Here is a 107,087-nt window from a genome sequence, read left to right on the forward strand (position 1 = left end):
AAATAAATAAAATTTAAAAAAAAAATGGGTAGCTCATTCTAGTATAATGTCAACTATTAAAGAAATGTAAGCATTTTTTAAAATGACTATTTTGAAAAGCTGAGCATAGTAACACATCCTGTAATCCCAGCAGTTGGGAGTCTGAGGCAAGAGGATTGTCGTGAGTTTAAGGCCAGCCTAGGCTACAAAGTGACTTCAAGTCTAGCCTGCACTACATAGAGAGACCCTGTGTCAAAAAAAAAAAAAAAAAAAAAAAAAGCAAAACAAGGATTGTCAAGATAGCTTAGTGGGCTATTTGTTTATCAATAAAATTATGAAGAAAAAAAAAGGTAGTTTAGTGGACTAAAGTGCCTGCTTAGGCAAGCACAGGGACCAAGGTTCAATCCTCGGTACCACATGCTATCCCAGCCTCACCCTGAGCCAGCCAGAGTCTGAGCGTAATGGTGCATGCCTGTAATCTCGGTGCTGGGGAGGCTGAAAGCAGGAGGAGGATCGCCATAAATCCAAGCTGTATAGTGAGACCCTGTAACAACCAAGTACATAAAACAGAAAAAACAAAGTAAAATTTTTTAAAAATTGCTATTTTTATAACCATTATGTAAGTAACTATTTTAGGCAACAATATTCATTGGGTGATTAAAAACTTTTGGGTAAACATTTGATACTTGCACAATGGCAAGTATCCCCTCACAGATAACAGAGAGGAAAGAAAAGTAACATTATGGGAGCAAGAACTTGGTGAATACCACTTTAACCAGGACAAAAGACCACATATGCCGCCTGATACTGTATAATAAGTTTACAGAATCAAGCTGGGTATAGTGACACACATCTGTAATTTCAGTGCTTGGGAAGCTGGGACAAAAGGATCTCCAGCTTGATGCCAACCTGTACTACTAGCAAGACTCTGTATCAGAAAAGATAAATAGGGGCTCACAAAAGGGGCTGAGGGAGGGAAAGGGCGTGTATATATACATACGTACAAACTCATGAAGATAGTGTTTCTATCAAAATGTAATATCTAATAATCATGCAGAAATAGGACAAATCTAAACTGAAATATTTCTTTAGAACAGCTGTTTTATTCGTGTGTGTGTATGTGTATGTATTTAGTACAGAGTCTATAGGGTCTCACTAAACAGATCAGACTCGCTAGTGGTCCTCTTATTTTCAGCATCACAAGCTCTAGGTTTATAGGTGTGCACCACCATGATCGGTCTCAGTCTCAATCTCAGTTGGCTGTCTCAGTGCAACCCATGGTGATCCACCTGTTTACAGCCTCCCAAGAGCTGGGATTACAGGCCCAAGCCACTACACCCAGTCTCAATTACCATCTCAGTGAGCCCTGGGGGCGGAGCTGGCAGGGCAGGCCCGGGGATCAAACCCCTGGCCCCTGTGCCTGCATGCAGGTGCTTTAATCCGCTGAGCTATTTGGCTGGCCCTTAGATATTGACACTGTGCCAGTATTAAATTTTCTGGATTGGTAAGTAAAAGAATAGCTATGTTGTTAGAAATACACTGAAGCCAGATGAGGTTGCATATCCTGTAATCTCAGCCCTCTGAGAGGCTGAGATGGGAGGATCACAAATTTAAGTCAATCCTAGGCAGTTTAGCAATTCAGTGAGACTGCAACTCAATTTTTTTTTTTTTTTTTTTGTGGAACCAGGCATTAAATTCAAGTCCTTGTACTCTCCAGGGAAGTGCTTATTCTACTAAGCCATCTCCCCAGCCCACAACTCAGTATTAACATAAAGTGGACTAGGAATGTGGCTCTGTGCAAAGGTGTTAGGTTCAATCCTCAGACTCACAAAAGGGGCTGAGGGAGGGAAAGGGCAAAGAAAGAATAGAAAGACATGCACAACAAAACCAGTGTTGCCTCGGTAGTGTCCCAAATTTTCTGATCAAGAAGATTATGGGGCCAAAGAGGAAAGTGATCGATGACGTAGAGTGTGCCTAACGAGAGTCACATGGGGAGAAAACACTCTCTCAGGCTTTCACAGAGAGCACATTGGCCAAGCAATGGCCGTGACTCATCACATGGCTGCACTGACAAAGGTTCTACATTCTGAGGTACAGGATCTCAGGATAAATCCTGAGGGCATTTCACTGACCTTCTCAGACCAAAAAGCTACAACTCTTGTTGCACAGGTCCTGCTTTACCTTGGTCTTAACCATCCAGTAGAAAAGTATGAAGACGAAATATAGGAAGTAAAGCCATGCTATTATGTTGAGCTGTGGGGGACTCAGGTCAATAATTTCTGACATTGCCAGTTGAACAGAAGACCCAGTGCTATTATGGGCTACTGGACTCTTTTAGAATATTTTGCTGAGTTTACACACCTATAATATTCAATAATGAAACTTAGAAAAATGGAGTATAGGGGCTGGAGAGATGGCTCAGTGGTCTATAGCACCTACTTAGAACAAGCTTAGCAAAGCATCAGGGACCGCGGTTCAATCCCCCAGCACCACATGCCAGCCAGCCCCGCCCCCTGGTGGGCTGAGCTGGCCACACACTTCTTTCTCTCTCTCTCTCTCTCTCTCTCTCTCTCTCTCTCTCTCTCTCTCTCTCATAAATAAAAAGAAAAATGGAGTATACAGATGAATGTCCATTTTGTATCTGTGTATTCAAAGTGGTTAGGATAGATATATAGTTGCATTCTCTTAATGAATAGAATGATTTGTTCTAATGGTGTTTGTAAATAGGAACTCAGGTCCGCATCTTGTACAGCAATTAACCACTAAGAAGAATATATGCAGTGTGTTATTTGTTGAATCTGTACTTCCGATTTGATTTGAAACTGTCTCATTGCTATCTGTTTATCAATAAAATTTTGGAAAAAAAAACAACCAGTGTTGGTGGCACATGTCTATAATCCCAATTACTTGGGAGGATGACAAAGGATTGCAAATTCAAATCCAGTCTTTTCTATTTATCCAGTGAGACCCAGTCTCATTGCAGTGCTTGCCTAGAACATGCAAGGCTCTGGGTTCAATCGGGGAGAGAGACAGAGATTGAGGGAGTGAGAAATAGGAGGATTGAGTATAAAAGGACCTTTTATAGGTAGGTGTGCACAATGCCCAGCTTTGATGAACACTTTTAACTTTCTATTTTAAAGCACTTTCAAATATTTAAAGTTGGAACTTTACTGGCTGTGGTGGGCCACAGCCAGTAAATATGTCCTACTACACATATTCTCACATGGTTCTGGGGGAAAAAAAGTGAACTTGTGGGGTATGGATGCAGGTTGGTGGGTAGAAAGGGAAAAAGGGAGAGAAAGTATGGCAGTGTTAATCAGTTGATGTTATATGAGTGTCATTGTATTGTTGTAAGTTTAATTATTTTAAGACAGGGTCTTGCTATGCAGTTTGGGCTGGCCTTGTGCTCAGTTTTTTTGGGCTTTTTGTTGTTGTTGTTGTTGATTTTTGTTTTGCATTTAGTACAGGGTCTACAGAGACTACAGGGTCCCACTACATAGATTGGACTCATAGTGATCCTCCTATTTTCAGCCTCCCAAGCGCTAGGATTACAGGCATGCACCACACACCCAGTCTTGTGCTCAGTTTTGTAGCCCCCAGGCTGGTCTAGAACTTGCAGTGATCCTCCTGTCTCAACCTCCCAAGTGTTAGGATTACCGGCATGGCCCACCACAGCCAGTAAAGTTCCAACTTTAAATATTTGAAAGTGCTTTAAAATAGAAAGTTAAAAGTGTTCATCAAAGCTGGGCATTGTGCACACCTACCTGTAGTCCCATACTTGGACTTGGGAGGCTGAAGCAGGAAAACTCATTGCAAGTTGGAGACCATCCTGGGGTACAAAAGGAGCTCAAGGCCAGCCTGAACTGCATAGCAAGACCCTATCTCAAAAAGAAAAAAAGAAAAGCAAACTGAATACCAGATTCAGAAAGAAAAATATTATATATCAAATCTGATTATGTAAGAGATTTCAAGGATTCTCCTTTAAAGAGTCAGCAAATTGGGACCAGGGAGATGGCTCAGTAGATTAAGCGCTTGTCTGGCAAGTGCAAGGGCCTGAGTTCAATCCCTTGTTCGCAGAAAAAAAAAAAAAAGGGAGAGTCAGCATATTATAGGCTATGAGCCAATTCTAAATTGCTACCTCTTCATTTTACATTTTTTTAAAGCATATAGTTCAATGGGGTTTTTTTGTTTGTTGGGTTTTGTTTGTTTTTGACATAGAGTCTCGCTGTGCAGTTTGCGCTGGCCTTGTGCTCTCTTTTGTAGCCTCCAGGCTGATTTTGAATTTGCAAAGATCCTTCAGGTTCAACCTCCCGAGTGCTGGGATTACAGGCATGTGCCACCATGCCTGGTTAGTTCAGTGGTTTTTAAATATATTCACAAAGTTCTGCCACTATTGGTTCTAATTCTAGGACGTTTTCCCTTTTCCTTTTTTCTTTTTCTGAAAGTCTTGTTAGGCAGTTCAAGGTGGGCTGGAACTCACTATGAAACCCAGGCAGCCCTCAAACATGCAGCAGTCCTCCTGCTTCCACACCTCTGAGGACTGAGATTATGGGTGTGGTGGCACACACCTGTAATCTCAGCATTGTTTAGGCTGAGTCAGGAAGATTGTCATGAGTTCAAAGCCAGCCTAGTCTACGTGGTTCGAACCTGCCTCAAAACAAAAAACTAGAAAAAGGATCTTCTTGCTCATAGTAGGAGTCACTTCCCATCTCTCGCCCCTGGTCTTACTCCTCTAAGCTACCCCTTGACACTGTGGATTTTCCTCTTGACATTTCATATAAATAGTACAATATGTTGCTTCTTGTGTCTGGCTTTTTGCACTTAGCATAGTTTCATGTTTTATCCATGTTGTAACTTGAATCACTACTTCATTTCTTTTTATGATCAAGTAATGCTATATGTAAATACCATATTTTATCTATCCATTTATTATTTAGCAGACAGTTTGGGGTGTTTCTACTTTTTGGCTGTTTATGAGTAATACTGTCATGAACATGGATGCATACATTTTTTGTGTGCATATACTGTTTTCATTCTCTAAAATATACACCTAAGAGTGAAATTCCTGGGTCATACACTAACTCAGTGTTTAACTTTTTTTTATTCATTTATTTACTTTATTTATTTATTTGATAAAGGGTTTCACTACACAGTTCAGACTCATAGTGCCCTTCCTGTCTCAGCCTCCCCAGCGCTGGGATTACAGGAGTGTGTCACCACACCCAGTTTCAGTGGCTGGCAGTGTGCGCCTGGGTTTCAGGGCCAGCACAGCATGCAGAACCAAGGATTAAACCTGGGTCCTTTCGCTTGCCAGGCAGGCACTTAGACCACTGAGCTATCGCCCCATCCCTCAATGTTTAACTTTTTGAAGACTGCCAAACTGTTTCCTGAATTGTTGCCATTTTATATACTCAGCAGAAATATAAAATAATTTCAATTTCTCTACAACCTTACTGATACTCTTTTTTAGGAAGGTAATTATATAACTTGAATAATTCAATTAAAATTTTAAACACCAGAGCACAAATGTTAATATGTGATTAGTAGAAAATGAAACAGCCTTTCCCTGCTGTGTTAATATAAATATTGGCTTAAGGTAGCAGTATTTCTCTTACAGTCTTTTAGGCACTTAAGTGTAGAACCTGCTGGATAATATAATACAATATATTATCTCTTTTTATTATAGCTATCATAGTGGGTGGAAAGTGTTATTTCATTATAGTTTTGATTTTTATCTCCCTAGTGCCCAATGATGTTGAACATCTTTTCATGTGCTTATTGGCTATGTTTGTGTGATTTTTTTTTTTTTTTTTGAGAAATGTCTATTCAGATTCTTTGTCTATTTTCTCATTGGATTTTCTTTTTGTTGATTTATGAGTTCTTTATTCAAATGGAGTTTGAAATGTTTTCTCTCATTCTGTGTTCTTTTTACTTTCTTCATAAGAGTGCCTTCAATGCACAAAACTTTTAATGAGTTCATTTTTTTTCTTATGTCTTGTGCTTTTGGTGGTATGTCTAAGAAATCAAGATCATGAGGATAAACCTGTATTCTTCTAAATATTTCATTGTTTTAGATATATGTAAATTTCTGATCTATTTTGAGTTAATTTTTATAGATGGTGTTGAGTTGGTGTCCACCTTCATTATTTTGCATGTAAACGTCCAATTGTCCATTGGACGTTTACACAAAAGTACCATTTGTGTGAAAAGATTACACCTATTGAGTTGCCTTGACACTCTTTATAGAGATCAATTAACTATAGATGTATAGATTTATTTATGAACTCTATTCTGTTGATCCAAATGTCTATCCTGGTGCCAGTACCACTTCATAACAAATTATGAAATTGGGAAGGGTGAGTCTTTCAACTTTGTTCCTTTTCAAGATTGTTTTGGTTACGGTAGGTCCTTTGCATTGCCATATGATTTTCAAGTCTATTGCCACCTGTTTTTATAAATAAAGTTTTAGTGGAACACTGCCACACTCATTCATTTATGTATTGTCTGTCTGCTTTAGTGATTCAACAGCAGAACTGAGTGATTCAGACAGAGATCATATGGTGTGTAAAGCCTAAAATATCTCTTATCTGGCCCTTTACAGAAAAAGTTGTCAACTTTAGATGGTGGAGTAAACTCATGCTTTGAAGCACCAGAGGACCAAAGAAGGAGACAGTTATTAATTCGCTTATAATTTCAGGCAAATATTGAGTACCTACTATATACTAGGAATGTTCTAGACACTGAGAGGTGAACGTAGCAAAAAATAAGTCCAACACAGTTCTGGTCTCTTGAAGTTTCTTCAACCTGTCTTGTTCAGCTTACTCTATTCCCTTCACTGCCTTCATTCTGTATCTACAGTACACCTAGCCTATGCTTTTACATCTTTATGTTTGTTCTTCCCTCTACCTGCGATGCTTTTCCTTCAGATCTTTGTGAACTTGCTTCTCAGCATTCAGATTTCTCCTCAAATATTACTTCCTCAAAGAGGCTTTCTCTTACCTTTGTAATATATCTAAAGTATGACCTACACCATATTACAAACATTTTTGTCTTTGCTTTTTGTGGTACTGGGGGTCAAATGCAGAGGTACTCTACCACTGAGCCATATCTCCAGCCCTTTTATTTTTTATTCTGTGACAGGCTTTTGATAAATTGCCCAGGCAGGACTTGACATTGTGATCCTCTTACCTCAGCCTCCCAAATTGCCAAGGTTACAGACACAGACTGCTATACCCAGCTCATTCTTCATAGCACAGATCACAACTGAACTCATATAGTTGATCCATCTATTTTTTCCCCTTGGCACTTAAGTTCTCTTTCTTTTTTTTCTTTTGTGTATTTGGTACAGGGTCTCACTATGCAGCTCAGAGTCGTAGTGATCCTCCTGTTACAGCCTCCCTAGTGCTGGGATTACAGATGTGTGCCACCACTCAGCACGCCCAGGGCAGGGCTGGCACAGCATGTGGTACTGGGAATTGAACCCGGGTTTTTGTGCTTGCCGGGCAGGCGCTTAGGCCACTAGGCTATCTCCACAGCCCTAAAGTTCTCTTTCCTACCACAATAGCCTTTGCACGTATAAGAATGTCTAGTATCAGGCTGGAGACGAGCACAGATTTTTTAGGGTTAGATTGCAGATGTGTAGGCTCAGTGTTATGATTGTTGCCTTGCCTCACTATCCTATGAATACTTAGATTTTTAGCTAAAACATACAGAAGTTTAGATTTGAGGACAAATACAATCATTCTGGAAGCATTAATGTATTTCTTAGATTGTGCTTGAGAACCTGAGCTCTTGAGTTACAATACTCCACCTTGTCTCTATTAGTTGCTTCATGCTAAGCAGGCTACTGAACCTCTGTTAACATTTTTTTTAAATTTCTGAAGTGAGTTATTTAAGTAGTGTATTAATTTCCTATTGCTACCATCATAAACTATCACAGTAGCATTCCCACAGTAGAATATCAGCTCCAGGAGTGGCGGGGACTCTGCCTGCTTGTGCTTGGCAGTGTTGTGAGCGTCTAGGGGAACGCACTAACAGGTGCTCAGAAAATATCTTGCATAAATGAATGTCTTCCTCTCCTGCCTCAAACAGTGGCTCAAAACATTGTAAATTGTAATCCTATAGTTCTATAGATCAGAAGTCCTACACAGGTCTTACTGACTAAAATCAAGGTATTGGCAGGTATGGGTGGAGAATATAATCCATCTTACAATTGCCAGCTTCTAGAGGCTGCCCCATCTCTTGGCTCCAGGCCCCTTTCTCTGCTTTAAGGCCAACAATAGTGGCCCAGTCCCTTTCACACATCCGTATCCCTAGTCTGCAGCCAATGAAGATTTTCTAATTTTAAGTATTCAGTTGATTAAATTGAGCCCACCTACATAATCTAAGATAATATCTCCATCTCAAGGTCCGTAACCTTAATCATGTCAGCAAAGCCCTTTTGCCACCTAAAATAATGTATTCATAAGTTTCAGAGAATTAGGACATGGATATCTGTAGGGGGCCATTATTTTGCCTACCACATGTGCTCAGTTTAGTGCCATGCCCAGCTCTTTATAAGTGCTCACTAAGTGACAGTCATTCAAGGCTTTTGATTCTCTGGGATATTCCAGGTGAAGCTGTGACCTCCTGGGCACAAGTAATTTACGGCATGGTGGGAAAATGAGAGGACTAGGGACAGAAATGATGCTGACCCAGAAAGTGACTAGACGTATGTGTGGGGTTTTATCTGAATGCTGGGAAGGCAGAAAGCCTCAGGTCAGCAAGTAATTTTCCAGACTTGAGCAGAGCATGTGTCAGTCATGTCTATGAGAAAAGAACTAGGAAGAAACAACTTTCCACCCAGATGAGAATCCGTTTAGGACAAGGGAATGAGAAGGTAGAGGAACCACCTCTCTGACTAGTTATTTGGAAGATCAGCCTTGTCCATATCTTCTTAGTTCTTTCCACTTATCCTACCAGGCTCATTTGATTATTTAGGCAATAGATACCTACTGAACACTGTGCGTAATCTTGGGGCTGTGGTAAACGTAATCTACAAAGCCTGCTCTCAGGATTTAGTCTAGGGGAAGAAACAAGCATATCAACACAGAGCCATACTGTAGGAGCAGCAGGAGCCCATAAGAAGCATTCTCAGCTGGGGAGATAGCTCAGCTGTCTTAAGTGCCTGCCTGGCAAGCACAAGGACCCGAGTTTGATCCCTAGTACCATATGCCATACTGGCCCTGAAACTATCTGACCAAATAAATAATTTTTTTTAAAGCATTCTCTCCTGCATGAATTCATGAAAGCATCTTGAAGGAATTACAAACTGAGATACGAAGAATGGATTGGAATTACTCTTTAGCATACTTTGGGCCATAAGTGAACATTCTAACTCACATTGCCTCAAACAATAATGAACTGACTGGTTTGCCTAACTGGAAGGGGAGAAGATTAATGTCTAGGGTTGTTTAGTCTGGTCATTCTGACTCCATTTTTCTCTGGTTCTCTTGCTTAAGCTCTCTGTGTTGACCTTACCCTCAGGCCAACCTCCTTCAAGATGGTAAAATATGTAAAGCAATTCCAAGTTTTGGTCAGTATCCTCGGCATTCAGAGGAAGAAAGGCCTTTCCCCCATACACTCTTCTAAGAATGAGAAAGATTTTCCAGAAGCTCATAGCACCTGTTCCCGCTTGCATCTGATTGTGGTTATAGGTTCACTTCAGAGTCAATTCCTGTGGCCAAGTGAATGCTGCACTACATTGACTTAAGCTTAAGTTCCTAAACTTATTGCAAGGACAGTGGATGTGTGCTTCCTGAAACAAAACACATGGTTTGATTTGGGAAAGGGAAATAATTATTCAGTGTATATCAAAATGCAGCAGGGCATGTTGGCATATACCTGTCATCCCAGCACTTGGGAAGCTGAGGCAGAAAGATTGCTAAAGTTCAAGGCACAGGCCTTGGCTGGGTAGATGGCTCAGTGGAATAAGCGCTTCCCTGGCAAGCACAAGGGCCTGAGTCCAACCCCCAGTTCCACCAAAAAAATAAAAAAGAAAGAAATCAACTTTTAGGAAGAGAGTTTGCAATGTGTTATTGAAACTGCCCTACCAATTTGATTTGAAACTGTCTCATTGCTATTTGTTTCTCAATAAAATTATGGGAAAAAAATTTAAAAACAAAAAGTTCAAGGCAGTCTGGGCTGTGTAGTGAGTTGAAGGCCAGTGTACACTGCACAACAAAACCCTGCCTCAAAAAAATCACCACATACACAAAGTGTTGATAGAATGAGAGAAGGTAGGGCTGGCAAGATAGTTCAGCAGTCTAAAGTGCCTGCTTAGGCAAATGCACAGGGACCGTGGTTTGATCCTGGTACTACATACTGTGCCAGCCCCATCCCCAGGATGGGCTAAGCCGGCCACCAAAGAGAGAGAGAGAGAGAGAGAGAGAGAGAGAGAGAGAGAGAGAGAGAGATGAGGGAAGGTGAAACACAGAACAGTATGGTGGAATGGCTAGAAACTTATCCTCCTACCATGGAAAACACATATCCTACTCCTTCCTTTATACCTCTTTTGATTATTCATGAATCATGTGTCCTCACAATTCTAGCCTGCTGTGATTTCTGTGCATGCTTTCAACTTCGTGTCTGCTGTTAACTACCTCAAAGTCTCTCCATGTTTCTCAATTCAAATCTACACGATCAAGACTGTAGCAGATTCTCCTTGCATGAAGTAAGCTTCCAGAGACCAGGGACATTACTTGGTATACTGACATACCTCAGCATCTTGGTTATGTAGTAAGTGCTTGATAAATACGTCCTAAATTATTGAAAGATTATCCTTTCATTAGACCAGATGGTCCCTGGATGAATTTTCTATAGCAAGAGCTGTCCCTTAAAAGGACTGTTGACATATCCCTTTTACTAGTAAAAGATAATTGTTTTGTATCATCTTTGCTACTTAGCTACTATCTGAATTTTAGTTAACTTTTCTGCAAAATGAGATTGATAAAATCTGTCCTTTCAGGCTCAGATTGTGAAGAGAATTTTCGAGTATGAGAGTACTTTATAAATTGCAGGATAGCAAGCAGTTTAGTCAGTTCTGGCCATCTGTGTGTCTCTGGAAAACAGTGAAGATAGAGGGGCCAGTTCATGTGTTCAGTTCTACTTCCTAGCATTGACTTCCCTGGGAGAACCTCTTAACTAGCTGTCTTCTTGTCCCTTTCTGTTTATTCTTCCAGGGTCACTCAGGATGTGTCAACTGTCTGGAGTGGAATGAGAAAGGAGAGTAAGTATGAGCTAGAGAATGATGGACGAGAGGGTGAGGGGCCATGGAGAAGAGGATTCCTTCCTTTCAGGTGATCTAAGGGAAAAAGTAAATCAAACCAAAAGGACAGTATTGCCCTTCTTAAGTATACCCCGTGATTAGCAGCACACAGTTAAATCATCAATCTAGGTAGATTAAATTTGGATGACCTGGGGCTGGAGAGATGGCTCAGTGGTCTAAAGCACCTACTTGAAACAAGCTTGGCAAAGCACAGGGACCGTGGTTCAATCCCCAGCACCACATGCCAGCCAGACCCGCCCCCTGGTGGGCTGAGCTGGCCACACACACACACAATAAATAAATGTAATAAATAAAAATAAATAAATATAAATTTGGATGACCATCCAGACTTTTTAAAAATATCAATATATATAGGCAACTTCTTAGGACAAAATAAAAAAGAAAATACTAATATTTATAAAATAATCTTGAATTCTATGACATTTACTGTTCTTTGAGTTCTGTGTAGCCCAACTCCTTTAAGAAAGTGAAAGTGGGGGAGGGACCTGGGAACTTGAGACAGGTCAGAGCCTCTCACTCTGCTTGTAGTTTGCTGGCCTCTGGTTCCGATGACCAGCACACAATTGTGTGGGACCCGCTGCACCACAAGAAGCTGCTCTCCATGCACACAGGACACACTGCTAATATCTTCTCTGTCAAGGTGAGTATGAAAGCCATAGCAAATAGAAGGGATGTTGGGCTATGGGCATGTTCACGTTGCCATGTGTATTGTCCCAAGTGCTCCACCCAGGGAGTCACAGATGCCCTGTGGTCTGAGCATCTCATGTAGTGAGCAGTGTTGATGAGGAAAGGTTCCGAGCATGAATTTAGGTATCAGATGAACCTGGGGTCGACTCCCTTGTCTGCCTCTTGGAAATTGTGTAAACATATCACCTGACCTCTCTGAGCCCATTTCTTCCTCTTTTCCTCCCTCCTATTTTATGATACTGGTGATTGAACCTGGGGCCTTCTCATTGAGATACATCTCCAGTCCCTCTTAATTTTTTTCAGTCCCCTTTTAACAGAGTCTCCCTAAGTTGCTAAATTGCCCAGGCTGGTCTCAAACATGTGATGCTCCTGCGTCAGCCTCCCAGAGTGCTTAGATTACAGGCATGTACCAGTAGACCCATCCTGTGGTTTTGTTTGTTTGTTTTTTCAGTTTTTGTCTTTTATCAATACATGCTTGTCATGCATAATGATTATGTTTCTCATGAGTTGTTGATACATGTACATAACACACATTCTTTTTATTCCTCCCTCTCCTCCTTCCCTCCATCTTTTGGTCCTCTTTGCTTTTGCAGAAGATTTGCCTACATTTTCCTATTACTGATCTTCTATTTTGCTCTTCATATTTTAGATTTCTCATTTAAAAAGTCATGCAATATTTAATCTGGTTTTTTAAAGCGTCTGACACAGGTTCTTTCAGTTATTCTAAGAAATAAATCTTGTGACTTGTTAGTAGAAAGGAGCTGAGCTGAAAAGAGTTAGGAAAGGCACTTATAGACCATTTAAGACCTGTTATGTAAAAGTGACATGAGACTTTTTATCTTTTTTGATTATAGGGAACAAACTTAGGACATGTGGCTATGAGCCCACAGAAGCACTTGTGGTCCTGGGGAAGGGAGACAATGTCTGATATGTAGGGATATTTCAAAAAGGTAGAACAGCCTTCTGTGATATGTAAATATAGCTCTCAGACTGTCCTACATTGGGTACTTTGTCTGCTAGGTTTACAGTTGGAAGAAGTAACCTGAGAGGAAGAGCCTTTCCAATCTGAAAGTCTATAGTAGAGGTATATGAGAGTATAAAGCTGGCCACCAGAAGGCCTCACTAATCTAAGAAATATTTCCCTCATTAATATCAAGAGAAATGACAAGGTACCTGAACCATAAAGTAGATTAGAACTGAAAACCTACTTCCTTCCCTGAACTCTGCCTCTTCCCCAAGTTCTGATTCTTACTTGTTTCAAGGGCCCATTCTAGGTGAATTTTGTGATTTTTTAAAGGCAAAACTGGCATTTCATCTCTTACCTGACCAGTAAAGACTGCTGCCCCTCAAAAGTGTTAGGCTTAGTTTGGATCTGTGTAATCAGACCCAGGAAAAGGAACCTGAGCCATCTACTTGGCATCCTAGAACACAAAACATTAAGTATAGAGACCAGAATTTGACATCAGACTTAAAATTTGCTAATGGTAAGACCTTGAACAAGGCACTTATATTCAAAAAAAAGTGGAAAAAGATTCTGCTCTGCCCAGATAGTCAAAACACTAGTTACAGTATTTCACCCGTGCACTCCCCCTGGTGGCAGCTACAGTATGTGACAGGTATGGCAGCTACCGGCCTGTGATGAGGGCTTTCTTCTTCTGTTCAGGAAGTTAAGTGCTATCTCCAGACACGATGAAAGACTAATTGTCTCTGAACATGATAGAATTCCATTTCATCCAACCTTTGTCCTCTAAGCAGTGAAGAAACATATATGGGAAAGGAAATTTGATCTTCTGTGAACATTTGAACTCAAGGGGGACTTACTTATTTAAATGCACAATGATGCCCCACTTGGCAACACCCGTGTTCAGCCATGGTGTGAATTAAGAGAAAGTTTTCAGTTAAAAAGAGAAACAAGATATTTTAATCTTTTGAATTCAAGATAAGAGAAAAACTCAACTAACACCACCTCCAAATACTTTCTTCTCAAAATTAGGTAATAGAAGCCAGGTGTGGTGGTACATGTCTGTAATCTCAGCACTCAGGAGGCTAAGGCAGGAGGATCAGGAGTTCGAGGCCAGCCTGGACTACATAACCCAACCCTGTCTCAAAGAAAAACAAAAGTTAGGTGATAGAATTAATACTTTCTAAAAAGTTATTATCGAAAGTAGTATTGTGACTGTTTTGTTTGTGCTGGATGTTCTCCGGAATACTGAGTTCTGAATTTCATCAGAATAGTGGGGCTCCCATTCTTTATAATACCTGCATAGATCTCTTGATGGTCAGGTGCTCCCCAAGTCCAACATTTGAGCTCTGTCAACTGTGCTAGTATAAGTACTGTCTGTATTTCTGTTCAGGTCCCTTTCCATTTTGGATTATTTTTAGAAGTAAAAGTTTTAGGACCAGTGAGATAGTTCAATGGACTGAGCCCCTGCTTAGGCAAGCACAGGGACCAGGGTTCAGTCCCAGGCACCATATGCCCTGCCATCCCCACCCCTAGGTACACTGAACCAGCCACCAAGTCTAGGAGTGGTGGTACACACCTGTAGTCCCAGCACTGGGGAGACAGAAAACAGGAGGATCACTGAGTCCAAGTTGTATAGTGAGACCCTCTACCAAATACATTTTTTTAAAAAAAAGTAAAAAGTTTTGGGTCAGGAGATAAGAATAGTTTTTGTTTTTGTTACCTATTGCCAGATTGATTTCCATAGAGTTGAAGCAATTTGAAACATCTTCTTCTATAACTCTTTTCATTATGGAATTACTTAATCCCTAGGAAACTGAATGGCCATCATGGGCTAGAAAGTGTAGTTCAGTGTTAAGAGGACATTAATATAAATGAGGCCCTGGGCTCAATCCCCTGAACCAAAAATAATAATCATGAGGCAGTTTTTCTGTGAGACTCAGAATTAGGTTCAAAGTAGTCTTGTTGCATATTAATACAGAACCTTAATTTTTTACTTTAATTTTTGGGGTAGGTGCCAGGGACTGAATCGAGGACCTGTAAACATGCTAAGCATGTGTTCTATGACTCTTAGCATCCAAATCTCAACTTTCAGTAAAATAATGGAGTTTCCTTGTCTCCTGTGTGGTAAATGTTCAGTAAATGCTAACAGCTATGACTACCATTTGCTCAGCTTTTTCTTGGGGAAGAATCAAAGAGAAAGGGTTCCTCAGGTAGCCCAATTGGGATAGGGCCTGGTCACTCTGAAAAGGTAAAGGCATGTGTCTTGATTTTGACCTTTAGACCTACAGGCCACTGCTTACCCAGAGTTTTTTAGGGTAATTGTCTCAGTGAGCTAATTTTCTTACTTTTCTTTCTGATGTAGAGGGGGAAGTGGGGGCTGACATTCAGGCTTACCTCCTTCATTGATCGTCTCTACCCCCCTCACCTGCCAATACCTTCTTCATTCTGTCCTGAGCAGTTCCTGCCTCATGCTGGGGATCGCATCTTGATCACGGGGGCAGCTGACTCCAAGGTGCATGTTCACGACCTGACAGTAAAGGAGACTATCCACATGTTTGGAGACCACACGAACCGGGTAAAGCGCATTGCCACGGCACCAATGTGGCCCAACACATTCTGGAGTGCTGCTGAGGATGGGCTTATCCGGTAAGGTTCTGGGTATGGAGTGACCTTTGCTTTCCCTTGCTCCTAATGCATGGTAACTCTCCATCCCATGGTGTGTCCCTTCATGAGCCTGGCTCCTCTTGCCAGCAGATTTCCAGCTTTGTGCCTGCCCAGGGCATTTATCTTCATATAATCCCAGTTGGTGATATTTGCTTACCCCACCCTCACCCTCGTCTCTATCCTCCTGCACCACCTCCAGGCCCATAAGCCTTCTCTCATCACTTCATGTGGTCAGGTCTTTTGTTTTTGTTTTGTCTTTTCAAGACAGGGTCTCACCATTGCAGTTCAGGCTGGCCTTGAGCTCACTTTGTAGCCCAGGCTGGTCTTGAACTCCCAACAATCCTCCTGCCTCAGCCTCCTAAGTGCTGGGATCACAGGTGTGCACCACCATGCCCAGTACTTCAGTCTCTGTTGCTGGGTGTTCACACTTCCTATTTTCTTTACCTGAGATTATCTGTCCCCAGCTCTTTATCTGTCTCTTTTATCACCAAGGGGATCAGCTTGAGTCACCTTTTCAGCAGCACCTCGTCTGATCAACATGTTTAAAGTAGATATTGGGCTGGGGAGACAGCTCAGTAGAATAAGCGCTTTCCTGACAAGTGCAAGGTCCTGAGTTCAATCCCTGATACTGCAAAAAAAATAAAGGAGATAACGGTGAGACCTTGTCTCAAAAAAAAAAAAGGAGAAGAAGAAGAAGGATACAGGCTGGGAATTTAATTTTTTAAATTATTTATATTTATTTATTTGGTACAGAGTCTTGCTATTCAGCTTGGACTCTGGTGATCCTCCTGTCTCAGCCTTCCTAGTATGGGATTATAGGCATGCATGAGCACACACCCAGTTTCAGAGCTGCCACACCTAGTTTCAAGGCTGGCATGGTATTCCCCAGGTTCTGGGGCCAGCACAGCATGCAGTACCAGGGATCAAACCTTGTGCATGCCAGGCAAGCGCTTAGACTGCTGAGCTATCTACCCAGTCCAGACCGGGGATTTAGCTAAGTGGCACAGCACCTGCCTGGCAGTGTGAGGTTCTGAGTTCAATTCCTGGTATACCCCCCCATCCCAACCCCCCCCCCCAAAAGATGTGGGCATGCCAGCACTCTGTGATCCCAGCACTTGGGAGGCCAAGGCAGGAGAATTTCTGAGTTCAAGACCAGCCTGGGCTATCCTGTCTCAAAAAAAAGATAATGTTTGAATTCACCAGCTTAATTGCATCCTTGCAGATGCCTGGGATGAGAAGAGCCAGCCAGAAATGGGAAAATAGACTGCTTCCATTTCATATGTCCTTTATGTTTGCCTCTACTTCCCTGCATCCTAAAATGGTGTTGTTCCCCTGACCCCAGTACTGGGGATTCAACCTAGACCTCAAGCATGTTAAGCAAGCATTCTACCACTGAGCCATACCATGGGTGGTGTCCCACATGCCAGTTTGTTATTTTGGTTTTTTTGTGTGTGTGTTCTGTTGAGGGGGGACACAGGATTTCATTGTGTTGGCTAGGGTATTTTTGAACTTCTGAGCTCAAATAATCATCCCATCTCAGCCTCAGCTGCTTGAGTAACTAGGACTACAGGCATACCCCACTATTCCTGGCTATCACTACCTTTCTTTAACTTCTTTCTTCAGATGTGACTTTAGAACTTTTTCCTCATTGCTTTAGCCTGCGTTAGTCTACCTCCCTAGAGTAGGCCTTTGTGTTATCTTCCCTGTTACAGAGAAGTATCTGTGTAAGTCATATGAACTATATAACAGTGATTATAAGCACGCCACTGAAGTCAGACAGAATTGGGATCAAATCCTAGGTCTTTTACTTAGTGTATGATGTTAAGGTCACTTGATCCCTAAACCTTTACTTCCTCACCTATAAAATGGAATAATCAATCACAGTATCTCCTTTGTCAGTCTGAGCATTAAAATTGAAATAGAACATATAAAACCTTATCATACGTTGGCAAGCGCAAGGGCCTGAGTTCAATCCCCAGTTCCGCAAAAAACAAAAAACCTTATCATGGCCTGTAGAAGACAAAGCACTTGGTAGCCAGTGGCATGATGCACTTGTTGACCTTAACTGACCAGGCTGTGGCAGGGCCAAGTGGTAGGAACTGAGAGTTTAGGCATTGGTAGGATCCTAAGAAATTAGGCACCGCCACAGTCAGGGAAGATGTCCTCAAAACAGATGAACATGAACTGGTTGAGAACAGATGGGATTTGTATGGGCAAGAAAAAACAGAGTGGATTCCCCAGCATAGTAGAGCTTGGGAAGGCACAGATAAAAGTGACACAGGATAAAAGAATTCTGGTGAAGCAGGTTTAAAAATCAGACTGTAGAGTTTGGTAAAAGTAGACTCAAAATAAACTTGTACTGAAAGTGTTCAGGAATTGCAGTTTTGGGGGCAGAAGAATGATATAAAACTATTTTAGGATGAGCATCTGGTGAAGATGGCTTAGACAAGGCAAACAGTAAAGAGATTGTTACAGTAAAGAGGTGTCTAGGCAGGAGGTGGGTAAGCTTGGGGGCAAGGTCCCTTCCCACTCTCCTGTTACCTGTGTGTTGGCAGCAGGAAAGTTCCTCTGGCTGGAGCAGTGAGAGTTCGCTGCTGCTCTTGGTTGTCTTGGAATTACCTTTCCTGTGAGGCCGGCCCCTGGTGTTTCTAGAAGTAGCTCTTAGATATTCTTCAGATTCTCTTTTCTGTCACCTCCATACTTCTTTTGTCTCATAAAAGTAATTAGTTTAGGAAGGAATGCAGTGAAGTAGTCTTAAGTACAGTTTTAGTAACTTACCCCTACTCTGTACTTACTAACTAGATCACTAGGTAGGTTACTTATTTGGAACTCAGTATTCTAGTGGTAGTAGAGATGGTACCGGATTTAATTCAATATGCATGTAAAAACACTTAGGGACAGTCCAGGGCTTTAAGCGCATTTTCATTAAGACCTAGTATTAGTGGTAATAGAGTAATAGCAGTAATACCAACACCTGTAAAATAAGTACAGTATATATACTAAGAGATTGTATCAGGATGAAATGGTAAGAATCCCATTATAGGCACCTAGCACACAATGGGCACTAAAAAGGGAGTGAATTTTAATTATTTACAAAGGCATCCAGTACTCTTCCCAATCCTTTTTTTTTTAATTTTATTGATAAACAGATAGCAATGAGACAGTTTCAAATCAAATCGGAAGTACAGTTTCAACAAATAACACACTGCATATATTCTTCTTAGTGGTTAATTGCTGTACAAGATGCGGACTTGAGATCCTATTTACAAACACCATTAGAACAAATTCTTCCCAATCCTTCTGCGAAGGACTATTTGACTCTTTCCCTTCTTTCCACACAAGGACCTGGACCCCTCACTCTATTCTCTCTCGCAGCCAGTATGACCTCCGGGAGAACAGCAAACACTCAGAGGTGCTGATTGATCTAACAGAGTACTGCGGCCAGTTGGTGGAGGCCAAGTGCCTCACAGTCAATCCCCAGGACAACAACTGCCTGGCGGTAGGGGCCAGTGGGCCTTTTGTGAGGCTCTATGACATTCGCATGATCCACAACCACAGGTATGAGCAACTTGGTCTCCTATGGGCAAGTCCCTTGGAGTCTGCTAGCACATTTCCTTGTTGTCATCTCTGCTTTTTAAAGAAGTGTGTTTGAGGGGCTGGTGAGATGGCTCAGTGGTCTAAAGCACCTACTTTGAACAAGCTTAGCAAAGCACAGGGACTGCGGTTCAATCCCCCAGCACCACATGCCAGCCAGCCCCGCCCCCTGGTGGGCTGAGCTGGCCACACACACACACACACACAAATAAATAAAATTTAAAAAGAAAAAAAAAAGTGTGTTTGTGTGTATGTATATGTGTATATGAACTTTAAAAATTGAGTGATAGTATGTTTACAGTCTTATACATGTAATTTTATTTATTTTTTTAAAGAAAAAGTAGAATATATACAGCAAACCCCCAACTCCCCAGTAATTCTGAGAGGCTCCTGAAGCCTGGGCTTTCTGTGATTCTTGGGACAGGTACAGCAGTGTGTGGCCTGCTTTACTTTCATTCACGGATTTGAGTAACCACTATTGCCCTTCCCACACCATGTGCCTTGAAGTGGGCCGCCGTCCTTAGCTCCTCATCTGAAAATGGGAATGAGGTATCCCTAAGGATCCAGACAGTTTATAGGACCTCCTTGGCAAAACACTGTGATGCCCATCCATAGCTACCTAGTGGGTAGACCTGGGAGTCACTTATATAAAGAAGAAGGTTTCTTCATTATCTCTCAGGGACACAAATTTAGGCTTCCTCTAGAGAGGGTAGTCTTTCTAGCCAGGGAGAGTGCTAGAGTTTTAACTTGTCTGATTTTCCTTCCCACCAGAAAGAGCATGAAGCAGAGCCCTTCAGCAGGTGTGCACACCTTCTGTGACAGGCAGAAACCCCTTCCAGATGGTGCAGCCCAGTATTATGTAGCAGGTAGGCTGGATACTGACTCTTTCTGAGGTAGTCCAGAGGCATAGCATGACACATGGGTCAAGAGCATGGGTTTTAGAAGTCAGTCAGACTTGGACTTTTTTTTTTGGTCTTTTTGAGACAGCTTTGCTATGCAATAGTTCAGGTTGCGATTCTCCTGCCTCAGCCTTTCAAGTGCTGGGATTACAGCCATGCACCACCTGCCCAGCTCAACCTGGATTTTAATCTTGAATCTGCCATTAATCAGCTAGGTAGTCTTCGGAAAATTACTTAACCTTGATTTTTTTTTTCTGTAAAATGAGTTTTTTATGGCATAGAAAACAGGTGACACAGTGCCAATAATAAAGGGTCAACACGTGGCGCCTTCTATGATGTTGATCGCTAACATTTTCAATATGGCTGTCTTTACATAATTTCTGGCCTCTTGGAGGAGGACTAGGAGCCACAACCTAGGGTAACTGCTCTGTTCTCTGCAGGGCATCTGCCAGTGAAGTTGCCTGACTATAACAACCGTCTGAGAGTGCTGGTTGCCACCTATGTGACCTTCAGCCCTAATGGCACAGAGCTGCTAGTCAACATGGGAGGGGAGCAGGTAAGTTCAGCTGCCTAATGTGACTGCCCCACCACTGTCTCATACCCAGCAGTCAGGACCATGTACTTTCTTGCTTTTTTGTTTCCTCTGGTACTGGGAATTGAACTCAGGATCTTGCACTCATTAGGCAGGCACTTGTACGACTAAGCTATATCCCCAGCCCCTGTACTTTTTGTCACTTTTTATCAGAGACAGACAAGAGACAAGTAGTAGCCGCATTATAAATGATGTTATGGCTAAATATGAAAATGATATAAAGATTCCTAGAGAAATATGCTAATCTGGTATTTTTTTCTTCATTTCTAGTATGATAATTTGATTAAGAACATAGATTCTGAAATTGATAGACCTATCTTCAAATATTTGCCTTCTGTTTACTAGCTGGGTTTTTTTGTTTGTTTGGTGTTTTTTTTTGTGACTTTGAGCATGTCCCTTCATTTTTCTGAGCCCGTTTCCTTATCTTTTGTTTTCCTAGGAGGAAATACACGGGGCTCAGAGAATGTAGTCAGGCTGTGGTTTATGGCCATCTTACAGAAATGTTTTTGATAATGGCAGGTTGCTAAACCTTTTTGTGGGCTTTCAGGGTATTTCATAATCTTGTATAAAGTCATTCTTCTCTAAAACTGAGCACTCACTGTGGACTAGCATTATCATAAATATAGAGGAGACAAATGAAACATGATCCATCCCCAGGCAAATGAGAGACAGGTGAAATGATGATGACTTTACAAAATGTAATATATACAAAAGAAAAGGGCTCGAAGCTGTGTGTGGTAGTGTATGCCTGTAATCCCAGCTCTCTGTGTGGTTGACACAGGAGAACTCCAAGTTTCAGCCTAGGCTGTGCAAGTTTACAAGACCCTGTCTGAAAATTAAGGGCTGGGGTTGTAGCTCATTGTGAAGACTTTGGGTTCAATCCCCCATACCAGACAGATAAACAGGTAATAATAGATAATAGTACTTACTGAGAGAAGTAAACAACTGTGTTACTTCAATCAATTTTTTTTTAAAATAGGGGCTCACTATGCAATTCAGGCTGGCTTAGCTCACTGTGTAGCCTAGGCTGAACTTCCACTCGCAGTGATTCTTCTGCCTCAGCCTCCTGAGGGGTTACAGGTGTGTGCCACCATGTCTGGCTCAGTTGTTTTACTTTAAGCAAGTTGTTTCTTCTCCGAGTTGTCAGTTTTCCCACCTGTAAAATGAGACATTTGGCTTTGAGATCTTTGAAGACCTGTCCAGTTTAAACATATGATTCTACTTAATGACAGTAACTCAGCAGGGCTTTGAGAAGATCAAGCAGCCCACTACAAGGACCCAGAAACTAGGAATATTTTCCTCCCTGAAGCTCACTTCCAGGAAATACCTCCTAAGCTAGGTCATCTGCTTTATGATCAGTGCTCACTGCATGCGAGACCCTGGCTCGTCATAGCCACGATGGCCCTGGTTCAGCTATGTCCTGGCCTCAAAGCCTCCATCTCTTCTTGGTTTCTCGACTCTAGGTCTATTTGTTTGACTTGACCTACAAGCAGCGGCCATACACCTTCCTCTTGCCTAGAAAATGCCATTCCTCAGGGGGTAAGTTCTTTTTTACTGTGTCTGCTGAGGTGGGTTGGGGAACTTGAGCACATGCTACCTTTTAGCCTGCCCTTTATGCTGGACTCTGGTGCAATGCTCCAAAAGGAGCAAATCTCTCCATGACCCTGTCACTATAGTAAGAAGATAATAATAGGTCAGAGAGATCTGCCCAAGAGCTTTGTGTCTGAGGGAAGCCATTTTTACTTCCCTCTGAAAAGGTGTTCTTCCTGTGGCCTGGTTATTGAAGACCTTAGGTAGTTGCCCTTCCTGTTTGTCCTGGCTCATTGACTTTCCTAGTGCCTACAGTTTGGTGTGGGCACTTCCTCAGCCTGCATTCCCTCTACCCCAGCTAAGGGAAAGCTTAAGCTAAAGCTGTGTCCCCAGGCAGCCAGCAGAGGGCGCGCAGGCTTTTCTTTATGGTGTCGCTTGCTGGTCTTAATCTCATGAACTGGAAGAAGAGTCACACTGTGGAACCATCAGACCCTGTGATGGAAGCCAAAAGGCAGTGGAGAAAAAAATTAGGAACTCCTCCTGAGTTGTTTTTGTTGCTTTCTCTCCATCCCTACCAGAAGTCCAGAATGGCAAGATGTCCACCAATGGGGTGTCTAATGGTCTGCATCTTCACAGCAATGGCTTCAGGCTGCCGGAGAATACAGGCCATGTCAGGTGAGGCCAGCTGATTTGCCCATTCTTCTAACCTCAATGATGCCTTATGGACTAGAGAAAGAACATGTTCTACTAACCTTCCTAACCTGCAACCAAGCACACATCCCAAAGGGTAGAGACTGGGGCAGAGAAACTGAGAGGGTGTCTTAGAGTACCATTCACACTGAGACTGAAGCTCAAGTCCCTTGGTAGCTGGAGTCGGGCCCAGGGCCTGGCTGCCTCTTAGCACTGACCACTCTCTGAAAAGAGATTCCCACATAAGTGGTCCTTCCCTATTACATTATTCTCTATCCAGTTGGTATTCATGCCCTTATCCACTGCTAGACCCTATTCTGAACTTTGGATATATAGGTTTTTAAATTTTTTAGCCCTTGAGAGAAAAAGAATTCTCCATAGAAATCTATAGGAGAGACTGGGGTGGTCATAAGTTCAACTCAGCGTGAAGGCAGGTGGTGTCTGCTACTATCATGCCCAAGAGTTGATTATTTCTGCTCCTCTTATTTTCCACCAGCTCAGAGTGTTTGGAATTGTGCCTATTGCCTCTCACAGTAATAGTAGAAACCCAGGCCAGGGATAGGAATGGTCTCTGTTGTAGGTGACACTGCAGATTGTAGGAGCTAAGAAAGACTTTATAGGATTTAGGGTAGGATTTAAGAATTTTCTGGGGGCCGGGGAGATGGCTCAATAGAATAAGCACTTCCCTGGCAAGCACAAGGGTCTGAGTTCAATCCCCAGTTCCGGAAAAAAAAAAAAAAAAAGACTTTTCTGATGGCTTCTCTGCCCTCCTTTGACTAGTCTGACTTGACTGTCTTCCTCTTCAGCCCCCAAGTAGAGTTGCCCCCATATCTGGAGCGTGTGAAGCAACAAGCCAATGAGGCTTTTGCCTGCCAGCAGTGGACCCAAGCCATTCAGCTCTACAGTAAGGCTGTGCAGAAGGCTCCTCACAATGCCATGCTCTATGGAAACCGAGCTGCTGCCTATATGAAGCGCAAGTGGTGAGTGGGCACTACAGAGAGGACTTGGCCAAACGGGGTTGAAGCAGCTGGACTGCAAGGCAGGGAGCCTGATAGACCCATATTCCCAAGGTGTCTGGGAAAGGTGGCAGTGGCATCCTGCTGCCACTTAGGTTTCTTTAGTGCAGCTTTCTCCTTCCCACCTCCAGTCTAAGAGGAGTCTCAAGCACCAAGGAAGCTCAACATGTTGCTTTGTTAGAGTACTGTGGCCACTGACGAAGTAGGAGTTGAATGACTAATCCAAATTCTTGGAGAATTGGATCTTAAATTGGTCTTTGAAGAAACAGTAGAATCTTAGTGGGAGGAAATGAAGGGTTTGATGAATTTAGTTAATACATGTCTAAAGTGATCTTGTAACTCCTTGCCCAAGGGACTTGTTTTCTATATTCTAGACCCACAAGACCAAGCACAAGTGAGGGCCAAGAGATCTGAGACCAGTGTGGCTCATGCTAGGATATGGTAGTAGGTCCAGGGAGCCCCCCATCTTTGGAGATCATCAGGGCCCCCAGCCCTTATGCCTGCAGCACCAGCAGGCAAGCAGGCAGGCAGACCCCCATCCCCCAGCCAGGGCCAGGACTGGAGATGGATAGAGCTGGGCCCACAGCCATTTCTGCTCCGTCTGGCATCCGTCGGCTCTGCCCAGACAGACAGGCCAGCTGGTGTGCCATCGTCTGGCTGAAACTAGGCAGGCCTGGGGAAGCTTAAGAAACCCACCCAAGTCAGCAGGATCGTGAGTAGGGGGTAGGGAAGATGCCATCCCTGCAGGCCTTAGCTCAGGCATCAGGAGTGTGCCCAGCACTCAGGCGACACCCAAATCTAAAAGGTAACCATTTTAGAGCCACCCTGAGGTGTTTTGCCTCTCTGACCCAACAGTTGGGTAGAATGTGTCAGTCTTCACCAAGAATCTAGACTGAGAGCTCAGTTTTATTATGCCTTTGTTCTTGTTGAAAGAGATAGGTGATTTTCCAGTTCACGTGTGCCCTCAAATTGTTCTCTGAGCTCTTATTAAATGCTTCATACTAGAGAATTCTGTCATTCTGAGTCCCTGCACCTCCAGACACCCAGCCTTTAATCAGGAGGTAAAGTCCATATTCAGCATCACATAAGCAGGAAGCAGTGAGCCTGATGATTAGGTATGGTGCTGTTTTGTTTCATTTTGTTTTGTTTTTTGAGACAAGGTCTCTCTATGTAGTTCAAGCTGGCTCTGAACTTACTGTGTAGCCCAGGCTGGCCTGGAACATATAACAATACACCCGCCTCAGCCTCTCAGGAGCTGAGATTACAGGTGTGTGCCACCACACCCAGCCTCAAGTGCTGTTGGTATCAAGAAAAATTGGGTCAGATGTGTAGAGTAGCTAGACATGGTGGTGCATACCTGTAATCTCAGCACTCAAGGAAACTGAGGCAGGAAGATTGAAAGTTCAAACCTAGCCTAGGCAGTTAGCTACTTAATGAAACCTTGTCTCAAAATAAAATATAAAAAGGGCTAAGGATATAGCTCAGTGCAAAGGCCCTGGGTTCAGTCCCCAACACTGCAGAAAGAAAAAGAATAAAAGACACGATGTCTGAATGGGCTTGAAGCGTGGGCAGACTTAGACAAGGAGATGAAGAGGAGGAGGGAATGGTGGGAAAGGACGTTCTGAGGAGATGAGATGGTGTGAACAAAGGCGTGGGGGCTGGGGACTGACTGAAGAGCTTGCTTCAGAACAGCAAATCCATTTGGCTGGAGCAGAGGGTTGGGGAAGGGACTGGCAGGAGATGAGTCTGTGAGGTAGCCTGGGGCCGGCCTGGGAAGGGCTTGGAATGTAGAGCGGTGGCGTTTGGCCTGGATTCATTGCATGATGGGCAGCTACTGGAGAGTGTTGATGTAGGAGAGGGATGTGTGGAGGGGTTGTCCTTTCAGGGAGATTGATCTGGCAGTGTGTTTCAAATGTTGAGCCCTAGGGCCAGCCTGCGCTCTCCTCCCATCTCCACATGTTTGCCAGTGACCCCTAGAATGTCACATTCTGTCCCAGGCCTGTCTCCCCAGGGCTACCATCTGCTTCTGGATGCAGACCACCCTCTGGCACCTGGCTGGTCTCTGGTCTGGCTCTCCCCAGAAACTCAGAGGGGCACCTTGCAGGCAGTAATTGGGTTTCCAAACAGTGCCTGCTTCTTCGTCATAGCCTTTCACTCTGATGCAGCCCTTGCCATCAAAGCAGCTTTGTCTCCTGCCTGCCCCATGCTGGTTCCTGGTCTGAGTATGGCTGCTGCAAGGCTAGGTGCTCCCTCAGTGTTATAAGGAGAGAAGCGGCAGGAGGGGCCTTTGCATATCAAGCATGTTTTGGCCACGCAGGGGGTTGTGAGCCATCAGCTCTGGGGAGTGCTGCTTATGGCTTGGCTTAGCCCACCCCAGCCCTGCAGGGGTTGAAAACAAAATATGCTTCTAAAGAGAAGTGATTCTTGTGTCCTGGCTGGCTTTCCAGAAAAGAGGCAAGGACAGGTCTCTAGGAGCTCAGGGTGTATGCCTGTTGTTCTGGAACAGAGGGAAGAAGGAGGAGCTTCTCCTTTTATCTCCTCCCACTGATTTCTCCTCCTCCCAAAATGAAAAGTTCTCCCACTTCCCTTCATCCATACTCTAGGTTGGAGAGGTGAGTGGGAATGACTGGGAGCGTTCACAGCCCCCTCACATCAGCTTTCAGAGAGCTGACTCTACCAGACAGTCCAGCCCCATCCTCCAGCCCCAGGAGGTAGAGGCCACAGCTGCTGCGGATCAGTCAGCCAGGACAGAGGGGGGTCTGGCTGAGGGCTTGCTGCCTGCTGGTCAGACCCTGAGTCCCTGGCCTGGCACTTCTGGCTTCCCTAGACCACAGAACTGTCCTCGAGGGCCCCCTGCCTTCGATATGGCTTTGAAGGCCAGCAGGGGTATTTGAGGAGGTGGATGAAGGAAAAGAGAAGGAGGGCTTGGGGAGCCTGAGATGGGCAGGCTGCCAGCCCTTCTGCTGCAGAGCTGCGGGTGCTTGGGGTGAATGATGCACAGTTTTGGTCTGTGCCCAGCAGAGGGCAGCCCGACACCATTTTTGCCACCCCCAAGCCCTAAGGTTCTTGGCTTGCTCCTTAGCATACCACCAGGAGGAAGAACTGGGTTGAACCAAGATTCACCTCATTCTCCAAGTCCCCTTACCCTGAAACCTGCCAGAGGTGGACTGGGTTGGCTACAGGAAGCAGAGGAGACTGAGTGGGTACCCTTTCTTACCACTTGGCACCACCTCCAAGCTGTTACCCCCCTGCCTTCCCAGGGACGGTGACCACTATGATGCCCTGAGGGACTGCCTCAAGGCCATCTCCCTAAACCCATGCCACCTGAAGGCACACTTCCGCCTGGCTCGCTGCCTCTTTGAGCTCAAGTATGTGGCTGAGGCCCTGGAGTGCCTGGACGACTTCAAAGGGAAGTTCCCGGAGCAGGCCCACAGCAGCGCTTGTGATGCCTTGGGCCGAGACATCACAGCTGCGCTCTTCTCCAAAAATGATGGTGGTGAGTGGACACTGAGGAAGGGTTATTGTCACTCACCTATTTTGATGCTATGTGACCTTCTGGAGAGGACTGGTTCTGGGTTTGGAGGGGCCTAAATTCAGGTCCTGATTCAGAAACCATTGATTTTAAGTCTCTGAAACTCAGTTTCCTCAGCTCAAAAGGGCAAATACTAACACCTTCTATTGATAGTTTCTATTCAGTATTAGCTATAGCATGTTCGGAGCACCTGGTATAGAAGTAAGCTCAGCCAGTCAGGCCATGTGGGCTCTAGCTGGGCCTTCCACCTGCTTCCAGACAGGACTGTAGTAGGTTCACTGGGCTAAGAGGCAGAAGCTGATTGTTACCTTTGTTGGGGTTTCTGAAAATACAGCAGATAGCAACACAGTGCAGTAGAAATGCCACCAGCTCTACCTGGTGGTGGCTATGGACATAGCACAGCCTTTGAACCCACAGCTCTCCTGCATAGATCCTGCCCAGCATTGGAGTGAGCTGGTCTATAAAGATGGAAGCCGAGCTCACTGCAGGCAGACACCGATTCTCATTCTCTCATTCTCTCATTCTCTCATTCTCTCATTCTCTCATTCTCTCTCTCTCTCTCTCTCTCTCTCTCTCTCTCTCTCTCCCTCCCTCCCTCCCTCCCTCCCTTTCTGTCTCTGTGTGTGTCTTTCTCTCTCTGTCTCTGTCTCTCCCCTTTGCAGTTTATTAACCATGGGATTGGTTCATTTGTCTGATAAGTAATTAGCAAACACCTGTCAATGTGCCAGGCACCGTGCTCAGTCTTGGAATACAGCTGTGACCCTATCAGATGTGATTTTACTGTTAATGGAGTTCACAGCCCAGTGAAGAAGAAAGCCCTGAAGGAAAGACAGAGAAGGACAAGATGCAGGTTCCTGAGTGGTATCAGTATATAGGAGAGGCTTGATAACAGTCTGGGGTTCCTCAAGAAGAGACATATAAGTCAAAGTGAGAGGTACACAGAGGACACAAGGTGGCCGTGGGAAGTAATTTGTCCCTGGCATAGGGGTAAGCATGTCTAAGAGCTCCAAAGGAGGCAGGAATGTGCCTTTTTCAAGAACTGAGAAAACTAGTGTGATTTTACCTATCAATCAGTGTCACAGTTGGGATCTGTAATAAAACTTGGCCCTTACTGCTTTAAGAGATATGAATTTGTCTATAAAAGCCACCCATTCAGGATCCCTTTGCCTCCCCCTACCCTGTCGTGCCTCTCTCATCCATGCAAACGTACCTAGAACCTGTGCATTCTAGGCTTCCAGGCCCGTACTCAGAGACCTAAACCAGAACTATCCCTGCATCAAGGGTCTCCTTTTAAATATCCTCAAAAGACAGCAGAGTTCAGTGCTGCATCTTCCACACAACTTTTTCCCACTTTTCCAGACTAAGAGTTAAGACAGGTAGCCTTACATTGCCAGTATTTGGGCTGAAAGAGGGTTATGGGGGCTGAGGGAAGAGGGACAGGACTCTTATCTTTCCTTGATCTCTACCCTCAGAAGAGAAGAAGGGAGCTGGTGGTGGCCCTGTCCGTCTCCGAAGCACAAGCCGCAAGGACTCCATCTCAGAAGATGAGATGGTGCTGCGAGAGCGGAGCTATGACTACCAATTCCGCTACTGTGGCCACTGCAACACCACCACAGATATCAAGGAGGCCAATTTCTTTGGCAGGTCTGAGACCTTGAACAGAGGGAGGTTCCCAGCCCTGTTGGCAGCAGGAGTTTAGGGACTGGGGAGGCCTCGAGAGCATAGTGCTTTTAGAAAAGAACCTCAGCTCCCACCTCTGCCTCTGTATTCCAGGACAAGTGGCTTTACCTCTGTCCATCTCAGTTTTTTATTCACAAAATAAAACCAGCCATTTCTACTTATGGAGCCATAACAGAAACTAACGAGATAATCCAACTGAAGCATCCGGTCCCGTGCCTGGGCCATGCCTTCATCCCTACTCCTGCCATCTGCCTGCATATACCAGACCTTACCTTTTCAACCTGGGGGCTCAGAGATTCTCTCTGCTAGAGGAGGATAAAGCAAGAGCTCTCAGAAGCTGGGAATCTTGGCTTACTCATATGCTCAGAACTGGACCTTGGGTACCAAGGGACAAAGTCCAGGTCTCAGCCCTCCTTTGTAGATGTTTGTAGTTTCTTTGGCTAAGCAAGACACAAACATGAATCAGAAACCTCATCAGGATCCCCTTTCAGTATCAGTATATGAGAGCCTGAGCTGTGGATGTACTAGATTTGGTGTCTGGAGCCAAGAATCCTACAATTGCTGAGGGAGGGCTTGGTCAGAGTGTTACTAGAAACTAAGATGTATAGGATATAATACTGTCTGGGCATGATGGCACACACCTATAATCCCAGCACTCAGGAGACTGAGGCAGAAGGACCGCCACAAGTTCAAGGCTGGGCTGAACTGCATAGGGAAACCCTGTCTCAAAAAGACTAAATAAATGTATATATTAAAGCTGTGATTGATATTTTAAAAAAGGTCCTGGCACCAAGGAGGTTATAATATACTTTGAGGGAGACTGTCTTGAAGTGACACAGGCAGTCACAGACCCATGACTACTATCTGCAATATGGAGAGAGTCCCATGAGTTTTGAGCCCTGACTGTGGGGACTGAGTGACTCTAGACTTCCTTGCTCCCTTTCCCTCAGCACACAGCCTGTACTTGAGGCTTTCGGGCAGTCCCCCACCTGACTTCCCTGCACTTTGCCTCTCTGCCAGCAATGCTCAGTACATCGTCAGTGGCTCTGATGATGGCTCCTTCTTCATCTGGGAAAAAGAGACCACCAACCTTGTCCGCGTGCTTCAGGGTGATGAGTCCATCGTCAATTGCCTGCAGCCACACCCCAGCTACTGCTTCCTGGCTACCAGCGGCATTGACCCTGTTGTGCGACTCTGGAACCCTCGACCAGAGGTGAGAGCAGAGGCAGGGTGGCCAAAGCTTGAGGGAGAAGAGGGGAAGGGAGGAGCCTTATGTGGGTCCTCTGGCAGCGCTTCTGAGGGCTGAGGAGAGAAATGAGCCACACAGAGCCTAGCGTGAGTAAGCTTCTGCCCAGACTGGGCCAAGGTGGGACCCTCAGATCCTAGGAGCTCTAAATGCAGTGGGGAGTTCTGGGGGCCTTGGTGGAACATGTCCTTAGGCCTGCTGTGAAGTAGACACTACCATACACAAGACAGGGTGCAGGTGGCAAAGGGAGAGCCAAACCATTTGTGGCCCCTCATGAGAAGGGTGCCTGCCTAGAAGTGTCCAGAGGCCAGGCCCTTAGTCATAGGGCAGTGTACAGGCTGGGGGTCTGATGGGCCTGGGGTTGAGTCCTACCCCTTCCCTCACTGCTTATGAGACTTAACCATCTCTATGCTGGAAATGGGGATGACCTCATCACTCCAAAGGTTGCTGCAAAGAAAAAGAAGTGATGATTGTGAAGCCCAGCCCATGAGGACACTTAGGCTGCTCTGGCCCCCTCTACCCCTAGTGTAGTAGCCCATGACCACCTGAGGCCTCCCCTTCTCCTTTTCCACAACTCCTGCCCTTTCCCAGCTGGCAAACAGAAATCACAAGGTGGGTCTGCTTCCAGAGCTGATTGCTTGGACTTGTAAAGAGAGGACCCTACAGAAGCCTCCCTTGAGAGCAAAAGAAAGATAAAGGAAGGGCTGTTGGGAATATAACAGAACGGAGTGGGGGTAGAGCTGTGTGTCTGTCCCCCGCCTCTGTCTCTCTCAGTATATTTCCTCCCGCATACATACCCACCTTGGCATGTGTTATACCTTGTGTGCACCCTGCCTATATGTGCATAACCTGGTGTGGTGTGTCATTCTCATACCCATCCCACAGTGTGTATGTGCTAATGTGTGTCTTAGTACATGTGTTCCCTTCCACCCATGAACATCTCCCACTGTGCACATCTTCCTGTCAAGGTGGTTGGCTCTGTGTTTCCCTCCCCTTGCCCCTGTCCATATGTTCAAGAATATGTGCCTCCCTCCTGAGGTCCCTTACATTACCTCCTCTCCACACAGAGTGAAGACCTCACAGGCCGAGTTGTGGAGGACATGGAAGGTGCCTCTCAGGCCAACCAAAGGCGCATGAATGCGGACCCGTTGGAGGTGATGCTGCTCAACATGGGCTACCGGATCACAGGCCTGAGCAGTGGGGGCGCTGGGGCCTCTGATGATGAGGACAGCTCCGAGGGCCAGGTGCAGTGCCGGCCCAGCTAGAAACTCCTTAGGCCCAGTCCCTGGCCCAGTTTCTGGCTGGCCCTCCTCCTGGGCAGGTCAGGGGGTTCAGTTTCGGATTGTCTTCCCACCCAACCCCCATTTTTTTCGTTTTCCCTGTTCTTGTTATTTTGGCATTGGGGGTGAGGGTTGCTGCAACTTGCTGGCTTTCAGACTCTTGGGCTGGTTGTCCCTTGACTGTCCCCAGCCCTGAGCAGATCAGAAGGAGGGGAAGCCCCTCCATTTGCCCTGCCTCCTGCTTCCAAGTCCCTGAGGGGCTCTGGGCCACCTCTAAACCCTTTCTGCCTCTATTAGAGAGGCAAGGGCTGATGCCGTCCGTAAGGACTGCCATGCCCTTCCGTTGGTAGCAAGGGGAATTGAATTCTCAGCTGGGAAAGGCTAGCCTTGGCCTGTTGCCACTCTTGCTTTCTCACCTACAGGGCTAGTATCCCTTCCCGTGGTCTTCAGGGAAGGCTAGACTAGAGGCAAAGAGAAGGACAGGGCAAGGCCAGCCTACCTGCCCTAGTGGCATGGGAGCTTCATTGGCCCATGCTAGGCACCAGCTCTGGCCCTGGGGCTACACTCCCTGCCACCTCTAAAGGCTCTGCCTTTCCTGAGGGACCTGGCAGGGGCTGGGGCACCACACCACACCCCAACTACCCGTGCAGCCGCTTCTGCACCATGGCCACTCGGGCGCTCCTCGGCCTCACTGTGACCTTTTTGCCAGAGCTCCGGGCCAGGCCAACGCTGCTGAGGTGGCACTTCCTGCTAAGGGCCCTTCTCTGCCCTCTCTGCCCACCTTTCCACCCCATGTGCTGAGCCGCCACAAAGACCAAAGAAGTGATGGCTTTTTTCTGTCCCCTGCTGCTCTGGGGGGGAGGGGGTGGGAAGTCCCCAGCTCAGCCCTCCCTCCTTAGCAGCCCCAAGCTTTACACTGGATGCAGCGGTCACCCGCCACCAAGCCTCCCGCTCCCTTTGCCTCCTGGCTCCTGCTCAGGAGCTGCTCTGGGTAGTTGATTCATCCTCCCTTCCCTCTCCCTCCCCCTTCCCCTCTGTGCTTCCTTGGCTCCAGCCCTCCAGCTGCAGCCTCTGGGGAGAAGCAGCCTCCCTTCTCTCCCTCCCTCCCTCCTCCCTCTCAGCCCCTGTCTCTGCCAGGTGCCTCCTCTCAGTCAGGCTTCAGAGCAGCCCTGGAGACAGGAGGGCCATGTTAAAAGCTTTTTCACAGTTTTAAGAAGACGAGGGGGGTGAGGCTAGTGGTGGGGGGTCTGGCACCATCTCATTGCTTTAATCCCAGCGACACAGGTGGCAGCTTCTCCCCCTTCCTGCCCACCCCAGTCCCACTTCCCACCCCTCTCTTCTAGCTTGGTAATGAAGTATATTTATTGGTGAAGGAAACAGCTGCTGCTGCTTCTCCTGCTGCTGGGACTTGCTCCCTTGTCTCTTCTCCATGACCTTTCTCTAACCGGAGACGGGGAGCGGGAGTATTGGGACTGGGCCCTGGGACCCAAGACCCAGCTAGGGCCCCTTTGCTTTCCTGTGTTCAAGCCACCCGCCATTCCCCCCTCCCTATCTCCTGCTCCCACCCCTGCCTGCCCAGGCTGGGCCCTGCAGTGTGGAGAGACACATAAGCCTTACTGTCCTCTGGGGGCAGGAGCCGAGCCTTTTTGTTGCTCTGCTCCCAGGAGAGTGAGGGTGACGCAATTGATTAAAACCATTTTGTTCTAGTTGTGGCTGGTGGCATTTGTGGGGTGCAAATGGGTCTCGGGACAAGTGAGGTTACCTGGTGCTTCCTCTCTGCAGCTCCACAAACTTGAGTAACTGCCCTCCACAGATCTGCCTTGTGAGATCACTGTGAGCAGTGGCCACTCAGCCCAGGAGGGCGGATGACAAAGCCCAGTGCTGGTGGCTGTGATTGCAATAATCACCTTTAACTCTGGCTTTCTTGCTTATAAAACAAGAGGCTTACAGTCTTAGTGGCTTTCCAAGCTTTTAAAACCAGAACCCATATATGAAATACACTTTTTCCAGGGACCCGCTTACATACACACACACACACACACACACACTGAGCAAAAATTTTACACAAAACTTAACCCTGCCACATGTGATGTGCTATTTATCTTTCTATTTTATTGAAGGGAAGAATACTGCTTATAACCTACTTAGTTGATTTCATAACCTGCTTGTTTTTTCATGTGTGCTGGGTTATCAGCTCTTAGACTAGAGCTTTCCAAACTTTCTCAGCTCACAGTACCATCAGCATTGCAATAACTTTGTCCTGGTTACCCAAAGTAAAACAAATACTTTACAGGTCAATTTACCCAGTTGTTAAATCCAAATAATTTAATAAGTATTTATATTTTAATGCATTAGTTGTTAAGTAGTACACAAATTGGAAGAAATTATCTTATTTTTTTTCTTTTTTTTTTTTTAACATATTTGGTTGTTGCAGGGTCTCACTGTGCAGCTTGGACTGTGGTGATCCTCCTGCTTTCAGCCTCCCCAGCGCTGGGATTACAGGCGTGCGCCACTACGCCCTACGCTGGACTCTGCCCGGTTCAGCCTGCCGTGGGGGCGGGGCTGGCGCAGCGAGTGGTATGGGGATCTCGAACCGCGGTCCCTGTGCTTGCCTAAGCTTGCCTAAGCAGGCACTTCAGTCCGCTGAGCTATCTCGCCGGCCACTATCTTATTCTTAAATAACAATTATTGATGGGATCTGTGTGTCTGTTGGGCACTGCACAGCTTGTCAAATTTTCTAATCAAGAAACCACCACCTATATTTCCTGTTCCACATTGACTTTCATTTGCTTTTTATCATAGCAACCACTAAAAACCCCACTTCTTAAAGTGACATAGTTAAAAACAGTAGTGGAAACGTAATGAAACTACAAACTCTCTTGAGCTAATAGTTTTTTTCAGTACGAAACAGATGTTGAATACCTTTCAAATTTAAAATATCCTACTTTACCTCCTGGAATCTGCCATAGCACCTAAGGTATCTTCATAAAATTTGGGAACTGTGGTTCAGTGCTAAGAGGTTTGGTGTTTGTTTTTGAGACAGGGTCTCACTATGTAAGTTCAGCCTGGCCTTGAACTCACAGCAATCCTCTTACTTCAGCTTCTTGAGTGCTAGGATTACAGGCATGCACCACCACACCCAACAGTGCTGGAGGAATGTGGATTGACTGCTAAAACTTGGTGATTTTTCTGTTTATACATGTGGAAAGAACTAGGTAGGGGCCAGCTGGGTATGCTTGATTTAGATAAAAAGACAGGTAAGAAAGAGGCCCTGCCAGAAACACAGTAGTTGGTGTTACAAAGCCTGCTACAATTGAATAATCAATTTTTCTGTGTTCCCAAATTGAAGCCTAAGGTATTTCCAGGGGCTGGGTGTATAGCAAAGGCATAGTTCCTGCCTGGCCAGTGCAAGATCCTGAGTTCTATTCCTGGTACCAAAACCATGCAAAGAACAGTGTTCCAGACCAAGGGAGCTGTAATTTCACAGATGCTTTCATTGATCCTGAGTGATGTGGTTTGGCTGGCTAGTAAACTGCATGGCCAAATTGTGGAGGATTGCCTAAGCTTTGTGAGAGACTATTGACTTGATCCCTGTAGGGGAGGAAGACCATTAGAATTCACCAGGTGCTCCTTTTTATCTAGTCTTTTTATTTTGTCTTGAGGTATGGTCTCTTTCTGCTGCACAGCCTGGCCAGAGTTCTATATCCTCTTGCCTCAGCCTCCTAAGCTGTTGGGGTTATAGGCATGCACCATTGTACTGGGGTGCGTGTGTGTATTTTATTTTTGCTCTTTGTTTTGTGCTGAGAATCAAATGTAGGGCCTAGTTTGTGGCAGGCACATTGCTTGACCACAGAGCCACATCTCCAGCCCCTATTTATTGTGCTGGATAACTATTGCTTGCAATTGTTATCCTCCTATCTCTCCTCAGCTAAGTTTTTCCTATTAACATGTTGTAGTAGTATGATAATTTTAATTAATTGTATAATGACACTATAGTACTGATAATTAACTAAAGTCCATACTTTACATTGTGGTTCACCCTATTGTCTAGTTGTATGGGTTGACAGATTATAATTTTGGGTGTCCATCTGTCACACAGAATAGTTTTACTGCTCCAGAAGTACCCTGTGCTTTATGTGTCCAGCCCTCATTAGTAACCCTCCCAAGAAAATCCCTTAGGAATATACAAATCTATATGAATAAAACTACAAAACTGTTTTAAGAAGTGAAGGTCAGGACTGGGGAGATAGCTCAGTGGAATAAGCACTTCCCGTGCAAGGGCCTGAGTTCAATCCCTGGTTTCACCAAAAAAAAAAAAAAAAGGAGAAGGAGAAGAAGTAGTGAAGGTCAAAATAAGTGGAGAGCAGTCCATGTTTATGACTAGGAAGATTCTACTGTTAAGATGTCAGGGAAGGGATCAGAGGTTGGATCTCTGGCCTGCCATGCTGGCCCTGCCCCCAGGGTGTGGCTGAGACTGCGATTGAGACTGGGCATGGTAGCAGTGTGCCTATAATCCCCGCACTTGGGAAGCTGAAAACAGGAGAATCACTACAAGTCCGATCAGTGTAATGAGACCCTTAGTCCCTGCAGAACCTGTCCTAAATACAAAAAAAAAGAAAAAAAGAAAAGACGTTGGGGAACTGGGCATGGTGGCACATGCCTATAATCCCAGCACTTGGGAGGTTGAGCCAGGAAGGTCTCTGTGAGTTCTAGACCAGCCTGACGGCTACAAAAGTGAGCACAAGGCCAGCCCGAACTGCTTAGGGAGACCCTATTAAAAATAATAATAAATAAAAGATACCCATTCTTTCCAAGTTGGTCTACAGCTTCAAAGTAATCAGAGTAAAGGTCCCATCCAGTTATGTTGTATCAGCAGACCGATTCTAAAAGCTGTACCAAGAGGCACTAGACTCAGAATAGCCACCTAACACTGCTTGACTTCAAGAGTTACTATAAGGCTACAGTAATCAAGACAGTGGTGGTGGTAAAAGGATAGATTGACAAAGCAGTGTAATAAACAGACCAATAATAATAATGGATAAAGAAACCCACACAATATACTGTCTTTACTAAAGAAGCAAAGTCAATTCAATGGAGAGGACAGTCTTTGTAGTAAATGGTGCTGTAACAGCTAGACATCCACACTCAAGAAAGAAAAAGAATCTAAGCTGATCTTGCAACCGTACTAGCAGAAGTTAAAATGTACTAAGAGGACTGGGGAGACAGCTCAGTGGTATAAGTGCCTGCCTGACAAGTGCAAGGTCCTGAGATCGATCCTTAGTACCAAAGTACTAACAGATGTACATGTGAGATTCAGAAATATAAAACTTATGCAAAATAACAGTCGGAGGCGAGGGAGCTAGCTCAGAATAAGAACTTGCCTGGCAAATGCAAGGGCCTGAGTTCAATTCCCAGTTCTGCAAAAAAAAAAAGTCTAGGTGACCTTGGGTTTATATACAGTGAGTTTTACACCACTAAAAGCATAATCTATTTAAAAAAAAATGATAAGTAGTTTCATTGCAATTAAAAACCCAAGCAAATGAAAAAGATAAGCCAAGAATCAGAGGAAAGTATTTATAAAATACATTGGGCCAGGCATGGTGGTACACACCTATAATCCCACCACCTGGGAAGCTGAGGCAGGAGAATCCTCACTATTTGGAGACCAGCCTTGGCTAAATAGTAAGTTTAAGGCCAGCCTGAACTACATAGCAAGACCCTGTCTTCAAGAAGGAAAAAAAAAAAAAAAAAAGATGGAAGAAACAAATGTTCCTGTCACATAGTGACAGAAGGCAGTCTGAAAAGTCAAAGTTCTGTGATTCCAAGGATAGGACTTTTTGGAAAAGGGAAAGAGTAAGAACATCAGTGGTGTTGCATTTTTAAAGCATTCTGCATATGTGACAGACAAAATTCTCATGGCCCTGCTAATAGAAAATTGGGTCTCAGATAAGCTCCCTAAGTGAAATACAGTAAGTCTCTGATGAGCATTCAAGTTGCAAACCTTCACAGGTGTACAGTATTAACATCAGACTCACTTTGTCAGCTTAGAAATGAATCCGACTTACAGTTCTGGAAGGGAACATGTTCATAACTTTACACCAAAAAAAGACAGCAGTTTGAACTTCTGTGTTCATGATGGGCAAGTATGGCCTGAGGGCCTAGTGCCAGTCTTTTTAACATGGGTTGAGGGCAGGGACTTGCCATAAGGGTGGCCTTGAACTCTCGGTGATCCTTCCTCCTCAGCCTCCCAAGTGTTGGAATTACAGGTGTGCACCACCACACTGGCTCTTACTGCCAACCTATATGTTTGGGAGTACACACACACACACACACACACACACACACACACACACACAGAATGTTTGTAGAACTAAAAAGGCAGTAAGTGAAGTTAGCCAGTTCAGAGGTTCTCTGCCCTGCCTACATCAGAATCATCCAGGATGCTTTATTAACCTCCCAAGCAAGCTAGGTCTCGTGGCACTCACCTGTGAGCTGGTACTCTGGGAGACTGAGGCAGGAGATGGCTGACAAGTTAGAGCCCCACTTGAGCAACTTGGTGAGAACCTACTTCAAATAGTAAAAAGGGCTGGAGATGGGCATAAATCATAAATCGCTGTGAAGGCCTTGGATTCCATCCCCCAGGATTAAAGGGCTAGGGAAGAACTAGGGTCATAAAATGCAGAAATGTGCCACTAAATACTGTGTACAGATAAAAATGTGATAAAACTATTCAGAAAACAAGGGACAAAAACTCACATTACAAGAGTAATTACCCCAGGGTGAGAATAGAAGAAAAAACTTCCTTAAAGGGCAGGCCTGGTGTGTAATCCTAGCACTCAGAAAACAGACATGATGATCACTGAGTTCAAGGCCAGCTACAGTGAGACCCTGTCTCAAAAAGAGCGGAGCGAGAGCCTGCAGATACAGCTTGACACAGAGGCCATGAATTCAATCCCCAGTACCACCAAAAAAAAAAAAATCCCATACCCCTAGGAATTTGTTTTAAATTGATTTAATTAGAGCTCAGAGCCAGGGATACCTCTCAGTGGCACAGCACCTGCCTGGCAAGCACAAGCTCCTGAGTTTGATTCCTGGTACCCAAAATAAATAAAAGCTCAAGTATCTACTTATTTATTGTTCCTTTGAGACAGGGTTTTGTTATGTAGTTCAGGCTGACCTTAAACTCTATGAAGCCCAGGCTGGCGTTCAACATGCAGTGATCTTTCTGCCTCAGCCTTCCCAGTGCTAGGATGACAGGCATGTGCCACCACACTGGGCTGTAAGTGTCCATTACTTTAAAGCATTTTGGATTCATTCTAATGTCAAGTCAGAGCTGAGAACCACTGCTCTAGCCCTATCTGTATTATACAAATATGGACAGTAAATCCCAGAGAGGGGCAGAAAAAGGGATGGCTTGCTCCACGAGCCCCAGTGAATGGAATTCAAAACCATTGAATCCTTGATATCTGATTCTTAGCCTAGTTCTTGAAAAGTTATTTTTCTTAGCATGCTTGCGACCTTAGGTTCCATCCCCCAACACACATGCACATCATGTGCGCCCCCCCACACACACTGGGGTTTGAACCTAGAGCCTTTGCACTGAGCTACACGCCCACCCTAAGTTTCTCAGGCTTGAGAAATCCTACCTTGTTTGCAATTCTACCTCAGCCTTCCAGAATACTAGGATTACATGTAGACACCACCACACCCAGCTAAAATGACATTTTGTTAGAAGGTAGTAAGTCCTAATACTTTTTGAGCTTCTGTTGAGTGCCTGGCATACAGCGGTGGTGGAGAACAAAGCCAGTTGCTTATCACTGAAAGGTTCATCACTGTTGTAGAGCCTCCAGGTTATCCAGAAGTTGTTGAGTAGCCATGGATGCACGTTGGATGTCACTGTGAAACGCGTCCTCTCCAGTGCTTTCTGCCATTGAGTGTCCCACTGTGTTGAAGCTCTTTGTCAGGCCCAGGGATACAAATGGGTTTGGCAGGGAAGGTGGGCAGATGGAAGGCGTTCTGATGGGCCTGACAACAGCCATGTGGCACTCGATTCCATCTCCTGCTCCCATTTTTTTTTTTTTCCTTTTATGGGCCCTGGCCATACTTCACACCTATTTCAAGTTGATTATATCATAGATTCTCAGGCTAATCTCTCATCACTCTTTAGTCCCTCTAAAATGGACCACCAGGAGAGGCAACCCTGGGCTGGGTCTCAGAACCCTAGCTTTGACTAATTTGTGATTAGACCTCAGGCATGGCCCTGAACCTCTTCTGTTATTTTCTCTTTGGTAGAATGGCATGGCATTGTGTTACTTTCTCTGGTTATCTCACTGCATTGTAAGGATGCTCTGTATCAGATTATACACATCAAAGTGCTTTTGATGTGGTTATGGGTCCTACAATAGTGATGTGTGGTTTTATCTGCTACACCGGCTAGCACTGAATATTTTGACCAGGCACCAGATACCAGCCATTAAACTCCACAAATAAACCAGGACAAGAATTGGATTGTTTTTTTCCTATTTTAGAGATAAGACTGATGGCATGACATCATGTTCAGTTGCTTTCCTAAGGTGACAGAGTTAAGGTTCAAACACCGGGTAAGCAGGCTGGCACCTAAGTCCACATGTTTAAACTCATGCTTTACTGCCCGCCCCCATGTGGAAGACTGATTCTAGTTCTAATTCTGTAATCCTGGTAGAGTTTACCCATCTATAAAATGGAATGAGGTATGAAGTAGTGTTGTAAACTCAGATGTCTAAAAGATCAGAGGCAGTTGTCAAATAGTTTCTTGCAGTATATTGGCCCCTAGTTCTCGCCCAACCATGGGGAACTTAGTAGCCATAACACAGAGATGCTCAGTCTCCTGTAGTCAGAGAGGGAAGATGATGGTGCTAGCAGAAAGGCTGCAAAGGAGAGGACCTCCCTCCTACATGCCGCACACTGTATCGGGGCCAGCAACTCCACCATCTTGTGGCTTCATGCCCTCTGCCTCCGCCTGGTTTCACTGTTGTAGAATTGGTTGAGGTGAGGCTTCCCCATAAGGAAATCTGCTATGGTCAACAGATACTTTCTGGGACACTAAAGCATCCTATCTGCCAGTCCTCAACTTGACTACAGGGACCGGCAGATCCAGTTGGCCCTTTTTTCAAGGAGTTCACAGCAAAATACATGAATATTCAGTAAGTGGAAACAGCCTTTGTGCTCAGGGAGCAAAGAGGGAGGGCATTTGCCCAGAACCTTGAATACGAGGAAGAAAAGGACATTCCTGACTTAGTACACCTAAGCAAAGGCACGAGCTATGAGGTCCACAGCTTGTCCTCTGAAAGGCAAATAGCCCAGCGAGGCAAGCTCCAAGCAAGCTGGAGGGAAACAGGAGGCAGGCTTGGAAGCCAAACCTGGGGTCAGACTATAGGGAGCCTTCAGTGCCAGAATGAAATGATGGCCTGAGGGAGGGGGTTTCTGAGCCCTGGGGACCCCTATATGAGACCAACTGAGGGAATGCCCTGCCTCCCGCCAAGCCAGGAAGTGCCCCCACACCCTTCACACAGCAGCATCTTACCCTCAAAGTTTTGCCAGCTTGACAGTTCCCACTCTGCCACCCTTCCTTCCCTCAGCCAACCTTGTAAGTGGATCCAGATGGTCATTCCTATTTTTGGTCAATGTACGTGTTGGGGGAGGAGTAGCTCTGAACCCTGTCAATCCTGTTCTAAACTCTTCATGTAAAGGAGCCTCTTCAGGCCCCCTTTGTGATCCTCTGAGCCTGGGAGGCAGTGTTAGCCTTTAGTGGAGATTTCCCATCTGTCTATGGGTGGAAAGGAAAGCAGGAGCAAAGGAGGTAAGGACACAGCCAGGGAAGCTGTTACACTGGGTGAGAACCAAGTGGGACTGTGCATAAGAAGGGGCCCTGTGGGCAGGCTGCGGAGGAGAACAAGCTTGAAAGGCTCGGGAAGAGTCAGAGAAGCAACTAGCTTCTTCCCCGGCTACCTGGCCATTATGTCCCTGCTTCTGCAGCTGCCCAGGCCAGAAGGAGGGCAACACAGGCTGTAAGGAAGGGAGCTGGGGCTCTGGTCAGAACTTGTGCCTCAGCACTGTGCCCACCAGTCTCCAGAAGCACCATACCAAGGCTCACAGCAGCCAGGCACATAGTGCCCATCTGTAATCGCAGCACTGAGGGAGGCTGAGGCAAGAGGATCACAGATTCAAATCCCATCTGGGTAATACTCCAAGACCCTGTCTCTCAATCAATCAATCAATCAATCAATAAATGGCTGGTGATGTTGCTCAATGATAGAGCACTCCTGGATTTAATCCCCATTGCCAAAAAAATTTCAAAGTTCAACCCTAGGCTGCGTAATTTAGTAACGGAGAATTTATCTCAAAATTAAAAAAACAGAAAAGAAAACTTAGGAATACAACTCAATGTGAAAGCCCTCAATTCAATTCCCAGTACATAAATACAGCTGAGGAATTTAGCTCAAGTGTTGCAGTGCCTCCCTGGGTTCAATCTAAAAAAAAGGAAAAGTTTATGCAGTAAAGATGTATGCCACACAAAAAAATTAAAATCATTTATTCATTGAACGATATATATATATATATATATAATTTTATTTTTTTTTTGAGGTGCCAGGTAGCCAGCCTAGGGATACTACATTGAGCTACTCCCCCAGATCATTTATTTATTTATTATTTATTTTTTGCGGGGATTGAACTCAGGGCCTTGCCCTTGCCAGGCAAGCACTTATTCTACTGAGCCATCTCCCTGGCCCCTATTTTTTTAATTTATTTTTTAAATGGACGAGAGCTCTTTTATTTGGGACCTGTCAGCTCTCCGTACACTAGGGGCACTACTTCCTCTCCTCCTTCTTGGACAGGGTCTTGATGATCTCTTCCTTCTTGGCTTGCAGGCGCTCCTCATGGCGCCTGCGCGCTTCCCTGGCCTTCGACCTGTGTGCCTTGGCCTGGTCAGCCAGGAGCTTTTTTTTTTTTTTTTTTTTTTCCCAGAACTAGGGATTAAACTCAGGTCCAGGCAAGCGCTTATTCTACTGAGCCATCTCCCCGGCCCCCAGCCAGGAGCTTTTTGCGGGCTTTGTCCACTTTGAGCTTGTGGATGTGCTCCATGAGGATCCACTTGTCCTTGAACACATTCCCCTCCACCTTCAGGTACAGGATGTGGTACGTGTACCTGTTGATCTTAGAGTATCTCTGGAGCAGCCTGCGCAGGATCCGCATTCTGCGCAACCAGGTCACCTTCTCCGACAACCAGGCGTTGGCCATAACCTTTTGCTTACCGATGTCCATGTGCCTGCCCTTCCGTGAGCCAAGGTGTTCTTCCAGCATCGCGCCGGAGAATGGATGGTCACAGGCTTGCAGATGATCAGCCCATCTTTGATCAATGTCCAGATCTGCTGGTGGGAATTGGCATTGGTGATTTCATTGGTCTCACTGAGGTCCAACCAGACCTTTTTGCTACAGCAGAGGACGCTGGGGGCCAGCCTCCCCTGAAGCCTGAGCTTATTCATGGCTGTGGCTGCCACAGCAAAAAAAAAGTTAATGTTTTGTTTTGTTTTTTTGCGGTACCAGGGATTGAACTCAGGACCCTGTGCTTGCCAGGCAAGTGCTTATTCTATGAAGTATCTCCCCAGGCCCAACAACTGTATATGGTAGACCTAATCTATTCCAAGCCTTGTGTAGGAAGCTGGTTGTTACCCTTCTGGGATCACACATTGCAAGAGCCACAGAACAAGTACAAACATCCTCAAAGAATTTTTGAGTGAGCCATCGTGGTTGGTGTTACAAACCTGTAACCTCATCACTCTGGGAGGCTGAGGCAGGAGGACTGCAGGTTTAAACCCAGTCCTTGAGCGATTTAGCAATATCCTGTGTCAAAATTAGAAAAGAGCTCAGAATGTGAAGGCCCAGAACACACACACACACACACACACACACACACACACACACACACACACAGTTTTGAATGGGGTACAGTTATCTTCAGCTGTGGTAACTATGAGGTCTTCAAAAATGCCTACTTCAAAACAAAACACCTATTCAATAAGCAATGAGCAGGGCTGGCTAGAGATGTAGCTCAGCAGTTCAGCACCTGCCTAGCAAATGAGGGCCTGAGTTTGATGATTCCTGGTACAAAAAACAAAAACTCAGTGAACAATGAGCATTTGCTCTCCACCAGGAACTGTGCTAACTAGCTACTAAAATCAAGAACCTTAGAGTTACATAGCAGAAACTATCAAGAAATGCATTAAAATATTATGTGTCAAAGAATGCAGAGGGCCAGGGAGATGGCTCAGTGGAATACGCGCTTCCCTGGCAAGCGCAAGGGCCCGAGTTCAATCCCCGGTTCTGCAAAAAAGAAAAAAAGGAACACAGGCTTTCCATAGTTCAGCACTAAGGAAGAATAATTGAATGGAAAAAAGACTGTGCCAAAGCACACAGCTCTTACCTTCCGAGTGGGTCTGTCCATATGTTGCTTTAGCCTGACTTTTATGAGCTGCCTTCCTTCCCGTCTTCCCCCTCCCTCTCAGCAGATTTTATTTTTGTCTATCTAAAAGCCAAAAGACTCCAAAACTGGAGTCTGACCTGTCGGTATTACTGACTTAATTTCTTGGAGCCCGAGTTTCCCACTTACACAATGAAGGGATTAGATCACATCTAAGTATTGTGATTTTACAGGACGATACTGTCTTCTGCACACAGGGATGCCCGCTGCATCCACTCCCCTCTCTGTGCCACCTGGCAAACTGAAGACTCAAGTATCTTCGATTGGGTGGATGGGTGTGTCTGTCTCTTATCACTACCTTGTGAGAGGCTACGGAAAATGGCCAAAGAAATACAGATTTGGGATTTGAGTCGTGGCGCCTTTCCTTCCCCTGTAAGGCTTCAGTTGTTCACTTACGGGGAAAATACCTCAATTTGCATGTCTAATCAGTTTACCGGAATCAGAAGATTTGTCAAATGGTTTGGCACTTAGCAAGTGCTCAATAAATGGCACGTGCAGTACATCTATTAGAAGCCCTGCGATTATTGAATCCGAGAATTCGCCTTTGTTCTACGGAGCCAGACTGAGAGCTGCCTGAGGGCAGCGCAGGCTGCAAACGTGCCCTGCGTGCGTGCCCCGAAAGGGCCGGGCCCACGGGGACGCGACTCCAATTCCCGGGGGAAGGCCGAGCAGCGCGGACCCCACCTCCAGGAAGTGACGTCACGGCGACTAGCAGCCCCGCAGCAGGGTCGGCTGGAGCGCGGCGCGCGCGGCATGGCGGAAGCGGAAGGGAGTTCTCCGCTGCTGGTGCCGCCGCTGCCGCCCCCTCCCGGAATGGCGGAAGTGGAGGTGCCGACGGCGGCCGAGACGGACATGAAACAGTACCACGGCTCCTGCTCCGTCACCATGGACGTGGAGCGGAGCCGCTTCCCTTACTGCGTGGTGTGGACGCCCATCCCGGTGCTTACGTGAGTTTTTCTCTAGTGTGTGCGCGGGAACGAGGAGCGTTCAGGGAGAGGACGGGCCTTCGCGGTGACCTCGGGCGAGTGTGGACCAGCCTCCGGCCCCCTGCCCGCACCCAGCCCTTTTCGTGGTGCCGCTGCAAGGTGCCCGTCCCCTTCTCGGATGGGACACGCTCCCGGCTCGCGTGATACCTGGACTAGTCCGAGAGAGACGAGTATAGGGCGGCGGAAAGGCCAGGGGCTGGGAAGCTCGAGAGCTGCAGGCGTGCAGAAGGGGCGCCCAAACAGCTCTTGAGGAGACGCCTGCATTCCCTCACAGGTTTATGCACTCCCGAACAGACCCTTACTGATCACTTAGACCCAAGACATCCTGCTGCGTCTGGGAGAAAAAGTGGGGAGATTGGCCCGGGCCACCGCGCGCCTGGGATGTCAGCATTGGTTCGGTTGCAAAGCAGGTGCAGGTCCCGGGGCGTCTGCACTGGACCGAAGGTTCTGTAGAGAAGCAGTGTAAAGGTCAGGAGAGGAGCAGGGACAAGATGCTGCTTGCTGCCCTCCTGTTTCAGCCTCGGTGACTGGTGACAGTAACCGCTCCTCCATTGTGGGACAGTTTGTCAGTCTTTTACTCCCGTTTCCGCTGTTTCACCACCACTTTTAAGGTAGGAATTATCTTGACCCATGGTGAAGCTGAGCTTCTTAAGGACTGTCTTGGTCAAGGACCAGATCCTGAAAACAGGGACATTCAGAATTCAAGTCATCTGACTGTCTACTGTCTAATTTACTGTCTTTATGGTTTTTTTTAACTTAATGTCTTTCATATTTATATTTTTTCTTTTTGAGACCGGGTCTCACTATGTAGCCCCAATTGGCCTTGAACTCTCAAGGGTTGTCCTGCCTCGGCCTCCCAGGGATTACAGTCATGTGCCACCACGCCTCCCTTAAACTACGTCTTATTCCCTCTCACTAAGTGAAATAGTTTTGTTTCCTTTATCAAAAACAGCCAAGAAAGTGGCATGATGGTACGTGCCTGTAATCCTGCCTACTGTATAAGTACTGTGCGCGACCAATTGCTCCACTGGAGCATAATCCTGCCTACTTAGGGGGCTGAGTCAGGAGAATCAGAAGTTGAAAGCCAAATTAAGCAATGTAACAAAATCCTGTCTCAATAAAAAAGGCTGGGAGTGCAGCTCAGTGTTCCCTGAGTTCAGCCTCCCAGTACTGCCCCCGCAAAACAAAAAAAGACCAAGTGATGATGCGGGCTTATATATATGCTGCTAATCGTAAAATGGCTTTAATTTTTGTATTTTGCTTAAAATACTTGAATTGTTTCAAATGCTTAGGCATTTAAGAGCATCCAGGGCCGGGAGATGGCTTAGTAGAATAAGCACTTCCCTGGCAAGCGCAAGGGCCTGAGTTCAATCCCCTGTTCCACAAAAAAAAAGGGCATCCAAATCTAAGTTTTTAAAAATAAAATATTTAAGAATTTTTGTTCAATTCATTGTTCTTTTTTGTTTATTTTTTGAGACAGGGTCTCACTATGTATTTCAGGCTGGCCTTGAACTCACTATGTAGGCCCGGCCAATCTCAAACTCGAATTAGTCTTCCTGCCTCAGCCTCCCAAGTGCTGGGGTTACAGGTGTACACCACCACTCTCAGCTTAGTTTTTTTTTTAACACATTTGCTGAGACTTGCCTGTGTCCAGATCATTGTAGGTAGTAAGAATGTACAGAGTTGAATGAAGCAAATGTAATGTTTGCCTCCGTAGAATTTTTTTGTAGTACTGGAAATTGAACCCAGGGAGTGCTGGGGTATATCCCTACCAATTTGCTTTGTTTTGCAACAGGGATGCCCAGGCTGGGCTTGAACTTCTGATCCGCCTGCCTTAGCCTCCCAACCAGGTGGGATTATAGGCACATGCCACTATGCCAGGCTCTTACCCAGTTTAAGTTGTGCAAGTTTAGAAAGTAAACTAACAGTAAAACTTGTTAGTGGTTAGTGCTACAAAGAAGATTTATAATGTTAATGTATGAGTTTTTGGGAGAGATACTTAGGGAATGTATTGATTTTGCCAAAACCTATCCTATTATCCTAAGGTCTGTTTGGCCCCTCCTCATTTTCAAAAATACCACGTGTGACAGGGTTCACTGCAGAGAATGGTAGCAGCATGAGGTAGAGAGACACCACGACCCCCAGTCATCTGAACTAGAAGCAGCTCACATGCCATTTCTCCCCAGATCTGTGTGCAGAGGTATCCGTAAGACCAAGGGGAACCGCTCACGCTCCCTTCAGAGGACTTGCCCTGCAGCGGAACGAGGAGGGAGACAGCAGACTAACCCTTGCGAGGCATTTCAGTGTCACTGAAAGAGGACAGAACTAGGAACAGATGCGCTACAAGGAACCACAGCTCTATTGGAAGAGAAATCAAAGGAGGAAACTGAATCCAAAACTCTGTCTGCCCCTTCAGGGATGTTAATAATTCTGTATGAAAAGCCAGGCAATAGCTGCTGCTGCTGCTACCAATAAAAACAACCAAGATTGGGCACTTCCTCTGTCCTGGACTCTGTTCTAAAGATTTCATGTTCACATGAAATAAATCACCCACTGTTCCCTCCTCCAAGGCATAGGAAAGGCCTAGAAAGCAGCATGGGCCTCCTTCCCTGAGACAGTCTACCTTCCCAGTGGAGCTGTAGGGTCCATTCCAAGGATCTCCTATATAGTGGTGCTGAGCAGACATTGTCCACAAAGCAGCTCTGGAGCTTGCCTTCCGGGAGCTTCCAGAGTGACAGGCTACTTTGACGGTTGCTCTGGGGCTTCCACAGCTACGAGGCTCTGTTGTTTTCTCCAGCAGCTTAATACTCATTTCTGTTCCTTCGGCAGCTGCCATCACAGCTGTGGTGTGTGGAGCGTTGGTCAAAGCCAGACCTTCTTCAGTCAGATGAAAGGAGTCGGGGCCAGGGCAGATCCTGAGATTAGGGTCTAAGAAGCCAGGTGAGCTACTTGCCCATAATTCTGAGTGTCCATCCTAGGACTGCCATGGGTCCATGACAGCGTACTCCTTGTCAGTTCATTCAGCCAGGTAGCAAGCTATTCATCGACTACCTGAAGATAGTAACATTTACACAACTACCAAATACAAGGTTTGAGAGCAGATCCTATGTAATCCTTACACCAGCCACCTGTCCCAATACTTATTACCCTCCATAGAAAGACAGGAATGAATAACTTCCCATGACTACACCAAATCCAACATCAGAGCCAAACTCAGCTCATCTTCTGATTGGCCCATAGTAATTGTCTCGACTTAGGGAGCAGGTGTGACTTTTCAGTACCTGTTTACATAATAATCATAGCCAGGGGTGGTGGCAAATGTCCATCATCCTGGCATTCTGGGTAGTTGAGGCAAGAGGATCTCAAGTTTGAACTCAGTCTAGACAATTTGAGAGAGACCCTGTCTCACTGTTTTTATTATTTTTATTTATTTATTTATTTTTGGCTCCAAATGCCTTCAGGGCAGGTTTGGCTTGCTTGAGTTGTGGGGATCGAACCACAGCAACCTGAGCCTGACAGCTTTGTGGAAGCAGCCACAAAGGACTGAGCTAAGGGGCAGGCCCCCTCCCTGTTTTTAGAAAATGGCTAGAAATGGGGCTCAGTATGAAGGCCCTGGGAATGGGGGGAAAATACATATGTACATATACACTGTATATGCATATATGAGATCAGATAAGGGTAATTGGACTATTTGAGACATCATTTCTTTGTCTAGCTTTTTTTTTTTTTTTTTTTTTTGTGGAACCAGGGATTGAACTCTAGCCCTTGTGCTTGCCAGACAAGCACTTATTCTATTGAGTGTCTAGCTATTTATAAATGCACAATTTTTTAAAAAGTTACTAACTATAGTTACAGTGCTGTGTATAGAACATTAAAGGTTGTTCCTCCTATTAGCTGCACCCCTCCATTCTTACACGCAGGGCATTGGTTCATTCAGTTCAGAAGCATTTGATTGCAGGTGTATACCGGGTGCTGCTCTAAGGTCTGCTACAGTGAACACTTACTTGTTCTCATGGAATTTTTGTGGGGGAGACAGTATATAATTTCACATAATAGTACATGGATATTGTGAAGAAAGCGAAGCAGAACCAGGTGTGGTGCATGCTTGTAATCCCAGCTGTCAGGAGACTGAGACAGGAGGATTGCTATGAGTTCGAGACCAGCCTGGGCTACAAAGTGAGTTCAAGGACAGTCTGTACTGCATAGTGAGATCCTGTCTTCAGTGGAAAAAGAAAAAAAAAAAACAGTAACAGATCCGGGGTCTCCAGGATTGTGTGTGGCTAGCAGTCTCTGATCTGGCCTCCCTCCTCACATCCATCCTACTATTCTTTTGGCGGAACCAGGGATTGAACTCAACCTTTGTGCTTGCCAGGCAAGCGCTTATTCTATTGAGCCATCTACCCAGCCCCATCATCCTACTCTTCTTAAAACATACGCCATACTTTCCTGCTTTAGAGTTTTCTTTTCTACCTGTCTATATTCTGTCCTTTTTCAGGTCAAAGTTAAAAGTCAGCCTCGCCACAATGTCTGCTCCTGCATCTCAGCCCCATGTCATCACCTCCACCTCCCTAGCGAGGTGCTTCATGCTCAGCCAGGTGCCTTGAGACTAGGACTAGGCTGCTCACCCTGTGGGTCCTGCTCAAGCTGGCCCTGTCACCCCTCTTCTATACTTTCTGTACTGTGGGGGGTTTTTGTGTGGTTTTTTGTTTTTTTTTTTTTTGTTTTTGTATTCTATTTTGTTATATAACACACTGTAGGGCTGTGCTCTCAGGCTGCCACAGACCTGGGCTTCCTGCGTGTCACAGTAGTGTCTGAGATTTGTGGGGGGTTTCCTTTGTTTTCTTTTTGGCACCAGGTGGTGTACCCAGAGCCTCATGTGTGCTAGGCAAGTACTTTACCAATGAGCTACCTCCTCAGATGTTTTTAATTTTAGAGTCTTGCCAAGTTGCCAGTGTGGACTTGAGCTTGCAATCCTCCTGCCTCAGACTCCTGAGAAGCTGGGGCTGTGGGTGCACACCACCATGCCCAGCTGCCAAGGGCAGTTTTTGAAAAGTAAATCTCACAGGGCACAGTCACATGCACTTAAAATCTCAGCTGCTTAGGAGGCTGAGGCAGCAGAGTCACTTGAGCCTGGAATTTCAAGGCCACAGTAGGTAACGCAGACCCTGTTGGAAAAAATAAGTAAAAGGGCTAGAATGTAGCTCAGTGATAAAGCATTTGCCTAACAAGCATAAATCCCTTAGTTTGATCCTCAGCACTACAAATAATGATACCCAGGTGTGATGGTGCGTGCTTGTAAACCTGTAATCCCAACAATCCAGGCTAGCCAGGCTAGCCTGCCTAGCCAGCTTACGCTACATAATGAATTCAAAGGCAGCCCCAATTACATAGTGAGACCCTGTCTGAAAAAAACAGAACAAAGGAGGACACCATTTTTAAAAAGATTGGGAATGTAGCTCAGGATGAAGGCCCTGGGTTCAATCTGGAGAATCTAAAACCAACAAAAAAAGGGGCCATGGATACAGCTCAGCAGCAACAACCCTCCTGCCTCAGCCTCCTGAGTGCTGGGATTACAAATGTGCTACCACACCAGGCTTTTTTGGTGTTTTGAGACAGGGTCTCTCTGTGTAGTCCAGGCTGGCTCCTACTTGGCGGTGATCCTCTTTCCTCAGCCTCCTGAATGCCTGGATTACAGGTGTGCGCCATCACGCCAGGCCTCGCAATGAAAACAAATTTGTGTTTTGTTTTGTTTCTTTTTGGGGAAAAAAGAACTGGGGATTGAACTCGGGCCTTTGTGCTTGCCAGGCAAGCACTTATTCTACTGAGCCCCAGCCCCTAAATTTGTGTTTTGAGAAAGGGTCTCTATGTAGGTGAGGCTGGTCTTGAGCTTGCTTATGGAGCCCAGGCTGGCTTTGAGCTCAAGGTGCTCCTCCTGTTTCTGCCTCCCAAGTGCATGTTACACACCACACCAGGCCAGGCAATAATTTTTTTTTTTTTTTTTTTTTTTTTGCCGGAACCAGGGATTGAACTCAAGCCCTTGCGCTTGCCAGGGAAACGCTTTTTCCACTGAGCCATCTCCCTGGCCCAAAATTTTTAAACATCCATGGCTTTAAAAAAAAATTGAGGGGGGAAACCTATGAACAAAACTAAAAAAAAAAAAAAAATTGAGGGGGGGCTGGTGAGATGGCTCAGTGGTCTAAAGCACCTACTTAGAACAAGCTTAGCAAAGCACAGGGACTGCGGTTCAATCCCCCAGCACCACATGCCAGCCAGCCCCGCCCCCTGGTGGGCTGAGCTGGCCACACACACAAATTAATTAATTAAAAAAAATAAAGTCAGATAATGCAATTAAAAAAAAAAAAAATCGAATGCAGACACTGCCACTGAGCTATATCCGAGGCCCAGTTCTGTTGTCCTTGTTTTGAGACAGGGTCTCACTGTAGTTCAGGCTGGCCTTAAACTTACCACGTAGCCCAAGGTTGCCTCAAACTTGCCTAAACTCACAGCAATCCTCATTTAATGCCCTACCTGTTTAATGACTATTTGGACATATGACCCTCTGTTCAGTCTTATAAACTATCCTTTTTTTTGGTACAGTTCTATACATCTTATTTTTTTGTTCGTTTGTTTTATTAGAGACAGGTCTCACTGTGTAGCCCAGGCTGACCTTGAACTCATAGCAATCCTCCTGCCTCAGCCTCCTGAGTGCTGCGATTACACACATGCACTCCCATTGCCAGCTAGGGTAGTCACATTGGCCACAAGTCAAATTATGATATTCCCTTAGTCATCTCCATTGTACCACTGACACCAAAGCTTTTGTTTTGTTTTGTTTTTGTTTTTTGAGATAGGCTCTCGCTATGTAGTCCAGGCTGGCCTTGAGCTCACTATGTAACCCAGGCTGACCTCAAACTCATGGCGATCCTCCTGCCTCAGCCTCCTGAGTGATAGGATTATAGCTATGCACCACGCCTGGCTAAAAAGGCATACACTTTAAGAGTTCAGTTCAATGAAATGTTTTTTTGGTTTTGTCTTTTGTGGCACTTGGGGTGGAACACTGGCCTTGCACATGCCAGGCAAGTACCTTACCACTGAGCTATTCCTACATCCTGACTAAACTTAGTTTTGGCAGATGTTTCTGGCTGTTTTACTTAAAGGTGTTATCAGTGTTTTTGTGTGAGGCTTCATGGGCACAGGCATTTGTTTCTTTTTTTTTTTCTTTTTTTAAAAAATGTTTCCTTTAGGGCTGGGGATATAGCTCAGTGGCATAAGCACTGCCTGGCAAGTGCAAGGTTCTGAGTTTGATCCTTGGTACCGCAAAAAAAAAAAAAAAAAAAAAAAAAGTTTCCTTTATTATTATTTTTTTTTATGGTCAGCTCAGCCCACCCTGGCGGCGGGGCAGGCATGGTGGTGCTGGGGATCGAACTGAGGTCCTTGCATGCTTGCCTAAGCAGGCGCTTTAAGGACTTTTTTTTTTTTTTTTAAATTGGTGGCCTCAGGATGCCTTCAGGGCAGGTCTGGTTTGGCTTGAGGATATGGGGACAAACCACAGCATCCTGAGCCTCACTGCTTTGTTTATTTTTTATTTATTTATTCATTTACTTTTGTGGAACTGGGGATTGAACTCAGGCCCTTGCACTTGCTAGGCAAGCGTTTATTCTGCTGAGCCATCTCCGTGGCCCCACAAGCAGGCGCTTTAGACCACTGAGCTATCTCGCCAGCCCCCAGGCATTTGTTTCTGTTGGCGTGTGATCGCAGTAGCACTGCCAAGGCCTGGGCCAGTGCCCCGCTCCGGGCCCAAGCTCCCAAAGCTGTGGGAGCTGTTTACACCCCACCAGCAGTGGAGGAGGGCTGCAGCCGCTCCTCACCCTCCCCTGTGGCCACGCTGTGCCTTCTCGCTGGAGCCTCCCTGCTGAGCACAGGGCTGGTGCTCAGGTACCCTCCTCGGGCATCCCCACCCCTCTGGAGCACCCACATGGGTGCTCATTTCGCCGCATTATACCCAGTGTCTGTCTAACAGGCGACACACCCCCGCTCTATCCCTTAGCTGACCTTTTTCCTCATAGGTGGTTTTTCCCCATCATCGGCCACATGGGCATCTGCACATCTACTGGAGTCATTCGGGACTTCGCGGGCCCCTATTTTGTCTCGGTGAGTCCTTGTTCCGTCTGGCCCTCAAGGTTTGAAGTGTGCTGCAAGGCTGGCCTGTCTTGCTTCGATTTTTTTTTTTTTTTTTTTTTGGTGGTACCAGGGATCAAACTCAGGACCTTGTGCTTGCCAGGCAAACACTTATTCAACTGAGCTATCTCCCTTGGCCTGTCTTGCCTGCAGGAAGCTTCCTGTCCCGTCAAAACCCAGGAAGATGTAGATGGCACACAGCTCTGGCCCTCGCCTGTGCCCCCCAGAGTCTGACCCCTTGCCCCTCTCTTGCCTCCAGGACAAGCTGGAAGGGCACTGTGGCCAGAGGGTTCTTAAGTAACTGGCCCAGTCCTTTGTCCCTGCCCCTGGGGTACTGAGATGTGGGCAGGGTTAGGGCAAGAGTGGAGGCAGACCACCCAGGAAACAGGTCTCTGGACCTTCAGAAGGTGGGAGCCATGGTAGGTGGAGACCAGTGCGCTTCCTGGGGTGGACTTCTAGAATGAACCAGTTCCATTCTCAGTTCCCTGGGGATGGATCAAGACGGGTCCCATGGGCAGCTCTGGATGAGCACCCACCATCTGCCCACGTGCAGACAGAAGAAGGGGTGTCATGGCGCCAGCTTCTTTATATTAACAGTTGTCACAACTGACTTCACACAAGGCCTATCACTTTAAAAATTATTTCACTAGCTGTGCATGGTGGCGTATGCCTGTAATGCCAGCAGTCTGAGACAGCAGGATCAAAAGTTTGAGCCCAACCTTTGCAATTTAGTGACTTGCTAAGACCTGTCTCAAAATAAAAAAGGACTGGAGGCAAGGCTAAGTGCAGAGACCCAGGGTTTATTCCTCGGTACCCACTCTGGTGTGAATGAGATCAGGCTATAGGTAGAGAGGTGGCTGTGTGTGGCCATCACTATCGGGTCAGGAGGCCAGAGTGCAGACTTTCATGGCCAAAAGGAGCCTCCTGCCTATAGTCAGCGGCCAGAGAAGACTGACCAGGAACTTAGGCCAAGAGAGTTCCTTCCCACAGAAGGGCTGCTGTTGGCACATTAGGTAGCGTGCCAGCCCCCAGCAGGCCTGTGCCCCACTATGCCCACCTGATGTGCCCCCTCCTGTGTCACTGTCACTGCCCTTGAGCCACTGACCCAGACTTGTGGTCCGGCCTGGATGCTGGCTTCCCACTAACCTCTGCTCTTGTCCCTTGACAGGAAGACAACATGGCCTTTGGAAAACCCGCCAAGTAAGTGATGGCCCCCATGTGATGGCCCCAAGGTCAGGTTCCTCTTGCCCAGAGCAGCAGGCCAGGCCCTCTAGGGCACAGTATGAGCCAGCACGCTGAGGGCAGAATATGAGGGGAGCAGCCAGTGCCCACCAGGGCATAGAAGTTGTTTTATTTGATACAAAGTCTCAAGCAGTTCAGACTCATAATGATCCTCTTGTCTCAGCCTCCCCAGCACTGGAATTACAGTTTTGGGCTGGCAAGGCATATCCAGGGCTGGTATGGCATTCTGTGCCAGGGATTGAATGTGGGTCCTTGCACTTGCCAGGCAGGCACTTATGCCACTGCACTATCTCCCCAGCCCCTAGAAGTCTTCTTCAAAGCACCTGCTACACCAGCCCAGGCTGGCCTTCACCTGTAGACATACAGGCCTTGCCCCAGCTCAATGAGGTCATTTTCTGCTCCAGGGCAGAGGTGATGGAAGAGAAGGGACTTGTCAGGATCACACACTTAGGAAGTATAGTAGCAGGGCTCACAACCAGGTCTGTCTCCCTGTACAACCTGGACTCACTCCTCCCCTCAGGAGCAAACAGGCCATTTAAGGTGTGTGTGTAGGGGGTGGTGATCCCAGAACTCTGGGAGGCTGAGGCAGGAAGAACACAAGTTTGACCCTAACATTGACAACTTAGTGAGACTGTTTCAAAATTAAAAAGGACTGGGGTTGTAGCTCAGTGCAGAGGCCCTGGGTTCAGTCCCTAGTACCAGAGAACAAAAGTATATGAGGGGTACCATTTAGAACTTTGCTAGTGCTGCTTGGAAAAAGTAAAAGCTCAGGCCCTTGGAGAGAGGAGCTGATTTAGTTGGCGGCTTCTGTCTTCATTTCCTTCGTCTCAGGTGCTCACCCAGTGCCGGCGCCTCTGACATCCTGTTCTCAGAGCAGCAGCAGTGCCCCAGAGGATGCCGGGAGACAGGAGACGTGGGGGCTGAGGAGGGGTGGGTGTCCCACAGCGGAAGTGGCTCTGAGCAGAGTTCCCTGAGCCTGCTCTGACTTCCTCATGCAGGTGGAAGTGTAGTCCAGGGGCCTCTGAGTCTGGCATTTGCTGCTAGGCTGCTTTTCAAAGACAGTATTTATTTATTTATTTATTTATTTATGTTTTGGTAGAACCAGGGATTGAACTCAGGCCCTTGTGCTTGACAGGGAAGCGCTTATTCTACTGAGCCATCTCCCCAGCCTCTATTTATTTATTTATTTATTTTGAAGATCAGTATTGTAACTATTTCTTCTATTTATTTGAAGCACATTAAAAAATATTGGTACACTTTGGGAATTCAGTGGCACAAAGCACACTGCCATTAACTTGAGGACATTATATAGTTAAAAAAAGGAAAAAATGTTTTCCCATTTCAAACACTACATTACATAATTTTACCTGCCCAAACAGACCATTTTGAAATAATTAGGTCAGTAAACCTCTAACATCCATAAAAAGATAGCTTTCTTACTAAAATGCAAGAATTTAAAAGTAAAAAAAAAATTTTAAAGTAGTATCTAAACAAAAGACAGAACCAAACTGGAATGAAAGCCTAGATATCACATCTAAAATCCCGGGATTTTTGTTTGGGCCTTCATGTTCCTGTCTCCCTCCACCATTTCCTGCTGGAGTTCCAGGCCCCATTCCTTGAGGACCCTGGCCCTCCACAGGTCTTGCGTCAAAGTGTTTAGTGCGCATGTCACTTCCCATCATGGAACCAATTTTGATTTTGTTGGTTTTTGGGGTGGGGAGGTTGAGACAGGGTCTCACTATGTAGTGCAGGCTGGTCTTGAACTCGCTAGCCAAGGCTGTCCTCAAACTCATAGCAGTCCTCCCTCGGCCTCCTGACTGCTGGGATTACAGACACAGGCCACTGCACTTGGCTTTTTAAAATTTTTCTCTTTTTTTGCAGAACCAGGGATTGAACTCAGGCCCTTGCGCTTGCCAGGCAAGTGCTTATTCTACTGAGCCATCTCCCTAGCCCCAAATTTTTCAAAGACAGCGTGTAGAGTATTCTATGGTTTCTGGCTGTCTCCAGGGTCCTCTACCAGGCCATTTCCCCACACCAGGGCCAGAGGGCGCTGTGTCTCCCAGCACACCTGCCCTGGATTTCCGAGTCCTCACCCAGCTGGACACTCACAGGCTTCATCTCCACCGCTTCTCTGTCCCTTGTCCAACAGAAGGGTGGAGAGGCCTGCGGATAACCCTAGCTGCCAGGTGGGCCCCACAGTGAGCCACTCAAGTACCTGCATGGGGTGGTCCCTGCTGTATCTCCTGCATCACCCACCAGCATTCTGTCACCCTGTTGTTCCTTCTCAGTCACCCCCCAGTGACTTGTGTGTGGGACACACTGCAGTGTTGTGCCTTTCACTTTGCTCAAGCTGTTCCTCAGCCTATAGTAGCCTCCATCCTGTGAGGCTTCCCCCATCCTTCAGATTAGACTCAGGTGTCACCTCTAAAAAGCTTCCTTGGGCCGGGGAGATGGCTCAGTGGAATAAGCGCTTTCCTGGCAAGCGCAAGGGCCTGTGTTCAATCCCTGGTTCTGCATGAATAAATAAATAAATAAATAAATAAATAAATAAATAGCAAGCAAGCTTCCTCCTGTACTCTGTCTTCTTCCAGTGCAGGTTGCCATGACAAAATACCGTTGAGTAGGTAGTTCATAAACAATGGAAATGGCTTTCTCGTGGCTCTGGAGGCTAGGAAGGCCAAGCTCAAGGTGCCGGCAGATTCCCTGCCTGGTGAAGGCCTGCAGTACCTGCTTGTGTCCTCTCATCGATTGTGGGGAGCAGCCTCTCTCCCTCCTCTTGTGCAGGCCCTGATCCCCCTCATGAGCTTCCCACACACACATTGCCCAGTCACCTCCCCAAATCTCACCTCCTAATACTTCCACAGTGGGAGTTAGGGTTCAGCACCCTGTAACACCCCTGGCTACGTTCCATGGCCTCCCAGATCTGCTGTGGCACTGGGTTACCGTTGTCCGCTGTGTGGCTTTGTTCTGGAACTGGCTTACCTCCCAGCTCAGCATCTAGCTCTGGACTCTCACAGCAGCCATGAGGAGCATTCAGAGCTGAGAGGCCACAAGCGAGGTGAGCCAGTGCCCAGACGCCCTGTCCTCCTCAGGTACTGGAAGCTAGACCCCGCACAGGTGTACGCCAGTGGGCCCAACGCGTGGGACACCGCTGTGCATGATGCCTCGGAGGAGTACAAGCACCGAATGGTAGGCAGGCTTAGTGCGCGGGGGTTGGGACAGGAGATTTCCCCACCCTCTCCTAACTCACCCCTTTCTGGGCCTCCAGCACAACCTCTGCTGTGACAACTGCCACTCACATGTGGCACTGGCCCTGAATCTGATGCGCTACAACAACAGCACCAACTGGAATATGGTGACCCTTTGTTTCTTCTGCCTGCTCTATGGGAAGTACATCAGGTGAGCTGGGCCCACCTGCCCCTGCCCCTGGGCTGTCCTCCAAAGATCCCAGCCATTTCCAGAGTCCTTCAGTCATCTGGGACAGCTAGAACTGCAATGGCTCTAGAAAGCTGAGCTCCTAGGGAGGGGGTGGTGTCCGTGCTGGAGTCCAGCTTGTCACCTGCTCACAGTGGCAGCCTTGGGTAGCTGCAGTGACCTCTGTTTTGTCACTGCCCTTGGTAAGATGGGGGTGAGGATTCTGACTCCCTGGGGAGCCGCCTGCTCAGGTACTATAAGCAGACAGATCTGCACAGGGTTGGGTGATGACCAGGCCCATGAATCCCTTCCCAGGCATGACTTGTCGGAGGCAGGGTTCTGGGTAGAAAGGTCCATTGGTGGCCCAGGTAGACGACCTTTGAAGTCACAGCTCTTTACCTGTCCAGGACCTCACCAGATCCCAGCAGAGGGAGCTCAGAGAGGCTGAGTGAGTTGCCCGTGTCCTGGAGCGTGGCCACAGCAGCACCCAGACTGAGGAGCCAGCACAGACTTGGGTTATCTGCCTGCCTGCCAAGTGTTCCGCTTAGCTGTGCTCATCCCTAAAAGCCTCTGAAAAGGAGTCTGTTGGAGGTGTTTTCTTTCTTTCCTGAAAGGCTTTTAAAGGCCCCATGAAAAGGACATAGCTGTGGTCGCAGAGACTGAGGCAGAGCCAGAGTCGAGCCAAGCCAGCCTGGCACTGCTGGCACTTGCCCACTCCTGCCAGCGAGGCTCCCTAGGCCACATATGGCTTCCATCCCCAAGCTGAAGTTCTTGGTCCTCACCTAGTAATTGTGTGTGAGCCGATAGGACCCACAGTTTGGACATTACCAGGAGCTGAGGAGCCTCCACAGTGGGCACCAGGCCATCCATGTTGACCAAGTTTGGGGCTAAGGGAGCAATTCCAGGAGCTTCTTGGGGGCTAGTGGCCCCATCAGGGCTGTGGGTGGGTGGGACTCGGCCCTGCGCCTCTCACCCTGCTGTTCTTCCTCCATCAGCATCGGGGCCTTCGTGAAGACCTGGCTGCCCTTCCTCCTCCTCTTGGGCATCATCCTGACTGTCAGCCTAGTCTTCAACCTGCGGTGATGGCTGCCAGGTGGCCCCAAGTCACTGGGCTCCTGAGGAGGCAGTGCCACCCTTTGGCCCCAGGTTTTTTCCTCTTCAGCCCTAGGAGAGACTGTGCCTGCCATGTAGGACCTGGGGTCTGGGATGGGGGACAGAAGTGCTAAGGACAAGCGTGGGGCAGGGCTCTGTGCTTGCTGTGTCTCAGTGGCTTTTCAGGAGCTCCTTGTCCCCTCCCTCTGGGCCTTTGACCCACCCTCCTTGCCCGCCTCACCACCCTCTGTAGAGTTTTTCCTGCCACAGTGCCCAGTGCGCACAAGGATCCACCGGCAAGGCCACCCTGTGATGACCGCTGGCACTGGCCTCCAGCCAGGTGGGACACGAAGATGCCCATGAACTGAGCTACCCAGTGCCTCCCCAGTGTACTCCAAAGTGATCAGAGGGGCTGGACAGGCTCCAGCACCCTCTGCTCTCCCAGGGCTCCCAGGGCCCAGCTCATCTCCCCCTGCAGTGTGGGGCTGGGCTGGCATGGTGGGTGGTGCAGTTTGGGGAAGCTGACTGCAGAGCAGGCAGTGTAGACTGCACTTGGCCCCAGCTGGGGGATAGGCTGCTTGCAGGCGATGGCACCATAAGTCCCAAGTATGAGAAGAGGGTCAGAGCAGCCAGTGCCCTCATGGAGCTGGGAGGGGCTGTTCCTCCCACCTGACCCCACCCCCATTTTCAGAATGGTGGGGATGTTCAGATGGAAGCTGGTTCTGATGAGGGGAGAGTCGAGGCTTCCTTTAGGACCCAGCCCTTGTCCACCTCCTCCCAGGTCTGTGACATCTTGTCAGTTGCCAGAAGGGCCCTGTGCAGCCGCCTCATCCCCTGCCCTATGGACTCCTTTGTGAGGAGCTTCCTGGCAGGACAATAAAGAGCTTTGAGTCCAGGGTGTGTTACTGTTTCTCCCTCTCGCCTCAGCTCCTTCCCTCTTGGTGTCGTTGGTTATGTCTACCCCTGGCCAGGATAAGATGACAGTAGAGATTTGGCTAGGAAGTGTCCAGGAACTACGTGAAGGCAGAAGGAAGGGAAACGGCCTGTGAGGAGACAGGCTTGATACCCTCAGGGCTGCTGCAAGGAGAGGCTCAAGAAACGCCCTAGGTGAGGGGTGAGTGCTGTTGGCCACTGGCCTCCTCTGGGAGCCCCACTGGGGAGAGCAGATGTCCCCTCTGCACAGTGGACACTCACTGGATCTGGCATATGTAAACACACCTATCTACTGAGTCTAGGGAACTGGCCCTTTGATCCTGGCAACTTGGGAGGCTGAGGCAGGACAATGGAAAGTTCAAGGTCAGCCTGGGGGAACGAACGAACGAATGAATGAATGGGCCCAGGAATATAACCCAGTGGTGCAGCACTTGCCTAGCACGCCTAAGCCTTGAGGTCAATCCCCAGTACTGTAAAATGAAGGTATGTAGGTAGGGGAAGGGCCTTGGAGTGAATTATATTAAAAGTCTTCTGGATAGGAATTATTATCCCCACTTGACAGATGAGGAAAAAATAAGATGGGCCTGCAGAGACTGGACTGTGGGGGAAAGTGGAGAAAGGTCCTCTTCAGTTTTTTAGAATGATGGGGATGTTCAAATGGGAGCTGGTTCTGATGAGGGGAGAGGGGAGGCTTCCTTTAGGACCCAGCCCTTGTCCACCTCCTCCCAGGTCTGTGACATCTTGTCTGCCAAGTGCAGAAGAATGAGGGCAGACAGGCAGGCTGGAATGAAGCAGACTTGGGGGAGTCAGGTTTTGGGTGACCTTGTTTTTTTTTTTTTTTTTTTTTTTTTTTGGTGGAACCAGGAATTGAACTCAGACCCTTGCGCTTGCCAGGGAAGCGCGTATTCCACTGAGCCATCTCCCCGGCCCCTGGGTGACCTCTTGTGCCCAACCAGAATGAAGACAGCCCCAGAATCATGGCCCCAAAGCTGATGTCCTCTAAAGCCCAAAGCTCTGCTCTCAGGGTGAGCAAAATCTTGGTGCTGAATGAGGTGTTCAGAGGGGTTCTCCATAGACAGGGTACAGGATTCTCACTCTGGCATTGGAAGAGTCCAGGCCTCTTCAAGTAGGTGGGACCCAGAGTGGCACAGAGGACAAAGAGGGCTATGACCCGCACTTCCTTAGAGGTGGATGCACGGAGTGGACAGAGGTGCTGAGTACATGCGTACTGGGTAGTGCTGGAAAAGGAATACCTGGCACCTACTGCATGCCATCTTGTACAAGTACTTTATTTCCTTTTTAAAGAACTTTTAAAATTTTTTTATCTGAAAAGAATACAAAATAATAAAAAAATAAAACAATTAGAAACAGTACAGAACTTCACCAGTTTGCAGACCTTCCATTACTCTTGTTTCTTAGTAAACAGTGTCTCAACTTTGCTTTCAAAGCAGTTTCCTATCAACTCCTCTGTGAGTAGGGAGGGGCAGCTCCGAGGCGGCTACCCATTTTATGAACAAGCCAGTCAAGGCTCTGCTGCACCGGACCTGCCTGAACTACAGGGATGCTATAGTGGACCCGGGGCCACGCCCAGGCCCAAGCCAGCCCTGGCTTCCCCGAGAGCAACTGTGGGGCCACACCCCAGGGAGCCGGGAATCCAGGCCCGGTTTTGCACCAGGCCCTGCTGAGGTGTTTCCTCCTCCCCCTCCCGCTGGCTGGGGCAGCTGGTGCGCTGGGCCAGTCAGCCTTAGGCCTTCGCAGCTCTTTCCCTGGCCCCTGAAACTCGCCAGCTCTGCCCTGGAGTCAGAGCCACCTGAGAAGGCGTCCTCCTCCTATACTGGACCTCTACAGGTAACACACTTAGGGGCCAAGTCCCCCTGCCCATGTCCCCAGGAGCAGGCACTGCCACCTGGTTTCCTGGCTACCCTCTGGCATCTTGGGGTGGGGGAGGTGGGAGCATGTCTAGGACAGGACTGGTTGGGCAGATAGACCCTTGCGGTACCAGTGGGTCTGCCTGTAGTGTTGACACTGGGAGGACCAGGTGCTTGATCAACCCCTGGAAGGTGAGGGGACTTCAGGAAGGGGGACACCGGGCTTGGATGCCAGTGGCTCAGTCCAGGCAGACTTCAAGACAAGGGCAGGCTTAGTTCTGTCAAGTGTCCCCCCCCCGCCTTAGCATACACATGTAGTGGCCCCCAGGAGCCTTATCACACATCTATCACACATCGCAACACACAGCTTAGCCTTGCAGACAGCAAAGAAGGAAATGCACCCAGTGCACACACCCACATAGCGCTATCACCCAGAAAGTCCCAAATATCCTACGTAGCCAACCTAGTCAGTCGGCCCGGGGCATCATGCAGCAACACACCCAGACACTACCTGGGCTCCTCCAATGTTCGGCATGCAGACATGCCCACCAAGCCAGACGGCGCTCACGAAGCACATGGTATACGACAGAAATGGCCCAGAAGAACCCAAAGCTATTTGAGTGACAGCCAGTGTCTTAGACACAGTAGTTTAGAACGTTGTCACCTAGGAGCACACAGGGTCCCATAGACACAGATGTTCAAAAACCCCCGACCCTTCAGAGTGGTTAGCAGGGGAACAGGCTTGCTCAGCTAGGGCACTGACTCATCTAGGAGGGGACAGGGCACTGGAAGCAGCAGGCACAAGCCAGGACCTGCCACTGAGCCACCCTCTTCCATCTCTCTCCTACCTGGAACCCCAGCATGGAAGGGGTGGGAAAGAAGACGGACTGCCCGGTGGGCTTGGGCTGAAGCCACAACCTAGTGCTTTGCCCCTGACATGTCCACATGCCCCTCTCAGCTGGCAAATGTTTTCCTTCCAAGTCATGGTAGTGCCTGGGCATGACCTGCTTCGCTATCCTAGGCTGCTAGGGCTGGGGGAGCCACGCAGCCATGGCAGAGAGGCCCAGGGGCTCAGGGCAAGAGAGCAGAGCTGGTGGTGGGGGAATCCTGGGGCTGGTGGCCCCCGTGGGAGTGGGGGCTGCGGTTACCTGAGGGGAGGAAGTTGGGGGTATGGGCTGGGGAGGAGGTTGCCTCAGACAGGAAGGCCAAATGGGCCAGGGCAGGGTGGAGGTGAAGAACTGGGGCACAGCCCCAGATGGGGAGGCTTCCTGGGTCGGGGGATGAGCAAATGCAGGTGTGCATAAGTGCATGTGTGGGGTGCGTGTGTGTGCTCCATGTTCCATGTGTGTGCAGGTGTATTTTTTAATTTAATCAAACACCAGCTATCTGCCATGTGCAAAGCCCTGCTTTGGGGAGTCTGACCTATCCCCAGTTTCAAGGACCCTGCAAACAGTTACACTGGCAATGCGTGTAGACAGTGGGATTTGGGTTTAGCTAGGTGCATGTATTTGTCCGCAGACTTACCCTTGTGCAGAGGAACCTCTCAGGGCAGGTCTCTGGCTCCCTTTGTCTGCGTGAGCTTTGTGCAGGCGTAAAATCATGAGAGCCCAGCTCTGGTGTGGGTGTGGGCCGTGCCTGGGTCTTCACAGGTTCCTTTGTAAGAGGTGTGCTTGTGCCTGTCTTCACACAGTGCCAGTGTGCACATGTGACCACGGGTCTTCCTGCCTGCCCCAGGTTAATGTGTGTATGTGTGTTTGTGTGTGCCATCTCAGTGGTTCTTCAGGTATCCCTACTGCAAGGTGAGGGCACCAGTGTCTCCATACACTTTGAATATGTCCCTGAGTGTGTTCAGGGGCTATGACTTTGGCCTTGCCCTTCCAGGGATTGTCCCTTACCTCCCACGGGGCACATATTTGGGGAGAGAAGGGCAGATATGTTGTTTGGGAAAAGAGACTGATCTGGCCCTTGGTCTGCCCCCAGGAATCCACGTGTGCCCAGCTGGGGCCTGGCCCCAGCTGATGCCGCAGAGGGGCCACACATCTCAGGAGAGGCTTTGGGCTGTTGTCCTCCCTCCCCATGGCACATGGCCCAGAGCCTGAGGTCCAGGGATTGTTGGACCTCAGCTTCCTGACGCAGGAGGAGCAAGAGGCCATTGCTGGTGTCCTCAGACGAGATGCCCACCTGCGCCAGCTGGATGAGGGGCGTGTCAGGTGAGGTGGGACGGGGTGGCTGCTGGTCAGGAAGAAGGGGCCTCAGTTGCTTGCAGGTTTGGGCAGGCCCCTGCTCTGCTTTGTACCAGAACCTGCCTGCCAGAGTCCTCTGGGCCCCTCTGCCCTTGGCCAGTTCAGTGCTCCTCTCCTCTCCTGGGGTGATTGTCTCAGCTCCTTCTGTAGCCTCCGTGGTGGCCCAATCTTTCCATCCACCTCAAAGCAGCACCTATGGCAGGGGCAGGTCCCTAAGCCTTGCCCTGCCAGTTTCCCCTATTTCATCTTTTCTCTCAGCCCCAATCTGACAACATACACGATACCCTCTATAGCCTCAGGGGTGCTCTGCACCCCTCAACACGCCCTCACTTCCAAGCTGAGGCTCTTTGTGCCTTCTTCATGGAGGAGCACAGCAGCAGAGGGGCCTGACAGACAGCTGAAGGATAGACAGACACTTCTAGCCATGTACTGTTGGGCAGCTTACATTTCCCTATTCTGATCTGTAAAGTGGGACTTCAGAGCCGTGTCTCAGTGTGTGTGTGTGTGTGTGTGTGTGTGTGTGTGTGTGTGTGCACACGCACACACGTGTGTGTGTGTGTGTGTGTGTGTGTGTCTTTTTGAGACAGGGTCTCGCTATGCAGTTCAGGCTGGCCTTGAATTCCATTTTTTTTTTTTTTAATTCACTTTGTAGCCCAGGCTAGTCTCAAACTTGCAGCAATCCTCCTGCCGCAGCCTCCCAAGTACTTGAAATACAGATGTGTGCCACCATGCCCAGCTTCCTATCTCAGAATTAAGAGAAAATATGCAGGGGCCAGGAAGATAGCTCCATGGCATGAGTGCCTACCTGGCAAGTGCAAGGTTCTGAGTCCAATCCCCAGTACCAAAAAGAGCAAGGGAGCGAGAGAAAAATATCCTTTTTGATCTGTGGAATTCCAGTTTATTCTTGAAGAAGTGATTCAGGGCTGAGAATATAGTTTAGTAGTATAGCACTTGCTTAGCATGTGTGAAGGCCTGGGTTCAATCTCCAGCACAGGAAAAAGAAAAAAGAACTTGAGTTTTACCTCCTTCAGGAAGTCATCCTGGATTCCCATGGAGCTGGCCTTCTTAATTCGTCACTGCACCTACCTCCCCATAGCATACTTGACCATTCTGGATTCAGTCTCCCCATAGCAAGGGTCACATTTGATTTGCTGTTGAGAGCTGGCCCCAATTGGGTGGCAAGACTATTGGTTGGATAAGTAGTGACAGCCATGCCCTCCCCTATTCTCCAGCAAGCTCCGGGCCTCGCTGGCAGACCCCAGGCAACTGAAGATCCTGACAGGAGACTGGTTTCAGGAGGCACGTTCCCAACGGCACCAACATACCCACTTGGGCTCTGACCTTGTCCGAGCCTCTATCCGCAGGAAGAAGAGCTCTAGGGGTGAGAGGAGACCCAGTAGGGTGCTGGCTGGGTGGAGTAGACAGGGAAGGGGTGCCTGAGCTTCAGTGTTTTGGGGTGGGATTAGCATCATCAGGGGCCCCTCCTGTGGGTTATAGACTTCCTGAGAATGGGGCAGTCACAGGACTTCTTACTTGGGCCCAGGAGACCAAGCTCCGGGCAGTGATGGAGAGGCTGAGGCTGCTGGGAAAGAGACTGAAGAGTCAGGGTCCAGGTGAGGAGGCCTCCCAGGGAGAGGTGGGTGATTCCTTACCCAATCCCTTCCCCTGAAAACCAGTTCTGCCACCTCACCCTAGGCTCCCCGTAGAGGAGGAGGCCCCTCAAGAGAGGCGGGATGAGACTCATGTGAGTATGGAAAGACTGGCAGAATGAGCTACTAATGCACGGCACCCAGAGTGCAGTTGGATGTGCTGGGCAAGCAGCCTGGCCACACAAATCTGGAGACCTGGGATGCAGTTCTTCCCTTCTTGGGGCAGATGGTGGTGTGGGCTACCTCTGGAGGAAGCTAGCCATTGGAATGGGCAGGCAGGACAGAGAGAGTTGGAGCCAGAGCTCAGATACTATAAGTCTGGGCAGCTGGCAGGCCCATGGGGGGGGGGGGGGGGGAGGCGATCGGTGTGAGGGTGTGACCGTGCAGACCAGACCGGTGGTCCACAGCAGCTGCCAGGCCTGCTCTGCATGCTGCCCTACATCTGAAGCAGGGTTAGCCCAGCTGGGCTGGATTCTCTCATCTCTGACCCCACCGTGACCCTTGGCCCCTTCTTCATTAGCCCCCACTGTGACCTCTACCCCTTAATTTCCTTAGGGACCTGCTTTCCCCTCACCACAGGCCCCTCTAAAGGTCTCAGATCATGAGGAGGAGCCCCAGATCCAGGAAGGTGAGTGGGAGTTGTGTTGGAAGCACAAGAGAGGTTGCAGGGATCAAAGGCGGCCCTTAGTGACCCCAGTCACCACGTCCACCTTCCTCTTTCCGTGTGGGTGACTGTGTGGCCGCCACGGTGGCCCTAGCGCTGCCCTGCAGGTCACCAGGGTTGTGAATCAGTCCCGGTGGGCAGGAAAGGAACGCACTCAGCAGCTTGTACCATGCCCCAGCCCCCGGCCCCGGCTCGGGGAGCACGCAGGTGGACGCGGAGCAAGAGGAGCCCGAGCCCGAGCCGGAGCCGGAGCTGGAGCCGGAGCCGGAGCCGGAGCCCGCGCTGGGGACAAGGAAGACCGCAGAAGAGCCGGGGCCCCTGCCGGCCCAGGTAGGCGGGAGCCGCCCGTGGCTGCTCGAAAGACCCGGAGCGGATCCCGGGCGGGAGCGCTCCTGCCCCGGGCTGCGCACCGTCCCTCGGTGTGAGAGCGAGCGTCCTGTCCCTGTCCCGTTCTTCAGATCAGAGTGGCGTCGGAGATCCTGGAGAACGGGGAAGAGGCCCCAGGGCCCGGCCCCTCCCTCGACCGCATGCTCAGCAGCAGCTCCTCCGTGTCCAGTCTCACCTCCTCCACGGTGAGGGGTGCGGGGAGACCTGGGGCCCAGCTCCCCACCCCCATACAAGTGCGGGCCACCTCTCCCTCCCTACCCCTCTGCGCCGCGCCGGCCCTGACCTCCCCCACCCTCTCCTGCAGCTGAGCGGCAGCCTGATGAGCCTGTCCGGGGAGGTGGAGGCGGGCGCGGTGCAGGTGTGCGGCTCCCTGAACTTCGCACTGCGCTATGATCCCGGGGCCCAGGAGCTGCGCGTGCATGTGATCCAGTGCCAGGGCCTGGCCGCTGCCCGGCGCCGCCGCTCGGACCCGTGAGTGCAGCGTTCGTGCAGCGTTCAGGGCGGGAGGCACAGTCATTCTCACAGCCCAGCCCGACATCAACTTTCCTTAATGTCACTTTCCTCATCCTCACAAAGATAACGACATGGGGTGGGGGTGGGGCCGCATGCCCGTAATCCCAGCACTTGGGAAGCTGAGGCAGGAGGATCGATGCGAGCTTGAGACCAGCTCAGGCTACAAAGTGAGCTCAAGGCCAACCTGCACTGCATAGCAAGATCCCGTCCCAAAAAGGGGGGGAAACATGGGAATTAAGGAGGTAATTTCTGTAGAGTGGCACAAGGTATTACATGTAGGACGTAGGACGCAGTGTTGTAGATGGTGGCTGAGGAGGGGCAGGGAAGAAGGGTCCCCTCCTTACCTCCGGCCCTCCCCTTCCTTGCCCCAGCTACGTCAAAAGCTACCTCCTCCCAGATAAGCAGAGCAAACGCAAGACAGCTGTGAAGAAACGGAACCTAAATCCGATTTTTAACGAGATTCTCCGGGTGAGGCTGCACCACATTAGTGAACAGGGCTCCTCTTCAGGAGAGATGAAGTGGCAGGGGATGCCATTTCCACCCGGGCTGATGTCCCAATCCTCCATTCCACAAGAGGCCTGGGTTGACCTACTCTACACTGCTCCCCCCCTTTAATATCCTCCCCCACCCCCCACATCGCAACTTGTGCAGGGCAGAACCACCAGGAAGAATGTACTAAAGCCACCTCCTGTCCCCAGTACTCTGTCCCTCAGACTCAACTCCCGGGTCGAGTGTTGAGCCTGTCCGTGTGGCATCGTGAAAGCCTGGGTCGAAACATCTTTCTGGGCGAAGTCGAAGTGCCCCTGGACACGTGGAACTGGGACTCCGAGCCCACATGGCTCACCCTGCAGTCCCGGGTAGGTAGGGCAGCAAGGCCTGTGTGAGCGTCCTATGGAGCGCCCTCTACCTCCATGGCTGTGCCCCAGCAGGACATTGCCTTGGGCAGAGCCCCTCCAAGAACCCCCCCCAAACCCTTAGAGCAAGGCCCAGGATGGCCACACCATGTATCTGGAGGCATTGCTTAATCCCTGCCCGCTGACCAGCCCAGTTCTGGCTGTCGCAGGTCCCACCCTCTCCCAGTGAGCTGCCCAGCCGAGGTCTCCTCTCGCTATCTCTCAAATACATCCCTGCTGGCTCCGAAGGTAAGTGACCCACCATGAGAGGCCAACCTGGATGAGTCTGGGGTGACAGCAGATCCCTGTTGAGCAAGGAGGTGGCTCAACCCAGGGTGGACCTGAGCTGAGCTCTCTGCAGGTGGGGGACAGCCCGTGAGCGGGGAGCTGCACTTCTGGGTAAAGGAAGCTCAGAACCTCGTGCCACTGCGTTCTGGATCTCTGGACACATTCGTGCAGTGGTGAGCACTGTTGCCTACTCCGGTGCCTGCTGAGCTGCTCAGACCTAGGAGCACCCTCTGCACTCTGCCCTGGTCACCAGGCTGGGGTTGGGGCTGGGACACAGGCCTGGAGTAGGGAAAGCTGAGGACTACTTTAAGGACTTGTTTCAGGGAGACTGGTGCTGTCTGCAGGACTTAACTGGAGAGCTGAGACTGAGAGACCACAGGGTCCCTCCATGGAGAATCTGGAAGGCCAGGCTGTGGGGGCTGGCCTAGCATTTGCACTTAGGGAGTTTTCTCCTTCTAGTGCTGAGATCAAATGCAGGACATGAGGTCTGTCTAAGCCAAAGTTCTACACCTCCAGCCCAGTGGTTCTCAAAGTAAGCTTTAAGGGACCTTTAGGGGTACCTCCAAAGCTGGGCATGGTGGCCATGCTTTGGCTGAGGCAGGAAGATCACAAGTTTTGATTCCTGCTCAGGGAACTTACCACGATACTGTCTCAAAAAGTACACAAATAAATAAAAAGGGCTACCTGTGCAAAGGCTGTAGGTTCAATCCCCAGTACCACAAAAAAGGCTTCCCAGCCGACATGGTGGCACATGCCTATAATCCCAGTACTCTGGAGGCTGAGGCAGAATTACTCTGAGTTCCAGGCCAGCCTACATAGTGAGACCTTGTCTCAAAAAGGGAGTGTGTGGGTGGGGGTTCTCTTTAGGCCCTGCCCCTCACAGAATAAAATGAAGGTAGGCCCATCAAATTCCAGGCTTCCACTGTTTTTCTTTCAGTTATTGTACTTCTGAGCAATACTTTATTTTGCAGAAAGACTAGGGACACTAATTGGGGTGTAGGAGCAACAGGGCATCAATGAAGATCACTGTATCAGAGAGTAGCAGAAAATTACATTTCAGAGACATCACTTCAGGTTCTGTCCTAGGAATGAAAGTTGTAAATTTATTATCATTTGGTACCATGAATCAAACTCAGGGCCTTGCTCATGCAAAACAGGTGCTTGTGCCCAATAAGCTTTATCCCCAGCCCAGAAGTTGTCCATTTAAAGGCTCAGAGGAGACTGGTGCAAAGGTCCCAGGGTGGTGAAGTTAGAAGCCAGGTCTCAGGCCCAAGCCATGGGATATGGACACAAGTGAAGGAAAAAGGATAGGACTAGATCACTGTTGGCTCTTGGGGCTGGGGAGTAGTCGCCTGATAGCTGCCCACCTTTCCCACAGCTCAGTGCTGCCTGATGACAGTCGAGCTGGCCGCCAGCGTACAAGGGTGGTGCGACACAGCCTCAGCCCCACATTCAACCACACTATGGTTTACGATGGCTTTGGGCCTGCTGATTTGCGCCAGGCCTGTGCTGAGCTCTCCCTCTGGGACCACGGGGCCCTGGGCAGCCGCCAGCTGGGGGGCACTCGCCTCAGCCTGGGTACTGGTAAGCAGAGCAGGGCCCTAGAGGGAGTCAAACTGGGAGGCAGGGGCTCGATGGGTGGCCTTCGGCACCACTCTACCCTTTCCTGAGCTTTTTCCATCAAGATCTGGGGGTGACTGGGCACAGTGCATAATATGTTGGGACCTGATATGTCCAGGGTGACCATGCCCACACCTGTGCCCACACCTGTGCCCACACCTGTGCCCACCCCCATCCAGGCAGCAGCTACGGGCTCCAGGTGCCTTGGATGGATTCTACCCCTGAGGAGAAGCACCTATGGCAGACACTCCTGGAGCGGCCATGTGAGTGGGTGGATGGCCTTCTACCCCTCAGAACCAACCTGATCCCCAGGACTTAGCCCTACCCAACCGCTGTCTCAGAGCCCCCATCCCAGGGTCTGCCGCTGGCTAAAGTTAATAAAGTTTCTTCTGAGGTCACTAAGGGCTGGTTTCTGCTGAAGATGTGACACAGGCGGTAAAGTGCTAGAGAGAGAGAGGTGGAAAAGGGATCAGATTAAGGCACCGAGACTTAGACACAAAGACTTCAAGGAATGTTCCCAGGATACCACACATACACCCTCCAAAGGGCTAAGACAGGACACTGTCTAATAGTCTTTGGTCATGTTTACCAGACACTTGGGTGTCTTTCTAGTTGCTTCTCCACACTAAGGCTGGGCCTGGGCCCCACTGCGGCCCCCTTCCCAGTCTCCTGCAGGTGCCCTTGGGTCCTGGGGTAGGTGTTTCAGGAGCTGCTTCTCGTCTTCTCCATTTATTCATCCATCTGTGCATCTGTCCTGCCTCTGCTGCCCTCATTCAGCCTCGCGGGGTCCCAGGGTTCCAGATGTAGCTCCTGCTCGCTGTGCTGAGATGGCTCTCCAAATGCGGCATACCATCCCTCCCCTGGGGACAGTGGACTCAATGTGGCTCAGCCAGAAGAGGGTCTCAGCTCTCTCTGGGACCCATGGTCTGCCTATGGCCACCCCTGTCCCCAGGGGACACTAGTGGCCCTACGGTTTCCAGGGAAAAACTTAGGCAGGCGTGTAGCTGGGGACAGCATCTGGCCCGATCAGGCCCTGTGGGCACCCAGTTCATCCCTGGAGGGGCCAGGTGTACCTGATTCGGGTGTAGAGGAGGTCATCTCGAGTGGCACAGGTGAGTAGGGCTTGGAGGGTGAAGCTGTGTTTCAGTAGCTGGTTGTGGACAAAGACCGCCCCCCCCAAAAAAACAGAACATTACAGAGGGATGTCTCCGAGACCCTGGTACTAGTCCTGTTCTCCCACCAAAAGGCTGAGGCAGGCACATTGGCTTCTGAGTCTCTGTTTTCCCATCTGTACTGGGGTAGGGATACATTAAGCGCTCTTTCAGTATGGAGAGTCTCTGCAAGCAGAGGGAAATGAAAGAAACGCTGACAGATGGGCAGAGGTTGAATTGGTTGGCGGGGTCAGGGATGGCCAGCAACTTCCCGCTCACCGTTTGGATGGTCCCTGCATCCACGCTTAGATCCTGTAGCCACTGCACCAGGCTCTGGTCCTTTTCAAGGGCTACTGTCAAGAAAAAGGGAGATGAGCCTGGCAGTTTCCTGCTGGAGGCCGCCTCACACCCATTACCAACCTCCTCCAGCTAGGTCGCTTCACCTGGAGGCTCTGAGGCCAGGGCATAGGATCTGGCTTCCCCATTCACCCGCTGCAGTACCCGATGCATCAAAGCCTGGCACTCCCGTTCCTTCTCCACCAGGACATTCCTAAGCCTGTTAGAGCATCAAAGAGTAAAATGGAGTGGGGAGTGGGCTGAGGTCCGCGCAGGTTGTGCAGGTCATTGTGCCGGGCCTTACCGGTCAGTCTCGGCCCTCAAGAGGCCCAGCTGCACTATCAGAGGCAGGGGGCTCTGCTCCGGCTCTGTCTGGAGCAGGGTCTCCTGCGGCTTCTGCTGGGCCTCCCAGTCTTTGCTCAGCTCCTCTGACCTTGGTGAGACAGTCTTCTTCTCCACCTCTGCCAATTGGAGTGGAGGGAACTCAGGCAGGGTGAGGTCACCCATTTGGGACCCACATGCACTGGCCCTGGGAGGGCGACACCCTCGGTTGGACCAGCTAGACCGGTCTGGAGATAACTTATTTAGTCACACAAGGCTCCTTCCCAGCTCGCCCCACAGGCCCCAGGCTGTGCTCCTAAGCCCTCGGGGTCACACCCTCGCCCACAAGCCGCTGGGCGCCGGCCCCTCCTACCTGGGTCAAGCACAGCCAGGGCAGCCCGGACTGCTCTGCTAAGCAGCGAGTCCAGCACGAACATCCAGTGTGGACGGATCTGGCGCCGCCGCAGGATCTTCTTCACCTGGAGGGGGAAGAAGGGTGCGGCTAAGACAGCTGATTACCCGGGTGGGGCTGGAGTCAGGAAAAGCCTAAAGTCTCTGCCGGTGGCATAAGCACCTGCCTGGCAAGCGCAAGGTCCTGAGTTCGATTCCCAGTGACAACAAAAAATCTCTGCTGGAGGAAAGTGGGGTGGGCGGGCTTGGGGTCCAGGGAAGAGCTGGAACGGGTCAGACCCCTGTCTTCTTATGGAATTCTGGAGCATCAAGCCAACCCTAACTGCAAGGAAGCTTCCTCACCGCATCTGGAAAGGCGAAGAGCGGTCCACTCAGAAGGGAAGGCCCAAAGCCCTGCGCCTGCAGCTGTGCTTGCAGCGCCCGCAGCTCCTGGGCCAGCTGGCGGCGGTTGGGGGTGTGAATATGCGTGCCGAGGCAGCGCAGCAGCTGTTCCACATGAGTCCTGCTTAGACGGGAACCCTGAAAAGGAGGAAGGAGCCGTCAGCAAGTGTCTCTACCAGACTAGGAGATTCTGGCGTTCCACGGGCCATTAGCTGTCCTGCCCGTTCTCGACCACCAGGGGGCGCTCGGACAGGCCGCACACCTGCTCCCGCTGCGGGCGCAGATTGTCCGCCAGCGTGGGCAGCTCTTGCTGCAGCACCTCAGCGAGCATGGCCCGGCGCTTGCTCTCCTGGTGCAGCAGGCTCAACCCTGAACTCTCCTCCGGGGAAGCGGGCTCCTCGACTCCGGGCTCCTCAGGCACCCTATGCACAATGGGAAGCGACTGGTGGAGGGTGGGCAACAGCATCCCTTCACCTCTGCCACCCTGTCCACCTCCACCACAAATCCTGGCTGTTACTTTAATTCTACCTCAGGGCTAAGGAGATTAAATTTAGCACTGCAGAAGGGAGCACAGTAAATACAAGTTAAAGCATCTGAGAATAGGCAGTACGTATCAGATACATTACTGCAAGTGGTCAACGGGTCCAGGTCCCCAAGACAGGCATTTCAGGAAGGGTGATAGGTTACAAAGGAAAAACCAGGTGAAGGGAATTCCCTGTAGTATCCTAGGCTCTTACTGGAGCAGGCAGGTGTCCCCATAACTGAGGCAGCGCTTCGGAGGGCTGGGTGGGTGCTGAGAGGGTGCCTGAGGCCTCGGGAATGTCAGGGACTGCGTGGTCATGTCGGCTGAGTGAGTGGGGCCAGCTGAAGGGGCATCTGGTGAGGGTGGAACAAGCTGTCAGCCCTCTCCCTCCACAGCTCCTGGGCTTTCCAGCCTGCTCAGTCCCTCCTCCCCCATAGCACCTGAGGTCCGAGGAGCTTGCCGAGGGGAGCTGGGGCTGCGGCTTCTTTTCCCAGGTTGCAGAAAGGGGTCCTCTAGCAATGCTTGGGCATTGGCTCGGAGGCGGGGGTCTGGCTCAAAAGTTCGGAGGAGGAAGGCTTGGGCCTCAGCTGACAGAGAGTTGGGCATCGGTGGATGCACTTTATACATGCCCACCTAGTGGGGCGAGACAAGCAAGAGCCAAGATTAGAGGTGTTCAAGGCCCAGTTGAGCCCCACCCAACCTCCATGGGCCCCAAGGGGTCTCACCTGAAACATGGCAGCCTGTGGGCTCCCTAGTTCATGGAAGGGTGGGCGACCCGTGGCCATCTCAATTACAGTGCAGCCTAATGACCAGATATCGGCTGCCTTCCCATACCCTCGTGGGCCCTGGTCAATGATTTCTGGGGCCATGTACTGCAGGGTCCCTAGAATGGGAGCAAAACAGCAGTTTCTGTTTCAGCCCTATCATAGGAGGGGCAGGGCTCCATCAACCACTGGCTGCCTGCATCTATGCTGAAGCTGTTATCTCAAATAGCTCCCATCATCTACCTGGCCCATCAACCATCTATCCTGAGCTTCATCACCAACCACAGGCTCCACTGCCTGCCAAGGATTCCATCTATCCGAGGCTTCATCACATTCGTGGACTGCATTTCCCACAGGGCTGTTCCATCATGTATCCTGGATTGTACCACCCCCTGAATCTTACTTGGGGGGGTACTAGGAATTGAACTCACAACCTCATGCTTGGCAAGCAGGCACTGTGACACTAGGCTATATCCCCAGCCTTTTTTTTCTTTTTAAGACAAAGTCTCCCTATATAGTCCAGGCGAGGCTTGAATTGACTATGTAGCTCAGGCTAGCCTCAAACTTCTGGCAATCCTCCTGCCTCAGCCCCCCGAGTGCTGGGAATGCAGGCATTCACCCCACACACACACAGCCTGCTACCTCCTCTGAATTCTACCATCCATCTTGGCTTCCAACATTCATCTAGACCTGCATCAACACATGTGTACTCAATTTTATATGCTAAACTCAACTTCATTAGTTATCAGCACTACAGTTCTAGATTGTCACCTCACCCCTCCCATGCCAAGTCACCTGTCCTGGGTTTCAGCCTGTATTAGAACTCTAACTCCATGCCCAGGAAAAACCCAGCTCCCTAGTAGGGCTCTAAGAGTTCTGCATCTCCACTCACCACTCCCATACCCCTGTACCTGTAAATGTCTCAGTGCAGGGTGTGATGCCTGCTAGCCGCTTGGAGGTGCCAAAATCAGAAATCTTGAGCAGCCCACTGAAAGTGTTGATCAGGACATTGTCCCCCTGAATGGAGTGGACACTGTGCTTAGTGGACACTGGGCTGTGTCCTTGATATAGAACTGGTCACCCATCTTAGGACTGCATCTTCTAGGGACCACAGCCTGGCCTATGTCAACTTCCCCTGCCATCCCACTTATAATCCCCTCTGGGAACTGGTACCTGGTTTTGTTTCAAATCTGACCCTCTCTCCTTTAAGGAAACTCCCTGATGATTTCCGTCCTTTTTGCAAAGGGTCTTCTCACTGAATCTACTGGAGTCTCTGCAACCCCAGCAGGCCAGGTGAGTAAGCCCCAGGGCCCACCTTGATGTCCCGGTGCACAATGCGGTTTTCATGCAGGTAGCTGAGTCCCTGCAGGATCTGGCGCGTGTAAAAGCTGATAGTACTCTCATTGTCCTTCAGGGGTCCCCACACTGAGCGCAGCAAGGAAGACAGGCTGCCTGGTGGGAACAGTCCAAGTTCACGGTGGGCTCTGATCGCCTACCTTTGCTCAAGGCCCAGATACACCCGTACCATGGCCCAGACTCCATCCCCCAACATCAGTCTGTCAGCTAATTCTTGACACCCACACACTCTAAGGTTCATTCCCCTCTAGCATTCTCCACCTTTCCTGACTCCACTCCTGTGCCGCACATTTCGGGTTTCGCTCCCCTCCCACGCAGAGCAAGTACCTCCAGGCACTTCCTCCATGAAGATTTTGAGGTAGCCGCCCTGGCTGGCAGAGCCCAGGTAGCGCACGATGTTCTTGTGGCGCAGGCGCTTGTGAAGCGCAATCTCTTCGTGCAGGGGCTGAGAGAATCTGGGGGAGGGAGGGAGGGAGGACTGAGATGGCGGTCGGGCCCTGTCCCCAGGATCCGCCCCTTAAGCCCCTCTCACAAGTTTGCCACCCCTATTGCCCCGCCCAGAGGCCTCCTTGGACCTGGGCCCCGCCCTGCTGCGGGCCCCAGTTAGCAGCCCACAGGAGCCTCTCAACTCCTGGTTCACACCAGTCCTTGCATCCCTAAGCAGGCCCCACACACCACACCTGCTGTCTCGCTCCGGGATCTCCTTGATGGCGATGCGCACCCGCGTGTGCCGATCGCGGCCTGCATACACCACGCCGTACGTGCCCTTGCCCAGCACCAGCCGCTCACCATTCTCCGTGTATTCATAATCAAACTGCGGAGCGCGGGAAGCAGGGTTCAGCAGAGGCCTCAGCTCTTTTCCCCTCCTCGAGCCCATAGTCCCACGCCCTCACCTCGAGCACCTCCCCCACGCTGCCCGCCTCCTCCATGGGCGCCGTGGAATCTGGATTCTTCACCAAGGCCTGGATGAGACCGCAGAACCTAGGGGCGTGTCGGAGGTGAGGCCGGCAGGAACTGGCCCCTTCTCACCCGGAGCCCCAAGGAGATGCGGTCCCTTCTTTTTCCTCACTCCCCTGGGCGAGACTGCCCGATACCCAGACCCGAAGGATACACGCACCACTGGCAGTGCCCAACGCTGGGGAAACACAGCTGCACGTCCTGGGCCGGAGGAAGCACGTAGAGAAAACAGCAGCGTTCATCGCGCTTGGAGGCGCTGGGAGAAGAAGAGGTGGGTAAGGGCAGAGGAGGGCAGGGCCACCTGTTGGCCACGTACCATCCAGTTGGCCTCTCACCTGACTCCGCACATAGAAGCCACTGGGAAGGTCCAGCTGGAGGGCTCCTCCTGCGAGAAGCAGAAGGGTTGAAGGGCAGGAAGTTGGGGGTGAGAGGAAGACTCAAAGTAAAAGGTGCACAGCTAGGAGTGAGGGGCTCAGCCATGGTTTACCTGGGTCTCTGGCTCCAGCAGGCTAAGGGTCACAGTGCTCACTGGGCTTGTCCCCTGGGCCTCAAGCCTCGCAGGCAGCATCACTTTGTTCATCTCAAGGATCAGCACCTATGGCAGCAGCAGGGTGGGTCAGAAGGGTTCACTCCTCTCCCAGGGCCCCGCTGTCACAGGCCTCACCAAGCACTGGTTTTCCTGGGGACAGGGTGATTCAAAGGGCTGGCAGGACTGCAGCAAGAAGTGCAGCCAGAAGTGAGCTCGCAGTGGGGGTCCTCCAGAGGGCTCTGGCGTGGGTCTGAAGTGCTGGTACAGCAGGAAGGTCTCCATTACTGACACCAGGTACCTGGGGGCACAGTAGTGTCCTCAGCTGAGCTCAGACACCATTGGCCACGGCCAGGAGGTGTAAGCTGGCTTGGCTGTGGTCAGAACATGGGCATTGGTGCCATGGGCACTGGTCTGTAAGCAGTCAGGTTATGGCCTGGGGCTCAGACTAACATGCTGGTAGACTTGGGTGCAGGAGCTGACAGCCTGAGGCCAGGCCGGGAATGTAGAGGGGCCACCTACCATATGGGGGCATTGAGCTTGTACAGCTGCTCTGCAGCCAGCACCACCTGGATAGGGTCATTGGCAAGGATCTGGGCTCCCAGGTAGAAACCTACATCCCAGTAATACTGCATCTTCTCCACACAGCCTTTGCGGGCCAGCAGGCAGCCCAGCTTCATGCCTGGGGGAGAGGGGCGCAGGCTCCAGTGAGTGTGGGTGCAGTTGTGTGGGTAAGACTCAAAGATGGGGCACATCACTCCTGAACTTAGGTATGGATGAAAAGGTAGGTGTGGCAAGATCTCAGGGGGAGAGTAGAAGCCAGGGCACAGGGGAGGGTTTGGGCACAAGCAGATAAGGGACTCAGTATGTAAAGGGTACAAGTGTGAGCGTAAGAACGGCTGTGAGAAGCCCAGTATGAGCATAGGCAGAACAGTACAAAAGGGATACATTTTGCCTTAGCTTCTGCCCATGATTCTAGCTCCCTGTCCTCTGCCCAGGGCCTTCTAAGCCCTGGGGAGGGGCCAGTGAACTAGGTTTGCGCTCACCTATGAGCTGCAGTTCCTCAGAGTCCTCAAATTGCTGCCCAGCCGCAATGAGGAGCACAGCTGCGTTGATGCCCGAGTGAAGGCTGGGCTCCACGTCGAAGGCCTTGCGGTACCTGCAGTGGGGCAGGGTGAGGAGCTGCAGAACTGGACGGATGGCCACAGCCCCCTTCCTCATTTTAGTAGCTCCACCTTCTCACCCCTTTCTTGTGCCCCTTACCAGTGATAGGCCTGCTCCAGGTGCCCAGTATCCTGGAAGCCTGAGCTGAAGAACATGTCCTTATAGACACGGCCACACATGCAGTACAGATCAGGGGCCACAGAGCCCTCGAACTGTACCAAGGGCAGCAGAACAGCCAGCGCTTTCTCACGGTCTCCAGGCCTATTCCTCCTATGGCAGGGGAAAAGGGGGTGAGGACTTGGCTAATGCCCTTGCCCTTCTCTGTCTTCAAACCTGTAGGCCCTAAACAGCAGGGTCCCCCCTAGGGGTCTGACAATGACCCCCAATGGTACTGATCTCTTTAGTGGTAGTGATCCCAGATAGAAATAGTTCCTAGCTACAATGACTCTTAAGAAACTGTTGTGCACATGGCTGACACTGACAAAGGTTCTACAATCTGAGGTACAGGATCTCAGAATAAATCCTGAGGGCATTTCACTGACCTTCTCAGACCAAAAAGCTACAACTCTTGTTGCACAGGTCCTGCTTTACTTTGGTCTTAACCATCCAGTAGAAAAGTATGAAGATGAAATATAGGAAGTAAAGCCATGTTGTTATGTTGAGCTGTGGGGGACTCAGGTCAATAACTTCTGACATTGCCAGTTAAACAGAAGACCCAATGCTATTATGGGCTACTGGACTCTTTTAGAATATTTTGCTGAGTTTACACACCTATAATATTCAACAACGGAACTTAAAAAATTTGGGATATAACTATGAATGTCCATTTTGTATCTGTGTATTCAAAGTGGTTGGGATAGATATATAGTTGCATTCTCTTAATGAATAGAATGATTTGTTCTAATGGTGTTTGTAAGTAGGATCACAAGTCTGCATCTTGTACAGCAATTAACCACTAAGAAGAATATATGCAGTGTATTATTTGTTGAAACTGTACTTTCGATTAGATTTGAAACTGTCTCATTGCTATATGTTTATCAATAAAACTTTGAAAAGAAAAAAAAAAAAAGAAACTGTTGTGACCATACCAAGGGTACATCACTTCCCCTGTCCCTTCCAGAGAGCAGTAACCCAGAACAACAGCAACCTTGTGACATCAGTACCCTGGTCAGCAAATGCCCAGAAAATCAATGGACAAAGACAGCAGTGATCTCACGGCACAGAAATCCAGACCACAGAGACCTCGCATGGCTCCGACCCAAGCCTTGCTCTAGCACTCACCGGTTGAGAGCAAATGTGTAGTGGAAGCAGACATTGTGCTGCTCGGTGACGTCACAGGTGGGCAAGGCCTGCAGTGTCTCCACCAGCTCAATGATGGCTGAGTAATCCTGCATGAGGGAACAGCCAGCCCTAGAATGGTGTGCCCCAGTCCCTCAGATCCCTGAGCTGGGGTCCTGTCACCTCCCACACCATCCTCTCTCTGCACACCTCCCTGAGGCCCTCAAAGCCACTGTGGGCCCACACTGGATGTTCCCCACCTACAAGTCTCCTGGAGGCAGTAACATCATCATCCCATATAACAAATCTAAAAACTGAGGCTCAAAGAAGTTAGATAATTTGTTCAAAGTCACCAGTGAGCAAGGGACACAGACAGGAGCTGAACGTAAGTTTGCCTGATAACCAATAACGAATGTCTACCACTTGCCTGCCTCCGCGACTACTACAGACCTGCACATCACGGTAGGACAGCAGCAGGTTCATGACAATGTCAGGGCTCAGCAGCTCCACACTGTCCAGTCTCCGCTGCAGGCGAGCCAGCTCCTGCCGAAGTTGCTGCCCACTGAACCGCTCCCGAGCCTGTCGGATAGCCTGCCGAATGGTCTCCCGAAAATAGCCACTGGATGCCCAGGCCAGGAGAGGGAAGCAAAGAGAATGGTGGGCCTGTCCCTCAGCCCAGCCTCCTCCTGGTGCACCCACCCAGAGAGCCCCCATTACCAGGAGTCCGTGGAGGTGGCCTCCAGCAGGCAGGCAAGCCGGCCCACCAGCGGAGTGAGCAGGGCCTCGGTGCCCACCCCGGCCTGTACCAGCCCATCAGCCAGGCCCTTCAGGAGGCCGACATCACCACACAGCACCCGTCCAGTGGCCGTCACCACATAGGGGATCAGTGTGTAGCTACCAGCACAGTCCTGGAGGGAGGGAGGTGGGAATTAACGGAGGTCAGAGGTCAGCATAGGGTTAGAGAGGAGCAAGGAAGGGGTCTGAGGTTAGTATCAGTGAGGGTTAGAATGGAGGAAAGAACCGCACTTCATTAAGGAAGCCATAGGGCACAGAGGGTCAAATGGATGCCACAGGGCCTTCAGGAGATCAGAGGTAACTGAGGAGGGCAGGAAGATTAGTGGAGGTCAGAGGTTACAGCAAAGGTCAACGAGCACATTGGAATCAAGGGTAGGTTCTGCTCACCGAGTTCTTCTGGAAAATATCCTCCTGCAGGAGGCAGACAGTCAGACACTAGCATTCTGGGTAGGCCTTACCCCAACCCTGCATCTGTCCCTACAAGCCACCTGCTACTTACACGTAGGGCCTGCAGGTCAGGGAGGTCAGCCTGGGAGCAGAGGAGCACGTTGTTGGTCATGCTGAAGCTCTCACGCACAGCAAGATGATAGAACAGGGAGGGTTGTGCCAGGGAGCCGCTCACCTCCAGCACCACCACATCTGTGGGCACAGAGGTGCAGGCCTTGAGCCCCAAAGGCCTGCTTGTTGGGGAAGGAGCCTAGGGGTGGAAGGAGTCCACCTGCCTCGCTGTGGGACTCCAGCCAGGCCCAAATCTGTTCCAGGCCTGTTCACCTTGGAAAGCCCCCAGCACTTCCACAACACTAACAGCTGTGGTGCTGCAGAGAAGGAGCTGGGCTTCCTAGGCTGGGACCTCCGTGCCAGCTGCAGCCTTGTGCCAGGAGAGGTGGGCTGAGGGTGTGCTGCAGCTCAAAGCCTGTTCCCGAACAGCAGTGAGAGGCAGGAGCAGTGCAATCGCAGTGGTCCCCTCCCCTGGGTCCTCAACCCAGGCTCTTGAAAGCAGCCAGCACCATTAGTGTGTAGACAATGCTGGGCCTGTATGTGTGTATGTGTAACTCACTGTGTCCCACCGTGTCTTCGTGTGACAAGGTCCGCTAGGGGCTGTTTGAGTCCGTATGGATGTGATTTGTGAGTTGATGACTCTGTATGGTCTTTGTGTCCTCGTGGTCGGGTCAGCCTTCATTTTTAGGCTGCAATTTCGTGGATGTCCAGGAAGCATGGTTCCAGGACTCTCAGGCGGGCAAATAAGTATGGAGTCTGGCGGGGATCCGGGATGGCTGGAGCTAGGCGTGTCTGCGCGGGAAGAACCGCCTCCTGGCCCCGCCCCACCCCGCCCCCGCCGCTCCCACTCTTGGCTGCAGGGTCTAGAAAACCTAATTGCCTCGCCCAGAATCCACGCCAGATGGGTCTCTTGCCTTCCGTTCCGCCTCTCGAGCCCGATCGTTGGAAGTAGTAAACAATTCTACGACCTCTAAAGTCCAGCCCGTCAGGAACGGACTCCACCTTCCTTAGTTCATGCTCCCCTCCAGGATTCACCCTCAAAAGCTCCTCGACAAGCAGGGCGCAGTGGCGCACGCTTGTAATCCCAACGTTCTGGTAAACTGAGGCGAGAGGATCGCAAAAGAGTTTCATGTGAGCAATTTCGTGAGATCCTGTCTAAAGAGCTAGGGATGTAGCTCAGGGGTAAGGCCCCATGAACCGCAATTTTGAGTTCTCCAGCGCTTCTGAGAACCACAGTCCACCGCCCATCTCTTAGTCCCGCCCCGGAGTTTCTAAACCGGGTCCTATCCCAGCGGGCTCGGAAGGCAAGGCCTCGACTGAAGTGTGCTTAAGCTCCAGGCCTGAGCTCTGAGCTAGGTGAATGTCCAGATCCAATCCCGAGGCCAGCCCACGAGCGCAGCCATGCTCTGGACTCCACCAAAGTCTTCTGCAGTCACAGCCTGGGATCCTTTAGCTTTACCCCATCGTAAATTCCTAGACCCTCCACCCGGCTCGTCCCCGCCCCCGCCCCGGGCCCCGCCCCCGCCCCCGCCCCGCCCCGCCTCCGCACTCACCCGCGTTGTAGAAACAATCCAGCGCGGTGGTGTCGCCCAGAGCCAGGGTCCCAAAGGGCAGGCTGCGCAGCTGTGGCGGCGGCCGAGGCCCCGAGAGCTGCGCGCAGGCCTCCCGCAGGCAGCGCAGGGGCAGTGGTTCCGTCTCAGTTCCCGACCCAGGTTCTACCTCAGGCCGCGGCTCCCGGGTGAGCACATAGACCACGCTGAGCGGCCGGCTCCGCGCGCAGTTCCGGCCGGGGGGCGCCGCTGTCGGCCGGCCCCGGCTCAGCGCCTCGGCCAGCGGGTCCTGCCAGCAGCTGCCTGCGCGCTCCAACGTGCGGGGCCCGGGGCACACCCCCGCCATGCGGGGGCGCTCGGGCACGGGGCGCCTGGAACCCAGGCCAGGGCAGGAGCCTGGCGCAGTGAATCCAGGGATTTCGGGAGTCGGAATCCAGTCGGCGTCCGAGATCTCCTACAGGGTCTGGGTGTCTAGAGATTGGCCGGACGTCCCGGTTTGGAAGTCTGGTGTCCAGGGAAAAATCAGCTCAGACTTGCAAGGTCCTTGAGGGTCTCGAATCTGGGACTGGGTTCTGGGAATCGAGTACCTGGCGATCCGCAACTCAGAGTCAGTGGGAGATCCCGGAAAAAGAGTTGGCAGTGTCTGCCACCCAGACTTCTCTGGGAAGCGCAGGCCGACACTCAGCCTGCCCTCACTTGTAGGTCCGGCCCAGCCCTTTCCCGACCCGGAAAGCTCCACCCTCGGCCCTAGGGCAGCGCCGCTGCTGGGGACTCGGCCTCTCCCCTCCCTCCTCTCCCGCCAGAACTTCTGACACTGGCCGCTTCCGGAACAGCCTGTGCCCCTGTTCACGCCAGCCACTGTGCACTGCTCACCACAGGCACTCGGAAGATGTGTGCCCAGGCCTGGGACAGGGAGCAAGCGGGACCTGCAGGCTCTGCCGGCAAGCTCTGCTAAGTGGGTGCACCTCAGCACGAGGTGCACAGACGCAGTGGTGCGGAGTGCGCTCCAGAAGCCCTGCGGCCCAGCTTCAGAGCTATTACCAGGAGGCTGCTTACCCCAGAACTCCGTGTGCTGTGGAGCCCTGCTGACCTTTGACTCTACCCAGAACCTGATGGTGGAGCCTGAGAAGCGAAGCACTTCCCACTGTAAACGTTTCTCTACCCACCCTTTGAAGGACCACCACAGCCAGAAATGGGCTACAACTACATCCCAACTTTAAAGCCCCAAAATTTTTTAGTGTGAATTAGTGACTGAGGCAACAAGCTGATTTAAACCTCAGTAGACCTTGCAATTAGGACCTGGAAGGTGGTTGAGTAACTTGTCTGGGATCAGTCAGCTATTTGACAGAGCAGGAGGCAAACACAGGACAGTCAGACTTTTAATTATTTGTTTCTGTCGCCATTTAGTATTGATGTGGATTTGGGCAAATGAATTGCTAAATAATTGCTAGCTTGGTGACTGTTGTTTCATTGCTCTGTTGCCTCACATAAGAAAAATGTACCTTCCTTCTTGGTTTGACCCCAAGTTCAAACCAGCTCCTCAGGGGATAAGCAAGAAGCAAGAAGCAGTAGGGGTGAGAACTTGGCTAGTGCCAGAGACTGAAGTGGAAAACAAAGAACTTACCAGGGACAAGCATGAGCAGCAGAGAGTGTGAAGAAGGTGTGCAATTCCTGTCACAAAAATGTCCATGTGGCCAAGTGTAAACTTGCACACCCGTAAGCCTATCACTCTGGAGACTGAGGCGGGAGGATTAGCACATGTTTGATGGAGCTACATAAGGAATTCAAGTCTAGCCTGAACTACATAGTGAGACCCTATCTCAAAACAAAACAACAAGGGCCTGAGTTCAATCCCCAGTTCCACAAAAACAAACAAACAAACAAAACTGTCCATTGGGCTGGAGAGATGGCTCAGTGGTCTAAAGCACCTACTTAGAACAAGCTTAGCAAAACATCAGGGACCGCAGTTCAATCCCCCAGCACCACATGCCAGCCAGCCCCGCCCCCTGGTGGGCTGAGCTGGCCACACACACACACACCACTCTCTCTCTCTCTCTCTCTCTCTCTCTCTCTCTCTCTCTCTCATAAATAAATAAATAAAAAAAATAAATAAATTTAAAAAAAAAAAACTGTCCATTGGCAGGACCCGGATGACCCAGGTGACTCTGGAACATCGTCAGTGGATGCTTGAGTCCCTTTGGCTTTTTCTTGCACACTTCAGGAGACAGAAGCGTTATTGCCTTAGAAGGGTGTCCTTTCCATTTTCCTGATTGGAAGGCAGTTGGGAGAGATATAGGAACTTATGTCCCTGCTCTGCCTTATAAGGTTTTGCCCAACAAGTGAAAGAGTCCCCAAGCTAGGAAAGGGTTAAAATTATTTATTTTTAGATGTGGACTGGGAAGCAGAGGCAGTTGGCTGTGGGGAGGTGGCTGAGGGTCCGGAAGCTGTACAGAAAAGATAAAGGCACTGTCTGTCAGGGTACCCTAGCGAAACATCATTCTAACCTTGCGGTAGGAGCGGCCCATGCCTCAGCCTGAGTTCCAGTCGATGGCATACTTGGGGACAGTGGCTTCAGAGGCCACATAGAGCCCATTGAGATTGGATTCATAGCAGGAACCGTACCACCAGGCAGCATGGCCGAACACCGCGCAGCTGCCCTCTCGTAGCGTGGTCAGCATCAAAAGTGCTAAAAGGCATCTTGTTGTGGGAGCTCAGGGAGTCCCCTGCAGGGAGAGGATGGGAGGAACCTTAGCACCCTAAACCATGCTTGGCATTTTTGGAGATTTTTACCTTGGAGATGTTATCAGTTCTCTTGAAACAAGAACAGCACCACTCAGCTAGTCAGTGGTGGGACTTGAACTCAGGGCTGTCTGACTCCCAAGCTGCCAGCTCTTTCCCCTGCCTTACCCTTCCAGAATCCCCTGCTTCCCTTCTAGTTCCTTCATCTCATCCTAGTCCTGGTCAGCAGCCTGAACAACTATGCCAGGAGGAAACTCTTGGGTGCCCCAACAGGAAAGAGGGCTCCCTGGAGGTCCCTCCCCATAACCACTTCCACCTTTCAGACCCACCCCCTCCCCAGTATTCACTGCTCTGAAAGATGCCTTCCCTGATTCCTCTCCCAGAGCAGAGACCTCTAATGCTCCACAGTGCCACAGGTAGCACCCACATTCCCATGTGGCCTTCCCACCAGTTTTGTAGAGGAAGAAACTGAGGTTCTAATGAGGATGGGACTTGCCCAAGGTTACATAGGTAGCAAGTGGCAACACTGGACTCAAACTCTATTCCCTCCTGTGACATTTTTTCCCAGGATTGCCATTTCTCAGATGTGGGAACTGAGGCCCACCGAAGGGAAGATATCGTCCTGTGTCATTCACAGAAGCAGCAGCAATGCTGGGGAAGAAGCCCCCGTCCCATGCAAACCTCTCCTCCAGGCCCCACGTTGGCAAGGCTCACTCACCAGTAGTGCCCTCTAAGAACTTGCCCAGTGCCAGCTGGTAGTGGTCTTTCTCCCCCGAGGAGATGGAAGGTCTCATAGTGGGCAAAGGTGTGGTTGTCAGTAAAATCTTCCAGCTCTACTCGAAGCTCTCAGGTACCTGGGAGGAAAGGGGAGGCTGGGATAGTGCCCTCTTCAGATCCCAGGATGGCAGTTAGGCCCCTCCACCTCACGGGGAACTCACCGTGCAGAGTGAGCTGGTGCAAATTCTCATTCCCTAGCCAGAACTCAGACTCTTGGCTCCCAAAACCTGCTTTGTAGGAAGACCACAAGCGGGAGAAATCCACAGAATCATCCTGTCACCTCTGGAACACCTGGGAAGCCACAGGGGACCAGCACCCCAGCTATGGCTCCAGCCACAGGGTGTGAACAGGAAAGCAAGGGAAGTGGCAGCTGAGGCAGTGAGGGTGGGCAGGGCACTTCTGTGCTTTGGCTGGGGCTCCTAGATGCATGCGAGTCTTCTAGCAAGCTGGGCCTGTACTGAGTCAGTTCCCTTATTAGCTAATGCTCCACCACACATGGAGACCTGGCCAGCTGGGGGGAGGGGAGGACAACTGAAATGACAACAGCACTGTCGCTGCCTTCGGAACACAGTCAGTCCCCAGGGGACTCAGACTCAAAATAACATGTTTGAATTTACTATGATAAAAACTAAAACGTTTGGCCAGGTGTGGTGGTGACACTTTTAATCCCAGCATTTGAGAGGGCTGAGGCAGGAATGCTGAAGGTTCAAGGTCAACCTGAGCTACATAATAAGATCCTATCTGAAAAAAATTTTTTTTTAACTATTTAAAGCAAAGTTGTTACTCCCAGGGTCCCAAACCTGGGCTTGAGTTTACCCTACTGTTCCCTCACCTTCCCTGTACAAGCCAGGCTGTCTTCCAACCTGCAGTTTCCCTCCTAAATATTTTTTTATTTTTTATTTTATTTATTTATTTACTTATTTATTTATTATGCAGAACTGGGGATTGAACTCAGAACCTCATGCTCGCCAGGCAGGCGCTGCACCGCTGAGCTGTATCCCCAGCCCAGGATTTAAAAAAATATTTAGGGGGCCGGGGAGATGGGTACTCCCCACAGAATATTTTTTTTTTTTAATTTTATTTATTTATTTATTTATTTGAGAGAGAGAGAGAGAGAGAGAGAGAGAGAGAGAGAGAGAGAGAGAGAGAGAGAGAGAGAGAGAGAGCAGCTCAGCCCACCAGGGGGCAGGGCTGGCTGGCATGTGGTGCTGGGGGATTGAACCGTGGTCCCTGATGCTTTTGCTAAGCTTGTTCTAAGTAGGTGCTTTAGACCACTGAGCCATCTCTCCAGCCCCCCCACAGAATATTTTTTAATCCACATATCACTAATTTTACTATTGTCACTTTCCACAGTCAGTACTGTACCAGTCATATTCCCACTGCAATTATGGGTCTGTGAATTCCTGTAAAGGGTGCTTCGTCCCTATGAGCTCTAGCTCCCCCTAGGGACTAAAGGAAGAAGTGGCCACTGGGTCTGGCCGGCTAACCGGCAACCCCCAACCCCCCCAGCCAGCCACCTCCTGCAGTGTCCATGTCACAAAAGACTGGGAGGACTCTGCCCTCTGGTAGACACAAGTGATACCAGCCACTGATGGTGGTGCCCCGGTTCAGCAACTCCCAACAGCTCCTGGGGCCTAAGGGGAGACACACAGGTGGGTGGGGTGGGAGGTAAGGTATTTGCCAAACCACTCCACCCAGACACTGGAACAAGTATGGGACTCTAGGCAGTCTTCTGACTCCCTTGGGCTCTTGAAGAGAAGTTCTAGGGCGGGCTGCAGGAAGGGGCAGGACTACATCTGGGGCCTTGCAACAGCGAGGCACTGCTTGATTCCAGGTTCCTGGTTCCTGCTGAGGCCTTCTCACCCTCCTGGCACCAGAACAGGTTCGCTGGCTCTCCTGTCCCAGGGAAGAACCAGGTGTTGGTTCCAAGGTCCGAGGACTCCTAGTGGGATAGGGGCTCAGGCCTTTCTACTACTCCCCACTCCTGCCTTCCACCCTCAGTGGGTAGGCAGCTATAGCCCACTGCTGAACAGCAGCCAAAGACATCCTACCTTCTAGTCTGGGAAAAGAGCAAGGAAAGGAAGGGAAGTCCCAGCCCTGCACACTCACCTGGCTTGCCCTTGGGACCCATCTTGCCCAGTGGCCCAGGTGGCGCTGAAATTGCAGAGGCAAAGATACTCTGAGTCTTGCCTTCTGCCCAGGATCAGAAAGAAACAAGGGACTTGGAGCCAGAAGGTTCCAGTCCCATTTTCTACCTTTTCCTGGCTCTGTGCTTGGAGGCAAAACACATATCATCTCTGAGCCTCATTTTCCTTCAGCACAGTGGGGATGATACCACCTACCTGGAAGGTCCCAGCGTGCTGGGCACATGTGGTGCCTGGCGCAGAGGAGGTGCCGCAGCCTGGACAGCAGCTGCTACATTTCCAGCCTCCCAGCTTACCCCCAAGGACTCTGCCACCACTCCAGCATCTCTCACCTTGAGGACTTGGAGCTCCCTTCTCCCCAGGACTTCCTGGGGTCCCAGGACAACTGGGCAGGAGGATAACTTTGCAGGCTTCCAGTTCCCTGGGTTCTGCAGGGAGACATAGGGCCTGTGGGCACAGGGTGGGCATGCTGTCCCAAAGCCTCTACAGTTTAGCCCACGTCCCACCTTCCCGCAGGCAGGATGCTTCCTGCAGATGGGTAAGGGTTCGCACTATTTTTATCCTACATGCATATATTTGCCTATAGAACCCAGACTGTCAAACTCTTATATTGCTCCACGAGGAGGGAAGGAGTTGAGAGGCGGGTTGATTGAGAGAGCATCCTCAGCCCCTACCTGGGCATCTGGGATGTTCCTGGGTCCTCAGACAAGCAGGCCCCCAAAATAGGAGGAACAAAGCCAGTGGGGTCCACAGTAGGCCCATCATGCTGGGCTCACTAGAGGGAGGATTCCAGCTTTTATAAGGAGCCAAGCTGAATGAGAACCTGGAGCAAAACTTCCTCTCACTGTCCCTGAGGGACACCCCACGCCGGCAGGAGCCACCAGGGGGTGGGACATTTCCTTCTGAGCCCCACAGAGAACAGGCATAGTCCCCAGCCTGTCCAGTCTGGCTTCCAGGCATCCAGCCATCTCTCCAGATCTCTGCATTCATATGGATGTTCCTGTTTATTTATTTATGATACTGGGAGTTAAACCCAGGGCCTCACACACGCTAGGTCAACACTCTGTCACTGAACTACATCTTCAGCTTTTTTTTTTTCATTTTATTTATTTATTTATTTGTGTGTGTGTGTGTGTGTGTGTGTGTGTGTGTGTGTGGCCAGCTCAGCCCACCAGGGGGCGGGGCTGGCTGGCATGTGGTGCTGGGGGATTGAACCATGGTCCCTGTGCTTTGCTAAGCTTGTTCTAAGTAGGTGCTTTAGACCACTGAGCCATCTCACCAGCCCCCCCCCCTTTTTTTAAAGACAGAATCATCTTGCTAATTCATCCAGGCTAGGCTGGAACCTGCAATCCTCCTGCCTCACCTTCCCAGAGTGCTGGGATTACAGGCATGTGCCACCACTCTCATCTTTAACCTTAGCTCATTTTGTGCCTTCCATTTGGAATTCTCTCTCTTTCATGTCCACCTGTCCATGAAGGCCCAGCCCTAAGGCTGTCTCTACTATCGTGGCTCCTCCTGGTCCTTGCCAACTCTATTACTAGTGCCTACTGCTTAGGGCACCTGCCTAGCAGGTCCCATGCCCTGGCACCATTAAAAAAAATATAGTGACCATTGCTACTATCTATGAGGCACTGCTGCACCCAAAGGTCATGCTGAGCGTGGGCTGTGCCTCACCTCTGATCCTTCATGGCCTTGCTCTTGGCTTAGGCATGTGCCTAGTACCAAGCAGAGGCTCAGGCGCTCAGCACGCTAAGTGCATGCAAGTATAGCTTGGTAGCGCAGCGTGTGCTTTTTGTATGCACAAGGTTCTGAGTTCCATGCCCACATCAAAATGTGTATAATGCCTGTATACTTATGTATTTTTTAAATTTATACATACACTTGTTTGGTTTTGAAACAGGGTCTCTCTATGTGATTCAGGCTGGCCTTGTGCTCACTATGTATTCCAGGCTGGCTTTGAATTTGGGACAATCTTCTGCTCTGCCTCCCAGGTGCTGGGGTAACAGGTGCAGGCCACCATGCTCAGTCTCAATCACTGAGCTGCTGCTGAGCTATCTGGCCAGGCTGGCTTTGAATTCGGGACAATTCTCTGCTCTGCCTCTCTCGAGTGCTGGGATTCCAGGTGTAGGCCACTATGCCTGGCACATACATATGTATGTTAAATGAATGAAGGAGAAAATCTGAAGCCTAGAGGTAGGATGTAACTTTTGCTGACTCTACCACTTAAGAAGCCCAAAGCCAGAGTTCTTACCCAAATCCCATGCTACCCACCAGGCAGCAGCTCCTTAGGAAAGTGACTTCACAACCCAGCTCAAGTCCCTGGGACTTGGGCTACAGCTGCTGCTGTAGGCCAGATGAGTGGGCAGCTCTACTGGGGACCTGGAGACAGCAGCCAGGGTCCAACTGGTAGGGTGAGACCTCGGCTGGAGCCAGGATCACAGGTGCTAGGGGAGGAGGGAGTGTGTGATCCTTCTTCACTCCAGAAACCCTTCCTGAGGGTCTGCCCTGTACCAGGCCAACTTCCAGTGGGGGCAGAGACAGATGATATAGAGAGAGGCATGCAGGGAAATGGAGCCTGAATTTGCCTAACAGGATGGGTCCCAGAATTTGTCCTTTCTTAAACCCCTGCACATGCACACCAGAGCCTGCAAACCAGCCTGTTCGACATGCTGCTTAGGAATGTGGTGTGTTGGTCAGTTATACTTGCCTAGTATGCAGGAACCCTGGTTTCATCCCTAACACCACACACACACACACACACACACACACACATACACACACACACACGACTGTGGAAATGACCCAGCCATTGACAGAATCCAGGCAAAATGATGACCATCAAGTCACAGGTGACTCTATTCTGTAATGACAACAGTGAAGTCACAGACCATGTGTAGCATGATCCCACTTTGTGTTGTAACAATGCTGTGTGTGTACATAGTAAATTCACAGAGAAAAGTCTGAAACATACTGTCAGCTGTTTTTCTTTATTTAACCCCAGTACCAACGATTGAACCCAGGGTCTTCACACTGAGCTCATTCTGGTCTTTTTGCTTGTTGCTTGTTTAAATATTTGCTAAGTCATTAAGCTGCCTGAGCTGGGCTCAGACTTGCAATCCCCTGGTCTCAGCCTCCCAGAATACTGGGATTGCAGGTGTAGACACTAGACCCTGCCCCCCTCTTTGAGACAGGGTCTTGCTCTGTAGTTCAGGCCGGCCCCGAAGTAGCAACCCTCCTGCTTCAGCTTCCTAAGTGTTGGGGTTACAGGTTCTTATATAAACTTGTGTGGTCCTTTTCTCTCCTCACAGGTATTTACAATTTTTTTGGTGGGGGGGGGGTGACATGGTCTTGCTATGCAGTCCAAGATGGCCTCAAATGCAGCAATCTACGCTGCCCCAGCCTCCCCAGTGCTGAGCTTAAGATCAACACAGGGGCCGGGGAGATAGCTCAGTAGAACAAGCGCTTGCCTGGCAAGCACAAGGGCCTGAGTTCAATCCCTCATTCTGGGGAGAAGAGAAAAGATCAACACAGTGAGTTACACAGTGAGTTCAAGGACAGCCGGATCTACATAGTGAGACCTGATCTCAAAAACAAAACAGAACAAAAACAAAAACAAAAAACAAAAAACAAAAAACAAAAAACAAAAACAAACAAACAAACAAAAAAAAAAACCAGCATGGCAGCACAGACCTGTCATCCAAGCATTCTGGGAAGCTGAGGCAGGAGGTTAGCAAGTTGGAGCTCACCCTGGGCAACTCAGCAAGATCTTGTCTCAAAATAAAAATAAAAAATGGGTCAGGGATGCAGTTCAGTGAAATCCCCAGTATCACAAAATATAAATACTTGGGGAAAAGAGGAAGTGAAGCAAGGCAGGATGGAAACAGGAAGGGGCTGGAGAGGTGCTGAAGGCGAGAGGATGGGAGGCAGAAGCCTAGGGAAGTGGGCAGGCGAGGCCTCTGTGACACCATGGAGCTGCCTGTCAACACCACGCAGGGTCCCTGAGCGACCTCCAGCTGCAGCCAGAGGGGTCTAGATGGAGGCCAGCAGCAGCGGCTTCACACAGGCTGCACAGCTGGAAGGGTGGCAGGTGGTTTGGAGTATAGCAAACAACACCTACATTTTCTGGAGCCCTCCTCACATCGTACTGAAAGGGGAACTCGGCCCCACTTTACAGATGAGGAAGGTGAGGCCCAAGTCTGTGAAATAACTTGCTGGGGTTGACCCAGAAGAGTCAGGTTCCCTCGGTTGACCTCTCAACCCTGACTCTTTTTTGCTACTTCTTGGCACAGCTGGGATTGAAGTGGCACAGAGAAGAGCCACCTCTGCACCTGGCTGCCAGTGAGCGCCCAACCACTGGGATGTTATTAGTCAGGTTGGCTTCTGTGCTCAGGGATAGAAGTGGACTTTCCAGGGAGGCCTAAGTGACCAAGGCCAGAAATGGGGTTTCTTCACCTTGGCACAGGGGCAGAGACAGAGCAGGGAACTAGGAAACCCTGAGATGCCACTAGAAAGGGGGTTTTGAGGTTGTGGCCACTCCAAAGCCAGGAAAGCTGTGTGACCTTGAGCATGTTGTGTACTTACCTTTCCAAGTCTGGGTCTCTGTGCCTCCCCAGAGAAGGACAGGGGCAGGGGTCAAAAGGAATTATGAAAATTTCTCAAACAGCAGCAGGCCTAGGCAGAATTCCTGGGAACACCAGCTGTCTCTTTACCCAGTTTACACACCCAGCCCAAGACACAGGACAGGAAGTGAAACACTGGAAACAGTCCTTTTATTTGGAGGGCAGAGTCTGGCTAGTTGGAAGAGGCGGCATAGACACCAGGCACCAGATCGGGTGCCCAGCAGAGCCAATGGACGAGCCATGATGTGGATGAGGGATGCACAGAGCTGCAGGTGCCAGGCCCAAGAGGAGGGGATGTCAGGCGTCAGGCGCTGAGCCTGCTCAGTGGCAGAAACCGAGGGCCGAAGTTGTTCCCACCCTAGTGCCCACAAGGTAGCCGGGAGGGTGGCCTCTGTAGCCTCCTTCCTCTCAGTGTGGAGACAAGGCTCAAGGATGTCAGATACTGTGGAGGCCCCCCAGAGGGGACACTTAAGGAGGTGACCCAATGTCAACCAGGGGAGGATCCCCATACCCCCAGAGAGCAGGTCAGCTGGAAGAACAAACATTTTCATGAACCTGCTCCCCTCACACGGCACACGGGCCCTGCACAACCACCCTTTCCAAGGAAGCCACACAGTGCACACAGCCAGGCTCCTGCTCATGGCCGCGATTGGCCGAAGACTCGCCTGGACCATTACCTATTGGTTCTCCTCCCTGCTGGCAGCATGAAGGGGCAAAAGACAGGGACTCAGCCGGGCTCCCAGACCCCAAGACTGTGCCCAGCCATCATCTGGCAGAAAGAGTCCCAACTGGAGGAGGAAAAGGGATGTGGCTCACACGGGGACACTGGAAGGAAGGCATTGTCCCAGGGAGTGGGAGCAAGCCGACAGGGCCCTGGCAGCCAGGTACTCACAATGTCTGGTAAGTGCTGTCCTTGGCCTTGAGGAAGCGCAGCACAAAGAAGGCCACTGCCTGTAGGCTCAGCACCAACACGACACCCCCAAAGAAGCTGGCACCATCGAAGCCAGGGCTATGGATTTCAGGAACTGTGGGGCTCCCTGTGGGGTGAGGCAGGGTGGAAATCATAGCAGGGTCCAGGATCTGAGCCCATATCTGGTACAGGACACGCTTAGGGCTCAGTCCTCACTATGGGGCTAGAATACCAGGTGCAGAAGGCCAGCTTAACCCTGCAGGCAGAGGGAAAGGGATAGGGCACGCCTAGCTGGGTCATGCTCCTGAGTTTCTCAGGGGCTTTATGCCACACCCTCTCTGGGCCTCTGGATCATATGGACCTAACACATGAGTGGGACCAAACAGCAACCAAGCTCCCCTCCAGCCTCTGTCTCTCACTAGCCCAGGGGCCAGGGAGATGGCTCAGTAGAATAAGTGCTTGCCTGGCAAGTGCAGGGGCCTGAGTTCAATCCCCAGTTCCGCAAAAAAAAAAAAAAAAAAAAAAAAAGAGATCACTAGCCCAAAAGGGTGAGCTTGGGTTGGCACTCAGCTGCCCAGAGCCCCCCGTCCACAGGATCTTTCAGTTGAGGGTGTCAGGGCCCAGTACTGATGCACATGATGAGTTCTGTCTTCGGGATTCCTAAAAGGAAGGAGTGGAGGGGAAAGGGGAGGCCCAGGCCTGATACCCTGTACAATGGGTAGGCAGAGGGTAGGCAATGGGCTACTTGGCTGAAGTCACCTCCCAGTAGGTAGGACAGAGGTGGACTCCTCCGGGCTTCCTGGAGCCTTTCCTCTTGTTTTCAGAGGATAGCAGGGTCTGGGTGGCTCCCAGCTGTGCCACATTACCTATCAACTCCCACCAGGGATTTGGTTTCAGGCCCAGGGCCAGTCACCCAGGACAGAGTAGGACTGTGGGTGGATGATCATTCTGGGATAGTGGACAGGAGCCCAGATGGGGGCAGGAACCACTTCCCAGAGGGTGTAGAGGGGTTTAAGAATATGAGGGGCAAAGTGTGGCCCCAGCTGCAGCAGAGGGAGCCCCACAGAAGGACACTGGAGAGGAGGAACAGAAAAGGAAGAAATGAACCACGCTGCAGATCTGGGGCTACAGCTGAGGCAACCATCAATAATTCAGTCTCTGAGATCAGTTTCTGGTTTTAATTAACCAAAAGCCTCTTCAGCCATCCTAGCCAAGTCTGGTGACCTAAGGGCCCTGAGGGGCAGTGGGAACAAAAGGAAAGGGTCGGCCCATGCCCTGCTCAGCTAGGAATTTGGCTGGTACCCCTGAACCTACAGGTTGCAGCAGGTGGTCACTGAGGGCATTTCTAGCAGCCAAGAGCCACAGATCCTCAGCTCTGGAGACATCACCCTGGCTTCCCACAACAGGAAACAGACAGAAGGGACGGGAACCACCATTTCTTGGTTGCCTTCAATGCACTAGACACAGAATTGGGTCTTACACAGCAGGTGGGGAAAAAGTGGGCTTGGAAGTGGGAAAGGGTGGCACACAACCCAGGTACCAGACTGGATACCCAGAAACAGCTCATTTAAAAAAATAGGATTTTCAGGGAATAAAAAATCAAATCATCAGAAAAAAAAATCAAATCATCAGGATAGTAGGAATTATCCAAGCCATTTTACAGATGTGGAAGCACATGAAGCGGAAATCAGAGAGCTGGGGCCACTGAACACACCAGCACCTGAGCTCACTCTGTTCCCTACACCATGCCCTCAGGGAGTACCTACCTGTTGTGACTGTCACCGGTTCATAGGTGGGGTGATGGTGGGCAGCTGAGGAGACAGAATCCACAATAAAACAGTCCTCCCAAGCCCCAGCTTCCATCAAGACCACAGCCCCAGCCAGCAGCTGCACTGGAATTTTGATTTGGCCCTGGCCTAGCTCCAGACATCCCACATACTTTGAAGCCTCCCCCAGATGTGCCCTATCTCCCTCTCTCCCTATGAGGGAGGCTCATTTCAGATGCTACCTGCTCCAGGAAACCCCACACCCGTCCCTTCTGAACTTTCAAAACCCTTGTCATGCCTTCTGTCAGAACCTCTAATGCTCCCTGCTCCTCTGCACCCCTGGACCAATTTACAGATGAGGAAATAGACCAGAGTAGGGAAGGTACTATTCCACAAGCTAAAGGCAGAACTGAAATTGGGCCCAGATGTTTGTGGGCACAGTTCACTCCGAAGAGACTTGGAGAGACCTCAGCCCCCACCCTCCGATTTGGTGATTTGGCTTGTGCCCATGGGAACTTCCTTACCAGGACAGGACTCTGAGCGGTTATAAACAGAGCAACCCTCCTTGGCTACCTCAGCACGGGTCACACAGTGTCCTGGTGGGAGAAGTTACAGGGGTGTTCTGAGGAGAAGGTCAAGGCCTGGGGTCCAGAGCTGGGAGCCCCAGGCTTGGGGGGCCAAACTCCATACCTGGCTCCTCTGGTTGACACTGCTGCCACACACAGCCTGAGTGGTTGTGTCCTCTGTCCCCTTCCACACATCGCTCACAGAGCTCCAGTTGTTTGCAGCTGCCTTGGACAGCCGGCCAGATGTTCAGGCGGATCAAGGCTCCTCGTCCAAAGCCACGAGCTCCTTTACCTGGGAGTGGGATGAGAAGGCTAGAAGAGGGCTCCTATCCCTCCGCTACACGCTTGGAGCCCAGGACCCCTCACTTAGCCTCTCCCACATTCCTTGACTCTCCCTTTGAATACACCTGGGGTTCCCAGGTACACCTGGAGCCCCTGCCTCCAGACACACCTGAAAGCTCCCTAATCCTCTACACCTAGAACATATACGCATGCATGCACACACACATGGAGACTCCTGGTGCTCCCTGGAGCCCTGTCCCAGTCTGAAATGTCCCCCTTCCTGCAAGCCTAGACCGTTCCAGCGGTCCCTGCCTGGCTCCTTCCATGCATTACCAGCCGCTGCGAGCTGGGCACACAAGAGAAGGCAGCAGCAGCCTCCACAGAGCGCAGCCCGCAAGGCGTGGGGTCTTGGCGCGGCCATGGGCGCAGGGCGAGGGCTGGGGGCCGACGGACAGCTAGCTGATGTGCTGCGTTCCTTTTTGGACTCGCTAGAAGGAGCTGGTGTGGGAGCGAGACCAGGGCAATTGGGGCGTGACCAGCCTGGGGAGTGGCCAATGGGAAAGCCTGGTGGGGCTGGGCTCTTTGGCAGGGTGGAGCCAACATGGGCGTGGCCTGTCAAAGGTGTGGGGGCGTTCCGCTATCTGGGCGGGGCTTGAACAAAGGGGCGGGTCCAGAGTTGCAGTTGGCTCACCGGCTGCCTCCACCCACAACTTTTGAAAACCCAGAGTAGTGGCTGTTTCCATCTCTGCTCTACAGGTGAGGAAACCGAGGCTTAGAAAAGGTGAGTGCCTAGCCTAAGGTCACTGGTAAAAATCTGTATTTGAAGTAAGATCACTTTCTTGCCTTCAGGGTTTGGCTCAGGACCGGATTTGTAAGGGTATTTCCCAGGTGATCCTGTGAAGGCTGCAACGGGCCTCAGCTGCCTCTCCCCTCTGGTCGTCCCGCGCCCCCCTCGGCGTTTTCCCTGCTTTCAGCCCTCAGATCCCTCTCCTTTCTGCCGTTCAGCCCACCACCTCCTCTGGGTCACACTCCTGCTAGGTCAGGTGGGCTTTTCCGTAGCCTTCCCCACGGTCACCTCTCCTGCCTTGCACCACTTTACCTTGGTTCTTCTCCTCTCAGCCATTTTGTCAACTTCCTTAGGGGAAGTTGGGGGAACCTTTTTCTTCTCTACTCCTTCTTCTTCCTCCAGCACCCCCTTTATCTTATTTATTTATTTATTTATTTTTGGCAGAACTGGGGATTGAACTCAGGTTCTTGCCCTTGCCAGAGAAGGGCTTATTCTACTGAGCCATCTCCCTGGCCCCAGCTCCCCCCTCCACCCCTTTAAATGTATTTGGTACAAGGTCTCACTACATAGTTCAGATTGTGAGTGATCCTCCAATTTTCAGCCTCTCCAGCACTGGGATTACAGTGTGCACCTACACTCCCGGTCTTGCTGGCTGGCTCAGCATGCCCAGGGACAGGGCTGGCACGGCATGTGGCGTCGGGGATTGAACCCTGGTTCCTGCACTTGCCTAGGGAGATGCTTAGTATGCTGAGGTATCTCTCCAGCCCTCCTCTGGCCACCTCTTAACTGACAGTGGTTCAGTTTAGTTCTGGCCCTGGCCCACACACTTCCTAGGAAGACATCTTGGGCATTTTTCTGCCACCAGTCCCCATTTAAAAGCCAGCAAGAGCAGGAAGCTGTGGCACATACCTGTAACCCTCAACTGAGGGAGGCTGAGGCAGGAGATTGAAAATTTTAAGTCCTGTCCCAAAATAAAGGGCTCTGGGTAGCTCAGGGGTAGGGCATCCCTGGATCCATCCCACAGTTAAAATTTTAAAAAATCCACCATCTACATCCCCCAGTCTAGTTCAGCTTCCCAGCTATCACATCTATACCTAATAACACGTGACTAATAATCACTGGCCCCTTATTACTAAATGAATATACATTCTACTAAAAGCTTTTATTTGGCAGCTTCTAGTCCACTGCCCACAACTACCCTGAGCATGTATTGTGTCATTCCCAATTTTCAGGCTGTTCAGGGGCACAGTTCTGCCCTCTGCGGTCCCTCCCATGCATCCTTGCTCCTTGGGCACCTCCACTTGAGTGCTACAGATCTCTGCAGCACCTGGACACTTTTCCCCACCCAGGGAAGCCCTGTTATTGGCCCCATCACTCAGGCTGGGAACCATAGCACTACCACCACCTATAGCATCTCAGCCCTCAGATTCATGTCCTGCCCAGCCTCCTGCGCCCTCAGCACTCATTGTCCTCCTCCTCCTAGGCAGGCCCAGCTCACTGCCTCACTCCCCAGGTTCCTCCCCAAGCTGGGTCTCACAGCACAAGAGCTTCTGAAACCATGCATTTAACCATGTCTCTTCCAGCTAACAATTTTTAAACAATGACTTGGCCTCCATAACCTTTTGAATTTTGTCTCTTGAAGTCTCCTTGACCTTTCTTGGGTGCTTCCCATCATCTTCCTTCTGCAGCCTGTGCTGCTTGCCTTCATCCTAGCTCTTTGATCCTGGGAGCTGCTTGCATCCCTGACTCCATCTGCCTGGTCAAATGATGGGTCAAGTCATTCCAAGAATGAGCTTGGAAAAAATAAGTCAGACCACACCTGTTACCTGCCTAAACCCTTCAACATCTTCTGTCTCACAGCTTTTTCCAGCCAAAGGAATCTGCCTCCACTTCGCTGGGCTCAACTTTCTCACCTGTACAATAAAGGCTCCTTTACTCATTTAGCCTCCTCTCTGCTCCTTGAAATTCTTCTGTTCTCTTAAATGACTCCATGACACTCCTTAGCTGAAAAAAAGATCTCCTGGTTATTCTACATCACAGTGCCTGCTCTTCTTTTGAATCACGTGGCAAATGTATAACTAGTGACCTGCTTGTTTTCTGGGCTTCAAGCTCCAGGAAGCTAGGAACCATGTATATATCTCCTTCCCTAGTGAACTCCCCACCCATGGTACAGGCCAAGTAAGTGTTTATTAGTAGTCATATTGCATAATGTCATGACAGTTTGTGTACACATTTGTCTGAGTCTGCGGGCTTGGAGGCCCTCAAGGGCTCCCTACTTGAGATCATATGAAGCATCTCTGTGTAGATTGCCCATCTCTTTCCACATTAAAGTGGAAACTCCCTGAAGACAGCAGGGATTTCTCTGTCCTCTGTGCCAGGCAAATAGTAGATGCTCAATAAATATTTCCTGAATGCTGGAAACACAGAAATAAGACCAGATCATCTCTGTCTCTAGCACCTCCCAAAAACCAAGGCCAGGTAATTGTCAGTAAATATTGGTTAAATGAATCAGTCTGCTAAGGATGCATGCCATGACAATGCCCAGAACTCCCTGGTGTTGGATGAGTGTGGGAATTATCTGTGTCTCACATACTGATGCACCCACACCTGCCCCTCACTCCCTGTGGAGTTCAGGCCTGAATACAAAAGGGAAGCAATCTCACCTTGAGGCGAAGGCTCACAGCCATCTTGTGGCCACCTGGGGAACTGCGGGTATTGTCAAACTAAACACCTGACCATTCTGAGTAGAGAGCACATCTAGGCTAGAATGGAAGGCCTCCTGCACTTGGTTGAACATAGACTTGCCTGGCTTCAGATCCCAGCTCTGCTACTTACTGTGTGGTTTGTAATAAGTCCCTTGGCTTTTTGAGGTTTTACCTATGAAAATGTCACTTAACTTTGTAGGATTGTCAAAAGCACCGGGCTGTAATCTAGCATGGGTAGTTAGGGTATATGAGGGAGTGCACATGAAAATCTATGATCTCGGGGCTGGGGAGATGGCTCAGTAGGATAAGCGCTTGACTGGCAAACACAAGGATCTGAGTTCAATCCCCAGTTCCAGAAAAAAAAAAAAAAAAAAGAAAATCTATGATCTCAGGGCCGGGGAAAATGGCTCAGTGGAATAAGCACTTTCCTAGCAAGCTCAAAGGCCTGAGTTCAATCCCCAGTTCCACCAAAAAAAAAAAAAAAAAAGAAAAAAGAAAATCTATGATCTCATTCATTCGGTCTCTTGGAGCACTCTCTGTCTCTGTCTGTCTGTCGGTCTGTCTGTCTGTCTCTCTCTGTCTCTGTCTGTCTGTCTCTCTCTGTCTCTCTGTCTCAGTATGTCTGTCTCTGTCTGTCTGTCTCTCTGTCTCAGTATGTCTGTCTCTGTCTGTCTATCTCTCTCTGTCTCTGTATGTCTGTCTCTGTCTCTCTGTCTCTCTGTCTCTGTCTCTCTGTCTCTGTCTGTCTGTGTCTGTGTCTCTGTCTCTGACAGGGTCTTGCTATGTAGCCCAGGCTGGCCTGGAACTCCCAGCAACCCTCCTTTCTCAGTTTCCTGAATGCTGGGATCACCACACCCAGCTTTATTCCTATTTTATAGATGGTAAAACAGACACAGTCTGCAAAACTCCCAAAGTCACCCATCTAGGGAAAGGAGGAGTTGGAATTTGAATCTAGTCTGCTCCTGGCTAGCATCCCAACCCAAAATGCATCATCTTTCCCAGTGCCAGCCTTCCCTTCCCATGTTCCCTGCTTCTTGGCCTTCCTCTGCCCACATCTGAGCCCCCAACCTGCCCAGTGGACCCTGACTGTAGGAGCTGTAGTGATGCTGGTATGGGGCGAGGAGTCACAGGTTTCTTCAAACCTTCACTCAACTCCTCCTCACCCCCAGTCTGGGACGACTCCAGATGGATCAAAGCTGGAGCCCCATGGAGGAGGGGCAGTCACCCCTGCTCCCAAGACACATCTGGCGGAATCTGCCCGGGTAGGTTCCTGGTTTTAAGAACAGGCAGGGTTAGGGCAGGGGGAGGAGCTTTCTCCCTGACCCACCCCACCTGGATGCTTAAGAGTTGAGGCTGGGGGAGGGGGAACCTGTCCCAGGACTGAGCTGCTGGGCTTTCCGATTCCAAGTTCTTCCCGTCTCTTTGGCTGCCGCTGCTTCGGGGAAGTGGCCCCCACCCTACCCCGCTGGCCTTCCAGATCCTTGAATAAATAATTCAGGTCTGAGATCTTGCCAGGCCTTCTCCCGTGCGGTGCGAGCGCCATTGGACTGGCTCAGTGACGTCACCCAGCTCCTCATCCTGCTCCAGTATCACGGGACCTGTCCTGGCAGTAGATCACCTGCCTGGTCACTGTCTGTCAGGCCTTCTGCAAGTTCTCTCACCCCAGGGTCATTTACCAGTACCAACCAACAGCTTCAATCCAGGGCCCTACAATCTTCATGAACTGTGTCACTTCATTACCTCAGCACTCGTGAGGGTCTTGTTGACCCAAAGTCCCTTCACCCTTGCCACTTTCTTCCTCCCCCTTGGAACCTGAGCTCCCTCACTCTGCAGAGTCACCCAGACGCTGCCATGGTTGCCCTAGGAGTGTCACCCTCCTGTACTGTCAGTGTCCCACGCCTGCCATCCCCCAAGATCCTGTCACCATGCTCCCTCGTCACTGCCACCCACCTCCCTGCTCCCTTGTGCTCCAGTCCCCGTCACCTCAGAGCCCATCATCAGCAACTCCGTCATCCTCACCGGAGACGCCCATTCAGCCCCATCATTCGATCTCCATCTCCTGGATTCCTGCCATCCGAGGGTCCCATCACCTCCACAGCCTATTCCAGTCCCCCTGCAGCTCCCCCAACTACATTTCCTATGGGCTCCCTGAGACTTTTCCAAGATTCTCCCACTAGAGCCCCGGGAAGCCCTGGCCCGCAGAGGGCGTCAGGTCAAGGGCAGCACTGGCTGAGTTGGGAGGGGGCGGGGCCAAGGCCAGGGACGCTTTTTATGAATGGGGGAGCGGGCGGTGCGAGGCCTCATTACTATGCTGCGCATCGCTTGATGCGCTCCAGCGCGCTGCGCCCATTGGCCAACCGGGCCTCAGACGTCACCGAACCGGTGGCCGGGGGCGGGGCGGGGAGGGGTGACTCACGCCCGCTTCTTTCGAGGCCGCGGGGGCTTCTCGGGGTCCGCGCACACCTTGCGCTGCCAGGACCCGAGTGGAGCTTCCCCGCGGCCCAGCCACGCCCGGTCCTGAGCGGTGAGTAGAGGCCCTTGCCACGGGCTCCAGGTGTCTGCGAGGACACACAGAGGGATGCTGGGGAACTAGGCAAGTGGAAAACTCCTTGAGGATGATCGGGGTCGTAGGTTGAGGCTGGGATTCTGGGTTAGCAGCTTCTGGGTTAGCAAGTGTGTCCGAAGTGTTTGGGTGCTGGAGCCGTGAGTTGGGTGACCTGGCGAAGGGTGAGCAGTCCTGTAGGGATCCGAGGCCCTGGGTGGAAGGGCGGTCATCTGAGGTTATACTGACAGGAGGCGGCTAGGTCAGGAAGCCAGGTGTCCGAGAAGCGGGAGGTGTCTTCTATAGGGATTCTGATGTGCAGGCAGGAGGCGGAGTCAGGCCCTAGATCCAGGTGTCCCGGCAGAAGGAGGACTCTGACTCAGAGATCCAGGCTTCCAGCAGGGGGTGGGACAGAAAGAGGGGACCACTATGCACAGAAATCCTGGAGGCTGAGTGAGGGACCCCAGACATTACCCCAGGAATGTTGGCTGGGGGCTGGCAAGTGCTTCATGAGCTTTCCCTGGGGGCGGAGCCTGCTGGCAGCCGCCGAGAATCGTGAGGGGTCGGGGAGCTTCAGACACCGAGTCATCCTCTCTAGTGGGAGGGAGTGGAGTTGCTCTCAGTCTCTGGATGTTCCCTCCCCCACTCGTGAGTCTTTCTTGGCATCGCCTGGATCCCGTGGTCCCCAGCTTACTTGGGGCAGCTCTTTATCTGGTTCTCCCTGATCACACACGTGGGAAAAAGAAGCCTGTGGAACCCAGAGGAGTGAAGGCAGTGTAAAGAGATCCAGGATGGGGATCCCTGGGGAATGAATTCCCATCCAGAGGCCTGGAAGCATAGAACAGGAACCAAAGTACCCCCAAAAGAGCTCAGGCATCAACTGGGGGGAAAGTGGCATGGGGATTCTAGCTATCTGAGGGCACCTTTCCTTCTCCAGATGCCTCCTGTCGGCACCCAGTCCCGCCAGCATCTCACAGGGCCTTTCTCTGCAGGTACCATGGTGTGGGGTGCAGGCAGACCCCTGGCCTGGCTCTCCTCTGGTCCAGGGAATGTGAATTTGAGCAGCGTGGGCCCAGCAGAGGAGCCTACAGGATCAGCGACATCATCACTGCCCTCACCCAGGGCCTGGGATGTGGTGCTGTGCATCTCAGGCACCCTGGTGTCCTGCGAGAACGCACTGGTGGTGGCTATCATCGTCGGCACTCCTGCCTTCCGCGCTCCCATGTTCCTGCTGGTGGGCAGCTTGGCTGTGGCAGACCTGCTGGCAGGCCTGGGCCTGGTCCTACACTTTGCTGCTGTCTTCTGCGTTGGCTCAGTGGAGATGAGTCTGGTGCTGGTTGGCGTGCTAGTGATGGCCTTTACCGCCAGCATCGGCAGCCTGCTGGCCATCACTGTTGACCGCTACCTTTCCCTGTACAATGCCCTCACCTACTACTCAGAGACAACAGTGACTCGGACCTATGTGATGCTGGCTCTAGTGTGGGGGGGTGCCCTGGGCCTGGGGCTGCTGCCTGTGCTGGCCTGGAACTGCCTGGATGGCCTGACTACATGCGGTGTGGTCCCTCCACTCTCCAAGAACCATCTGGTGGTCCTGGCTGTTGCCTTCTTCATGGTGTTTGGCATCATGCTGCAGCTCTATGCCCAAATCTGCCGCATCGTCTGCCGCCATGCCCAGCAGATTGCTCTCCAACGGCACCTGCTACCTGCCTCCCATTATGTGGCCACCCGCAAGGGCATTGCCACACTGGCCGTGGTGCTTGGCGCCTTTGCTGCCTGCTGGTTGCCCTTCACCGTCTATTGCCTGCTGGGCGATGCCCAGTCCCCACGCCTCTACACCTATCTCACCCTGCTCCCCGCCACCTACAACTCCATGATCAACCCCATCATCTACGCCTTCCGCAACCAGGATGTGCAGAAGGTGCTGTGGGCCATTTGCTGCTGCTGTTCCTCTTCCAAGATCCCTTTCCGATCTCGCTCCCCCAGTGACGTCTAGTTACCTCCTGGTGACCATGCAGCCCTATCACTACAGAATTCCAGAATGTTAGATCCTCCAGGTCTTTGTTTCAAATCCCCAGCTCCAACGCCCCCAAGACCCAGCTGGTTCTGGAGTTCTAGGACATTGGGTGTTTCAGGATTCTGTTCAAGGTCCCTGTAGGAGCCCAGTTAGCTCTGTGGTTCTAGAATGTTCCAGGTGGTCAGGGTTCTACTCAGAAATGTCCCACTGGCCAGCTGGCTTGCAGTTCCAGAATACTGGGATTTTTACAGTGCCATTCCAAATCCTTGACCTTTTACCTTCCTCAGACTTGACCTTGGCCATGTCACTTTATTTTCAAATTTCTGAGCTCAAGAGTCCAAGAAGTTAGTCACTTAGTTGCCTAGATTGAAAGATTTATCTATCTATCTATATATATATATGTGCACATACAAAGAAAATATATTTATTATTTATTTATTATAAATTTATTTATGGGGGGGAGAGACCCACGCCTTGAGTTCTAGGCCATATCAGGGTATCCCGCATCCCCAACACCCTCATTTCTGACCTCAGTTCCTGGAGGGGAGAAATGGAGAAACAGAAATCACGTATTTTGTTATTATTTTTGGTTATTTTTTAATCAAAGAGATCATAGAAACCAGAGCCTTCTCCGCAGGCCCACCCCGCTTGGGTTTGCAGGGGAAACACACCAGCCTCTGGTTTTTTATTTTTTTAAGAAGCCATCACCTGAGCAACCGAGAATTCCTCTGCGCTGGGGCCGGCTGTCCTCTGGTGGCCATTTGGGTGAACTGCATCCTGGCCTGGCCCCCAGGACTAAGAAAAGAAACCCCAACTCCACTCCAGCCTGGTGTCCAGCGCCACAGCCATGGCCTGGGGAGCCAGGCCTCACCTTGAGGTGCCCTAGAGGAGGCGGGGCAAGAGCCAATACCCCACCCCTCTGCCAGCCGGGGTATGTCCCCCAGTGCATTCCCTGTTCTTGTCCCCAGTTCAACTCAATAAAAAATGATTTTGTGATAAATGTTCTCATGTGTTTGTGTGTGCGTCTGTGCAGAGTGGGCTGGTGGGGAAAAGTCCGGGATGAGGTCAGGCCAGAATAAGGGGAGCTGAGGGGGATCTGCAGAGCTGGGGACCCAGGGTACAGTGGGGCTAACCCTCCCACCCTGAGATGTCAGCATCGCTCTGGTCAGACCTTGGTATCACCTGACACAGATCCCAACATCCCCTAGGGAGAAGAACCGGGGTGCTGGTCTCTTCTACCCAGATTGGCCAATTTGGGGCTTTGGCCTGAAGATTTGCTAACAGCACATCAGTTCCCTTCATAGCAATAATAACCCCTTCCTCCCTTCTAATGTGGGTGCTGACGATGGGCTAGACACTGGGCTAAGGGTACTTCATGTGTCGCCTCCCTGTGTTACCAAGCATCCTGGCTCATTCAGTATCATCGCTACTTCACAGATGAGGAAACTGAGGCTGAAAAAGGATTACTGATTGGCATAAAATTATATAGCCAGGAAATGAGTCAGGATCCAAGCCAGGAACATCTATTTCCAGAATTTGTGTTCTCTGTCCTGGGCAATGAATGATCTTTCCTTTTCCTTCTTTCCCAGTCCTAGGGCTTAGGACATTCTACTCCTGATTTCTATCCCAGGGCCAATGGCCCACGTTTGAGAGGTAGTTAGACGGGGGCTGGTCATTGTAGAAAAGCTTATTTCCCACACAGAGGTGAGTGGCTGTAACAGTGTACATTTGGGGACCTGAGTTTGGTTTCTGGGAGGGTAGGAAGCCCCCAGAAGTTCATGTTTACCGGGCAAGGGCAGGGCATGTGTGGGGGTGTGGCTTAGGAGGGAGCCCTGATTAGCCCCGCCCCCAGCAGGCTTTACATGTGGGCTCCCCGACCCAGAGGAATCCTTGGAGCATTTCCAACCCCACCCAGCCCCCATGGTCACACAGGCAGGGACACTGAGGCCCAAAGAGGAGCAGCTATTTTCTCAAGCTCTCTCGCCTGTGCCAGGGGAGGCCCCCATGACAAGCTGAGCTTTGCCCTTCTTGCCCACTTTCACTAGGAAGAGCCTCTCTGCTCCAAAGCTCCTCCTTCAGGCCAGGCTTCATGCAAAGCATTTCACCCATCACCACAGACTGGTCAGGCACGTGCTATCACCTCGTTTTTTGTTTTTTTTTTTTTAAATTTATTTGTGTGTGTGTGTGTGTGGCCAGCTCAGCCCACCAGGGGGCGGGGCTGGCTGGCATGTGGTGCTGGGGGATTGAACCTCGGTCCCTGTGCTTTGCTAAGCTTGTTCTAAGTAGGTGCTTTAGACCACTGAGCCATCTCACCAGCCCTATCACCTCGTTTTTGAAGGAAGCAGTCAAGGCTCTGAGAAAAATGGGCCTTCATCCATTCACTGATGCCCTTCTGGAAAGCTTAATGTATAGCAGGAGGAAACAGCAAAGAAGCAGAAAAGTTTTCCAAAAAGTGTAATGTTGATGGTATGTCCTCAGAGAAAAACAAAGGGAAGAATAGAAGAATTTTTTTTTCGGTACTAGGGATCAAACTCTGGACCTTGCACTTGTCAGGCAGGCGAAGATGAATAATTTTTAAATGCAGGTACTTGAAACACCTCCCTGAAGGGTGAAATTTTCTACCCAAAGTCATATTTTCAGGAATTGAGCTGGTGTTGGGCATGGTGGCACACACCTGTGATCCCAGTGCTCAGGAGGCTGAGGCAGGAGGATCGCTGTGAGTTTGAGGCCAGCCTGGGCTACAAAGTGAGTTCAAGACCAGCTTGAAAGGGATTGGGAGATAGCTCAGTAGAATAAGTGCCCTGGCAAACACAAGGGGCTGAGTTCAATCCCTGGTCCTGGGGTAAAAAAAAAAAAAAAAAAAAAAGTTGAGCTGTATTTGAACCCAAGGCATCTGACTCCAAATCTGTGTCTTTGCTGACTAAGGCAGTGGGTTCTAGCAATGGCTCAGAAACTTCTCCCCATGCCTGTGCATAGTCTGGGGAGAAGCTGGGGTTCTCCAGGTTATACCCAGGCCTTTGAAGGGGTGACCCAGGGAAGTCTCCCTGCTGCCCTCTTAT

The 107,087-nt window shown here is 50.0% G+C and overlaps 7 protein-coding genes and 1 pseudogene across 10 annotated transcripts in view; 4 read left to right on the top strand and 4 right to left on the bottom strand.

Annotated features, from left to right (window-relative positions):
* The window catches only part of Wdtc1 (WD and tetratricopeptide repeats 1), a 75,225-nt gene extending 41,840 nt beyond the window's left edge, over positions 1–33,385 (top strand). Inside the window, exons 4-16 of the mRNA XM_004642862.2 lie at positions 11,199–11,245; positions 11,834–11,945; positions 15,415–15,602; positions 18,996–19,178; positions 19,986–20,080; positions 20,554–20,669; positions 22,169–22,244; positions 22,814–22,910; positions 23,732–23,905; positions 27,202–27,437; positions 28,946–29,117; positions 30,174–30,366; positions 31,467–33,385. Coding sequence (XP_004642919.1) covers positions 11,199–11,245; positions 11,834–11,945; positions 15,415–15,602; positions 18,996–19,178; positions 19,986–20,080; positions 20,554–20,669; positions 22,169–22,244; positions 22,814–22,910; positions 23,732–23,905; positions 27,202–27,437; positions 28,946–29,117; positions 30,174–30,366; positions 31,467–31,664 — 1,887 coding nt within the window. The 3' untranslated portion in view covers positions 31,665–33,385. The remainder of the gene's footprint in view (positions 1–11,198; positions 11,246–11,833; positions 11,946–15,414; positions 15,603–18,995; positions 19,179–19,985; positions 20,081–20,553; positions 20,670–22,168; positions 22,245–22,813; positions 22,911–23,731; positions 23,906–27,201; positions 27,438–28,945; positions 29,118–30,173; positions 30,367–31,466) is intronic.
* A 9,141-nt stretch (positions 33,386–42,526) lies between these two features.
* Positions 42,527–43,201, bottom strand: LOC101568508 (annotated as a pseudogene).
* Positions 43,202–44,927: 1,726 nt separating this feature from the next.
* Tmem222 (transmembrane protein 222) lies at positions 44,928–60,003 on the top strand. Of its 4 annotated transcripts, none has more exons than XR_002818421.1 (7): positions 44,928–45,143; positions 53,249–53,333; positions 54,529–54,560; positions 57,695–57,791; positions 57,871–58,001; positions 59,012–59,448; positions 59,890–60,003. XR_002818421.1 is itself a non-coding variant. In XM_004642864.2 (6 exons), exons 1-6 carry the CDS (start codon positions 44,950–44,952, stop codon positions 59,097–59,099), a joined length of 627 nt encoding a protein of 208 aa, XP_004642921.1. In that variant the 5' UTR covers positions 44,928–44,949; the 3' UTR covers positions 59,100–60,003. The 4 variants fall into 4 exon arrangements, 2 of the variants coding, with proteins under 2 accessions (XP_004642921.1, XP_023558856.1); XR_002818422.1 differs by having other exon boundaries at positions 59,012–59,162; positions 59,362–60,003; XM_004642864.2 differs by having other exon boundaries at positions 59,012–60,003.
* Positions 60,004–63,927: 3,924 nt separating this feature from the next.
* Positions 63,928–70,564, top strand: Sytl1 (synaptotagmin like 1). The gene is given in 15 exon segments (XM_023702993.1): positions 63,928–63,969; positions 63,971–64,119; positions 65,385–65,533; positions 65,696–65,765; positions 65,848–65,896; positions 66,357–66,429; positions 66,644–66,795; positions 66,924–67,037; positions 67,157–67,323; positions 67,737–67,833; positions 68,064–68,222; positions 68,429–68,507; positions 68,620–68,719; positions 69,925–70,130; positions 70,346–70,564. Coding segments are annotated over 15 exon segments (1,746 nt in total). The 3' UTR covers positions 70,486–70,564.
* An 89-nt stretch (positions 70,565–70,653) lies between these two features.
* Positions 70,654–82,523, bottom strand: Map3k6 (mitogen-activated protein kinase kinase kinase 6). Its single transcript, XM_023702992.1, has 29 exons — positions 82,181–82,523; positions 80,629–80,768; positions 80,517–80,540; positions 80,052–80,242; positions 79,785–79,953; positions 79,338–79,444; positions 78,156–78,326; positions 77,939–78,051; positions 77,415–77,574; positions 77,031–77,193; positions 76,854–76,961; positions 76,702–76,751; positions 76,527–76,622; positions 76,303–76,390; positions 76,090–76,223; positions 75,737–75,864; positions 75,369–75,505; positions 74,965–75,070; positions 74,015–74,172; positions 73,730–73,922; positions 73,504–73,642; positions 73,029–73,188; positions 72,728–72,904; positions 72,348–72,453; positions 71,958–72,114; positions 71,761–71,873; positions 71,597–71,667; positions 71,240–71,316; positions 70,654–71,026 (listed from the first exon to the last, which is right to left on the bottom strand). The coding sequence occupies exons 1-29, from the start codon at positions 82,521–82,523 to the stop codon at positions 70,936–70,938; spliced, it is 3,870 nt and encodes a 1,289-aa protein (XP_023558760.1). The 3' UTR covers positions 70,654–70,935.
* Positions 82,524–84,660: 2,137 nt separating this feature from the next.
* On the bottom strand, positions 84,661–88,602 carry Fcn3 (ficolin 3). Its single transcript, XM_004642961.1, is given in 10 exon segments — positions 84,661–84,838; positions 84,840–84,900; positions 85,635–85,689; positions 85,691–85,770; positions 85,855–85,984; positions 87,188–87,327; positions 87,557–87,589; positions 87,803–87,847; positions 88,170–88,265; positions 88,512–88,602. Coding segments are annotated over 10 exon segments (909 nt in total).
* Positions 88,603–93,344: 4,742 nt separating this feature from the next.
* Cd164l2 (CD164 molecule like 2) lies at positions 93,345–96,401 on the bottom strand. The gene is made up of 5 exons (XM_004642866.1): positions 96,314–96,401; positions 95,823–95,990; positions 95,657–95,728; positions 95,133–95,177; positions 93,345–93,493 (listed from the first exon to the last, which is right to left on the bottom strand). Exons 1-5 carry the CDS (start codon positions 96,399–96,401, stop codon positions 93,345–93,347), a joined length of 522 nt encoding a protein of 173 aa, XP_004642923.1.
* Positions 96,402–101,909: 5,508 nt separating this feature from the next.
* Gpr3 (G protein-coupled receptor 3) lies at positions 101,910–105,028 on the top strand. The gene is made up of 2 exons (XM_004642867.1): positions 101,910–101,996; positions 103,007–105,028. Exon 2 carries the CDS (start codon positions 103,012–103,014, stop codon positions 104,005–104,007), a length of 996 nt encoding a protein of 331 aa, XP_004642924.1. The 5' UTR covers positions 101,910–101,996; positions 103,007–103,011; the 3' UTR covers positions 104,008–105,028.
* The last annotated feature ends 2,059 nt before the right edge of the window (positions 105,029–107,087 follow it).

The sequence above is a fragment of the Octodon degus genome, unplaced genomic scaffold (genome assembly GCF_000260255.1).
Source record: "Octodon degus isolate 3935 unplaced genomic scaffold, OctDeg1.0 scaffold00163, whole genome shotgun sequence".
NCBI lineage: Eukaryota > Metazoa > Chordata > Mammalia > Rodentia > Octodontidae > Octodon > Octodon degus.

Excerpts from the sequence above, each read along its gene's own strand:
- Cd164l2 (XM_004642866.1), bottom strand. The coding sequence starts at position 96,401 with ATGGCCGCGCCAAGACCCCACGCCTTGCGGGCTGCGCTCTGTGGAGGC. Across the intron at positions 95,991-96,313 it reads TGCCCAGCTCGCAGCGGCTG|GTAAAGGAGCTCGTGGCTTT; the intron begins GTAATGCATGGA and ends TCCCACTCCCAG. Across the intron at positions 95,729-95,822 it reads GTGTCAACCAGAGGAGCCAG|GACACTGTGTGACCCGTGCT; the intron begins GTATGGAGTTTG and ends TTCTCCCACCAG.
- Gpr3 (XM_004642867.1), top strand. The coding sequence starts at position 103,012 with ATGGTGTGGGGTGCAGGCAGACCCCTGGCCTGGCTCTCCTCTGGTCCA.
- Tmem222 (XM_023703088.1), top strand. The coding sequence starts at position 44,950 with ATGGCGGAAGCGGAAGGGAGTTCTCCGCTGCTGGTGCCGCCGCTGCCG. Across the intron at positions 45,144-53,248 it reads ACGCCCATCCCGGTGCTTAC|GTGGTTTTTCCCCATCATCG; the intron begins GTGAGTTTTTCT and ends TTTTCCTCATAG. Across the intron at positions 58,002-58,423 it reads CTCTATGGGAAGTACATCAG|GACCTCACCAGATCCCAGCA; the intron begins GTGAGCTGGGCC and ends TTACCTGTCCAG.
- Map3k6 (XM_023702992.1), bottom strand. The coding sequence starts at position 82,523 with ATGGCGGGGGTGTGCCCCGGGCCCCGCACGTTGGAGCGCGCAGGCAGC. Across the intron at positions 76,962-77,030 it reads CCCAGGAAAACCAGTGCTTG|GTGCTGATCCTTGAGATGAA; the intron begins GTGAGGCCTGTG and ends CTGCTGCCATAG. Across the intron at positions 73,923-74,014 it reads CACAGGCTGCCATGTTTCAG|GTGGGCATGTATAAAGTGCA; the intron begins GTGAGACCCCTT and ends TCGCCCCACTAG.